The sequence below is a fragment of the Enoplosus armatus genome, chromosome 11 (assembly GCF_043641665.1).
Source record: "Enoplosus armatus isolate fEnoArm2 chromosome 11, fEnoArm2.hap1, whole genome shotgun sequence".
NCBI lineage: Eukaryota > Metazoa > Chordata > Actinopteri > Centrarchiformes > Enoplosidae > Enoplosus > Enoplosus armatus.
Window position 1 is genome coordinate 4528302 of NC_092190.1, and position 106685 is coordinate 4634986.

The 106685-nt window shown below is 42.2% G+C and overlaps 2 protein-coding genes across 2 annotated transcripts; both read right to left on the reverse strand.

Moving 5' to 3' along the window:
* Positions 1-8623: 8623 nt before the first annotated feature.
* On the reverse strand, positions 8624-42817 carry tbx15 (T-box transcription factor 15). The gene is made up of 8 exons (XM_070914829.1): positions 42631-42817; positions 35624-35831; positions 32000-32101; positions 24290-24461; positions 17786-17953; positions 17199-17263; positions 12438-12535; positions 8624-9456 (listed from the first exon to the last, which is right to left on the reverse strand). Exons 1-8 carry the CDS (start codon positions 42815-42817, stop codon positions 8624-8626), a joined length of 1833 nt encoding a protein of 610 aa, XP_070770930.1.
* Positions 42818-48755: 5938 nt separating this feature from the next.
* wars2 (tryptophanyl tRNA synthetase 2, mitochondrial) lies at positions 48756-71649 on the reverse strand. Its single transcript, XM_070915126.1, has 7 exons — positions 71555-71649; positions 59134-59394; positions 56148-56228; positions 55598-55608; positions 54400-54474; positions 53173-53291; positions 48756-49978 (listed from the first exon to the last, which is right to left on the reverse strand). Exons 2-7 carry the CDS (start codon positions 59197-59199, stop codon positions 49530-49532), a joined length of 801 nt encoding a protein of 266 aa, XP_070771227.1. The 5' UTR covers positions 59200-59394; positions 71555-71649; the 3' UTR covers positions 48756-49529.
* Positions 71650-106685: the final 35036 nt, after the last annotated feature.

Genomic DNA, 106685 nt, shown 5'->3' on the forward strand with positions numbered 1-106685 from the left:
GATGAAATAGAGAATTATTTGGACAGTTTCATGCTGTGCTCCATTTTCTTCTGCCCTCCAAAAACAACTGTTTAATTGCTTGATTTATAAGGGCAAAAGATCTATTTACTTTATTCAGGAATTTCAGGATAGGGTTACCTATCCGATCTCTGCAACGTGGATGTAGCCATTTTTGCCTGCCAACTTGTATCAGGAAGCTTGCACATATGCATTTGGATTACATTAAGGCTAAATGAGTTCAAGAAAATAAATGTGTTGACCCCAGAACATGAACCCCATGAAAACGCTCACAAGCATTCTGATCAAGTAAGTGAAGAGGCCGTTCTTGATTTATACAATCACACACACCCACACACACACACGCACACACACACACACACTCCTTTGAATGATCTACTCTTACTTCACGTTCTGTTTTTGCTTTTGTGTCCAACGCTGTAGCCTCTCTCTCACACACACACACACACACACACACATCTACAGCCTTTGTCTTCCAGCTGTACATTTCAGGGACTTAAAAGAGAGTTTGGCAGAGTTCAAGCAGTTGGTCAGTGTGTGTTTTTGACACACAGGTTTCAGGAGCTGAACATGTGCAGCCACTCCAAATTCCACCAGGGGAAAGAGAGAGGACCCCGGCTTCCTGTTTTCCCCTCTCAGCGCACGTCGCAATGCAATCCCAGCCAAGCTGCTGGGCAGCACAATGAGCGCGGGTGTGATTCAGCTTTCAACAGGCCTGTTACCGGGGATTACGCCAGCGTTGTTTAATAGTATTATCCGGACCACAATAGAATGTTGTTTTATCAGAGTAATAAGTCAGACACTGCGCTCACTGACGGCTTCAGTAATGTCACCGTGAAATTTCTGCGAATCTGTCCCTGGCTTCTGCCCAGCCAGTGCAGGTGAGGTCCCTGAGAGAGCACAGCTGCCACTCTCAAACTTGCATTCAGACACGCACCAGCAGGCATGTATGGCCCCCATAGATAGATTGATGGTGGCGGGGGGGGGGGGGACTGAGGGCTGTGTGGCTGAAATCAGGCCAGCTTTAACACAGCGGACACGCTCTCAAGCCCACAGTCGTAGTAACATTTTATGTGACAAGCATTATAAAGGTGATTTATAGAACGCATGTGTGTTGAGCTGAATATTTTCCAGAATATTTAGCCAGGGGTATTAGGTCTGCATTTTCAAATCTGCCTGGTTGTTCGCATCGTCCCGACGTTGACCGTTAAACAAACTTCCTGTGAAAATAATGAGCGTAGCGAATGGAAAACTCTGAATGCCCTCTCAGAAGGCCTGACAAGGACAAGGGAGGCGCGCTGTTGCAAGCGCACACTTATAAGCGTTGTTGTTTTTATGGGATGGCCTTTTATGTATGGCACTGACCTCTGGCTTGTTCTCCTTTGTACTCTTTCATTCACAGCAGACCTGGGCCACGGTGCCAACAGGGCTTGCAAACGGTTCATAGCTTTGATGCAAAAGGCCTGCAGAACCAGCGAGTGGAGCTCAGCGGGGACAGTTCAGACCGCTTCAGTTGGTCACACAGTGGTTTACTCACTCGACTTTCAGATACTGTTGTGCTTGTCTAAACTGTCTGACGTCTTGTGTCAGCCTGTGAATAAACTACACCTTCCTGGTAGTTACTGCTCCGAGTCCATTAGATCAACACCTGATGGATTATCTGAACCCCCGATTCACCGGATCTGAGCCAAAAACTGTTTAAAACAATAAAAATCCGCGGCTTAAGGCGAGAACCTGTTTTATTATTAGCATACATTTTTCCACAAATGTTTATACCCTTGTCCTGTTGGAACTTGGTACCAAAATTGTTGCTTCTACCGAATTTAGTTGCATACTAGATGCAGTATAATCGGTATCGTCCATTACAATGTTAAAAAAAAACAACCTTAATTTACTCTTCGTACTTCCCAAAGATTCAAAGTCCAGTATTCCTCCATCAAGTGTCACGATTCAAGGAGGAGAAAATAGTCGTGAAACTTCATAGGACCATCGCTAAATCTGTAACTCCAGATGGTTTTGTAGTGTCACGTTGTCAAGTACAGGCTCATGCTAACTAGCCAGTTCGTCTTAGGTGAACTGCAGACACAGGACTTTTTTCTCCAAAGGAAGTTCTTCCTTGCCACTGTCTCCAAGTGCTTGCTCATGGTGGGAACTGCTGGGTGTCTGTCGTCATATTATAAGAAGTACGGTCTAGACCTGCTTTATACTTTAAGTGTCACGAGATGACTTTTGTTGTGATTTGGCGCTATAGAAATAAAATGGAATTAAAACTAAAAATGTAAAAGCTTTGCTGAAGCGGATGTAGGATGAAATGCTGGAAATAAAATGAGGAAAACAAGATATGAATTAAAATTAAAATGCCTTTGACGATTATCTACATCCCTCATTCAACAAAGTGACAAAGTATATGCTAAAAATAGAAGATGTCGTATTGAAAAAGACTGAAATCCAGAGCTCTCATATTTTATTGCCAGCAGCGGACAGGGTTAGATAATGTCAGAGGGGAGAAAACGAGCCGCCGTTCCTAATTTTCATTTCTCCTGCTGGCGACCTGGACACACCTGTTTCACTGTATCTGGACCCAGAACTCAACCGGTCCCTCTACACCCTCCCTCCCTCATCGTGCCACCACAGGCGCTCACCCCACCAGCATCGTCTAGACGTCTAGGTTTAAACTAAGCTACATTTATTTAAAGGCTGAACGTTTTTTTTAGGCATCAAGGTTACATATAACAGCAAAGCGGTGACTATATTTATTCATACATTTAAAAGCTGTTCAAACAACAATAGATATCTAAAAAGCTTTCACTTTTAAACTAAACTGAGTCTACTTTTTATCCACTCTTTGTTTTGACTTTTTTCCTGCCAGTCAATAGATTAATCAGCTAATCAGCAACTCCACTAAGCTTACCTTGACTGCTCACCCCTCTCACACCCCAGTTCCCACACTCAAAAATCAACCCTCCACGGGGGGTTCAATATCCGGGTCACCTGCCCGGTCAGTCACACTATCCGCTGGATCTCTAAGGACCTGACTGCAAACCGCCACGCAGCACCGGACCTCTCTCATTTAGACACAGGGGCCGTCCAGCGGGGCGTCTTTGTACTCAGCAGGCACGGCACCATGGGACGGCCTGGGCCAGGGGTTTTATCAGAACCACCTGCCTGTGCGGGTCGACCGTATCTCAAACATCTCTTTTTCCCTCCTGAGGAAGAAGAAAAATAATTTAGACTGTTTCCTGTTGACCTGCATGCCATCGCCGAAGCCTTTTTCTGAGTGTGAGAATATGTGTGTTTTATTTCTCCTCCCCGTGTGTGTCTGTGTGTGTGCGTGACACATATAGTATACATGTCTTTAAAACAGATGAAGACTGGAGGCATTTTATCCAGTCGTCTGTTCCTGAATCTGTTTTGGTTTGGTGTCGGTCAAACTAAGGATTAAGGTTAGTTTAAAGTTTGAGTTTAGGATTAAGATTAGACTTTAATGGAGGATACAGATTGAGGTTTGGCATGTTTCCGGGTAGAATCATGGTTCAGGCAGAAATGTGACAAAACAAGGTCTTTAGTGAACTAGTGATAGATTCAGTTATAGCTTGAAGATACCTCTTTTTACTAGCTTCTGCCAAACACGCTGGTGGCTCCATCAATACAAGCACATGTTATGAGGACAAGCACTGTGTAAACACACAGAACTATAAATTAACTATAAATCAAGGACCAGAGTTTCTAATTCAACAAATCAACTTTCTTTTGTATTTTCTGTCTCAACTGTGGAAAAAAGTGCAAAAGATGAGGCGCAAGAAATCCAGAATATTTACATTGAGGGATAATGTTGCTTCCATGAGAAATATCAGCAGTTTATAACTTCATCAAAGTTTGAAAAGTCCTTTATAGGATATACAGTATGTGGGATATTTTCATAATTTTATTTGTCTTTATGTTGTTGTATTTTAAAGATATACATGTAAGGGAAAAATCATGGTTTTAAATGTTACACTGTTATGATACATTGTGCTTTACGTCTCAATACAGGTCAACAACATGATATAATGACTGTAATCATTCAATATATATATAATATAATAAAGCCATCAGTATTCTTGCACACATCATTAACTATTTCCATAAAGAAAATTTACTTCTTGTTTGTTTTTGTTTTTTTGTTCAAATGTATGTTCTGTTTCTACATATGCAACTTGGAGACTGAAGGGTTCATGAGATTTCCTGCTTAAAGGAAGCTGTTTTTCCAAATCTCCTTTTCCTGATCTTACACTCGTCCAGCTAAATGTACATTTCCTCAACTGTCCATCTTTCTTCCATCCAGAGAGAAAAAAAGAAAGATGTGAAGATGGAGAGAAGAACAAAAGTTTTACAGTCGGCCATGGTTAATCTTCTCTTTTGGTTTTGTGTGCAATGAGAATATCTGAGTTGGACGAGAAACATGTTTATTTTCTTGTTCCCATGGGAATGAAGTCTGTTTGAGGGAGGATTTTGGGTGACAGCATCAACAGCAGCTGAATGTTTCAGTCCAAAATGAAAGTCAACATCACCTGTGACAAGATGATGGCAGACATCACAGCAAAGTTCAATATGGAACAAAATGCATTGCATTCTGGTATATTGAGTCCACTTCTGGTGTGAATTTTGGTATGTACCAAATCTCTGCCCCTTTTGCCACGATTATTAGATTTCAGTCCAAAACAGGCTAAAGATAATCAGCAAATAGACTAATACTGTTTCTGCTTCTCTACAACTCAAAGTTCACTGAAGTAAAGACGATGCTAAAGACAACTTTATTAGAACTATTACTTTGAGTGAGACAATACATGATGTTAGACTGGTTGTTATTATCTGCAGAGTGACTAAATTGCCCGCTGCCGCCATTCTCTTCTTCTTTTCAGTGCCGAGTTACGACGGCCATCATGGCTGTTAGAAAACAGAATCTTGTCCAGAGCAAGTGTTTTTTATTGTAATTATTTTGTGATCTCAACATCACCTGTCTTCTCGTGATCATTTAATAAAAACAGGATTCTGACGTTATAATTTTGCCTACAATCAGCAGACAGAAGACAGTCACTGCCACAGACTCCCTCTGGAAATTTAAACAGTTTTATCTAAAGATCACAAGCTGATGACATGTGATACGTTGAGGTTTCCTCTTCTCTAACCAGCTTTAAGTAATAATATTTAAGTCGTAATTGGGATTATGACATGCACAGATGTGTGGCACATGATAAGACTTATCAGACGGAGTCATTAACTCTGTTATAGTACATGTACGTTTCTACTTTCTGAGTCACCGTGCTACAGAGAGTACACAACTTGCCTTCAGAGATCTGTTCTTCTGTGACTGTAAAAACATTGGCCACATCACCAGAGTCTGTATGTTTCTTTTTTTTTTTTGTTTTAAGCTTGACATCTGTATCATGACTTTATCAATCCTAAAATAGTTTCAAGATGTTGCTTAAAGAAGAAAAAAACACTGGCGTAAGGCAGCTGAAGGTATGTGAAAGCCCTTTGTGAAAGAGCAGTGATTTAGTGCTTCAATACACATGTCAGGCGCACTGTAACACCTCAGAAAAGTGGGTCTACGTCTCCTGTCAGCAATAATTTACTGTGAAGATGAGTCCAGCCAAGGACTCTGGAGCATAAGAGAGGAATAAACACAAGAGGGCAATAGTTTACCAGGAATTTCTGATTGGATTGTCTGATATAAACTCACACTGTGTCGTATCAAAACCAGACCCTCAGATCCAAGAAATGAAACCAAGTTTGTCCTCTCTTTTGCATATGGTCACTGACCCCCCCCCCTCCACCATCGGCCGGACTTGCATCCAGTAGAGTTCCCCAGTGAGAGATTCCGAGTCTGTCAAAATGTCTGAAATGTGTTAGGAGGGAAAGATCAATGGCGGAGACAGGAGGATTATGGGATACCCTCCAGTCAGCGTGCTGTCACTCAAAATGGGCTCAAAGCGGCAGATTAGGCACCAGAAACCCTCGCGTCTCTGTCAGAGGATCTCGTTAAAATACCCGATCCTGTATCTCCAATTGTTCCAGTTTCATGTTTTAAAGCGAGCCGGCCGCTCTCTGCCATTGATCAATCAATGGGATCGTTTGCATATTTTGTTTCTAATGGAGAACGCCACGATGAAAGGCAGAGAGTGGCTGTTACTCAAGCTCGGCCATTCTTTTCCACTTAAGGACCTGATGGATAGTTTGCGGTATAAAAACAGACCTGCTGTGCATTATGTCATGCTGCTGCTCTGAAGACCCATGTGCACTGCTCCTCTTTACAAATACATCTCCTAATTTAACAGGCCCTGAGGTAAATTTGCGGTGAAGTTGGTTGGGGGGGGGGGGGGGGGCAGGGTGGATTTGAATGCTGCTGGAACAAGAGATGGGGGTGTATATCAGACAAATAACATGAATAATTATTGGAAATAATGTCCAGATAGATGGAGTGGAGCCAAATTATGAAATCATGCGCTTCTCTCCGGTACATCACCAGGCTCATTATTTGAAGTCATGCTTGGAAAAACAGGTGTTTCCAATACTGGGTCGCCGTCTCCACGGTCCTGCAACCCCCTTTGGTTTTCTGATGATGGTTCAGATATGATATTTCATGGCTGGAGCTGGACGCATGATAGGAAGTGATTGGGGAGAGCCATTCAGAAGACATCCGTGTAATGGACGCTGATTGGCCCCAGCTAAATCCCTGGAGTCTGAGCCTCCGTAACAAGAGGGGAACCACAAAGCCGGGGCAGTAATGATCCCGAATGCTACATGTTTCCCCTCTTTCGGAGGTTCAAATGATTACAAGGTGATTGCTCTGTCTCTTTAAACAGGTGCCATATTTATGTGCATCAAGCACAACAGCAGTGCAGCTGAGTGCAGTTGGCACAAAGGCTTATTCTTCATATTCCTGGTAATAAACAGAACCAGCAGGGAGAAAACTTGTCTTTTTTGGGTCTTTTTCTTCCAGTTTGGTTTATGATCGATGCATTACGTCAGCATTTGAAGCTCATGTCTGTGATGTGGCGCAGAGCAGATGTGTGCTTTATAAGCAAGGAACGCGCTCTTGTGTGATTAATAATCATGTCATTCATTTGTTATTGTAGCCTAGAGGCTCTGACTGACAGATAAGTCAAATCCCACAACGGCATGTTTTTGAAATGATCATTTATCCAGCAGTTAATCAGTAAATAGCTGTGAAATATAGAGCATCCCCTGTGTAAAAGTATCATCATTTTGTTGATTACCTCCAGTAAACACTATAATTTGCTTCGCTTATGTGCTCCAGATTATTTTTTATGAGCAACTCTTGAGTTTCCCCTTCACAGCATATCACCAATAAAAACATCTTTTCCCATTCTGCTGGGCTGGAAAACACAGTATGTTCTTAATTTTTTGCAGAATTATTGTCTTAAATATCAAGTTGATTTTGAAAACCACTGCTAATAAGAGAAAAAATCAAAAACATGTACATGAATTAAAACGTTTATTGAGCTTTTTACGTGCTTGGCACCTGTATTTACATTTTTTTAAAATGCCTCAAAAAAGAATTACTTTGCTATTTCCCTTTTTTTCACACATGTTTTATAACAGATTGGCCTGTAAAATTGTTATATTGCTCAGCACTTAAATACACATCTCTACAACACACCAAAACATACTTTAATTACTCTGTTTTGCTATTGCTTCTTTTATAACTTTTCACACAACAACTTTTAAGCTTATGTTATTGATTGCATTCGCCATCTTTATATATATGCTTAAAAACATAATCCACTCAAAAATAGTGAAGCCATTCCAGTCTATGAGGGTAACAGGTTGATGAAGTTGTGTGGTGGAGTCCTGCCTGCTGGGAGTTTTCAGGATGAAGAGTTCCTCAGTTACCCCGACCAACAGTTCTTTGACTTATTACGTCCATGTGTTGTATTCACCCTGTTTGGCACATCGACTGGCCACCGAAGCGTCCAGATACTTCATCTCCTGCATGTATGTGGAGCAGTGAGTCATTCATCGATCTTTTCCAGTTGTCCCTTTCATTCCAGCCAACACTTCAGAACATGATACGGCACAAGTGCTGCGTGAAGTAAAAAGTCCTGGATCACAGTGAAGATTCTTTGGTTACTTGATGTCATGACCGGGTGGCCTTTGAGTCCCAAAAAATCAAGAATGAGTCACTTGAAAAGAGTGTTGCTACTATTGCACCATAACAGCTTCACAACTGATAATCCCTTCTGAACCAGAGCATGTGGGCTCCTACCTCTCCTTCTTATTACAATCTGAGTGTGTTGTTTCTTTCCTGTCACAAACAGTAAGAGAGTCAGGTTGCTGTCCCAATTTTTCCCTTTATTAATACAAAGATAATTAAATAATAGTTTTGACTCCCTCTATAATGCTTTGTAAGTGGTGGAGTGTCTTTAAAAACAAAAACATGAGATGATATCCTTTTCTGAAAGGTTTGTACCTCAGTACATTAACACTTCATGTAAAAACACCGGTTCAACATCAACAACAAACCGGTTTCATAGATTAGAAATTTGCTTTTCAGCTGAAAGACTTCAGAAACATGGAGGACTGTGAGGTTCGATCCCAGTTTCTACACCATGTGCATGGACATTTGAGAGGAGGAGCCATATTGACGTCCATCACAGGAGCTGCTGCCCTGCTGGCCGCTGGTGGTGTTGCCGATCATGTGCATAGTGTCCATGCTTCCATTGGACAGGTACTGGCGCTCAGCGAAGGCCCCGGCAGGAGACGAGGAGCAGAGCAAACCTCCCTGGGGCTTCTCGGGGCTGGCGGCCAAGCGAGGAGAGGTGGGGAAGTTGTATCCGTACAGGTTGTAAGGGTTGTGCAGGGAGAAAGCATTGTAGGAGCCCTGCTGCACGTGGTGGTGGCTCCCGCTGAACATGTGGGCGGAGGAAGGGGAGGATCCGGATGAAGAGGATGAGGCAGAGCTGGAGCTACCTCCGGCCTGCATCACGTACTGAAGCTGCGAGGCTGGGAAGGAGCCGAGCTGACCGCTGTAGGCATCCATCTTGCCTCCAGTGCCGCCGCCGCTGCCGCCGCCGGTCAGGGAGGCATGAGCGCTGCCCTGCATGCCAGCAGCAATCAAGGAGGAAGTCCTCTGTGGCAGGAAGGACTCAGAGGGCTGAGCAGAGGCCACAGCACCCCCTGCAGCCTGGAGGCGTCCGTAGGAACTGTCGGCCAGGCCGCCATATCCCTGCAGGGCCGCCATGTTGCTGCGAGCGCAGGCCGGGTACTCGGACAGGCCCAGGTTGCAGAGCTGACTTTCCCTGCAGCCCACATTAAAGGTGTTCGGGGCTAGGTGGAAGGTCGGAGGGGAGCAGGAGGGAGACAGGAGGTGTGCCGCGCCAGAAGGGGAGGGGGTTCCCGTGCTGGAGGTGGTGGGAGAAGTGCCTGTGCTTCCACCTGGAAAACACACAAATACACAGATAGTGAAATACAGAGCCATTTGACAGGTGCTTTTAGCTTAGCCAAGAGTATTTAGATATAAAAATGTAAAACTGTTCCAAGACCAGATCCAGTTGAGTACACATAATACTCAAAGACTTTCATAAGGATGAAGAGAGAAGCAGACGTCTGAACTAAAAGCTTTAACGTCCAACTATGTATTGTTCAACTGTGGATGTAATCCACTGAGCTGTTTGCATTGTTGGGGAGAATCATCCAATTATGGATGAGACACAAACAAGTCCAGAAAAGCCCTCATGAACTCACACCTGTCACCATGATGCTGGGTAGGCCTACTGTTCATCGTTAGATGATAAAAAATTCATTACATTATTAATTGTGAGAGTTAATTACACATAAACATCTAATATCTTGAGTAATGAACAGTGTCCCATGTTGGCAAGACTCCAAATCAAGTGCTGATAAGATCTCCCTTTTTATTTATTTATTTATGTTTTCTACTTTAAAATAAAGTGGTTTGGCTGCCATGTTTTAACATCATTTTAACAGGTCGACAAACCTTTGAACATTCGATACGATGGGAAAGTGTCATGAATCCCTGCCTGCCTGCCTCCGACCTCCCTGTGGGGAGTAACTAGAAACAAACAGGATTTCCCTGTGGGGAGCTATTAGTATTAGTCTCTCATTGCAAGACCACCACATCCTTTCTACCTTGTGGCAGTGCAAGAAATGTCTTCCACAACTGGTTAGAACGTATAAATGTTCCTTTAAGACAGATTTTTTTTCTAAATAGATCCATGTTTTTGCCCAGACTCTTCATCATCAGGATATATCTTCCTCGTCTCTTTCCTCATAAAGAGCAGGCGGGAGCAGAATGCAGTCATAATCGCCAATGGGAGTATTTTTCCCTGTGGTCCACATGCACTGAGTCAGACTAATAAAGCAGTGAGCGACATTATTAATTCACCTGTCGCCAATTCAGTATGTAACCTTGTTGATCCATATGAACTTTTTCAAACTCAGGCTAATTGCAGCGTTATACTCTTTGAAACAGCTGGATACAAGATCACAAACCGTATCGTAAAATATATCGCTGGTATGTGGAGATAAATATGGATTCAGTTTTTACCATGTCTGGTCAGCAGAGCCTCAATAAAAAGCCACTGACTGTGAGTTTAGACATGTACTGTACTGATTCAGCTGAAGGGGAAAGGGGGAAATATATATATATATATATATATATATATATATATATATATAAAGAAAAAAAACATTGTTGGCTCAAACTGTGTCCACTAAGTCAAGCCTTTCAGAGTGAAATGATAGCTGTGGGATATCAATTGCATATTTCTCTATTAATGAGAATTTGGCCAGGGTTCATCTTGCTGTTGGAGAAATTCAGTTTGAACCCAGAATGAGAAGGAGGCATAACTAAATAATCCAGGACTCTCTTGGCTGGGGTTCTGATTTTGCACCATATGCCTTCGATAATATCACTGCAGCGCTCTGCTCTGCTCGAGGAGATTTGAGGGGGGGGGGGGATAAAGAACAGGGGGAGAGAGAGAGAGAGAGAGAGAGAGAGAGAAAGCAAGGTAGACACATATGAAAAAGAGAGACAAAGGGAGGGAGATAGTTTGATGATGTCATGTTTTCCTCTGGTTAGAAGGGCTCGAGGTGCTTCAGAGCCGAGGGGGAATCGCTGATTACTTGAAGGGAAAAGGGTGTCTGGTGCCATAAGGGCAAAGGCACACACATACAGTCAATACACACTGCTGCACACATAGACCAGGGTCCCTTCAGGGTGACACGGGGTTCACCGGCGGCGCAAGGACTTCGATTAAATCCTAATCACTTTGGAGGAGTTTAATGATAACAAACACATGTCCGCCTACTCAGACGAAACACGGAGCGTCACGTCATGCTGACCTCCAGAAGTCACCAAGATAGGGTCGGTGAGTTGCTTTAAAGCGGCGTGGCCCCTGATATGAGCCATGACTAAGACCTTGTGCCGGTGCTGGAGCCGGGACAAAGGGAGGTGGCCCCGGCTGACGCTGACTCGCGTCGCGGAGCCGTCCAAAAGCCACAGGATTTGTTGTTTAACGATTTTATTTTCAAGGGGCTGCGCGTGATGTGAAAAGTTCAGCAGACGCCGGCCGACCTGCCAGAGGAGCAGCGTATGGCCAAGCTCAAATGAAGGACAACCATAGCTGATGCAGTGTGTGGTGATATATGCAGGGAAAGTATGCAGGGGGAGAGTTCAGGTCGGGACAGCACATGCACCAAGGTCATGCTGATTACCACTGCACAATACTCCCAGCTTTGGAGACTGATCATACCACGTTGCTAACTCTTAAAAACACTTGATGTTGCAGAAGTAGCAGCAAATTATATCATATTTATATTCATTTGTAATAATAGTTAATGTATAAAAATGAAATATATATGTATAATAAAAATGTTACAAAACTGCACTAACGCCAATGGTGAGTATTACGTGATACCACCGGACATGGCTTTCAGTTTGCTTTCACGTCTTCATGTCAAGAGCGGACGGTGTTACAATGCAGGAGTGAAGATTTCTCCTGTTGGAGTTATTTTGGGTGAACAAAGCTGATCTAATGTGTCCGTTTTAGAAGAAAAGGGTCATAAAAGTCATGTTCTGTCAGGTGTCTGACAGTAAGCAAGGCCATAAAAAGCATTTGAACACTCCAACAAATGCTGTCAGCAATGCTCCTTGCATATCTGGGATCATTTGTTTTGTTTGCTGCCATAAATGGGTGCCGTCAGGAGGTCAAAGAATCAGCTTTGGATGTCCGTCCTTCAGAGTAAAACAAGGGCTTCTTTCTGACTTTTTGCATTAAGTATCTATATTTATATCTACTGTGATAGAAAAATCCTTTAGGAAAACCAAGGAAATTGAATTAGAAGTCAGAATTAGAACTGGAAGTAGACAAGAGAGAGGACGTGCATTCACACACCTTGCTGTTTCTGCATATGGGTGAAGTCTTCAAACGTGAGGGTCCTCACAGGAGGTCTCCAGAAAGCATAGGTCTCCATGATCGCCTCCAGGCCAGTCCTGATAAACAGACACACAAAGAGTGACAGAGATTCAGCACACAAAGAACAGCAGAATAGAAAAAGAACATGGGTTAATAATGGCCTCTGCATGTGTGTGTTGAGAGAGAGATGGAGAGGGGAGAGTTTAATATTATGGGTCTTAGATTGGATTTTATTTCTTGTACTTAGTCTTACATGGTCTGGCTCCCGCTTACGTGGATGATCTGTTAATTCCCTGAGAGCCTGGTCACTGCTGATGAGCTGTCCTGGCAGACGGGGCACTACTAGTTCCTGCCTCAAAATCCTGCCTCGTCACCACAGTTGACCGGACCCTTTACTGTCCGGGCCCCCTCAGCTGTGGGGCCAAAGGATCTTGGCAGGAGCAGGCAGATTGATCATCGTCTTATTTTTATCTCACACAATCTGAATTTAATTTTTTTATAAACCTTCTGTTATCCTTGTTTTATGTTTGTGTGTGTGTGTGTGTGTGTGTTGAGATGGTTGAGAGACAGAATATTAGTGATTCAGATAAGTTGAACAGAGAAAGGTCAATGCAGGTCAATATTTGTGTTTGTGAATGAGCGAGGGAGGTTGGTGGCAAATAAGCCAGACTGAATGAGAGAGTATCAGAAGGAGAGAGAGAGAGAGAGAGAGAGAGAGAGAGAGAGAGAGAGAGAGAGGGAGGGAGAAACTGGAGTCCTGCTCGGAGGAAACTGGAGCCATTAAAAAGGAGCAGGTTTTTACTGGGCACATAAATCTGGGTGACGTTTCATCTTGAATCTGTACACGGTTCTCCTTCCTGCTTGATTTACTCCCCCCCCCCACCCCCTCGTCTCAGGGAAACCAGCGCCCGTCACTGCTCGCCATGTTATTTTAGGGCCACTAACTCCCTGGCCGTGGCAGCTCGTTAGTGCGCCACGCTAATCGGCCGGGCCCTCGCCATCACTGCGCTCATTCATACGGTCGCACTGCTGCGGGACCAAAACCCAACAAATGAGCTGTATCCCTCCGCTAGGCCATAAAGCCCGGTCACCAGACACAACTGACGACACCACCATAACTTCGAGCTTGGTTCTATATTAAGACGCTATTAAGAAAGTCAGCAAAAAGGAAAACAAGTTGGTGCTTAATTTGAGAATTAGCAGCGCAGGTTTGCCCTTTCTATTAATTTTGAATTTCCCTTCAATGTGGAATTAGTTGGTAATGTTCCACAACAAAGAGGCTGCGTTCACACTGCAGTCAATTGACTGATGACTGCGAATGTCACTCATATCCAATAGTAACATAAACTGAGTAATGTTTAAAAGACCCGCGTGGCAGAGCAACAAAAACAAAAGATGTCACAGCTGCTTTAATGTCTGCAGCTTCTTGTTTCCAACACTTTTAGTTGCAGCTGTCGCCTTCCACTTTTGCATTTTGGCTAAAAAAGGACAATTCAAGACAGTTGTTTCAGGGTAATTCAAGGTAAGTCTCCACTGCAGCAACTACTTCACTACTACATTTAGATTTAAAACGAGTGGCATTAAAGCAATTCAAGCAAACCCACCAAACTGCACTTTAACTTCGAGTCAAGATGAAGATTTCCAAACACGTCATAGGTTGGTGTGTTAACAGGGAAATGTGTATAAAATGATGCACACAACCATACTCCATCTGATCGAACTGTGCAGACAAAAAGTCTTAAATACAATGAATGTGTAACTACAAAACAAAGAGGCTGGAGCATTGAAATTACTTGAAAGACGATTTTGAAGCACATTCGATGTAAATCAGAAATGGAGCTCAGTGAGAGTTCAGTAAGGGAGATTCTCTCTCCTACTCTTCTCCTCTCGGCTCCTGTCTGCTCACACACAAATATCCCATCAGTTTATTTTTGTAATATTTCGTGATGTACACTAAATGGATTGTCATAAAAATGACTGCATGATCTTACGTGACCTGGCAGCCGCAACCGGCAACGACAGAAAACACAAAAACAAAGCAGGAGAGCGACAGAGTGATCGACTGGGCAAAGACACACCATTCACTCCCATTAAAACACATTGGTCAGGATTTATGTTTACAAAATGGGATTAAGCTTTTCTTTCTATATGTCTTGCTCATTTACAAAACATACATTCCTAATTGACAGGTAAATCCAACCCTCTCTTTTAAATCACTGGAGAGTTTTCACAGATACTGAAGTATTGTGTGTGAGTTGAGGAGGCAGCATCAGTGTGATACAGGAAGTGAATGCAACTCGCCCCCTCCCTAAATAAAATTAAAAAGCAAATGTTGGCATGACTGCACACACCAACAGCTCACAGGAGCCAATCACAAATCAGATTACCATCAATTTAAGTCAGCCAGCTGCACCTGACGCTGGTGCCAACATCCAACCACCACTGAGACTCCCTTCAAATCAATGATGTCGTCAGTCAGAGGTTGCTTTTATTTCTTTTTAAAGTTCCTACTTTTTGTACGATTTTTTTTCTTGGTGTAGGTTTCACCTGATGTGAAGCACATTCTCTTTTTGTATGAATAAATATAAATAGATATATAAATAAAACATTATGATTATCATTCATTCATTTTCAACAGAAAATATGCAGGTTATTCTGTTCTGAGCCACATGGAAGGAAAGAAAATTTAAACTTCCAGCGGTTGTGTGAAATCCAATACAACAATTCATTGAATTTAAAAATACGGTATCTACAGTTACATGTTATGTTCAGCAGACACCCCAGGGACGAACAGAATGTGACCAATTAAACTCCTAAATCACCATAATTATGCAAAAGCAGCAGTAAGAAGGTCAAGGGTCAGAGCCTCAGCTCTCTATCAATATTCATGAATGATCAAAGATAAAAAAAAAAAGCAGCTCCCGACACAAAGCGTGAACGGCTGAGAAAGGCTGTTTAAGGTGACAGAAGCCCCGTTCTCACTCTGAAGTCTCTGAGGCTGCTCCAATCTGAAGAAAACAATTCCCAACAGAGCTGAAGGGAAGGAATCACCAGCTGTACGTGAGGATACCGGACAAATCTCTCATTCCCCGTTATCTTTTCATCTGTAGCTTTTCTGCAATGAAATTCTAATGCCAGTTCATAAATCAAACACTCTATTGTTTGAAAAACGAAAAAAGATGTCTCAAATATCTGTGTGCCAATAATGCAGACCAGATGAGTGGGCTGCTTTCATGTGCGGAGGGCTCTGGTGGTTCAGTACACCCCGTCTCCTTCCTCCTCCTCCACAAATGTTATACTGTATATGATAATTCAGAGACCGAGAGACAAATCAAGAGAAGAGGAGAGACAGATGAAGGAAAGAAGGCAGAAGGAAAGGACGAGAGGGCTTGTCTTTACTGACAAAGTCAAACATATTTCATAATATCAATAGCTTGCTCAAAAGGTGTGATGATCAGCAACATGATTCATGATTCAACAAGTGTCAACGGCCAATAGCAGGGCTCTCTCTGGCTGACATCAGCACACCGGTATTGACAACACAGCTGATGCAACAGCTGACAGAGCGACGAAAGGTTCTGGCCAGTCAGGTTGTGTGTGTGTGTGTGTGTGTGTGCTGTTTGCTGTCAGTGCAACACCCCGTCTGTCTCTGCCTGCATGGTGTGTGTGTGTGTGTGTGTGTGTGTGTGTGTGTGTGTGTGTGGTATGCTGTGTATGTTGCTTCTTTGTGATGTTGATGAAAAGGGCTAAGATTCAACATGTCTTAAAGAATCCCGTTGGAGTCTCATAGTGATTGACGCTGCGTGACTCCCTGGCTTCGCTGAGTGGTCTGGTGTCTGAGAATGTGGAGTGAAAGACCACGACTTCAGACAGTGTTAATAACCCTGCAGGCACGGGTTTTGGTGATTTGCAGGTCAAAAGATGTCTAGACGTCTAGGTTACATGTAAGCATTGTTTCCACAGGATTTTAATGGCTATATTTCAGTCTGTAGCAGGTCCTAAATATGTGTTGAAATGAATTTTATAGTTTTATGTAACTAGGCGTCTAAAAAAAGGCACAATTCACCACTTTTAACCAACCAGAATATGTGTCTGCAGAAATGTGAAAAAAAAACGATTACACTTATTCCGATGGTGGATGTATACTTGTGTGTTAGGGGGTTACAGCTTAGCAATGGTACGTGGAGATACGAACTGCCAGCGTATTCTTTCTCTGATGCTGGTAAAGATGGCTGATAATGAAACAACATAAAGTTAACTACAAACCCTCTGCTGCCTACGATCATTATACCACACTAACTGAAAAAATGTAAATGGTACTTTGAGGCACACAAATAGAGCATGACATGTCCAACACATCTGTCTGGTGATGTGGTGGTAACACAGGTGAAATCTGACAATGATCTGCATTAATTCCTATTGTTTTTATTTGCATTTTGAGCACTTCACGCTCATCTCACGACATGAGCGAGACAGTGATAGAGCTAAAGAGAGGCAAGTGACCTCCTCTACCAGCGACTCTCTGTCTGAATGTGCTGCAGATCTGAAGGGTTCCTCTTGGCAACAGACAAAGCAGCTGTTTTTATGTGGAGCAGCATATGGTACGACTACCTTCAGAGGATTATTTCCATATTAAAAGGTCGCACAGAGTCACACTGTGGGGCAACATGAAAAAACACAGGAACCGGCTGTATTGTGCGGCTGCTCAGTCCGTAAGCAGACGCTGTGACAACAACGTACCTGTTTCTGCCAGAGTCCCGGAAGCCTTTGGCGAACGGGTTGCGGTCGATCTTTAGTCTGGTGATCTGTGGACAGGAAGGAGATCTTTGTGATAATTGCAGCTTAAAATGAATTTGCGACACCTTTTCCAAAACACTTAAGCATTCCTATATTCCTCGTTTGTTTCTGTTTGTTTTTTTTATCTAAATCACCTAGAAGGAAATGTTATTGGTTCTTACCACGTCGTGTAGTATTGCCCATTAGCTCCATAATCCAAACGGGTAATAGTAAAAACTAGAATTAGAAATTATCTGTTTTGGTAAGTTTAATAATGGTTGATTTGAGAAGCACCACCTGAGAGGACAAGTTCTAGTGAGACAGTGTCCCCCACCGTAGTTAGAAGGAAACTTTGTTGAGACTGAGGCTCTATATTTATTTGACTTTGGCTTATAAAAGTGCTTCTGAATATGAACTGAATATTTACACAGAAATCTGTGGTAAAATTGGTCATTCTCCTAATTCAACCAGTTTTTTTGTCTGGAAAAGTTGCAGGGATTTAGAAAAATTGCAAGATGACGCAGATTTTGCAGGGATTGTTTGAAACATACCTGTTGGTTCTGATAGGCGGTGACGGTGGTGAAGACGGTCTCAGGGAAGCTGAAGGTCTTGACTCCCTCCCCGCTCGGCACTGGCTTGTTGGGAGACAGCTCGCTGCTGAAGTCCTTCCTGATGACATGAACACGAGGCTGATACTTGTGCATGGAGTGGAGGATGACCTGAAAATATGAAAGGAACGAAGGTGAAGTGCAGCTAATATTGTTAACATTGTTAACATTGTTTGCAGTGATGGTGTAGTCTGTCTAGTCACACAGGTGGTACGAAATTTAAAAAATGTTCCCAGTCCTCCCTATCTTTGATCCCTTTAAAGTTGCAGTTAGGCAAAATAAAACATCCTATTCTCAATTCATATTAAGGTGTTTTTGCTTGTTATACATAAAAATGACCAGAGAAAATATGGAAAGTGAAGATTATAATATGTCTTTAATGGCACAGTGACAAGTTGGATCAGCTTTCGGCATGTATTTGTGAAGGATTAGGGGTCAGCAAGTGAACTTGGTGAATGAAGGCCCTCATAAGTTTAGTAATATATGTGATGTGTGCCTCTAAACTTTCTAGTTCAAGACAAAATACAAAACTTGAAAATTCCCCTCTGCGAACACACAATACATGCGAGTCCTTTGTAGCATCGCTTAGCTCGACTGACTCTGTGTCAGGGCTACGTGACATGAAGCGGAAACCGATGCAGGAGGGCCGAGGATTATTTCACAGCAGAGAGGAGGCGTCAGGCGGTGTCAGCCCCAGCCTCGCCTCGGGGCCTCGGTCTGCTCTTGATTAATCTGAGAGTGAGAAAACCTAACCAGAGCCAAACACCCCCCGACGCCCCCCAACAGGAGGGGTCATTTCAAACCAGGGCTGTGGGGGGAACAGCTCTGAGTATCAGAAACACTGCATCTAACGTTCCAGACCTCAAATCTGCTGCACAGATACACACAGATGCATGCATGTAATCTGCAATCCTCATTTTCAAAAAACACAGTGTCTCCGTGTGCGCCGCTCAGCGTTTTCAGACACACTCTGCTCAGACAGCACCTGTCGATCACACAGCGGGGGCGGCGCTGTGGTGTCTTTTTCCTCGGCTGCTCAGTAGATGTTGCGCAAAATTGTGTTTTCCCAAAGAAACAAACGTCTCCTGGCTGCATGTCTCGGCATCGGTTTTACACCGGGGAAAAAATACTTTCAGATCTTGTGGGATGCTTTCCTGCCGCTGTTCTTTCACTTGGTAAAACAGCCTTTTAAAAAATGGAAATTACAGAAAGGAGCAGTTTCAATATGACTGCAGATCGGGACTGTTTATTTTCAGTGTCTATTTATTGTAGGTGGAAGTGCTCAAGCAAAATCCAGTTCTTTAATCAATTAAATTAAATTCAATCTTTTTCTCACACCTCACTTCCTGTGTATCAGATGATTTCTGCCAGAAAAAAAGCTGCATGACAAACAGTGAATAGAAAAGCTTTCAGGAAGTGGATACAGGATTTTAAAATAGACACACACACACACACACACACACACACACACACACACAGCTGCTTTAGGGCCCAGAGGAGTCATGCTTCTAGTCCCCAGTCGGCCCTGAGGTGATGTAAAGACAAAGCTGATCACACATCGACACGCTGAACTCAGAACAAACGGCCGAGAGGGCAGCCAGAGGACATCAGCTGACAGTTGTTCACACTCAAATACAATTAGAGTAAATAAGAGATGTTTTCATTTTCAATAATGACGTTCTTTTAATCCCCTTTGAAAATCATCTGGACACTCACACCCGAGAGACACCAACACATCCTGCGTGTAACGGCTATCGTGTGTATCTCCATAAAGTCAAATCAAATCAAATGTTGTTTATAAAGCACATTTTACACCACAGTGTGGCCTAAATTGATTGTCAAACACGGTTAAAAACACTTTAATGATCATAGAAATTGTGCGATCAAAGCCATAAATCACACAGACTGTGGTTTAATTCGTGGTGTTATCTTTTAACCTGTGAAATGACATCCTGTTACAGCTCTAGGTCACCAGTCGTGACCGTACTGACTGCACACGAGCAGGCCACACACATCACACATCACACAACGTTAAGTGAAAAACTGAACATCTCTGAGAGGTCAGATTCACCGGATGAAAGAAAAACAGGCAAATGCTTAAAGCAGACGATGTAGAAAGTTCTTGAGTGGAGTTTTGAACGATTTCGCACAGCAGCACTGATACGTCACAAAGCAATGGATCATTAACAACAAAGCAGCTTTGAAACAAAAGAGAAGCAACAAAGAAATATCTTGGCCGGTCCGGCCTGCCTCAGCGTTTTATTAGGTTTTCCCATAGACCAGCGAGGACAGACAGGAAATAGACGAGAGCGACAGCGTGAGGCGGATCTGAACCCGCGAGGACCAAGCCTGAGGCCAACGAGTCCAGCCAGGCGGCGAGGCGTCCCAAAGACTAACAGCAAAAAGTGCTGTTAGCTTACGGCATGACATCCTCTGTGTACAAATGACATCAAGCTGCCTCAGTGCTTTTCAGTTGGTGTATGAAAGAGAACAAAGGCATGATGTTGCCTAGAAACAATGGTTCATATTTTATGAACTGATCATTTGATTTGTGTGTAAGATTTGAATCTGCATAAGAACAAGTATGTTTTCTTCTGGACTGAGGTTGAGTAGAAGTATAAAGTAGATAGTAAATGGAAATACTTAGAGGCCCAAAAATACTTGTTTTACAATCAGACTTTAACCATAAACGGCGTGGCCCGACATGAATACAATTATCCGCCAAAGTTAAAGCAGATTTGGTTCAAGCACTTGAGAGATTTCTGTTTTTGTGTTTTTGTCTGTGAGGTCCACACTGGTTTGAGGGGGGCGGGGCTAAGACGTAAAAACGTGATGTCACACGCTTTCATGTGCCGATCAAGATTTTATAACTTTAAATTGTTGTTTTTTAGACACAAATATACAATGTTATAGAAAAGCACTACCTCTGCCCCTGATTGTTTTAGGACTTAGAGCAGTGGTTCTCAACCTGGGGGGTCGAGACCCACAAGGGGGTCGAAAGATAGTTTCTGGGGGTCGCCAGATGCTTGTGGGAAAAAAATAAATAAATTACATATTTTGAATAAAATAGCATTTTAGGCAGGGGAATGTTTTTGCATTGCATCACCTGTATCAGTGATTTGATTTGCCTAGAACTCCAGAATCAAGAGTCAAAGTGTGCGTGCATATTAGTTCTTTGACACAAAAAGGGAGGGGGGGTCACGATCACCGACCTGATTATTCTGGAGGGTCGCGACTAAAAAGGTTAAGAACAACTGACGTGGAGTACAAGTGCTCAAGTTTCTCTGTTTTGTTTTGTTTTTTTACACCGAAGGAGAAGGCAAAGACTTGTGTGTCTTTCTGTCAAATGCTTTAATTAGATCACTTTTAATGGCAATAGTTTTATGTTGTACATGTGCAGTCAACAGTTAAACCTGCAAATCTCATCACAAAATGACAAACTAGTGGAGGCCCTGTTTATCAGTCTGGATGTGCCGTCTAAGACATAATAAATATTGTTTTTTCTCACAGACTCTGCTTCTGTTGTGCGCTGTGACGTCTGATGATTCATGACATGTATTGCTGTCTGTTTCTGATGAGGCAGACATTTCACAACACCACAAGCCAGGAGGATGAGCGAGAAGTGGTGAGGTTTCCCACACAGGAAGCTCCAAAATTAATTTCCTTTGGCCTCTAAACCCCCCTCCAGGGAAACAAAGCCCTTAAACTGAGCAGCGGGAGAGGAAAGACAACCTCCCTTCACTCTGAGAGGGAGCACTGCATGTGAATCCTCGCCCACTAACACCCATATGTTATTACATTTGTCACCACCGAGCTGATTTGATCATCTGCAGAGCTGTGACAGAGCAGGAACCTGCCAGCCCCACGCAGCTCGTTACACTAAACTGGACGCCGCCATTTTGTCAAAGTGCTGGAGACATCACGGCACAGCTTTTCTAATCATCGCATCACCTGGCATCTCCGCGTTATGGCGAGCTCTGAGAGGAAATTGATTTGTAGCAGCTCCTCCTGCTCGTTCCAGCAGTATTTCAGACCGCAGCAATCAAAGCAGTCTCCTCTAAAACAGCTCGACAGTCATGACAGGAGGCATTTTGCTATCTTCCACTGTTTTTAGACAATCAGATTGTGTGATTAAAAAAAGAAGAGAGCAGATCATCTCTCCATCAGCTATTGGAAGCAAATGGAGTTCACGCAGACCTGAGACGCTCCTGCATTTGCTATTAATTCAATCTGCTTTAATTTCCACAAAAACACTGAATGAAACTCGAATTGATGCTCTGAGTAGCTTCACACATTTTGCGGAAAAGATTATATAAAGGGAGCTTTGAGTTATGAGATTCAGTTTCACTCAAAGTTTCCATTTTTCTGATTTTTATGATCTTTAAACGCTCAAGTTTAAGTTTTAGGCCCATTTGAGATGAAATATTTAGTGACGCTTAAGTACAGCACAGCGTGTTCTCATTATCGACACACCATTACCTCATAGTTTAAATCCAGTCTAGAAAAATATATAGATAGAAAATGTTGGGACTGTGAGCTGAAATGTGTTTTTCTATTGTCTTTAAAGCTGCATCAATCAATTTCTGGCCACTAGGGGGCTTTTTATGGCTAACGTCTTTTTAAACAATCACCTATTTACACATCCATCAGACATTAAGCAAGCCACATTAGTGTACATTAAGAGTTGTGTTTCTTCCCCCAATGACATTAAGTCCAATGTGCCCTTTCCTTTTTCACTCCATAATACTTTGCTCTTCAGCTTGCTAACACTAGATTTCCGACCTTGTCAGCCGCTCAGTGACGTTACAGAGGGTTTATCTGAGCTTTTATACTGGAAACAGTTAACTACAGGGGTTACAGTGCTGCTGCACAAATGACTGTTATTGTACGGTTTTGTCATTCGTTTTAATATTTAGCTGAGTGTTTTCTTAACTTTCCTAGCAGGTTTAAAATAAGGGGCCAATTAAAGCTAATAATCAAAAGCTAACACAGGTTTCTTCCACCTAATATTGCTCCTTTCCCATGAAACCCATTTCTAGCTATAAAGAAGTATAAAGTGCAATTAAGGGACTCACTTTAGCTTGCTGCCCACTTGCTGATTATACATAAGGAAGGCAGTAAATCTAACAAATTGTGGTCTAACTTGTTGCATTACAGTTAAATATTTCACCTATGAAACCCACATTACACATTTAGAGCAGCCAAGAACCAATAAGAGACTTACTTTAGCTCACCACCTCTGTTACTGACTGGCTATGAGCAGGGCAGTAAATCAGGCAGATTGTGGTCAGACTCATATTTTAGCTCAGTGGTGTTTCTGCTGGAGCGCACTACAAATCAAATTCAATCATTAAGTGCCTTTAACGAAACCGTTTCATTACAAAATGCCTCACAGAGCCATGAAGGAAATGAATATTATATATTAAAACAAGGGCACGGGTTCAACTCCCAGACCTCTAATTTCTCTCCACGCTAATCCTCAAACCTAATAATATTCAGTCAGGGTGGACCATCTTCAAACAGAAACGGTCTGACTGTGGGAGGCCAGTATGTGGCAGAGAAGACCGTCATGTATTGCAGAAAATCAATTCTGAACAAGTCTCACAGCTCCGTGAGTCATGAAAGCATGAAGTCCATGAAGTACCGTGTCAACTTTCCATTCAAGCAAACGCATCAAAAACATTTCTATCCAAAAAGCTGCCTCACAGCCCCGAGAGTGCTTTCATTTCTGCAGCACCATGGAGTGACATGAATCATAAAGCACCAAAATGAGACTAATGAATCACAGCTTGAACATTTAAAGCCAAAGCGTTTCAGCTGAAATAGCTATCGTCTTTGTTTAAGGATTCCAAGCATAGTGCACGTGCACAAAATACTGACATCTGATTGGCCTGTCGGTCCAGGGGTTTTAACATGATGCATAAAACATCACAGTCACAATTAAAACATATGAAATATTGAACCACATATCTGATGAGGTCATAATTCAACCTTTTTGTTGTTGTAAAGATTCCCCTTTCTCTTATGTTGCATTCAGGTCTTGTGGGAAATATCAGAATTCAGAGTGCATGAACAAGCAATACAGGAAGAGGAAATATAAGCACTAAATATGATATTATTTTTATCTAATTTGCTGTTTATGTGTTAATATTTTGGTCTGCATTGTTTAAGGAAGTAAGCCTTGAACACAAAAAAGTAACATGACGTATAACTAAATACTAGTTATTTCATTTATGAAGCAATGTGCAATTTATCACTTTTGTTCCCTTATCATGTGGAATATTAGCATATTTCTGCAGGTCTGGAGGTCTTTTATGATGCTCTAAATATTTGAATATAGTCTAGAGACATATACCCAAAGATGCCGTAGCAAAATGTTCATGTTTGCAGTATGTTCAATTATTCAGCAGCAAAGTTGTGAAGATAAAGAGAAAAAGGGTCCCTTACGTGTCCCTGGTCGTCCAGCTCGTTGTTGGTGAGCTTGAGCTTGTCGAAACTGACCACCTGCCTCATCCAGGTGTCTCCTGAGGCCAGAGAGTCCGGGTGGATGTAGGCCCGCGGAGGCACCGGGGAGTCTGCGTTTCCTGCCACCATCCACTTGGAGCTGTGGTACACATACCTGGAAGACAAGACGGGGAAACTAGATGGCTGAAAAGGAACATTCTACTTTTTGTTGGATAGTCTAATGATGGTCCTCAACAGAAAAAGTAGATGTGGAGTATCTGCAGAGTCCACGCAGACTATGAACCCAAAGTTGTAATTTATGCTTTATATTGTGGCAAAAATCTGTGTTTTTCTACTTACCAGATACAGGAAGTTAAGATCAGTGGGTTTCTTTTCTTTTCATTTTGTTTTACAGTTAAAGTACTGTCATGCACCATAAATTAATAGTGGACCACTTCCTGCTTCAAGTATTTATAAAATTGTGAAATAACAAAACTTTTCATAACACATATTGGCCCCCAGTTTTTTAGTAAGTTTGTGTAAATAGTTTTTTTTTTAACCTGCAATAGTGGTCGTGACTTTGCTTAATTTCATGTTAAAAAAGAGTGTGTTTGAGTTGCATATATGACATTAATACTGGATGTTCCTTCTTGACCAGTTTGCAGGACGATCAGGCTCAACTGTCTTCTTTACATTTGGAGAAGAACTGTGCACACACTTTTAGTTATTTGAAATGTTAATGCAAACTGGAAAAGCACAATGCCATCCTACAACAACGTTTTCATTTGTCTCCTCTGCATATATCACTCGGATTTCTTATGCTAACCATGTTTTTATTCCTCAGAAGGTTAGGGCAATCTCCAACGCTAATATTCCCTCATCACGTCGCTGTTTTGAAAACTCATTTGACTCTCTGAGGTTACTTCAGGGTTGAGTGGGTTATTATAAAGGCCGTTTGGATTTCAAAAAGGCTGGATCGCCTCTGCTTTTTTCACTCAGCTGGAAAACAAACTCCAAACACTCGGCCACGTTGCCACAACACCGGCTTTTAAAACTCATCTGTTGTTTCTTCATTATGCTTGAAATTTCTAACAAGGGCAACATAAAATATTCCATATGCAGTCACACGCTCGACTGCATCGTTTCAATTAAGCCCAGCCATAATATTTGATGATGTTGTGTGTGTGAGTTCGGGTACGTCGGGGCGTCCCACCCATTAAACAGCAGGGAGAGAGAAGAAAGAGAGAGAGAGAGCGGGAGAGAAGGAAATAAAGACATTTACTTTCACTCTGCTTTTTTAAAAAGGCCACAAAACACCAGTCAACACTGTATGCACTGTTTAAAAAACAAAATAAAAGAAAGGAAAGGACAGGAAAGGATGGAAGGAAAAACTGCAAGAAAGGAAGAAACAAAGAAGAAAAAAGAAATTCATGGACAGAGAACGTGAGGCAAGATAAAGAAAGCCAGCCAGAGTCATCAAGGGAGATGAAGGCAGAGAAAGCAAGTGAGATAAAGCCGATGGACAGAAAGATAAAAGAAAGGTAGAATGGGAGAGGAAGAGGAGAGGGGGAAACACAGAATGGGAGAGCGAGGTTGAGAATAAGTGGAAGAGAGCGAGTGTGAAGCACAGCTGTTTGCCTTTAGTTCTGGCCCCGCGCTCAGTTGAAAGTGTTTTATCTGCAGCGTCTCTGCCAAAGTCATCACTCACTCCAGAAACATGGACAAAACTCTCATTTGGTCCTTTTGTTATTGCCTCGAAGGGCTGCACCACCCCGTCTCACACACACACACACACACACACACACACAAAATGATTAATTACATTCAAATGCAAGAAAAAAATACACACTCAGCGTTTCTCTACCACTAAAAACACGGCTCACACAAATACATACATTTAAAAAGCGTCAGGGGCGTTTTTCGAGAGATGTTGGCTAACACGCCCTCTGGCAGCCATATTGGAGGTAAAGGCAGCTCTACAGTATGTGTCTGGTCTTGGTATGTTTCTAAAATTATATTTATAAACAAATCCACTCGATTAGAGGCCTTCAAGCCAACCTGACCCTCAAAAACCGAAGGATTAGACACATAATTAATCAGGTCTCGGGGCCCACACTTTCTACTCATTTTCCCCGTCTGACTTGGGTCAGTTTAAACTTCAGATTCAGCCTGACAGAACACAGAAGGACCTGATACTCTACTAACATGAGATACACATGCTCCCTTAATCAGCCAGAGGAAATGAAACAAGTCACCAAACCTAATTCGGCTCTGTTGTGTTGAAGGTGGTGCCTGTTTATCCAAGACTGTGTCCAAACTCCCTCAGTCACTACTCCCTGTACAGTAGACACTCAGCGGTTTATAATGAACAGCACGTTGAAACTCATAAATCATTTTGCATCGTCACTGACAGGTGTAGTGTCACACGACTGTCATTTTTACACGTTGCATTGCATTGTGGGACTTGCAATGAGTCATCCGCCTTCAGCGAATGTCACTATTCGCAACGGGAGAAATATTGCCCTCCTGAAGAGGTTTTGAACGTCAGACTAGTTAAAACCCAATTCATTCACTTAATACGAGGTTTTCTGAAGTGGTTCGGACAAATCAGAAACAAATTGTCGGCTGCGTCTGCAAATGGTCTGTGTTAACAAGCTAACGTCTAATGCCACCACACAACACACAGCTTTTACTAAACAACATAGTCCCCCTCGAGGGGATTTACCATCTGTACAGCACCCTCTGTCCTTAGACCCCCGATTCAGATAAGGAAAAACCCTTAATGGGGAAACTAAAGTGGTACATAACTTCAAGCACAGAGAATAACATAGGTATTTATCAACATGAGGATGTCTTTGCTTACTGTTAAATGGTTAAATATAATAAACACTTAACTACCTGTTCCAAGTTTTTACTATATCTAAAACTGAGCAGACACCTCCACACACAGCGCTGACTTTTGACCTTAACTCACACATGCGTATGCACCCACAAAGGGTGCCAGGCGTTTCTGTAATTTCCTGTTTGGAGCGCTGTTTAGGGTTACGCTCGGCGTAGCAGGGAAAGTGTTAAGGAACGAGGAAACTTTAGCCCCAAACAGGACTGGAAATCTGATTAGTCCCCCCGCTTTCATCTTCCATAAATCTGCCATCTGGCACCGGCACGATCAATAAAGACTGGACTTTATGTGACACTCTTACTGGACAGATGGGGGGGGGGGGGGGGGGGTCCTTTCCCTTCTCAGCCAACACCAAACCACACAGCTGATAAAACCAAACTGCAATGCAGACTCTGATTCTGTCTTTCTTCTTTCTTTCTCTCACAAACACACAATAACACCCACTGAGACAAACACACGTGCATGTGAAGACTCAAGAAAAACACACACACACAGAAAGACACACGCCAACAGGTTGTCAGTGTATGTGTGAGTGTGTGTGTGTGTGTGCAGCTCATCACACATATAGTCTAACACAAGCAGGCATGCACATAAAAACACACACACACACGCATTTACACACTTGCCAAACTCAGGCTGTATATTGGGTTACTGTACTGACAGAGTAAATATTGCTATTGAATTACCGTTCAGGGTTGACTGGTGTGTGTGTGTGTGTGTGTGTGTGTGTGTGTGTGTGTGTGTGTGTGCGTGTGTGCGTGTGTGTGTGTGTGTTCTTTAATTCCTCACACAAAGACAGGTGAATGATGAGATTCTGCCAGTTCCAGACTACGATTAGTGTTTATAGGATGCAGGTTAGAATAACGTTACGATAAAATTGGTTTAGGTTTACGGTTAAGATAGCGATTGTATTCTTGATACGATTGTCCTCAAAAGTATAGAAACATGAACAACTGCTGGTGTGTTTCTTTGTTTTTTATCCCTTTAAGAATGTGTTTTCTTATTGTGGCTATAAGTGGAAACCTATGTGTGTGTGTGTGTGTGTGTGTGTGTGTTCTTCTATTTCTATACGTACAAAGACCAAATGTCCTCATAAAGATGTATATGTATATATACGAGTTTATTGTATGAAGGTTGGAATTAGGGTTAGAAGGGTTGGGGTATGACTGTCCTCGCAAATATAACAAGGCCTGATTATATAATATTAATTGTGTGTGAACACCCTGGTGTGTGTGTTCTTTTTTCTTTCTTTTCATATACTTATGATGACCAAAAGCCAAAAAAAAACAAAAAAAAAAACAAGGGAATATGATTTCCCAGTTCTCATATCTGCTTTTAGTCTGTTTAGAATTATGAGTTTGTGGGATTAACATTAGGTTTACATCAAGACATTGGCAATCCTCATATCCACACAGTTTCAAATTAGATTAATGTTAGATTTAGGATTAAGTTTAGGATAGGGCAAAGTTGATTTAGGGTTAACAAAATGGGTTTAAGATTAAGGTTAGGTTAGAAACAGGGGGTTTGGGGACTAACTGTGTTGCATTCAGTGACTGTCCTCACATGTAAAGCAACATTATTGACTGTGTATGCATTTGTGTGTGTTTTATCTCTCTAGAAAGTGCTTTCTACTGTGTGTGCGTGCTATTTCTGGACTTATGAGGACCAAATGTCCTCACACACATAAATGAAAAGATCCAGTTTAGAACTTGAGTACATTGGGTTGAGGTTAGAAGCAAATAATGTCGTATAACTTGCTATCATAAATACTTTTAGATGTGTTTGTGTGTGTTTTATCCCTTTTGGGTGTGTGTGGGTACCTGGAAGTGTGTGTGTGTGTGTGTGTGTGTGTGTGTGTGTGTGTGTGTGTGTGTAACTGCAGCATGCCCTGACACACACTTGGAGGAATGAGGTATGTTTGAGGAGCCAGGCAGCTCCATGTTCAGCAGCTCGAGCTCGGAGCAAACTGAACGACTGTCCACATAAAAGAACTGTAATATATGGACATTTAATGAGCGCGGTACCAACGAGACGTTCCTAAAGAGGGGCAGGGAGCCCAAGTAAAGTAAGTCGATTCCAATAAAGACTGTGTTTCCAGACCCCAAACTCCCCGGGACTGTGAGACACACCAGTGACAGCTCCCAGCTCAGTTTGCAAAGGCCTGTGGTAAATTCCCCGGCCAGGAAGAAAATCCTATTTAATTTTACAAGATCTTCTGGCCTCTAAAAATCCTCCACGGTGTCTTGGTTCGCTGGTGGGAGAGCGGGGAGAGGCGGCAGGGCAGAACGCCTGCTGCGCTCCGGTGGAAAACTTTACATTAATAAACAACGACATGAAATGGAGGAAGCTCAACTCAAACACACACAAGTCACTTTACTTATACTCATCGTGTGTTTTCATGCAGACTTTCAGCCTTTTCCCTGCTTCCCTCTGAGGTGACGGGGTTTTGTTTTAGCGAGGGAGAGGGGACGTATCTGTGGCAGGCTCACCCTCTAATCAAATATTCTCTCTCTCAGAGCGATGCATGCAAACAAAACTAACTCCCTGTAAACATGTTTTACTTCATTGAACTTTCTGCTGTAAAATATGCTCACAAGCTGCAAAGAAAGACCATGTAGGCCTTTAAAACACTGCTGAGAACACACACACACACACACACACACACACACACACACACACACACAAAACTCAACTGAACCTGTCTCTGAATTATAGTCAGGATTTTTAGGATACATAGAATTGAAATAAACAATAAAAATAAATATTGTGTGTATTTCAATGAAGTCATGATATAAAATGTAGGCTGGCGTTTATCAAGGATGTAAACAAATATCAGGAAAAAAGTGTACTGAACCAGTTGTCCGCCAAATTTAGGGGTGATAGCAGGTTTCAATTCTGTATTTGTAATTTTGATTTGATTTTGAGTTGAAACTTGTTTGCATTTGCATTAAGTAAAGTATGAGTATCTTACATAGTAAGTCTGGTGACATTTTATAAAATCCCATGTCTTCTTCCTCTGTGCCGTAGAGCTCCGTTGTTGTTTAAAAAAACGAAAAGTCAGCGTGGTGACAAATTTAGTACACACAGGCGTCTGCACAGGGCATGATGAGGGCGCAGGGGTCGCCCGGACCCTTGCCCTCGTCATGTGGGCCCACGCAGGGGGTGAATTTTGGCCTGAACTCATTGTTACTTCTGGTCTTTTCATGAGATTTATTGACAATAACAGAAGCACAGTATGTTGCCAGCCTTATCCTTTCAGGTTGCTACTTCCCACCTTTGCTAAATGAGGTTAATGTGTCTGCTTCACCGTCCCGTGATCGTCTAAATGCTGTTTCGGAGGCTATTTGAGCTAAATTTGAAAAATGTAAATTTCAACCATCAATTCTAAATATCAGCACAAATAAAGTGGTCTCCTGGCAGCGTTGATAGATGAACAGCCACGTCAGCTTCGAGAAGCCCTCACAGGTCAAACTCTATCTTAGATGTAATGAGGCAGGCTCTGGGTTGTTTGCCACATTATCACTTCATCACACGGAGTAACAGCCTGTATCTGCATCAGCATCTATAAAACCAGAGGCAACCACTGAATGTGCAGGTAAACTTCACACCTTTTTCTCATCATCTTCATCTCACTTCCTCGTTTCTGTCATAATACCTGAGAAGGTTATATTGAGCCATAAAAGCAACCCTATAAAACGTCCACAGTCGACCAGCAGCAGGTATATGTGCAGCATCGCAGATTTCCTTTCCTTCTCGACCTCGTTTCCCCCCCCCGTTTCCGTCATTAGACCTGAATGTTGAGAGTTATCCTATTTGCAGGCCGCCTCTGGCTCTGCTGCTCGGCCAGTGGGATGATGAATACATTTCAATCTCCCCTCTCTGGCTCTGACTTCAGGGACTAGTGCTGCGGGCCAGGATATCAATCTTATTGCATATCCAGAGAGATCCATCACATACGAGCCTTCCTCCAGCGCATGCACACTTTAATCACTTTCGCTTCACTTCACTGATGCAAATGATGAGAGTAAATACTTTTTTTCTGGGTTGCCAAGAAGAAGACAGGAACGCCTCTCGCAGCAGTTGTATGAAAAATCAGAAAAATGAAAAAGCCTGCTGGGATGTCTTTGTTCAGTCCAGATCCTGTCACTTGCGACTCTCACATGAGAGATGGCATGAAGATGAGAGCAATCCAACTAGGTCAAAATGTTTACGCTCGGTCCGACATTTGAGGATCATCCAGGAAAATACAGTTTTGTGTCCAGCAGCCTCAGAAGACGGGGCTCTCTCATGCATATGCACATGCAGATATGACTGTGCATATGCATATTATGTTCAGCTGTACATCTATTTAAGTTGGTCCTGAAGACTGCTGTCTACAGACTGAAGCGGTCTTTTGTGCTGGTGTGCAGCATCTGTGCGTTTGACATTCTTTCATTAAAAAAAAAAAAAAAACACAATTACTCAGCGTTTTCTCCGCAGTTTCATTCTTGTCATGGCTGAAAAAGCATCTGAAACAGCATTTAGATCATCATGGGACATTAAGCTCCCCACTGAAACCCAAAAGAATGAAATCGTTTTGGTTTAGCAGCAGTTTGGTAGAGAAACTCTGGGACCCATTTCTGCATTTGGAAGGGGAGTAAAATGGCAAGGAGCATAAACAAAATGTGCAAAGACAATTAAATGTAGTGTCAGTTTTACTCTGTTTCCTGTAACCGTGTTCAGAGAGGAGCCTGTGTCCTGGACGACACTGACGAGCTGATGTCCCACATGTCGGCATTCACTCCCATTCGTGCGTTTATGTGTGAGGAAGGTACCTGTATCTCTTGTTGTCCACAGGCACGATGTCCATGGCGATGTAATACTGCTGATGAGGGTCCAGACCTGCTATCTTTACTCGCATGGCTGGAAACATCCTCCTGAAGGGGGAAAAGCAACACATACTGATGAATCCGATGGAGTGACACTCGACTCTCTTTCCTTCTGTTATTTAGACCAAGAAAAGAGATGAATTACATTTCAAAACTACCTGTTTTACTAACCAGCGTGTTAAAATATTGAGGTGAAACAATAATGCCAACAGAACAGCAACTTAGACCATCAGAGGATGAAACCAGACAGAGAACCTGTTAAATGGCATTTTTGATTTTCATTTAGGAGAATTAAAGGAGGATTTTATGTCAGTTTTCTGCAGCTGTGGACCCGAGGAACACATCTCCTGAAATTCGTACTACTACTTTTATTTAAAGGCAGAATGAGTAAATAAAAAATTTTAAAAAACAATGTTTAGACTCAAACAAAAATAAACCCTCTCAGCCGTCACTTATGACCCAGTAGAAGTGTGTGGTGGTGTCTGTATCTGCAGAGGCCCTCTGCCTGTATTGACTTATTTCGCTGTGTTTGGGATGCTTCTGGGTGTCAACCTTTGCCAGCCAATGTCAGCGCAGGGTTTGAGTCTATCTGACTCTATCAAAACGTAGCAACCAGGTGTCACATCTGAAGCAGCATCCAAGAGGAAGCTACGAGGAGGGGCCAACTTTGAATGTTGTGTTTGCAAACCGCAACCAACAAATCCAACTCATTCTGCCTTTTCCCCTCTAGTCACAATAAAGATTTTGATAATAACAAACACAGAAATGCTGAGAAATATCCTGGTAAAGGAAAGCACAATGAAAACAGTTCGTAGGGGCTAAAATAATAATAATAATTATTATTATTATTATTATTAATTCATTGTACTTCTTTTTAGATAAAAACAAATAGGCCTTCATATAATGTATGTATGTAAAGTAGACAAATATAAACTAATTCAATATTGCAAAGGATCAATACCAACTGAAAATACTTTATAAAAGGCCCAAAGGCATATAAATCTCAAAACAATTTATAAAAAGCAGGAGCACCGTCAAGATCAATAAATGGTACATATATGCTGCAGGTCTGGATTTTTTATTAAGATTTAATGCCGTTGATTATCGTTAATGTTTAGATCTGAAGGTGGAAGCTACACAATAAACATGTCACATCATCATATCTACAAAACTGTAGCTGTGTCTTCATCACTGAGTTCACTGGACAAACATCACTAAGTATTTGAAAAGCAAACTGGTGATTGTTTTAATCGGTTTTACAAACATTTTTTTAAAAAATGAGTTGCATTCATACTTGAGCAGAAATCTGTCTTTGCTCTGTCCGTCTTTAATGGCTGAAATGAGGACGTGTCCCAACTGATGTTTGTGCAGCGCTGAGTGAACCAACAGCAAGCAGGCACATTTTTAGACGGCTCATTAAAGGGGTCCTGCTAAGGGAAGTAAAAAATATATATATATAGTGGAGAAATATTTGTGGAAATCTGATTCTGTGTCAGTAATTATTTTTAGGTGCATTTTTAAAGGTGCCTACATTTGTTTTTCAGGCGGTTTCATGCGAACTGAACGTGATTGGCTCCTTTAACTGACGACTCACTGAAATCCATCCAATCATGCAGCAGCTTGTAAAGTGGAAAGTCTCCTCTCAGCATGTTTACCACATCGGAGGAGATGCAGCTTTCGGCCAATCAGAGTTCAGTATCTTAAAGGACATATAATCTTCAGATTTATTTAATAAAATCAAATAAATCACACAAGCTTTTGGAACATCATTTATCAGATCTCTGTCATTAGTACTTAATTACTGTCAAAAGTATAATAATGTGTTCATTTGCTTTCCATAATTTCTATCATTTTAGTGGAGGGAAATACTTCCTTCCGTGCCTCTGTGACCTCTGACCTTTGCCCTCCAGGCATGAAGGGATTCTTTTCTTTATTTTGCCATAAAACTTTCAAACTCAAACTCAAACTGTATAAATGAAACAGATTTATTCTTTTTTTATCCTTGAAGTATTTTTAGCAGCCAGCTCCTCCCATGCTGAAGCCGCTGCTTAAAGCTCGAGACTCAAACTGATGCAAACATGATGAAAATTACAGTCGAAGTAAAGACTCCATCTTAACGGTCTGTGTGCGAGGAGGGAGACGTTGCAACTTAATTCCTCATTTTGCACTTCAAACGCGGCATTTTCCCCCATTTCATTTAAATGTCGTAAATCCGGGGCTGCCGTAATGAGAACAGAGGGCTGTGCTCTTGCTTCCCTTCTCTCCGGGATTTATGGGCTTATTATGAGCAGGCCGTGAAGTGCACACGGCGACGGTCGTGTCCGCCTTCACTCTGCTTCAGCGCGAAATGGTTGTTGCTCTATTTATGAGCCGATTACCAATTTAAACCCAATTCATAAAAATGAGAAATAAAAACAGCCAAGTGGAGTCTGGAGCGAGAAGAGGACAGAGGTCAGAGCCGGGAAGCTACTGCGCAGGAGCAAAGTGACCAACGCAAGTCTCCTGAAAAACATGCCGAGTTTGTCCTCTAGTCTTCAGCATGACGAGACTGGCTACCAGGTCACATTTCACTCTTCTTTTTTTTTTTCCTGCCATTTTGTTAGAAACAAAATATTCCACACATGAAACGTGTTCTTAGTCTGTACAAAGTAGAAGTGAACAATGTTCAGGTTAAAAAAATAAATAAATAAAAAATCTGTTCTACTCTGGAATAAGCTGAATGTTCCTCGTCCTGGACTACAAAGAGAATTCAGTTAGTGCTACTTCACTTTTCTCAGGGAAATATCAAGTTCCAACACTGTTATATAATCAAGAAACGTTTATTCATTTAAACACCAAACGCCTTAGCATGATAGTAAAGATCCAGTTAGGGAGACGTTTGCAGTACAGTTGAAGGGATATTAAGCTTAATGGACGTCCCGCAGATTGACGTGAACTGGGGGGGGGGGGGGGGTGTTCAGGGCGCGGGCAGCGGAGCGGACTGCGGGAAAAAAAAAAGGTCCTTCCCGCAGGATCCGCAGGTCAACGTCTGCGCTCGCTCTGCGTTTGGACTGTTGAAAAAGCCGGAACATGTCGGAGGGAGAGTAATTAGAAGCAGGTCTCCTTCCTCTCCGGCACCGGGACGACCTGCCGCGTCATGAAGGCCTGAACACAACACAGCGGCCTGCATGTGCAACGCATTAACACCCTCCAAACAGAGCTCAGAGGTGTGTGTGTGCGTGTGTGTGCGTGCGTGCGTGTGTGTGTTCAGCTCTAACTGAACTGTGCGTTACTTTAAAAATGACGCATTTGTGCGTGTTTGCGGGTCAGTGCGTCTGTGGTCTGCGCATTTGTTAAATCTGTGCGTCTGCTTGTGACGACTTGACTCTGATTTACAATCTGACCTCGTAAGGATTTCTTTTCAGAAAACAGTTGGAAATGATGAGGAGCGCACTTGGCTGTTCGTCACCGCCAAATGATGAAACAATACCTTTTTGCGCCTAAAAGTTCGCATCTTGCCTTTTACGCACATTTGGCGCACAGAGCCGGTGTGTGTGTGTGTGTGTGTGTGTGTGTGTGTGTCCGGCCTACCTGCCCGCCTTGGTGATGATCATCTCCGTGCCGATGTCATGGAAGCGCTTCCACAGGTCTGCGCACTGCAGCTCCACCTGGATCTCCTCCATAGAGGCCGGGGGCGACGGTTCACAGGGGCCGGGGGCCAGGTCGTCAGGTGAGCCGAAGGAGCACGACGTCCTTTCGGCCAGACCCTCTCCGTCCGAGCCGGGACTCGCCTCCGAGTCTGAGGGGGAAATGAGGAAGATGATGAGAAGGCAGCCCTGAAACAGTGGAATTAATATGCTTCGGCTTCTCGCAGGAAACTTGGCCCGGCGAGAAAGTGCAGCGGTTCTCTCCGCTGACTCCAAATCACCTGCCGTCTGCAGCTTGGAGAGAAGCGGCCGAGTTTGGCTCGCTGGCTCGACTCGTCATGGAGTTCTGGGTTGATGTCAAAAGCAGAATAAATGCTGCGTAAAGCCTTTGAAATGCGATGTAGAAAATATTAAATTTTTAAATTGGGCCACACAATGAAGAATCCCGATGGGAAGCGTTCAGCAAATGAAGTTTCCCCTCAAGTGCTCCTTCTGGACCCAGTTTCACAGACTGACCATTCAGAGTCATCAACGCCGTCACAATGTTAGAGCAGATAAAAACGTTCCCTCCGTCCTGAAAGCCATCCAGACCTACAGGAGAGCTTTCCATCCGTCTGAGCCTCCAGCTCCCAGACACCAACCGGGGTGACCTCAGCCTGCTTTACATTTGCCTTTCCTTTTTTTCACTTCATTTTAAACCAGCAGCCCAACTGCAGGGTGGACAAAATAACAGGAACACCTGACAATCTCATGACACCCAAAACCCTGCCTGACCTCTAACTGTAATTCAAACGGAATATTTCTTTAGTGAAATTACGAATTACAGCAGAAATCCAAGCCGCCAAATAATAACGCCTTTAAACATTACAATCCACGTCTGCTTAAAGAGAGATGCAGAATCTCTCAACAAAGAATTATCCTACTTGACTCCGACCTCTAAATGTTACTTAACTCATGTGCGATGTTATTCAAAAATAAAATGGAAACCTTTTGGGGTTAAATATCAAAGCGCATCATAGTTTTTCCAGCTGGGACGTCAAATCTTAAACACCTCAAAACTGCACTTTGCCCAGATAAAACTCTCCTAAGATCACCACATGCTATCTCTTATTTCACTCTTCTCAGAAATACTTTATAGCTGAAAATACCCCCCCCCCAACACCACCAACACCACCAACACCAACCAAAAAATAAAAAAAGAATCCAATAATGTATTATTTATTGGGGGCCCTGACACGAGGAGGTTGACTTGGCAGACTAAGGGCACACAAATATGGTTATGCAAATGCAGAGCTGCTGAGAGACTGGACAGCATCCCAGGCGAAACCACAACAGCGCAGGCAGAGCCAACCCCGCTGGAAACAAGAGCAGGAGAGGAGAGACGGAGATAGGCAGAGCGGAGGGGGGAGAGGAGGGGGTGGGGGCTGTAATGACCACAGAGAGACAGCGACAGACTTTCCATCATCTTCTTGGGAGATCCTTCCAGTGACACTGCAGCCAGTGAGGACTGTCACACACGATCACTCTCCCCCTCTTCTCCTTTTAACTGTTCACACACATGCAGGTCCACACCGGGCCAGCCAATCAGTCAGTCAGCTGCCCCCCTCCCTCTCTAGAAAAACACTTACAACACACACTGCTCGTGCTAAAGGACGAGGACCGGACAGACGCCTCGAATCCCATCAAAAAAAACAGCAACTGTGTCTTCAGATGAGGCCGATAAGATTAGATCTTGCAAACAGAAGACATTTAATTTGCGTATCTGTTAGAGGGAGATGTCTGATTCTTCTGTTCATTTACAAACTGTATGCAGACAGTAAATATTTCACAGTGTTGGACTCACACTGCAACCCCGTTTAACACCTCTGTTTTGGTCATTTGAGTTTTACAGAACATTTGATATTTTTATAAATCGTCCTGTTGTCAGTCTGAATAATACTGTCTGCTGCACTGACACGGCAACAAGGCTCAGATTGTCTCGACTACAAGCTGCTTTGCACAAACCGACCCCCAGCAAAGTTACAGAGTGCTGCAAACTGGACTTAGACTGCCGTATAGTGTCAGGCTTTCATCAAGTACCAACACGTCACCAGATATAATGGAGGAAAATTGTTTTTATCTGCAGTGGCATTTTTTTTTTTATTTAACTTTCAGTAATAGTGAATAACTTATCATTTAAAGGCCTTAAATGAGTCTCCTCCTAAAGACTGTCATTAGTCTGGAGATTTTGGGTCTTATAACTACGGTCCTGCTGTCCGCTACAGAAAAAATGTGAAATTTCTGGCTTCGAATCCGAAATCTGCTTAAATATTTGCAACAAACACAGCTTGAAAAGCCACATTGAGCAGCCCCATATCTACTATAGGCATCTGAAGCTGGACGTTAGTGTGTGAACGGAGGCGTTCAGAGGAAACAGACACATTCCAGAGAGCGAAAACAGCCTGATTAAATAAGATCAACGGGCTCGAACGCCTCCGAGATGCAGAGGAGGCAAACGCCGGTAAAGCAGGAGCCTGTCGACTCTGCCCGTACGCCCTGTCAGCAGGATGAGGGAGCTGTCCTCCGCCACTCACACACACTCACACACACTCACACACACTCACACGGGTTTAAAGCCGGATGTAGGCAGACAGACAAACACGCCAGCAGGTAGCTGCTATATGTTTTTGTATATGCTCATGTGTAGATTCAAACATCAGGCCTGAGGTCAGTTCATTTCCAAAGTTCAAACACTGAGAATAAAATTGTCAACGAAAAAAAAAGAGCAAAACAGGAAACGCAGGACAATAATTTGAGTCCAGCATCGAGTTTATGTGAGTTCAGTTTAGTTTTTTTGGGGGGGTTTTTTAAGCTGAATGAATAAAAACTGACATTTATTGATGAACAAAAATTTGCCCACTCAGCTGAACGCTGCCCTGACATCTGCTGTGGTTAGTTTCACACACACACACACACACACACACACACACACACACACACACACAAACACACACAGACTGAAGGCCTGCATCTTGCGGTTAAGGGCTCCCAATCAGCTCATGCCAGGCCTCATTAAAACGAGGCAAACATAGTAGGCCACTAATTCGTCTGAATTGAATAAAGTCAGTGCTGCACACCAAGTTGTCCTCTGTGTCACAGTTCACATGTGGTCACACACACACACACACACACACACACACATCAGCTTCAGACAGCTGGAGAAGGGCTGAGGTTTGCTTGAAGAATGAACTCATAATATAGAGTATACATGAAATGAAAATATTGCAGGAAGAGGACGTGCTTTTTAATGAAGTTATTAGTTATAGATAGAAAGGTTTGCTGAGGCGGCGCACCTCTGATGTGGAAGCAGAGTTTGAAACTGGGAGCTGCAGAAAGACGTGGGAAACGGGAAGCATTACGGGAATCTTCTTTATTATTAGACTGACGTGCAGATCAAATTGTTTTTGTTGAGGTAGCAGGTAGAAATCCTACACCTGATTTAGAATATTTCATTTCCTTCTAGGGTGTCTCTAACAAAGAGGTTTAACCTCGTAAACCTGGTTGTGTTTCCATCTTTCCAAACATTTTGTACAGCCAGGAATTATTGTTCCACGGAAAACCTACAGAACTTTATTTTAAATGCACTAAGTTTCCAAAAAAATAGCATCAGGCTGAAATTTGGGGGAATTATCTCATGTCATCTGCAGTGTTTTTATTTCATGCTGCAGTGCAGAAATAAAAATTTAAAAAAAGTATCCCGTCTTGGATTTAAATATTTGAATAAGTGTAAACAATACATATATTTAATTTAGGGCATACAAGCAGACACACAATGTGCAGCATATTGTGCGTGATGCTGTTACACAGTGTGCTTTTTGCGACCTTTGGAGACACTTAAGGGGAAATTCAGATGTTTAAGATGTAGTTGTACTCTAATACTTTAGCTACTGCTAAATCATTTATAGTGGAATTGTCCTTTATGAAGCTGATGTATTTAATGAAGCTGCAGCAGGTTTCTGAAGTGGACAGTAGCAAACGGTCGACCGTGAAATCACCGAAGTAACCGGATCGACACACAGTGAGAGCACCTGTTTCCACACTGATGGAGACTCAGGCACGAAGACAGCAGTCAAACCTCCAACCCGGCTCAAACACACGTCTCTGTTATCAGCCTGCATGCTGAGACTGAGAGATGGCTCTTTAGAGAAACACTGAGGGGAGGGAGTATTAGAATATTATTATTATTATTATTATACAGTCATCTTGATAGAATATAATTAAAACAGATGTCTGGTAAGTCGTCAGGTGAATTCTGTGCGTAATCTGTGCGTAAAAGCGAAAGGGCCGCCTTGTAAATCTCATGGTTTGGGTCAGGCCTTTGATAAATGGCAGCAAATATTAAGTTATACTAGATGTAGTTCAACGTGTAATTATTGTCTTAAGGGGTAAACGTTACGGAGATGTGGTTGCAGTCGTTTTGTGAGGTCTAACAAAACGACTTTTTCTGTATAACGGAACTGTTCAGCTCCTCGGGAGAGACTGTTAAACGCGAGCCTGGTTCAGAGCCTGTGCGTCTCTCAGTCCTGCCCTTGTCTTTGAGGCTAATAAACGTGTTATACGACCAACCGGCTCCCAGCCTCGCCTGGAGCTGAGTAAAAATAAAATCACTCCGTTAAGGATTCCTCCAGACCACATCATCTGACCACAGAGACTCGCTGTTCTCGGTCACCCCCGCCGCCCGACGCGCCAAAAGCTTTAGGCTTTAGGACCCGAGCAGGACCCGCTGAACCTGCCAGGAACCCGCCTGCTAATGAGTGGGACCGGGGGGGGGGGTGAGACACCGGGAACTGGGTAATTCATTCAGCCACAAATCCTAAAACTCCCGGGGACAAAACCTGGGAGAAGGTGAACAGAAAGGAACCAAAGAAGGTTAGGAAAAGGACTGGGGGGGGGGGGGGGGGTTGTTTAACGAGGTCTGATGATCTTTGTCCTTTTAAAAACACTCCCAAACAAGCCGCGTGCCGATGGTGACGCTGAGATCAACGTCTACACTGCAGACAGTTGTACATTTTAAAATCAACAACAATCTTCCCATCAGAGGACAAATCCCCTCCTGTTGATTTACGCCTCTTTTCCCATTTGATTTTTTTCCCTTTTCAATCACTAAAAGAAGGAGCCGTGCGCGACGGCGCTGCGCCCCGGAGGTCAGCCTGCAGGCAGCGGGACTCAGCTCCGGCCTGGAGGCCGTCTGAGCGTCAGCTTCGCTCCTGCCTGCCTCTACATCCCCGCGCACACTTAATGCGCTGTGATCATATGATTTGTATATTTGTATATTTCAAGCTAAATTAAGAGATCCAATCATCAAAGAACGGGCCTCCTCTGGATCCATAATCCAAACGAAAATAATGATAACAATAATAATAATAATAATAGTTATAATAATAAAAGTCTAAAATTTTGAAAGACTAAAGTTAAACCTTGTTTAAGAACTGCCTTGAATTTAACAAATAGGGTACGTGCTCAGTTTTGGCTCAAACAGCACTAAATAAAATGACGCTTCTAAAACGTCTCAGCTCAAAGCGAAGCGTCGAGACTGAAGGTCTTCAGGCCCGACCCTGCACCCTCTCCTCAGAGGCTTCGTCAGGTTCCCTCAGCCCGTCACAGCGCACCTGCGCTTAGCTCACTCGCCAAAAATGGAGTCACGCTGCGGCTGATGTGATGACATTAAATTAATGTTGAAGTTGATGCTAATAAGCTGTAAATATTTTTATTTTTATTTTTTTTAAAAAGGAAAAAATATAAATGTATTGCTTTACATAAAAATTGTAGTTGTTGCAAAAAAAAATGTCAGTTTTCTAAATTGTCTCATCGCATATTTGTTCTAAAAAAAAAAAAGAAACAAAAACAAAACATGACCACTGTTTTCATCTTGATTTCCACACTCCACATTTCTTTTACTGCACGTCAATAAAACTGTTGTTGCTGTTTCTCTTGTACATTTTACTTTGTTGTGTATTCTATATTTATATATATATATATATATTAATATTGCACAGTGTCATTTCTTCACATTTTTGGTTGGATGGTTGTTTTGGGGTTTTGTTGTTGTTGTTGTTTTTTTTAAACTAATTACACATTTTACACGAATGATCAAATCTTTCACTTTAATTTAAAAGTTCTGAGGCTCTCACACCTGGAACATTATGAGATGTTCTGCGCAGAACCCGGGGATTAGTTCTCAGCGGCGGATAATATAATTCAAATTGTCTGAAGTGTTTTTTTCCCTGTGAGAATGAAACGCTTTAGCTCAGGTCGGTCGCTTCACGCCAGTTCACCTTCGTGCAACAGGCCGAGGCCTCCCTGCAGCCTGCAGCCTGCAGCCTGCAGCCTGCAGCCTGCAGCCAAACGCCCACTGACAGCCAACAGCGTCCAAGCAGCAACACACGACTTTACGCTTTCATTCGTGTTTGATTGTGTGTTGATGTCACACGTCTTACGGCGGAATCCACCGGTCCGGAGTCAAAACCTGGACGAGCCAACCCGCCATGACTAAAGACACATAATCACTTCAACTCACGTCGAGACCTTAAAAATCTTTCGTTTGATTTGTTACTGATGCAAACGAGCTCCTTTGCGGATTTTTCGTGCTTCATACTCTGCCGTGTGCTCCTGAGAGCAGACCAGCAGGACTCGCCGCCTCTGCAGGCCTGCACGCATCAGGTCTACAAGCTGCATCTATAACAACCAAACGGCCTCCTCTCCGTGTTACCGCGCCCCGCAGCAGAGCGGGATCACCGAGCGGAATCCCTCACGCAGAGGCCGCGGAGCTTCTAGCTACATGCCCTGTCGTGGGTTGGGTCACTGACAGTGGAGCCATGTTTTGACTCGGGACTCGTCGGTTTGCTTCGCGCTGCGGTGATATAACGGAGATCCGGACATGTGAGCGGTGTGGGTGCATGTCTGCGCACTGACCCGGGTCCATATCCAGACAGTGCGCCGGGTCCTCTCCGTCCGTGGCGAGGCTCTCCATGGACAACTCCAGCTCCTTCTCCTCCCAGCCCCGGAGCTTCCTCTTCTTGTTGGAGCCGATCAGGGCTTCCACGGAAAAAGCGTGGGCTCTAGAGCTCAGAGCTGCGGCAGATCGCCTCCTCTCACTCATTTCTCTCAAATCCACCCGACGAGGGGGGGGGGGGGGGGAGAAGTGGGGGACGCGGCGAAAAACCCACTCCGTCCGTCCAACGCAGTGAAGCAAAACAGTGGGGGGAAACAAAAAAAAAATGCACACGTCAGTGTTTACAGCGGGACGCAAACTCACCAAATGTCCAAAATAATCCCAACTGTGACTAGAAGCGCCGCGTGAAACTAGTGAAGGCAGACGGTGCCATCCTGGCTGCGCGTGAGATCGAGTCCGGGAGGATTGACAGTCTGGATGCGGTCTGCCGCTTTGCGCGTCTCTCCGTCCTTCCACTCCGCGTCTGTCTTTTTCTCTTTCTGTCCCCCGAACTTCTCGCTGATTGATACTCACTTCTGGAGGAGTGTTTTTTTTTTTTTTGTTTTGTTTTTTTTTTTCCAGGAGCAGAGAGGCGGCCCTCCCGCTCCCTGTCAAACCCGCGCATCCAATGAGAAGTCAGGAGAGACGCCGAGACGAAGAGTTTCGTCCAATGGCAGCGGAGGAAGACGCGCGTCCTGGAAGAGGAACCGTCATCCGGACTGCAGCAGCCAAATGAACTGACTCCATAATGTAGCATATGGAAAAATACACAAGCTTATCTTTTGTTCTCTTTATGCTTATAACTGCTTTCCACGCAGATTCTCCTGCAGAATATTAAATATATATGAAAATATTAAAATATTAAAATAATAAACTAGCGTCAGTTTGAGTTAAATGATGCATTCAGTGCCCCACCAGTGCTGATGACACCCAGATCCTGCAGCTTCGCCTCACTCCTCCTCTGAAGGTGTGGGTCTGTCAGCCGAGGCCCTCGCGAGGCCCCTCACCTCGTGGCGAACATCCCAAAGTCATTTAAATGTCCGTCTCGTCACCGCGTGAGTGTGTGAGCCGCCGCGTCCATCATTACCGGGGACTGCGGGGAAAGTCGCCCACCGACAGCTGAGGAGCCAGAGCAGGGCCGCGGCGGGACAGGTGGGCTGATCTCAGGGCTGCACGGTCGGACACAAAAAAGGAACGACAAGATTAGTGAGTGAGGTGGATTTCAGCGGATCTGCAGGTCGGTAACTGAAAAAATAAATATATATATATATATATATATATATATATATATATATATAGACAATAACATTTAGAGGGAGATAAAGATTTAAAATGTTGGCTTCCACCGGCGGCCTGCCACCTCTTTATTCTATTAGTCTATTATTTAATCAACGGTGTATTATTTAGTCATTTTACTAAAACACATTGAAGGCACTGATGATGATGATGATGATGATGATGATTAAAATTACACCTCACTTTGAATTATTCGATGAATTAATGACCAACTGGACGGTTCAAAAATCAGAAAATACATTCCTGCCTTTAATATTGTTGGGAAAGTAAAAACGAAATATTTTCATTCTCGTCTAATGCAAAGAAGATTTATTTCTAATAGCATTTACAGTAAATATATAACATCATATAGAAAACGGTTAAATACTGAAATAAAATAATGATATTTTATTTAACACGAGGCTAATAATAATAATACAGGCAGGTCATATTGTTGCTTCAGCTGTAGGTCAAACTCTTACATTATAATATATATATTTTTATATATATATATTATCACACATTTCCAGGGATCAGACATCACTTTTTAAAAACAGGCGCTTTGCTGAGACTCTGCTCTGATCTGTGATCAGTCTGCAGGCCTGATGTTCAGGAGGAAAAGAGGCTGGTCACATTTCAAACACATCCAGTCAGCGGCTAAAACGAAAAGTTCAGGAGAAAAAAAAAAAGAAGCAGCGCTGAGGATGTTCGCCGCCGGTTCCACCCGTCGGAGGAACAGCGACTGTTCGCGGCTGCCGAAGACGAGGCTTTCCATGAAGGTCACCGCGGTGCGTCCGTCCCCCTTAGAATAAACACCCAAGTGGACTCAGACCCAGCAAATCTGTAGAAACTGTGAAATGAAGTTAAGAGCATCGCAACAGTTTAAGACACAGATAACTAAATTAGATTTAAGTGTCAAAAAGAAAAACATGTAATGTGGAAACATTTCTGACAAACAGCTTATTAAAAAAATAATAATAATAATCTAAAGCGCCTGAATCACATACTGACACACTTCACCTCCCTGAAATATTACAGAAGTGTTGAAGATGTTTTTCATCAGTAAAAGCTGCAAGTTTCACCACATCATCCTGCAGAGCTGCACATATCTGACGCTCCTTTGGTCGTTTTGAACTAATTTTCCCGGTCATCGGTGAATCGGGGAGCTCTAATGAGTGTGGAAGTATATTAATATCATTTTGATTGTATAACTGATGCAACTATGAGCCGCGGACACGTCTCTTTTTTTTTTTACAGACGCGTGGGTGATTTTCTGGGAGTAAATTGTTGTGCGTAAAGTTCTGGCAAAGTAAACGTTCCGCGTGAGTGTGTGTGTGTGTGTGTGTGTGTGTGTGTGCGTGTGCATGTAGGAGGGTGGGTTTAGACCCAAGTGAAAAGAAGCTCGTTAAACACCAGCAGTAAAAACTAAAACTGTTTGCTGTTTAGATCCCAAGTTTTAGCCGCGATGGCGTCTCATTAACGGATCTGCAGCATCTGAAGGCTTCGACTCTTTGTCAGCTAAACTGGATCGAATGTCTCAGGAGGTTTACATGGAGCATATAGAGTGTATACGTTGCAATGCATTTAAATATTTCCTCTCAAACACTTGCTGAATTCATCCAGCAGTCATTTTTTTACATTATGACTCCTAAAATGCGCCATTCCTGCCAGGTTTGTTTGGTTTTCCGTTTTGTTTTTTTTTGTGAACCAAACTGTGGCTCTTTACGCAAAACACAGAGTCGTAAACCCAAAAGCTCTGTGAGGAACCTTTGTTTTCTGACCTCGTCCTACCAGACACACACGCACACACACACACACACACACACACACACACACACACACACACACACACGTGGAAGGTGGGCGGAAACGGTCAAACGTCAACAATTAGTAAAAGAAAGCTTCTGACCCCGCCTGACCCCGAGGATGAAGCATGCAGCAAGCAGTAAAGCATCCAAACTGACAGCAGCTCTCCGGTTGTTTCAGCACCTTCCACCCGGGGCCAAGGACTGCGACCCCCCCACCACCACGCAGGACTAAATATAGTGAGCTGTAGATGTGAAGAGCGGTCAGGATCACGCTCACCTGACGCTCATTTCCAGGCGTCAAACAGAAAAACGAGCGTCTGTGACGATCACAGCGAGCTCGGAGCCTCGCAGGTGGCTGTTGACACGACAGGATGCATGACGGGTAAAGAAGCTGCCCCCCCTCAGCTGGGCGAGTAAAACCATCAAACATCAGAGCAGGAAATAGTCTCGATGATGTGCGCAGTGATCCGTGTGTGTGTGTGTGTGTGTGTGTGTGTGTGTGTGTGACGACAAGACGACAAGAACGCGACTCATATACAATTCAATAAACACGTATTATTTCTGAACACACGTTTAGGCACTGCAGATCAGCCACATGTTAAAAAATGAAAACATAGCCCACAATAACACAGTGGATTCTGCGCATGTCATTTACTTTGTGAAGTCGAATAGATGCGATAATAAAAGGAAAAATACATTCATTCTTTTTTTTTTTTTTTATTATTTGACAGACAACTAACTTCCTGAATAAATCAATACAATGACGATGACGACCCTGCATGTGCGTGTTTTTGCTCTTCTTCCTCTTCTGTTAAATGGAGTTTGGTTTGGTTGCGTGCTTATAAAAGGTGATTTGGACACGACGGGCTCCAGAGGCCAAACGAGGAACATCACAGCATTGACAAACTTTATGAGATGACAGCCACAAATAGCAGAAAGTGAGACAACCCTCATGCTGTATGTGCACGGACCACACGTCTCATTAAGTCACTGATAAAATAAATAAATAAATAAACGCCATTTGATTGATTAGAAATAATAGTAATTACTGTCGTCTGTCTGAAGCTTAAGAGGCTTTTAAGTTTACTGGTTTCCTGCACAGCTCACCGCGAGGACACCGTCTAAGTTTTACATCACTTAAAAAAAAGTTTTTTATATATATATTTTTTTTTTCTTCCTGTAGCCGTTTCCATGTGACACCATTTCCATTTACTGCGATTTAACATTTATTACGACTCTATTAAAGTTTTTACTTCTGCGCATAAAACGGTTCAGTGACGGAGTCGCTCCTTGCAGCCTTTCACACTGCAACGTGGGTTTGTCATAATGCTGCAGGTCGCTGTGATTTACAGCCCGCTGCTGTGCGTGTATATGTAGTCTATATATTTTTATTTATACTCTGTCGGCTGCTTCTGCCAACAGGGGATGGGGGGGGGGGGGGCACCAAAGGGAAATAAACCGAGCGGGGATACGCTCTGTTCCCAGGTAAACACCGGGATGGAAAAACCACAGCGCGGGCCAGCTACATACTGTGTGTGTGTGTGTGTGTGTGTGTGTGTGTGTGTGTGTGTGTGTGTGTGTGTGTGTGCGTGGTGTGAGTCCCTGCAGGAATATATCGGGACCAGAGAAGTGCATTTTCAATTAGAGAAAGTGTGATAGTTAAAACTGTACAAGTAGAAACAGCAGGAGGAAATAAAGAAAGAAAGAAAGAAAGAAAGAAAGAAAGAAAGAAAGAAATAGGAGGAGAAGTGGTGAAAAAAAAAATAGTAACATAAGAAGAGAGAGAAAAGAGAGAAAAGAATGAAATGAGGGGTGAGAGAGAGTCAAGAGTCAAAGAAAGAAAAGAAGAAGAGGTCAAATCAAAGAAAAATTACAGAGAAAGTGGAGAAATGAACACACGACATCTTTGTTGAGGAACAATGAAAGAAAGACTGGAAGAAAGAGGGGACTAAAGGGAGAGAGGAGGGAAGGATATAAGGAAGATTAAATATGTTCAAGTCACTGGACATCATTATGGGACTATTGCAGGTGCATTGTGGGAGTTACTGTCTCTCTATGGGGAAGCTGCCGGAACAGTAAAATCTGTAGTTTGACACCATGTGTGCATCTTACGTACTTTGTTTATGTTGAAGTGTTTATGTGAATAAACAGACAAACAACAGCAACAGTGTTCAAATCAAATAAGAATAAACAAGTGCGCATGTGTGTGTGGTTGCTGTGGGATTATGTTCACACACGAGGATGTTTTTAAGTGTGTGTGTGTGTGTGTGTGTGGCTATTAACCAATAGAAGTGTTACAGTGTAGAAGTGTAAGATTAGTGTGCACACGTCAGCGTGTGTGTACTCAGAATACGCAGACGTCAACAAAAACCAATGTTGAAATATCAATGAAAAAAAAAAACCACTAGCTGCAAATACACAAAAATAATCATGTGTCCTCTTTTTTTAAATACTCAAGAAGAGAAAACAGTGAAATAAACGACACCAATAAGCCCTCGACTAAAAAACAAACACACACCATCACCTTAACGTCAGTGCTCAGTTCCAGTGTTTACCTCAGAATTCAAGTCTTTTACATTTGGACGCCTCCTGAAGCCGGCGGAGCTGCAGCCTGCAGGCTGAACATCAGCACATGGGACAATGACTCAGTTGCGTAATGTATACGTTGTTTTGTTTTTTTCCACCATTGTGTGTGTTGTTGTTGTTGTTGTTGTTGTTGTGCATGATGTACACTGATGCTGCACTGAACTGTATAAAACCAAGCAAGCATGAGGCTATATTAGTCTTTAAAGTTTTGGAGGAGACGACGCTCCACAGTAACTTACCTTTCTGTCTGCAGAGTTAAAACACCCGGTAATCATTTTCAATGATCAGAACCTCTTCGCTCATCTCTCTCTGTTTCAGTGCTCATATGCTGGGGAGTACACAGCATCATAAAGTGTAGGCCGATACTCGTGATGCATTTTCACTCTCGAGCTTTTCTCGTTGGCGCATTCATCTGAGACCACACGTTGTTCTCTGTGTATCTGCAGGACTTTTATTTGTAGTTTCACAGTTGTCTCCTTTCATCCATTTCTGCCAGCTTTGTAAAGCACTTTTGATGAACTATGTTGTTTACAGAAGTCTGGTTTGAGTGTTCACACACATTTAAGTTTGAATTATCAGACGACAAACCACCGATGAATCTGGTTTGAATCTTATTTATATCGGTTTACATTGTTTTTGTTGCTGTGTTTCGGTCTTTGTCAGTCCAGATTTCATGAATCCCATCTGGATTTACAAACATCTGATTGAGCTGCCAGTGTGAACGGAACCACGAACATGTGCTACAACATCACATCTCAACACCTGTGACCTAAAGTCAACTTGCATATAAAATCAAAAGGTTTCATTATCGCTATTGCTGTTAGCACTGAGGACCAGAAGACAAAACATTGGAAAGAATATCAAAAAGACAGCTTGTGTGGCATTTGGGGGAAACTCAAAGGCAGATAAATAAGCTGTGTGACATCTTTTCTTCATGTCTCTCTGCCTCGTGTTCAGACCACTACATGAAAAGACACCGCCTCCTCATTCATTTCAATGAGACAAGCGCAGCGGGCAAAAGAAGAAAAGGTCGTCCGCCAATCAATCTGTAGCCTGAACACGACGAGTCTTTTCCACTTTGCTTTAACACATTCTGTTATGAAACGAGTTACATCCTTGAATATCCTACAGATGTAAACAGTCATTGGAGTAAAATGTGTTATCAGCAGCGGGTAAGTACCGAGCACGGCCCGCAGTGTAAATGTGGCCTCTCAGCAGAGCCCCACTCGTTGTCGGACCTCTCTGAGGACCGGCGCTGCCAGTTCCCGAGCCCTGCGGGTCCCCTGGGCCAGCACTCCCTCCAGGTGAGTCCGGTCTGACCTCAGCCTCTCGATCTCCTCCCTGATGGGTGTCAACCTCTGGATCACAGCCTCACTTACGAGTTTCTTATAGGCACCCGTGTCCAACCCTCTGGCCTGGTTCACCGCCTCCTCCACACTGATCGTCGCCATGGCAGCGTGGATCGTCACCAGGTTGGACACGCCTGGCCGCGTCTCCGGGTCAAAGGTGACCTCGGAGGTGAAGTCGGTGACGGCACGGCGAACCTTGAGGGCGATGTCATCGGGAGAGTCCGTGATGGTGATCGTCGCCATCGTTTGGGGGTCAGATTTGGACATTTTGGCAGAAGGGTCACGCAGGGATTTGACCTTTCGTGTGGAGCCTGTGGGATGAAAACAGATCGAGTGTTTCCAAACTAAGATATGAAGAGAAGACATTCTGACAGTTGAAGAATTTGACACACTGCAAAATTACTCAAAGTTGAGCACTTGACCAGATTGGAAAACATTTATCCGATACATTTATAAAGAAAAAATAAGGAAAAATTATGGTAATCAAAAAAAACAAAACAACCTGAGACTTAATGTCTTTGTCTTTTATTGATGTTTAATTCTAGCATCTTTGTTTAGGAATAGTAACTGTATATGAAAATAAAATGTAGATGCAGAGTGCTGAGTAGTGTCAGCAAAATCTTCCTCTCAAGCTGTCTGTCAATCCAGCAACCACCAATCAGAATGTAGGGCAGCTTGTATTCAGCCTGACAGGCAAAAACCAGGGCAAACCTCAACGCTGGCAGTGTAGAGTAATAACTGAAGGAAACCTGAATGAGCGCATTTGAGTGTTTTGATCAACTCTGAGCTTCTTTCTTCTTGAGTTGGTCGACTGAACATCAAGAGAAAACTTCAGACAGACTTTAGTGAGAAAATCAAACTGAAAATCAATTTGTCCATTAATCTCCTGTAAAGCAACTTATTGTTTCATGAAAAATCATTTCAGTGCCAGTTTGAATCTGTAAAGACATTTCTGTGGAAAATATGTTTATTAGGGTTTTTTTAATATTTGGTGATGGATTTCAGTTGGTAAATTATTTTCGTTTTTATTAAAAGTGATTTTTTCAAATTCTTCAGGACATAGACAATGTACATACAGCACTCAGGGTTTGAATCCACTGCACAGTCTTTGTGCAGGAATGAAATGAAGAATTACAGTTTCACATGTGTGTGTGTGTGTGTGTGTGTGTGTGTGTGTGTGTGTGTGCGAAAGCCTCCCAGTGTGAAACAGACGTATCTTGGTGTGAAGTGATGAGCAGACCCTGGGATTTCCTTTCCTTTCTTATTTATCAACCCCATCCTTCCGCCATCTTGCAAGCGCCGACTCTTTTTCTATCCCATACGTAATCCACATCCGTCCCACATGCCACGTCCTGTTTATCGCCACGGAGACGACCTTATTTCTGGCAAATTAAAAAGTCTTTGGTTTGGTTTCAAAGGGAAGGTGGTGACTGGCAAGACTGCTTTGCCAAAGACAAGAAATGAGGACGGGATCCACCAGTCTGAGCCAAATACTGCTGAGTGCCTGTCTGCTTACACACACACACACACACACACACACACAAACCCCCTCCCTGAAGTCATCTCGAGGACACCCCCCCCCCCCAATCTATTATCACTCTATTATTCTGATACAAGAGGAGGAAAATATTTCTTTAATCAAAGCCGCGCTGCACACATGACTGACTCCATCTTGTGCTTTTATGATACTGATAATCAACGAGGATGAAACTCTCCGAACATGTTAACCATGTGTGTGTGTAAAAACTCGGAGTCCATACTGGAGAAAAGGGAGCGATTGTTTCAAAACAAAACAGCAATAATGTCATATTGTGGGTGGCCGAATGGTCTAATATCCCCCTGAATTTCCTGTAAGTGTAATTTGTGAATGGTCACTGTCGTCAGTATTTTTTTTTAAATATACCTTTATGTAACGAAGTCCCACTGAGGTTGGAGTCCTCCTTAGCAAAGGAGACCTGGCCGCAATGGCAGTGTACAAAGTCAAAACAATAAATGAATGTGACACAAAACAACATGCCATAAAAAGAGACGATCACAAATGCAATAATTTACCATCGAATTTAAAATAGTCTTGAATTTGGCCATATGAGTTCCTTCGACTTGATTTCCTTCCACAGACTATTACCGGTGGCTAAAGCAGAAAACCTGAAGGCTATTCATCACTATCCACGAATATATCCATCCTGTCATCTGACGTAATGATCGTGAAATGAACTCTGTGAAATGCGGCTTAAAATGCCAACCGTGAACTGCCACGTCCCCGGTTCAAATCCAGCCTGGAGCTCAAAACTCCAACAACACATTGTCAGACCAACGCAATTTGGCTTGTGCCACAACTCCTCAAGACTTTTTTCCCCTCGTCATGCACCTTGGAAGTAGGCGAAGATGTGCCGAAGATCCCTACATTGCTTCTCCCTTGTTTCCTCTCCTCTCTCTCCTATCGTTGTCTAATTCAGGCATAAAATGTGAAAAAACATTTGTTGCTTTGCTCGTCGCTGTATTGTTCTTGTTCCAGTTGTGTGCCGGGAAACTGTTAATGATGTTACACCATCATCAACATATTCCCACCAACTGAAATTAGTGGCATAAGACGTCACTGGTGTCAGTCCCTCCAAATCAAAACACAGGGGCTTCTTCCCAAAGCTGCCGTTTTGTTTAACAATCATTCAGGAAATATAATCCACGGAGCAAAAGTCAAGGGGAACAATGTATTAACGCACAGACGCAGAAAATAAAACAGAACGCGACTCGGCTACAAGATATGTTGTAATCTGCAAAAACTCTCATCAAGTTAGTTTAGTCTTGTTTTACAGAGACTTATTTCTAGGAAATGATTGAAACGAGCTGATTTCTGTTAAAACTGCTTGAAATATTCTGACTGCATTGGCAGATTGTTTCACTTGTTTTAAGAAAATAAAGTTTTAAGGACTAATTTAAGGAACAACATGATAAAAAGATGGAGATTTAATTCAGAAACCACCCTGGCACTCGCTCCATTAAAATGTACAACTCACGGCTAACATGTTGAAATACTCAAACAATCAAGATCTGATAATATCCTCAACGTCACTATTTATCAAGTGTGGAGTTACTTAAAAAGGTATGTTTCTGCCTCGGCTCCACAGTTAGTCCCAATGAAACATGAAATGACTCGATAATTATTAAGTATAAATCATATGTACAGTTTAAGAGCATCTAAGGGGTGATATCTCATTCAAACAGCTGCTAATACTGCTCAAAGGGGTTTACTGTGCCTTGATGATTTGCTGTAAAGCTGTTTAAGAGGTTTTTCCACTCTTACAAAAGGAAACTGATGAAACTGCCGAATACATTCTGCACATGAAAATAAAAATGGAAAGCTACTGAATTCTGGCACCAATCATCAGCTACCAGAGATCTATTTCATTATCGGTAGCTGACCTCCAAAAGTCCAAATATGATGAAACCTAGCGTGTGTGTGTGTGTGCCATCGTGCCTGTAAGTGTGTGTAGGAGCATGGTCTTACTGAGCAGGGCGGCGGGTTCAGGGAACAGTTCTCCGTAGCGGTTGTTGAAGATGCGAGCGAGATCCTGAGCCAGCTCTAAATGCTGGACCTGGTCCTCTCCGACGGGGACGTACGTGGACCTGAGAGATGAACCCAAAAGAACATGAGCTTCCTAAATAAGCGGACACACTGACAGCGCAGGAGATAAAATACACAGCAAGATGTGAGACGCAAATTGGAGACACTTGGGAGTCGCTGCTGGAGCTTCAGCCTCGGTTCAGCAACTTCGCAACTGTCACTCGGGAGGAAGCGATCCATTCATTTGGTCTTTAATAAAACCCAGAGAGCATGAGAGATGAGGGCTTTCTCTGCTACGCCGACCTTTTTTCACAGGAAATGAAGTTTTGGCCGTTTGAGGGTTCAAATAGAAACCGGGGAAGAGATCAATTCTAAATTTGTTCAGAAATACGCAGAATTCATTTTTCACTGCTAAAAACCAACCACCAACTGATGTGATCACCGACTCGGCTCGCATCAAAACACTTCAATTTCTCCGCACTAGGATCTGATGCTAAGACTTAAATGCAACATGTCAGAAACTCAAATAAACAGCTTGTTTACCGCATCTTAAATACATTAAGAGTGTTATAAGGAGGGTTGACGCACACAAATTATATAAAAACAGATTTTCTTACTTAGCAGTATCCACCAATGGAGATTTTGGTTTTATTTGTTCACATTTTGGGATTTCCGCCTCCTGCCTGTATGTTCTAACAATAAAAATGGCTGAAAAACGCGATTTCTACGAGGATGTATTGACTCTATTTTTCTCAGCTTCATCTGAACCAGAAGGAAAAACAACACACAGAAAGCAGTTCAGCACGCGACCCATTCCTACGAATGAACATCTATTCATGATGGGAAACAACATTTTAATATGTTTGGGTTGAAAAACAATGAACCCATCCTTTGACAGACTTCAGCGCTCAGATTTACTGGTGTGTGGAGTACAATAATAAAATTATATAGAGCAACAACAACCAATAAATGTTCTTTCTACAGAGAAAAGATTTAGCAGCTTATGAAGCTCAAGAAACACAATGAGTACTGGAAACAATGGTGCTCAATCTTGCATGAAGAGATGCAATGACTGAATTTATCTGACAACACACACACACACACACACACGCACACACGCACACACACACACACACACACACACACATCCTACTTATGAGGAGATCTCACTTGTAGAGGAGAATATCGGCCGCCTGGAGGACAGGATACGTGTAGAGACCAACGCTGCCTTCATTCTTTTGTTTGCTCTTCATCTGAGTAAAAGATAAGAAGAAGGTAAAATAAGCAAGTTGAGATAGAAGGAAAAATTAAGGATGAAAAGGGAAAAAAACTAAAACTAAATACGAGCTAAAATGAAAGCGGGCAGGAGGAAAGACTGACTCAAGTGCACTTTTTCTTTCCCCATGAAAGAGCCATTTTCACTTTTACGACCCATCGATTCCCAGACAAACGGGATACGGTTGAGGTCACGTGACACTTTCCACCACGTTTGAGATCAACTCATCTGTTGGGCAAACAAAAGGTGTTTGCTATGTAGCAACAGAAACCGGGAACAGGGAACCGCCGGCCCTCCCACTCCGTCTCAACGTGTATTAAAGCTGCATGTGGCCCGGAGAAAATAACTGTAATTATAGAGGCTTTTGAAAACAAAACGATAAAACAAACAATAAGGACGTTGGATATATGCCGGACATTCAGAGGGAGCGGGAAAAGGAATGATCTTAATTTGCAACTATTAAACTGAAGTTAAGCGCAGACGTGGCGATAATTAAATCAGCATGATTCTGGATCAGCGAGGGAGTGAGAGGAGGTCAAAGCTTTGAGAGACATATAATGATAATAATAATAATGATCACAATATATGTAATTTACTATTAACAGAGCCACCTTCACCTTCAGATGGCAGTTAATACTTCAGGCTGGATTTTCAGGCTAGTCTCCTTTAACTGTGTTCAGCTATGAAAGTAATACTTTTTATCTCCAGTTGATGACGTTTGTTAAAAACAGGATATCAGGGTTAGATTTCACATCAGTCAATCAAAAGTATTTGGCATTGTGTCTCATCATAAAGACAGTCTGTAGATAGAAGAATCCATTGTGATCCAAGTGATCTATAACTATTGCTGGCGATCAATAAGCGGCCAGCAGAAACTACGACTCCATTAAAGAGCCGCGAGCTTCGTGCTGTCGTTAGCAAAGACGGGACAAAATGAAACTGCTTCCATATTTGTACCTCCAATCTTCCATCCAACTGAGAAGGAAATCAAACAGAAACTTCATACAAAAGTCCCTTAACAAAAGATACATTTTAATGTTCAAACATTGTATTTGTTGATTTATTTAATTGTTTACTGTTGAATAGGTAAACGTTGTTTTTGTCTTTTAACATCTTAATTGAAGAATATTGAATGGATGTATTCATTCAAACATTAACTGAAGTGACTTTCTACTTTTTCTCTGTATCGATTATTTATTCATTATCAATTTACAAAGTTATTTTCAATATTTGGTGATTATTGCGGTTACAATAAAAAACGCTATGCCAAGTTTTAACAGATGTTTGTAGTCTGGCTTGTAAAGAATCAATGCTGTGTTATTAGCCAACGTTTAAATAGCTACCTATAACAGAGTTGTGTCTAATCAACTTGTAATGCTGCAGAAAGGAGTCCAGATTATACACACAGATGATTACAGTTTACCATAAAATAAAGTCTTCAGTGTCACACATGATTAGAAACAGTAAATATTACTCGATCAAGATCTCATAAATCCCTTAACTTCACTATTTTCTGAATGCGGAGTTGCTTAAAAAGGTACTTTGCTGCCTCTGCAGCTGCTCCACCAGGCTTAATGATCATTGTCTGATCATTGTCTGTGCACGTGTGAGTGGCTGCTGCAGGAAATCCTCAAAGTCTCACCTTCCACTGGGGCAGGTGTCGGAGGCGGGGCATGCTGGTCAGACAGCCGAGGATCCAGGAGAGCTCAGCATGCTCGGACACCTGCAGGGCCGAGAGAGGGGAGGGGAGGGTTTAAAAACACACAGAGACACAGACACACAGTACGTGTGGTCATACATTAGCCTCCCACAACAGGTTAGCCAAAACATACCTTGAGTTAAATCTTTTGTCCTAGATCCAATAACTTGATGTCATTGGGTCATTTGTTTTAGTTCATTTCGGATCTTTTATATTTTACTCTGTAACTTGTGGTTGTTGCTGCTGTGGCTTTTAATTTGCTAGTTGTAGTTTTTTTCCCTCTTTCTTTTTATATTCTTTATTTCTGGTGTGCTGTGCATTCCTGTGACTGTTGGTCTGGGCGGGGCTGGGTTAGGGGAAGTATGTATGTGTTCGAAAATAAAGAAAGAAAGTAATTATATACTTTTACACAATGGACAAATAATTAATGCATATCTACATACGTACAAACACTCATAACCACAGAGAAGAGATAAATAGGAGAAATCAATCAGTCAGACAGATTAAACAAACACAGATGAATGGGGGGGGGTGGGGGGTCTGGTACGGGACAGCTGTGGCGGAGGAAGAGGGTGACTCCCTAGCACCTCCAAGTGGCAGAGAAGAGTACTGCCAGTCTATGCTGCTCCCCTTCTGTCCTCCACTCCTCACACAGACAGGTGCAGCCCGTCACACCTGTGTTTACTGTTCGAATAGAAACTGAAAGTGATTAATAAGCACCTCCTGATATTAACAGATTCAGAATGTGGGTTTACAATAAGCATCGTCTGTGTGTCTGTACATGTGGCTTCTTTGCCATTTGTTTTCAATTTCTCTTTAATTTTGTGCATCATATTTAAAGAAGCAATAAGCAATATGACAGAGTCTTTGTAAATCACAATGACTATTGTGCTATGATCACTTTTACAACTAAAAAAATAAGATCATCATCTATCAACAAAAAAAAAAAAATCACACATTTGTATGAATTTTGGGGGCATGAATGACCTCAACATGAAATCCTGAATTTGGAATCAGCTGTAGTCACTTTGGGGAACGTCAGATATCAGATAATAAATATTGGTATACCTAAAGCTCAGACGTCATCATCTGCTTCGATTGATGTTGCATTTGTAAAGTTTCCCCTCGAAATTTAGTTGTGTATATTTTTTGTTTGGGTGGTGGTGATAGATGTGTTTATTGAATTAATTTAATTTAAAAAAAGAGAATTGTTGCAAAGTAATGAATATGTGGATGTTAACGCAGTGCATCTTGTGCATCTGGCAGTGGTAAATTAACTCCAACATATCCGCTTTCGTGGAGGCTGTCCTGAATGTGAAAAAAGTAAATAAATGCTTGTGTGTGAGAGAGAGAGAGAGAGAGAGAGAGAGTGTGTGTGTGTGTGTGTGTGTGTGGGGATGCAGGAAATAGCCTTCTGCTTCAGCAAATTAAAGTTTATGGACGCTGGCTATATTGCCATCCCCTCTTTCTCTTGTAGCTTGAAAAGCATTCTGGGGAGCGTGACGTCAACACCAGACAGCAGGGACATAAACCAGGATTTCAGGCGAACATGTAGGGGGCCGGTATTCATTACACAGACAGACAAGAGATGGGACAGATGTCGCTGACAGCGCAGAGAGAGATGGATATGGTTTGAAGTGCAATAAAACTCTGATATTTAAAAGCTTGGGAAGAACAAGGCCTCCATTCATGCTGCATGGCAAGAATGCACCGCAACAAGAGATATGCTAATGTTACGGATCATATGGACGTTACACTGATAGTGAGTTATCATACAGCTCAGGCAAAAACTCCTTAAGCCAGTAAAGATGGGATTTGGAAGAACAGCCGACAGTTGGCCCGGCAGTAAATCCACTTTTCTCCTCCATACTTCTATAAAACCCAGAGGATTTGAGGATCTGCTGATTCATTCACTTCATTTTTGATACCACTGACTTCAGCTCGTCACCAGATCCGCTCTCTTCTTGGGTTTTTTTTTTCTTCAATGAAGTCGAGTATTTTCTTTGGGCAGTCGCCGTATTTTTACATGTGGAGCAGGCGTGTTCAACAGGAGGGTCGCCTCGCTGCCAAGTTATGTGGCATGAAGCTAAACGGGAATAAAAATAGGACTGCGAGTGTGTGTGCAGGGGAGGGGAGGTGGCAGAGACACACAGATGGACTGAACTTAACTATCTGACTCTTTCTCACACACACACACACACACACACACACACACACACTTCAACTTCTAAACTTGTGAGCTGTTCTGTTTTCTCTCTCCATCCTCACTGTGAATTTAAACCTGAAGACTGTCATTATCCCTGTCAGGTACTTCATGTGGCCAAACTTAATGGTGGTTATAGGTGTGTGTGTGTGTGTGTGTGTGTGTGTGTGTGTGTGTGTGTGTGTGTGTGTGTGTGTGTGTGTGTGTGTGTGTGTGTGTTGTTATAGCCCCTGTGAATTTGGAGAGGGTACAGTGGAGATAAGAATCAGGAGCGATCAAATAAGCGTTTTGGGGCCGGCCAGCCTGTCAGCAGGTAAACATTACAGAGTCGACAGCAGTAAAATAAACAGTCAAAGACGGCTGACGGTGTCGATGGCAAACGTGAAAAGAGACCAGAAGCTGCCTTTTAAAAAGAGACACTGACACACTAATATGTTAGGATCTGAACTCTTTGCAGTAAACGTGTGAAGTAAATGTGCAGACTTGAGCTAAATATGTGTGCACAAGCATATGTCAGGCAGGAGTGCTTCATATGTGATCCCGTATGAATAGTACCTTTCTGTGTCATTCCTTTGTCATGCCATTTATTACAAAGGAGGACAAAAGGAGCTTACATCGCAACGATGCACTAAAAGGGCATTGCAAAGTAAGAAAATGGAGGCTTGTAAGCTTGTAGTGGAAAACAGCAGACATCCACCATCCATCCTCTCTCCCTCTCCTGCCCACCTGAGACTGCTGGAAGAGTACTGCCCTCTCTGGGTCGATGCCGCAGGCCAGCAGGCTGGCTGCCATGTCCAGTATGTTGCTCCTGAGCTGGGCTGGGTCCTGAGGCTGTGTGATGGAGTGCAGGTCCACAATGCTGTAGAGCACTGAAGGATACTGGTTCTGCAGGGCCACCCAATTCTCCAGGGCACCCAGGTAGTTGCCCAGGTGGGGCACCCCGGTTGGCTGGATCCCCGAGAACACACGGCCACCTCCTGGAGGCTCCTGGGGAAGAAGGGGGAACATGCACAGGGTAGCTTCATTTGTACTTCGTAAGTTGCTCTGTGAGGACATTTTTATATAATCACCTTAAACAAACCAGATGATTCAAGATGTTTCATAGCCTGTGTCTCACACCTTTATTGGGGCTAGTGTCTCTTAGAATAAAGACTGTACACACATACATCAAGTCTTATGTGCTTAAAGTTATAGGGCCAGCAGTAATGATTTGTTGATTTTACTCTAACAACAAGAGAAACGAGACGATAATCGACAGAAGTAAAACTCCTAAAATGGAGAAGAAAAGGGAGGAGAAGAGAAACTAGTGTTTGGAGAGAGAGGGTGAAGGTGAAAAGGTGAGAAAGTCACAACGAGAGAGAAGCCTGCAGAGACTGAAGTGTCAGTGTTAAACTATGGCAGGTTGGAGGCCAGCAGCAGTCATGCTTGTATTACCGAGATGCTAACTCCATGGCTAGCACCTCTGTTCACTCCCAAACACATCCAGTACAAAGAATGCATCACCTCACTGGCCAACAATAACAATTAACATCCGTCCAGCCAACTTCAAGGCCTCTGTTACCACAACGGGGAAGGACACCGAAAGAGAAGGGGGAGGCAGAACCACAGAAATAGATCAAATATACCATAGAACATGCAGCCCACCATATCACCAGCATTATAACAGGGACCTTATTCTACAGAGCTGGAGCTAGGAGAGCAGCAGGCTCTCCACCCCCCCCTGAAAGAAAGAGAGAGATCACTCGTTGTGTTTGTATCGTTGGGCAAACCTCGTGTTTCTCTTTCTGCAGAGCCTGGCCGGGCCAGACCGCCTCATTTCTACTGGCATGGGCCCACTCCGCCGAGCCTTGGCTTTCAATTGGCCCTGCTGGAAGAGAATCTTAACCACCGCTTGTGGCACCGAGCACCACATGATACAATTAGAGGGCAAGCCGAGCGGCACCTGTCATGAGACATGAAACCGCAATGGCACCCAAAATCTAGGGCTTCTTCACCAAAGCCGTTACACAGTAGATTAGGACTTTGACAGAGCGGAAAAACACAAAGACGCAGGCTGGAACTTTCTTGTTTTTGTTGGGCAGTTATAAAGACAAAATGTTTGGCGCCTGGTTGACACACATTTGTCTGTCCACCATGGAGGCCAGGGTTTAGTTCCCGGCAGAGGTGCGGTGCTGTGTGCTTGGCCGGGTGCTCTAACTCACAGGTGAGAAGGTGGTGAGGGATCATGTCCTTGTGGGGGTGGGGAGGTGGAATATGTGGTAGAGATGACATGAACCTCCACGTGCACTATAGGTGACAGTGAGAAGATGAAATACTAACCAGGAAGTCTAGTTTTGTACAATATGTCCGTACGTTTTAAGGTAAGGTAAGTAATCTACCAGGAATCAGTCTATAGAGTGTCCGTGCAGACAAAAAGAGCAAACAGCCAACATGTAATTACATAAAATCCAGTCAAAGGAGTTTATTTAAATGTTGTGTTTTAGAGTGGTATATATGGAGAAACCCAATAAAGAGGACATACATGTATACTGAAGGCCAAAGGCTTCACGTTGGTATTGTAAATAGTATTTTGGCCTCTAAAACTGTATCCGTGGGCCTCCAGCACAGCAATTTGATGAAAAGGGGAAAAAGACATTTTTATCCAACTACCAACAAAAAGTAAACTTTTGTTAAATTTTCTGATCTAACAAACTAACCAACTGTTCTGAAATATACAGTTCATCTAGAGGTATGAATAGCAAAGAAAATGACCTACATTTCTGATGAGGTTAAGTTTGTTTTAGCTGGACGCGAGATGTGTGGATGGGGTTGTAAACAGCAACAGCTGGACAGAGGAGCCCGTTTTAAAACGTTTCCCCACAAAACCCATGGGGTCTCTGTGTTATCACCTCAGATCTGACTGGCGATCATATGTTCCCCGGCTGCAGTCTTCAAGGTTATCATAACTAATCATTAAAACCTGAAGCTTTCAGAGGATATCCTCCTCAGTCACTGCTGAGAAATCGGTTATCTTGACAGCTAGCCGAGCTACATCACATTCAATCTGACTGAGGGACAGGCTCAGCGCAGCCTCTGGGATCAGATAACAGCTGCTCTCTCGCCAGTGTGGCCCAGAGCTTCTCCATCTCTCAGCCCTGAGGGGTCGAATAACAACTGTTCTGAGGCCAGCGAGGTCCACAAAGTCTCCATCTACCGGCCTCAGGGAGCTGGTCGCTGCCCGGCGAGAGAGAGGCAGGAAGGAACTGGGTGCTTATGTCATTACCGACGGGGTAATTGCACCGGAGTGCCATTGATGCTGTGAGCCTCTTAAGAGGTGTCAGGATTGATTTGGGTGCGGACGGGGCCCCGAGTCTGGCTCATGTGTGTTCTCACCTCGAGCTGACACGCCAAACGCATGTTTCCCCTCTGCCCCGTCCCCCAGGGGAAGCCATTAGCCATGCAGACATGGTAATGGTGTCATTTGAGCCAATCGAGTGTCAAATGAGAGTCAACGCCATGGCTAACCAGCCACTGGGCAATCGCGCTATCACGTATAATGCTACTTCGCCAGACACCTCTGTGTTACTTTTGGTCAGAGGAAAGTGTCTTTAAACATGTGCCTCTATAGTTGTTGGAAGTGAAAGTAGGTTACACAAGGAGGTAAATCAACAGCTGCATGATGACAGAGGAGACAGCAAATGTTGTAAAGCAAATAATGTTTGTAATGAATACTGCACTGCCAAGCCAAGAGTAATAAAATACTATCATCTAGCACACTTTGGCCACGGACTATATTAAACCTGTGCAAATTAATTCATTTCAGCATTCAAATACTTGCAGAGTGCTTGACTTTATGTGTTGGATATGAAATGACACCTTGTGGCTTGTTAATAATTCCAGTAAGATAAATCAAACGCACTTCAAGTTGTTCAAATTACTGAAAAATGTGTAACCAAATTTAAACACCTTCATAAAGACCTAAAACCATCACAATATAAGGGACTAAAGTTTGGCTAAACTTTTATTTGACTTACTTATTACTATATTTTCATTGTTCTTTTGGCCACACCCCTCTCAGTGACGTCACACCATGCTAACGGTTCTGCGAGATTGCACAGAGGTTCTTTGAGCTACATGCTAACGTGCTGACGTTTAGCAAGTACGTTTTCTATGTTTAAGGTCTTAGTTTAGCATGTTAGCATGCAAACATGATTAGCACTGCAATGACAGTACAGCTGAGACTGATGGGAATGCCAGTTTGGCAGGTATTTTGTCATAAACTAAAGTGAACTAAACTGTGATAAAAGTTATCACAGTTCATCCTGAGGGGCACATTAAAATGTCTGTACAAAAGTAGGGCTGGGCCTGAAAAAGTCGATATCAATAATTATTGATCATTTTTAATAAAGACCAGGAGAGCTGACCTGTCCTTTCCTAATAACAATTTCAATAACAACGACTGCACACATTTTCTCACTCCACACTGTTTCTGTTGTTGTGTCACATGTTGATAGGGCAACCGAAAAACACACCTGTTGATTGGCTGTTTGCGTGCCACTCACAGCACAGTCCATTATCAAGGGATGTGATAGGCTGTTTATGAGCCAGGGCGTATTCGTTATGATGCATGGCGGTTTGCATTTAATGCATTTAAGTGAAACTATCAAACGCTTTTCGTATTGCTACTGATGAAGCGTCTATCGCTGGGACATATCGCTGCCGTTTTATCACCCAGGCCTTTCATGGCAATCCATCCGAGTGATCGAGACATTTCACTCAAATCCACAAATGTTATCTTCCTGGTGGCACCGGAGGAAACGGCCGGGGGCCAATTCATTCAGTAGATGTCGAGATATTTTACTCGATAAGTTAACATTTTTTCCCCATGAATGTTTGTACAAAAATAGTACCAAAGTGGTGGACCGGCCGACCAACCAGCTGACAGGGCGACATCCCCAGAGTCTGGCCAATAGCATGGCTAAAAAAAAAGTCAGGAACATTTTTTTGAGACAAACATTTAAGCAACAGCAGCCTCAATACAAACAAAACACTGTCTCATCTTGTCCAGTTACAGTTGAATAAAAGACTAAAGGGTCATCTGCCTTCGCCTGTTGTCTCTTCACTTCCCTCTCTTTCCACCTCTGTTGCAGGCGTTGGATGCCTGCTGATGACACGCAGCAGACGCGGGAAACGCTGGTTGTTCTATCCTCATATTTTACACTGACAGGCGCGGGGCTGTCGTACTACACCGTCGCTAAGGTGACGAAAGCTTTCTTCATCCGCGTCTGCCATATGCTGAATGCATTACGCACCATGTGTGTGTGACATTAACGCCAACAGCTAGAAGGTTACATACACGAAAAAGGCAATGTTTTCACACTTGCAGTACCTTTCCGGGAATATGTGTTCATTTGTCTGCGAGTGTATGTGTGTGGTAATCTCCGTGGGGACAGAGGTCATGTGCAAACACAGACATATGTCCGCACGTGTCGTAGTCTTTGCCTACATCAACATCAGTTAAACTGTGAAGGTGTCTGTCCGTACGAATTTGACAGCTCACATCAAGCAACAACACTGGTGGAAAGATCAGACAGAACATTAGAAAGACAGTAACGTGACCAGATCCTGTGCACAAGCTGCAGGATTAAATGGAAAACAATAGCCAACTGGAGCTGATTCACTTCATTTGAGAACAAATAGACTAGTCTTCTTCTTGTGGAGTCAACGCTGGGTTTCCCACGATTCCAGAGAAAATCTAGTCCCAGGACTCAATGGAAACATTTCCCCTTTCTCTCCAAAGTCTTCCAGAGTCCTGGAACCACTTCACTGTGGCAACTGAATGACAAGTGTTGGATTCATCATTTATGTGAGCGCAAAAATACAATGAAATTAGATCCTTACAGAAGAATGTGTCGATGACAAATAAGTACTGGGACCAGATGCGTAAAACTTCGTACACAGGGTTTGTTCTTGAATCTACACAAGACAGAAATATGCTTACAAAATGATTCTTTTACCAGACTTATAAAGCTGTGCATTCGGATGGTTTCAACCCCCAAAGTTAAACTGGGCAGAGATTTTGTGAGTTGAATCTAAGAAGCATCTACGAGGTGCACACATTCTGACTGCAGGCAGGGTTTTTAGTAAATAAATAAATAAAGAAGACGCAGAATATCGTGCTCATAGGTTTTTCTGTCTTTCTTTCATTCACTAGTTGTTTTTGTTAATCTTCCAGTTGGTGTCACTATAAGAAATGGTTGCATTCGAGGTTGCTGAAGCATGCTATGTGAGGGGACGGTGTTAAACACAGACCTGAGAGTCGCCATTATTATTAATGAGCAGTTGCAGCAGGTCCAGGCCTGCAGCCTCCGCTCCGCTCAGTGTTATTAATCACAGCCATGGTTTGGTTGAGCTCGGACTTGCAGAACAGTGGATTTCTCTTCTCAGAGCTGTTCTGGGGCTGCTTTTCATGGCTCATACATCATATCAGAGCCTGGGAGTCCTGGAGTGGCCCACTGACATCTCTCTCACCAGGGCTGATGAGCGGGGCCGACGGTCACCGCCATTTTACCGCGCCAATTTCAACACATCTCAAAACCACCTCTGGGAGCATCGCCGCTTCTCCCGCTGTGAATTACCATCAGCTCTTTGTGGGCCGGGGGGGGGGGGGAGCTCCAGATTTGGCCTCGGCTGCAACGAGATGGGCGCTACAGATGGAAGATTTTCGCGGCTCACCCGCTGGCCATCAAGACACACAGGATCCAGTGTCTTCTGTCCTGGGCACCCCACGCACCCCATTAACACCAGCATCATGCTGAAATGCACCTTGACACACTTCCCCCCCGTCCTCTGTATCTTTCTTCATCTCTGTCTTTCTCTCACTTAGGGACCTGTTAACGCTGGCGACCAACAGAGCTGCACTTCAGTGAGGTATCAAATAGGAAATGGGGTTTACTGTATTACCCCCCTTTATCCCTAAAAGCGTGTGTGTGTGTTTAGCCAATGTGGGAACACACCACAGCTTGAAACAAAGTGCAAATGACCACAGAGAAAAACATACACACACACACACGAACGCATATAAACACACAGGCAGCAAAACTAAGAAATGGAGTAAGAAAGATAAAGCAGGAGAAAGAAAAAGGAAGTGATGGAGGAGGCGATGTGGTAAAAATAAGAAAATAAGAATAAAAGTGTGACTATAGCCCAGTCAAGACTTTTTTCTTTTTTTCCTCCCAGTGAGTGTGTTGCAGGGGGGGGGGGGCAGAGGGGAAGGCCCAAAAGGAGCGTTTGATTAAATCTGCGGTTGACGTGTGGGACAGGTGAGATTGATGAGGTTCCTCTGAGTTTCACACTGTGCGGAGAGCGGGGGTACAGGAACAGAACACTGCAGTGTGGCGGGCCAGGGCTCGGGGCCCGCTCGCGCCGTGGGGTCCCTCGGCTGATTAATGGGACTGGAGGCCCTTCAAAAACAGCACTCCCCGCAGACAGGGCCCGACGGTGCTCCAAAAATAACCAGGCAGGGGAGGCAGCCTCAGCCCCCAGCACTAACAGGCTGCAGCTTCTGAAGGAACCAGACTTCAATACGGCCAGTTGGGGGGGGGGGGGGCAACCAAGAGGAGCAGTGCCTACTCTGGACAGGAAGCTGTAATCTGGCTCATTAGAAACTAAACGTTTAATGACTTTTCTAGTTTTTGTGAAGTGACAACTGATATTGTATCAACTACAGTATCAAATTACCGGCTGACGTGATTATACGCGATAAAATGGATCACAAAACCGATTTAGAAACTAGTTCGCTGAGCACTTCAAGGACTTACTGTCCATGTTGGCTCAAAAGTTGAGAATGGAAATTTGAACATTTACGGTTACATGACCAATGGGTAAAATCTTCTGAGGAAGATCATGTGTTATGATCGAAAGCTCCAGAACAGCTATTGAATAAACCTTGTGGTTTTGTCAACTACTGAGTCAAAGGTCAAGAATGAACTTTAAATCTGTTGTATTAAAATCTCTTTAAGTAGGCATTCAGACCAAACATTGCACTGCGGCCCTGTTGCTTCAAGTACCGGAAATACAATCCAGGAAGTCCAGTTTGACTAAAGGATCCATGAGTTTGTAGACTTATCAGACACCGAAACACTGCACAGCAGCGACAGGCTTTTACCACCCTGGAAAATGATCACAGCAGAACTCATTTTGACAATCACAAGGCGAACCCGTTAAAGAAGTAAACTACAAGAAATGAGAGCTTGTATGTATTTGACAGGCCAACATAGTGCGTTTCTGGATGACCCTGTGTTTTTGATATTGTCTGAAACTTCAGTGGTCTCACTGAAATACATGACAAAGCTGTGTATTCTCTTGCAGCGGTAATATCTGTCTGAGCACACCCAAATATCTTCTGTAGTTGAAAATCAATTCCAACCCTCATCACACGATAGCGACTGAAACTGTGCCGTAAGTTCAGGCCTGTTATGACCAAAGCAGTTTGCAGTTACAATATGTCCGTGATCACATGTAAAGCAGCTGTGTGCAGCTGGAAAAGCAAAGACTCAACTCATATGCAACTTTTTTTCACCGTTAGATAAACACATTCATGCCAGAGCTACTTGTTTACATTCAGTGGGTCCTTCCAAATAGTTTCATTATACCACTTCCTCCTTCTGTGTTGACAGTGGACATGTTTAATTTTATTTCACTTGCAGGAAACAAATGACTGACAGGAGAGCTAATAATACCCGAGGAAAACACATAAAAGTCACAAGACAGCAAAAAATAACCGGCACACACTTACATTTATCTCACACACTCACATACATTTATCAATATGTAATTATGGTAACACTCACGGCAAACCTCCACCAGCAGCCTCTCTGTAATTTCCCCCTGCAAAGGCAGCGTCTGCTGACTTGAGTGCAGCTCAAAAGGCAAGATACCAGATACTCGCTACGTTTTAATTAAAAATATCAGACGCCGAGCAAAATGTGCACGGACCGAAACATGTGAAAGCTAGGAAGATTCCCCAGACACCACTGTGGGCGCACAGCTACAGACTGATTCTGTAATTCGACTTAGCGAGATATGAATTGCCATATGAAATAAAATATGAAAAAAAAAAGGAATATGTTGACATATGGGATAGTTTTAAGAAATGTGCAAAGCGTCTGAGTGAGGGTCCTGGCTGGAGAATGACTATGACAGACCTAATTACACAGAGGGGACTGCTGAGAATTAGCGGGCTTTTCTGACAGTTGAAAATAAATAGGGCAGTTAATGAACATCCTCAAAGGGGAGGCCATGTTTCCTCGCTCTCGCCGGCCTCTCCCACGTGGAGCGGGAGCTGCTCTAATGGTTTTAGCTGACACCCGAGTAAGTGAATTTGGAGCTGAGGAGAACAGAGAGGCAAATTAGAAGTCACTTCCTCTTTCCTGGAGCCCGGGGCTGACATGACTGATATCAGTCAATAACAGGACCACAGGCGAGGGACGGCTGAACGCGGGAGCCCTGCATTTACAACTGGCATGAGGCTGGAGGTTACTGTAAGGAAGCGGGGTTGTAGAGAGTACACACCTACATTCACCACTCAGGTTACAATTCACGCAGCGCCTCAAACATTAAGAAATTATTAGTTCATTAAATCAAACATTTGGTAAAATATTTGCTTGTTTGACAAAGTTTGCATTTTGTTTGCCTTGTCTTAATCAATTTAGACTTTTTGACACCACTGTAAGTTCACCTGTGATGTCCCTCTCTATGAAAAATAGCTGAAAAGAAATACATATCTTTTAATCTGCAGAGAAAACAAGGCTGTGTCACCCAGTCAGGACTGCAAAAACCAGCTGACCGTACTGCAATTTCCAACTGTCGTCAAACTAATACAGGTTATCTCACTGATATCTGCAAGTAAGATTTTAAAAAGCAAACCACAGCCGTCGACAGACCACAAACATTTCTCTCAAAATCCAAAGCATCTGACAAAGGTCACACTTCATCTTTGTGTCCATCCATTTAGGTTCAGTGACTTTTTTAACACATTTTCCAGTGCAGGAAAAAAAAAAAAACCTCTAAAAAGCGTCTTGTTTGACGCACATCACACCTCAGGGCATTGTGAGCGTGCTGGTGTTTGCACTCAGCCATCCACATTTGGAGAAAATTAAAACAAATGAAAACCAACACTTCATTTCTGATGTTATTGCTGGTAATGCAGCACTGCTGTGATGCTTTTTGAGTCCCCCCACTTCCACCCCTTCCTCCCCTCTCGTCGCACACCTCTCCGGCCTCTCCAGAGACCTTGCCTTAACAAAATACAGACGGGACGGCGGTGAACGCGCATACTGTATTACAGCTCGTACATCAGCCGGCAGCAGGGTTTTGGGCAGATGGTTGAGGTTTTTAACTGCACCGTAATGCAAGAACAGCTCAATTATTAGCATCGTTGTTGTGCTGAAACGCACCAGTTATTCTTACGCGTGCCAGGGGACTCGTTGTTTGCCTTAACACCCCATTTGCTTCTCCAAGGCAGCCGTGCAGTGATAGGAAACCCTAAGCTGAGTTATAGAAGGCACGTTTCTTGAATCCACTGAAGTAAAAAAGGTACACTCAAGGAGTGCTACTGAGGATATGATGTCACATGCCAGACTAGGAAAGGAAACCGCATGAACTTAAGATAGACAAGGAGAAAATGTTTTAGTCACAAATGAAAGCTGTTACAGTCAAGAATGAACAATTAAGAATGTCTCACGGCTGAGAAGGAAAAGCCCAAAACAGAATAATCCAAAAAGGTGGGATTTAAACTTATGCTGGAATCATAAGCAATAAAAATGAAGAATAACATATTATTTCACAATTTTGTAAAACCTAAGCCAGCTACAGTCAAATATAATTCAAATAGCACATTTAATTCACGTGGTGACACGCTGTAATTGCTTCAATGAAGAACCACATTTTGCTTCAACTTCAGTTTATTCTTTCCTCCATTTCCCAGAATGCCTTTCCCCCAGGGATTGGGCATAACCATGTTTGCTTTCATCTGTACTCAACCTTCACTCTTTGATTCAGAGCAACTGATACCAAAGCTGACAGTTACTGCTGAGGTTTCAAGTCTCTGAAAACACTTTCTGCTGTCAAACTAAATGCAGCTGCTCTGAATGCCAAAACTTCCTGCAACAATTCTCTCAAAGTATTCTCTACGTATGTAACACTTTGAATTCTTGAAGCCTTGCACTGCTGCTGCTTCTGTTGATCGACTCCACAGAATAAAAAGCAAAACAGGCAAAGAGTGTGCACATCCAACGCCAGTTAGGTACAGGTGCAGGACAAAATACTGCAACAAAGGAAAAGGAGAGGCTGTCCAACAATACTTTTTTCAGTATTTTACTTTGAGGAATTCTACAAAACCATATAACAAAAATATGCCAGATTTCTCAGTGCATCAGTGTTTTATTTTGTCTGAACACGAGCAGCCATTCAAAAACTTTGCCTAAATGTAATACAGTCTAAAATTGGCAAAGAATCCTGATTTATATCAGCAAATCAGATCATCTGATCAAAGAAAGAATAAAGAATAAGAATCTGACCAAGCATTCAATGACTTGACAGTTCTCAGTAGTCAATGCTGTGGACAACAGGGCACTGTAGTTTAATGAAGACACGCATTTTAACAGTAGAAGCAAAAAAGTAAATCATTGAATCAACTTAACAGAGAGAAAGAAGAATGTACTAGAATCAAACTGATACTAGACTTTTGAGGCCAACACCAAATACTTGACAATTTAATATAAAATTGATTATATATTGGCTAATATTTGTTTTTGTACTTTAATACACCCCAAAACAACATTTTTTGATAGGAATCCCCTCTGATACGGTGGAGGGCCTTGTAGCTGCCTGGAAGGTATGAATGTTTGGTGAGTAAGGCACAAAGTGCTGGAGAAGAGCTGCGTGACGTGTTCAAGCTCATACTGGTCTGCAGCAAGAAACTATTATAGACCTGTACCCGAGATACGCACTGTTGAAAATAAACTTGTCAGTGTGGTGGACAAACTATGTAATGGTGACGCTGTTTCTAAATGACCCTGAACACATCACAGCTTTAAATGCTGCAATTTAGTCTTTTTGCTACTCATCGCCAACCTATACTATATACTGTTATACATATATACTGTATAGTGCCAGCTAATATCGGCTGATATATTGGCACAGGCAATGTATCTAAGCTACTACTATACTATAGGGTGAAATAAAGAGTAACACACACTGGCTGAGGATATGACCTTACTCAAAGACTGGTGTGTGATGGCCATTAAACATTTAAATATGATAAACATTATATATAATATAAAGTGATCTATTAAATTACCCATTCAATATTTATGCCTTTGCACTATTTGTGTTTGTTTACAATTTACAGAAATAGGTTGACTTGCATATAGACAGTGTATGTTGTTGTTGTTGTTGTTGTTGTTGTTGTTGGTCACTGCTTATATATATATATATATATATATATATATATATATATATACACACACACACACCTACCTACTTGTATATGATAGTTCTATGTTTATGTTTACCGATGTTTGATCAGCTTTGTTGATCTTGTTTTTTAGCTGTATGTCTATTTCTGTCTTCCTGTAAATTGTGTGTAAGTACATTGAGAGAAACTTAAACACTGGAGTCAAATTGCTTGTATGTGAACACATACTTGGCCAATCAAGCTGATTCTGATTCTGGACACGGAGCTGGCCACTGGTGAGGCATCGCAGACGACATGTTGACTTACATACTGAGATAATCCACAGCTGACATGTTCCTTTACAAACAGCTGTTCTCACATCAGCTCCAAAGGTCACTACCAATTCAGAGAGTTTGTTAATTAAAAGACTAATAAACTAGATGACCTCCACTCGGTTTACATGAAAAGACAAACACCAACAACTCGAGTTTGAATAAAACTCAAACACAGCTGTTTAAAGACACATGAGTTCTTTGTATATGAAGATGAAAACTGAACTGAGCTCAGTTCCAGTGGGTAAACAGGATGTCAGAGAGAGGAAGAAACACCCAAATCCAGTAACGTTTCGGTCTGTGTGCAGCCACTCTGAAACCTCTCATTCGAGACACGAAAGGTGACAGTTGACTAAATATTTTTCACCACAGCTCGTACCTTGTTGTCCGTACTGGCCCCAGCGCAGAGGAACCTTTTCGGAGAATTAAACTTCTGAATGAATCTGAAGAGATGTTTCAGGCTAGTTCGCACGGGGAGCGCCATCTTGGACTGTGACATCACACTACGGTGGCCTTGAAAGAACAAAAGGGATTGCTGCTTTTCAGCAAAGTCAAAGTGAGGTTACAGAAATATTGTGTCGTTTTTTTAACTCATTTAAATTACATGTCATTAGCTACGAACAACAAATGCTAAAGTCATGCTAAGGAGACCCAAAATGTGAATTATTATACAAACAAATAAGACTCATAATATTCATAAATACAGGAAACATATGAAGTATATACATGAACTTGTGAAATATTCCAATACGTTTTTTAAAACTGAACTCATTCTTATGAAATGTTATTTTATGCTGCTTCTTTTCATAAATCTAGGTATATATTTTTATTTAATTCCAGCTGTTTTTATTTCGTTTTGGTCTGAATGAGCGTACAGCCAATCACATAAGATTTATTCATTTCATGATCTCTTATTTATCAACTTAATGGTGAACATATTGAGTCTCCATGCCAGGACGGGTACATTACGGGTATTACTTCTTTGGAAAAACATTTTGCTTTCTCATTGTTTGGTTCAATCGGCAGCCACTTTCCAAAGTGACAGTTTCTCGTTCCTTCATCATCTAAGAGACACCAACCATGCGAGAGTTACAGATTTTGGTTTTGAGTATCGATGTGCGAGAGTTTAATTGGATAAATATCAGATATATTCTTGATCACTGATTGATATAACAGTAATAATAAGTCTTGGAGCCCATTGGTGTGCTTTTTTTGTCTGGTGGCTTTTTTTCTATATAATTCAAGTCTTCTCTATGAAGTGCAGTGCAGAAACAACACGGCCATTAGCTCTTAGCACCAATAAAATTGAGTAGATAAATAAGGATCTGGCAGACAGTTGCTGAAATCCATGTATAATATCTTTTCAGAAAACTACACAGGACCTTCTATTCTCTTTGCTGTCAGCTGCCTGCACTCTCCTGTATGAGTGTCTGCGCCCTGTGCAGCCTATGGAAGAGGAAGATGTGCAAATACACACTCTCCCACCACCACGTGTACAGTAGGCTATAGAAATGTGTCAGACATGTGCGGCTTCCCTCATTGTCTGAGGTCTCTATGTTAATTGGGTGGTGTTGTGTCTAGTCTGGCTGCTTCCATAACAACTGAACTTTCCCAGGGAGCAGCTGCAGAATGCCTCTACTCCATACCTCCCCTCATTACAAAGTGGCGATACACACACTATAAGTGATTATGCTACATACAGGATAGGGTTACAATATGTTTGCAGGGCACACTGGATGCTCACAGTCCTCCAGAACTCTTGTTTCTCAGACATCTGCTCCTGATTTTTTCCCCCCTCCACCTTTTGCATCTGGTTGCATTTGCAGCACAAAATACAGACTATCATTCCATATTCATTATTATTTCCCGAGGCGCTGAAGCTGAGCTCTTTGGTGCGTCAGATTCAGAGACCTGAGCCGGTATGTTCTCTCACGCCTGGTGTGCCGGGAGATCTGGTCGGTGGAGCAGAGACTTGGCTGGTGGGAGATGGGTTTGTATGCCTGCTGGTGTGTGTGTGTGTGTGTGTGTGTGTGTGTAAGCCTTCAGCTCCTGTTTCCTGGCCACCCAGTAGAGGTTGGTCCTCCTGCTCTTCGTCTCCTCTCTTCTTTTTTCTTCTGCCTCCTCCTCTTTTCTTCTTAGTCTAGGATAAATTCCTTTCCATAAATCAAGAGGAGTGGGATTTTCCTGCTTTTTATTTAGTTATTTATTGTGTGTGTGTGTGTGGGGGGGGGGGGTCTCATGGTTAAATATGTGGGAAACATGTAGCTGAGTGAGGTCAGCATGGTAAAGACTCCTACTGTCAAAGGTCCAATTCCCACAGATGTCGCCAATAATAAAACATTTAAGCGTGCAGCTCATGGTGGTGTAAGACAGTTTGGATTAAAGCTGGATGTTTGCAATGCAGTTTAAAGTCATTGTTCATCAAAATGTAATATTTTAAATTTACAGTACATTGAGGAATTAAAATGGATGTCATATCAATAGAAAACAATGCGCTGGTGTACCAACATTAACACAATTTAGGAGCCAAAAATCTAGGTTCAGCGAAAGTGTGCATTAAAACAAATAAAAATATACCAATAAAGGTGCCCTGTGGAGTTTTAGCAAATAAAAGGTATGTTTACACCCAGTGTTACTCACCATATTGTGTGTATCCTTGAGCTCTAAGAAACATGTTGAATGAATTTCCTGTTTTATATAAAAAGAAGCCATTTTTTTTGCATTGTTTACATGCATGTTTACTTGCTCTAACTCTTCTTCTTCCCTGCCTTTGTTGGCACATTACTGTGCCTCCTGGCACATTGCCATCACCTGTTGGGTCGGTGAAACAGTGTGAAACTGTTGGCAGGACTGAGCATGCACGAGTCAAACACATCGTGCTACTGGAGCTAAAAGAAAAAACTCCACTGTTTGAAAAGGTTTTAAAAAAGATTTCTTGAGTCTTTACAAATACATGTAATAATCGTAATTGTGCGGCAGAACACAGAGAGCTCGAAAAGATTTAAGAACTACAGTGAATCAATGTTGTGTTCTAGCAGTCAGAGAGTAGAAACATGGACATTTATCTCTATGAAAATGTCACTTTATCACTTTATGTGTAGAAGAACCAGACCTGAAATCAGACCAATAAGGTTGAAGCTGCAGCCTCTAAGTTAGTGAGGACGGGACGCCCTGCTGCTGCTGCTGCTGCTGCACTTCATGATTCAGTCATTATAATGTTTTTAATGCCAGCTCCTGCAGCATGATGTAACTGTAACACTGATGATGGTTTTGGTTTCACTGGGAATTAAAGTGTTAAAAACCGTCCATCACTCAGTCTGAAGCAGAGAAGAAGAAACAGACACTCAGCAGTCTGATCTCCAGAGAGGAGTGAGAGGCCGTCCAGGTGATGAGTGAAGACTTTGTGCTGTCATCACAAATCCGCTCTACTTTCACCATCAGGGTGATTCATTTTTCATCCTCATCAGGCTCTCTGCACCTCCTGCTGCTGCTGCTGCTCCTCTCCCACCCCAACTCCACATCTTAAACCCTTTTCTCACCTCCTTCTCGATAATTGTCTCTTTTGTCGTCTACCTCTTCCTCTTGTCTTGTTTTCCTTCTCCTCATCCTCCCCTCAGCCTCCTCAGCTCCTTTCTTCTCATGCTTCTCCATCTCCCTCAATAAGACCAGCCATAACACACCTAATACACACAATACTTGAATATATACATTATCTGAACATGGAAATACAAACACGCATACATTAGTCTAACTTCTAAACACGCAATCTAACACTTTCTCACATACAATCTAACCCTCTGCTGCAGCCCTCCTGAGCTGAGGAGAGATGCTGGTAGAAAGGTCCGGATGGTGGCGACCAACACTCCACCTGTCATAATACAGCCAGGCAAGGCATGATGGGAGGGTGGGGGGGGCTGCTGAGTGAGGGGGCAAAGGTGTGTGTGTGTGTGTGTGTTTTCTGGACTCTGGATCCTGATGCTGAAAGACAGGCTCTCCCCTCTGACTCTGCAGGCATTCGGAGGCCACAGGACGTCCACCACCCAAGTGGATGGATGGATGGATGGACAGCTAGCAGAGTGACGGACACCTTGACAAACAGAAGACGTGTTGGCTGAATAGACAAATGAATGATGGGTAAACCAGATGGCCTGAAGTACAGACGGACAAACAGAACGACAAAAGCCCGTATGGATGGACAGTCAACCAGTCGATCGCTGGAAGGATCGAATTTGGCCAGAAGAAATAATAAAGTGAGATACCGTGCAGCGCAGAGAGCGTGTCAGTGATTGAACTGTCGGGCTGACCGCACACAGCCTGCAGCGTCACTCCCTCACCGGCCCGCTGTTCTCAGAGTGGGAAGCCTCGGCAAGCATAATAAACATTCAGGACAAAGTATTTTGTGTAAAGCAATGTTTGCTTCCCCAAGGAGAATCTGGATTTCATTACTAACCTGTGCATGTGAGGAACACTTTGTCATGTCAATGCATTTGTGTCCCATGTGTGTATACTGTATACGTACAGTATATATGCCTGGGATGTCTATGTGGGATGGTAGAAAACTGTATAGATTTTGCTTTAGTGTTTCTGCTTTTCGGCAGCTTTCATTTTGATTGATTGATTGATTGATTTTATTTATGGCTTTTCAGACGCAGGGGGGGGGAAATAAAACAACAAATCCAAAGGATAACATGTTAAAGTGAAAACACTTTTCTCCAACATGGTCCCATTGATATCTGGATATCTGTAGTTGTTTTATGCATTACAAGCAATGCTGCAAATTATCCTGCATGACTTCAGTGGTCAAGTATTTAATCCACTGGATTTAAATAATCAGATTATTTGATCTAAAAATGGCTTCACAATTGACTTTCTAGACAATTGATCCCGATATATTTTGCTATCGAGGTTTAAAATGACATATACCAGCACTGAGGATTTATTCAATGTTGGGCTGACACGATAAATTGAAGAATCAATGAATCAACAGACAATTCATCACCAATTATTATTCAGTGAATCATTTAAGTAATTTATAAAGCAGGAATAGCAGACATTCTCTGCTTTCTGCTTCTCAGATTTCTATTATGTTATTGCAGACAGAATGATCAATCAAAAAATAATAGAGGGATTAAATAATCAGAAGTCATCCCTAATTCAATATCTATACATGTTAATAGTTGATATGCATCACCCATCTCTGTCAGTACGATGGGTTGCATTTTTGCTGTCTGGATCAAAAGACTGATGAGACGAATTTGAGAGATTAAATAAGAAATTCACTGTTTTTCTTCATGTTTTCATAAATTATACAAAAGGATGTCCGGACTTGGAGTGTCAACAAGGACTTTGTTTTTCCACCAGGTGGCCCCTGATGGTCCCTCTAGGTTCAACAGGCAGGAGACTTTGTACACTGTCATTATAAATGATCACCAGAAATCTCTTTGTCTCTATTTCTCACCGTCAAGCGTTTCATGAGGCGTCTGATTAGAGCTGCTGTTTCCGGACATGTTTCCCAGCAGAGACTCGGGCCTGAGTGACTTATGTGTGTCAGAGCTGCTGTTGTGATGTCACTGACATGTCGGGGGTCACCTGGCGGCAGCATGCAGCGTCAGCAGACACAGAGGCTCAGCTCTGTTTTCTCTTCTTCCTCTCCTTTGTGATCATCCCGTATTATAAAAGCCTGAGGAAAGTTCTATTTGTTCTATTTTTCATTTCATTAAAATCGAGGCAAAAAGCCCCCAAAAAACACAACAATTATGTTTTATTCTTTCATTTGTCTTGATCTCTTATTGGAGACGTCTCTGTATCCTGTCAATCACATTAAGCTGTGTGTGTGTGTGTGTGTGTGTGTAATGTAGGGGTTGCAGTGGGGGCTGTGGGGTCCCTCAGGGAGGCGGTCTGTTTCAGCACCTTGTCTCTTTGCCTGTTGTAGTGTTGACAGGACGGAGGGGGGGGGCAGACAGGGTGAAGCACACGTCCTCAGCTTCAGTATGAACTACTGTCAATATTATTAATATAATTGTTATTTTATTTCGTTGACTTTTGAATGAAGTTGAGTACTGTACATGCAGTTTGATAATTCTATAAAAAAACAGCAACAACAACAGAAAAGAAAACACACAATATTACATGTACACGCACACATACACAGGTAATAAAAAGGTTGGGGTTAGTAATTTCAAAACAAAGATCATATAACCGTAGCAGGGTTGGGGTAGCTAATTCGCTTCTTGACTACAGCACAGGTGTAAGGATGAGGTGGTACACCTAAATAGAATGGAGACATTATTAATTGTATTATTAGTTACACCTGTCTATAACCCGAACGTGTGTTTTTAAATGAGTAGCTGAGACTCTGCTGAACCTTCACGGTCATTTAGGTGTCTGATTTCTTTTTGTTCCAAAGCTCAACGTAAACCTTTGCTGACAGTTTTAATTTCATGATTTAATAAACTGCAGTGTGTTGGACATTTGCAGTATTCAAAGCAATAAAAACAGCAGTGTCTCATTTCATAAACAATGTTGCTCTGAATAATTTACAGAACACACTGTCAAATGTTTTCATTGCAACTACTCTGAACTTAAAAAGAAAGAAATAGTCCATATGAAAACTATCAAGTATGCAGATTATTTGGAGTAACGGGGACACTGAAAAGACGTTGCACATTCAAATCAAAATGTTCAATGTCAAAATTCTATTCTACTCATTCAAAAATCTCCTGGCAGCAGATATCTCTTCACATTGCAGTGTAACTGATGTAAACAACTGAGTCCACTCCACAGTTTTTATCTCATGCCAGTGCTGTCATAAAATGTTTCTCAAAATTACAGCCACATTTCCAACATGCCTGTTGCATCCTGTCATGAGGAAGATGTCCCTCCTCCTGGAGTGATCATAGCAAAACAACACAAAGTAAAAGTCACGACGAAAAGCGTCTGCTCAGTCCTAATGTTGCAGTGTGAGTGTTTCTGGAGGAAGAGCTAACATACAGACATACTTTATGTCATTAGAGTGTATTTCAAAGCCATTATCAGCCATTTAGCACGAGCACGGAGAGCTTTGTGTGTAGTTTTCTGGTAACCAGACGCGCTGTGTGTTCGGGGGGTTTCCACCACGCAGTCTCAGACTGAGCTGAGGTCTGAGGAAAGTGTCAAAACTGATGAAGACTGCAGAGCGGGAGCGAGTGCATGTACTGTATCTGCATGAGTGTGTGTGTGTGTGTGAATGCACGTATGTCTGCTGTGTGTGTGTGTGTGTGTGTGTGTTTATCACCCGTTTCCAAAATAACAAAGGGATCGGGGGATGAGTGGATGCCAGCGTAGCGTGTAATCAGAGCCAGATCCTACAATCCATCAGCGCCCGGGTCCATCACAAAGCGACTGACATCGGTAGACGGAGGCTTTCTACTGATTCCACCGCAGCAGAGACCCAGTCATTAGTCAGCCTGACAGTGCTCATTTATTCCCAGTGATGTGAAAAATAATGATGACCAAATGGAGAGGCATCTGACTTTGGGAATAGCGCAGTCTCAAGGAATTACACGACAGGGAAAACGAGTGAAAGTCATCCAAATTGAGTTTGTCTGCGTGACTTCTAGTTGGGGGGGTGGGGGAGAGAGGAGGGTTCATTCTCAGCGTGTTTGCCCTTCCTAAACCAAAAAACACAAGAGCACAAGTGTAAGGCCTGGATCAAAGGACTGGATTCAACTGTGTGTTTGTCTGTGCTAGTATAACACGGCTGGCTAGTCTAACTACCTACATTAGTAAACCCCAAGGTCAAGGGGGTAACATCACATACAATTAGCCATTTACACTGACACCTGTGATCCCATGCAGTCGGAAGAAAAGCCCTGTTCAAGGCACATCCACCAAATTTGAGCCAATCCTACAAGAAGTTTACCTGAGATACATTCACATAACTCATCAGTTTGTCCTCACCCAAAAAGCCCTTTATCTTGCACATTTGAAACACGTTTGAAAATACTAATTATAAATCATAAACTCATAAAAAAATCATATCTAACTCGTATGTTCAAGTATTCAAGTACTAACCCTAACAGTCTCATCTTAGATGTATTCCTTATAAGGTACTATAATACTGAGACTAACTAGATCTACCCTGCAACATAAGAGCAATACTGCTCCTTTATTTGCATGTCTTCTGCATGTTTTATCAAAATCGACTTTTTATCTGAGGTCTGTCACTCTTTCTTTCCATCTTTTTTTACTCTAAGTTAGCGTGATATCACGTATGTGACCACTGAATGTATATTTAAGACCCTTTTACAGGCAGCTAGAAACATGAAAAAGTCATAAACTTAGTTTCTAACCAACTGACGGCAAGTGGCTTGAAAGCTACAGCTGATAAAATCTGCCGGCATCAGTTCAGCCGGCAAAATCAGATTAGGCATTAGTCGAAGCTGGCGTCACTCCTTCACCCACAGATATGTACTAACATGGAATAAAGAAAACCTGAACCAATAAATGATTTAATCATTAAAGACCGGCAACGGGGCCACGGGCCAAAGTAAATCCTGATCTCCAAATATGACCCTGTTATCCAGTTAGCGTGTGTGTGTTTGCATATATCGCCTGCTTCCCCTTGAACTTGATGACTGATTAAGAGCTAGAACACTGAATAAACTGTCTGCCCAAATATCAGCAATCTGACGTGTACAAATACGTGTGTTAGTCTGTGTGTGTGTGTGTGTGTGTGTGTGTGTGTGTGTGTGTTCTCAGCCACTAAAAACAGCCGCAACATTATAACACCTAATTTACTCTCATTTAAAACCAGGAACGAGTGACGGCGATGTGGATGGTGTTTGCTCTACATACAGATGTGAAACACTCTGTATTCTGTTTCAGGAAGCTGTTTCACATGAACACATCAGAGAAAATTACACCTGGGCTGCTGCCGTTTGCAAAAACTGGCTCAAATATTATGACTTTTCTTTTTTTGGAGGAGACATTTCATATGTTTGACATTTGATGTTTTAATCCAGAGCAGTTTACAGGGAGGTAACAGCTGAAGGACACTCTGGCAGGATGGATGGATAGTGATGGTCATGAGACAGGATTTCTGCTCTATTTTCCCACAGCAATCATAAGAGTTTCATCTGGTTTTATAACCACAATGCCAACAGCCAACACCCACATCCACAGCATGGAGAGCTGCAAGGGTGTCCCTTTTTAAGTGGAGAAAAAAGGCATGACTTCACTGGGAGTCAAACCCCAAACCTCCCAGTACCAGAGGGGACATTTACCAGCCAGTTATTAGTTATTACTATGTTATTGGTTTCATTTTACTGTAGTGGACTCACTCAAGTAATCCACACCAGGCTTACATATGCTTCTGCAAAGATAGACATACATGCTTTTGTGAAGAAGAAGAAGAAGAAGAAGAAGAAGTAGTAGTAGTAAGTATGATGAAGACTTAAAGGATAAGACTTATATAATTTGAGAGCATATCAACAGCACAGAGAAAATAGCTTATAAAATGTGAGTCAACATTGACTGTTTTGAAATAAAATAGCCTAAATTGAAACTATGGAGGTAATGGAAGAAATAAGAGTGTGTAGGAACATGTAGATGGGTGCATGTGCACATGTATGTATGTTCATAAATGTATATGTGCGTGTGCAGGAGTGTGCATGTAATAAGAATATATTTCTTTCTGTTTTAATGTTCTCTGTGTTAAAATCACACTTTTTAAGTTCTTTTTTAAAAAATTTAAATATTTCATTTTGTTACAGCTGTGTTCTGTGTCTGTTTATGAGATTGCACTAAGGCTTTGAAACCAACAATTATATGTATAATGTAGTAAGCCAATTAAGTGTAGAAAAAAACAAGCCTGGCATCATTTTATCCCCTGAAGACACTAAAACTAACGGATTTATTTATAAGTCTTGTCTGATTAGACACAGCCTGATACAGCTTATATGGCTCCCTGTCAAAGAACGCTATTGTTGACCCCATTTACATCAATGGGGAGATTGAATAGCTATCTGATCTCAAAAAAGCTAAATATAAATGCATCCAAGATGCACTCAAGATGGATTGAAGAGAAGCATTCTAGCCAGATGTTGAAAAGGTGTAAATACATCCATCTCTCGTCGCATACATGATCTTTATTCCTCCCATAGAGTAACTATGTCAGTCTGTGGAAATGTCCACTCACTGTCTGATGTTCTTAATCTATGGTCTGTCTCCTCTGTTGTTGTGATAACGGCAGCTAAAGTTACACTAAAATTACACTGAACGTAATCGTTCTCTGTCTCATTAAAGCAACAAGTCAAAATGGCTCCAGCGATTTCTACAGGTGCATTACCACCTCCTTCTGGACTGGAGGAGGGCTGACCCTGATTTACATGTATCCTGGGAATACAAAGACGGGTTGTCATCAGATTTGCGATCTGACCAACAGAGACACGTGTACAGTATGTGGCCGAGTGTAAATCAAAGTGTCTTAAATCTTATCTGGATTTTATCTGGATACAAGAGACTTGAAATGACAAGGGCCTAAAGAGGATTAAAAACACACTCATGAATGATAAGGTTGGAAGAGATTTTAAGTTCCCCTTCAGTCAAAAATACATTTTGCTTATTGTTACTTCACCTGGATGTTTGAGCTTCACTGTGCGGTTTGACAGTAGAAGTCTGTTTTCACATTTATCTGCTGAAGGTGCTCACCTTAAATCAACACGTGTTCAACATGAACATGATTTTGTAACATCACCGAGAACGGACCTTTCAGTGAGGCAGGAGACATCTTGTGTCCAGCAGTTAAACTTTTTCAATGAAAATTTTTGCATATTCATAGATTACAGATTCCTTATTGAGGGAAAAAGAGTAGACGTCATTTTTTAATTGTTAATTGAATGTTTTTGTGGAAATTGTGAGATGATTATTTTCTATTCTACGTCTTAAAACACATCTGATCTTGAAACTACACTGAAGTAATATGTCATGCAGCACAATGGTATGACTCTTATATGTTTCATGGGGACCAAATGAACATGGCTGTTGTTTGTTTGTTTGTTAATTTTTCAATTGTCAAGGAAACATACTTTCTGCAGATGTCTACACTAAAACGCTGCCTGTTGAGCCACTGGAGGACTTTTAATGTGAAACACCTGTGCAGGAAGTGTGTGTTTCATTGACACTGGCTTAACACTGAACATAAAAACTGCAAAGTAGAATCGACTGCAATGAATTAGTGAGAGAGAACAGTATTTCTGTAAAGAACAGAAACTCAGAGCAGCAGAGTGACTGTTGTACTGGTGGAATTAATGCTTTGGAAACGTCTCTGAATTCAGTTCAGTCCAATAACAACAGGTTAACATGGAGGAAGTGTTTGCAGCATCAACAGCAAATTAAAACTGTAATTTCCGACTTTAAAACTAATTTAACCTAATTAAAAACAGGGGAAATGCCTAATAAAGATGCCCTCTGCAGTTGACATAAATAAATAATAAATCTGTTCTGTTTCTGTTTGCTTGATGGGTAACTTCAAAGTTCTCTAATCAGATACACTTACGCTGGCTATAAATGTATCTGGTAAACCATTTTCCATTTAAACGAAAAATCCTGCCATCTCTGTATATTTCTACTCTTCCTCTCTTTTCCCATGTGTGTGTGCATATGTGAGGAAGAGACAGGCACATATGTAAGTGTGTGTTTTAGTGCATGTGTATGGGTCTGCTCACATGTGTAATAGATGTGTAATATCTGTTTCAAGGGCTCATCGCTGCTGTCAGCACGTCAGATCTTCAGCGTGTGTGACGGAGGATTGTTTCACTGAAGTCGCACAGCTGGAGCCGCCCGCCGTCTCCCCACCGAACCCGCTCGTTTTCATTTACATTTCAGCCTAACCGCCCTCGCGTTCACTGCGGAAAACAGAAAAGGTTTGTGTGCATCTATGAGTGTGAGTGAAGCATCTGAATGTGCGTCTAATTGGAGGTCCCAGGGGTCCTGTGGGATTCCTGTGGGACAGGAGGACAATTACAATAGTCTTTTTCAGAACTGAGGTCGGGAAAACCAGACCTGCAGATACAATAGCATATAAAACATCATTACGTGTCACTATTTTCTCAATAGAAAAATACAAAATACAAATGCATAATTTCACAAAATAGAGCTCACATCAGTAGTCTACAGGCTAAGTAGGTCCAGTGCAGAGGTCCTCAAAAGTGTGGGGCACTCCACAGATTTTACATGTTTTCTCACAGCCTGTTGTCAAAATAAAAATAGTTGTCTTCTGTGCATTATGGGATCCATGTTTTGTTTTGTTTTTTGGTTGTTTCGGGAGTGAAAGCAGGATAGGCCACATGGTGGTTTATGTGGTCTATTTCTGTTACTAAGACTGAACTGTATTTTTGATTATAAAGTTTTGTTTGTTTTTTTAATCATATGTGGAAATTATTAGAAGTGATATCAGAAAAAAGATACATAATCATAATTAGAGAAACTGTTAATGATGAAAAAAGAAGTAATGCATGTGACTTATGATGTACTTATATAAGTAGTCACAATAATCCATAAATAAATAAAGAAATAAACACGGATTCTAGTATTTTGAGTATTTTGCGCGTGTATGGTGGATTTAGGTATGTGCGTAAGTAAACGTGTGTGTGTGCCTATGAACAGTATGTGTGTGTGTGTTCCCCAGCTGCAGCCCAGGCCGAGGGGACCTGGCCCAGATGGATGTTGGGTCAAGTCCTGCTGGAGCGGCAAACACACAGTCAGGATGAGGTTCACCAAATACACCGAGCGGCACACAGATGAACAATGTTCATGTGTTTGATGTAATCAAATTTGTAAATAATTGTCTTTTCTTTTGAAATACACAGCATTGGAAGGGAAATTATCCATTTAATGCACTGGCACAGTTGTCATATCCGTCGAAGTAAGAAGCACAAAGACAGTTTTTCAGTGTGTAGATCAGAAGGGCCAACCAGCTACGAAAGATGTAAAAATACAAACGTTATTTTTGAGTCCAACAGTGTGGGATCGTCCTCGTGGCTCCATCTGGAAACAACATCCGACGACATGAAAAGACCTGAGTAATGCTTCGCTGCCATGAGAGGAGACACCAATGCTTCCCAGCAGACATGTTTATGAGCAGAGGAGGTAATGTGACACAAACATGTTCCTCATCTGGGAAATTATAGGTCATCCACCAGGAACTTCCTCTCATTTGTGCTTCTCTTCTCTCCCACTGTAGACCTTCACGCTGAACTCTGAGCTGGTGTCGTACGCTTTTTGATTTTCTCTGATTGACTGTTGTATGGCAACTATTCTAGGATGCAACCAAAAGCCAATGATTAAATGACAAATGCCTGCAGATAGACAATAACTGCATGTGTAACTGCACACATGAGAACACCAAGTTCTTAAAAAAGCAAATGAAGTCCAGAGTATGTAGCATGATGTCTGCTGCAAAGTCACCAGTGGTGGAAAAAGTATTCAGATCTTTTACTAAATTACCAATACAACAGGATAAAAATACTCTATTACAAGTGGAAGTATTGCATTAAAATCCCTACTTAAGTAAAAGTACATAATTAGTATCCATATTCCTGAAAAAAAACACAGCATAATTAGTACAAAAACGTACTATTTGTACACAGAAGAATGTATTTGCTTTTATTTCATTTAATATTTCACTTCATTTTAATCTTATTTGCATTTTATTGTTTATTGGTGGCATATCATATTATTTTTAAATGGCTGCACATTTGTTATCAAACGTGTTAAGTCACTAGAGAAATTGAATACAATTATTTTTTAATTTAATAGCTATAAAATAATCTTGTTAAATTGGTTACTTATTATATATCAGTCATGGCAGCTGCGAAACTAAAAAGTTTAAGAAATCTAAAAATGAATAAATATATATGTATGTATCTAGTATATATGATAAGTAGGCAGGTGGTCAATCCCTTGTATCTGTCTCACATAATCCCACATCCTCAAACTTTTCTTACAAAAAACTTTCTTACATTTAGTTTATTGACCTTTCAGCATTATCACAGGTTCATAAAAATAATTGTCATTTGAAACACTGCATTATTTTACCGTTACAATAAGACGTCACAAAATTTAAAATAAGTTTAAAATTGCAATTATCTAAACTAAAAAAACTCTCATCACAAATCTGAAATCTAAAATCCACTATCATTTAGGAGTCTGCAAATATAGGGGATCGGTGATTTCCTATCTCTCTCAGTTCGGCATCTTGGGGTGGTCAGTTTGTTTGAGTTCCTTGTCTGACTGTGCCAGACAGGGACTGCATACTCCAGCACCGGACCCACGTAGCCTGTGACGATGGAAGCCAGTTCAGGGTCTCAAACACCAAATTTCTTCAGACGACGTAGAGCAAAAAGCTTCCTGTTGGCTGATTTCAACATGTGGTCCACCTGACTGTCCCATTGCGAATTACCCTGGATGGTGACCCCCAGGACTTTGACTGTGTCACACACTTCCAGTATGTTGTGGTCAATTGAGAGAGTCAGCTAAGCTGGTGTGTGTGTTTCATGTTAGTGACATGTAAATCTTTACACTTCCTTGGGTTGAGTTTCATTTTGTGCTCTCCACCCAGATGTCTAGACCGCTCAGGGTCTGTTGGAGCTTCTTCTAATGGCTTTCTCTGCTTCCTGTCTCCAGCCTCTATATTCCTCTGCTGGGTTTATTCAGCTGCCTTCATCGGCCCCAGCAACAAGGGATTCGCACCCGCAACCATCCGGGGGCAGTCTGACGAGCCTCTGCTTACTGTCCGAACTCACCGGCCTCCCTCTCACCCACATTAATTGTAATTACATTTCCAGCTTCCTCCTCCACCTCTTCTTCTTCAGCTTACATCTGTTCAAAACAGCTCACTGCCACTTCATATATTTGCCTGAATCAGGCACCAGTCTGTCATTAAACACAATGATTTATCCCTGTCACGGAGCTACACTGTGAATAATGAGCAGTAACTGCTCATTGTTTTGTTTTAATTGAGTTTTTTGGAAGGGGGACGGTGGGCAGCCACTTCTCGGCAATGTTTTATTAGTTTTTATCGCCGCATAGACAGGAACGTGTGGAGTGAGAGAAATATGACAGCAGAGGTCGAGCCAGGAATCGAACACACGCAGTCTGAGTACATTTTTCCAGGCGGAAGCGGGGGGGTGGCGGGGGGGGGGTGAGGTGGCGGGCGACACTTGTGCGGTCGATTTTGGACTGAGTGACCAGGGAGTTTAACACTGGCTCATCAGTGTGTTCTTTGTCAAAGGTTGCACAATTCCAGCTGCAAGGTCGCCAGCGATGCACATTTGCTTTTTGCACTGGACTGTAAATTTGTGTATCTGAAAACTGCTAACACATGTTCTTCTGTAAATCTGTCAAAAGTCAACGTAGCGAGACAGTTCTGAGCCCACAGAAGCTCTACATTTGCATGACGAAGACAAATTACCCTTAATTTTCGCTCTAATTATTTCCTCTTCAGGGATCAATAACGTTCATCTCAAATCATGCTGATGTGCTCATGTCCCACTATTGGCCATTTATTATATACTGAATCTTGTCTTGGTTTTGCCTTATGATACATACATACAACAGAAAAATAAACTCTTCATTATAGCCCCTGCACATATCCATAGAGTTTTATTATTGTATATACCCCAATGTTTTAACTGACTCAAACCTGACATTTATATATCACATATTCATTTAATTAAATCTGCAAAAACTGATGTTTTCGCCTCATGGGGGCAGCGGAAACAAGCTATAAACCCACTGACAAACGCTGATGTATCACCTTTTAAGATTAAATGGTGAACTTGCTCATTTACACATTTGGCAGATAGGGAGCAACACGGAGTCGTGTTTCTGACCACCTGGAAAATCTAAGTCCAGTATTCTCTCTCCTTTTAGCTCTGTATTTGTTCTCCACCAACGCCTGAGAGAAATATCCGGCTCTTTAGCTGCTGAACGCTCCACTATGTTCTTCAGCTAGTCCAACTTTGTCTGTCTGCTGTTTGGTGCAGAGCAGGTAGAGAGTACAGGGAGTTAGAGGTTTTTCACTGAGAACAAGAAGAGCAGTGAGAGTGAAAAAAAACACAGTGAGGTTGTGGGCCGGAAAACCAAAGCAATGAGCTGAAAGACACTATAAATAAAAGTCAGGTGATAATTCTCTGTAGGTGCAACTCCTTTTAAAAACGCATAGTAATGTAATCCATTATTAATATAACAATATTGATACAGTAACAGCCACTTTAAGAATTAAGTGATTATTTCAAGGCAGTAATGTATGCATCTATTAATCTTTTATTAATATTTACTTTTTGTGCATGATGTTCGTTGTTGATCATTTGTAAATATTTGTTGTATGTTCCTTTGTAAACTCATTTACAGTGTGTCTGTTGATTAATGGGCATCATCCCTGACAAATAAACTAATAAATCAAATTGCATTATTAGGTCATGGTAATGTCAAACTATTAATTCCACAGGATTGTACAGGACACTTTTAGAAGAACATTTTTAGTTTTTTTTTTGTTTTTTTTTAGAATCAACAGATTTCAACATGTTAATTGGCTATTGGCACCAATGTCCAAAAGCATTGGAGTTTTGGCCTTCACACACCCCTATCAGTCAAATCCTGCTTCATATATAAACTGTTTATGGCCACACACACACACACACACACACACAGTGTACCCAGCAGCAACAAACCGAACTCAGAAAACACAGGCTTTCTGGAGAACTACTAGGTCTCAACATCCTCTGACCTCTCTGTTTTGTTTTGTTTTGTTTTGTTTTTTTCTGCTCTGCTCTGTTATGTCAGAAGTCGACGCCAGCCTCCCCCGTCTCCCTCGCTGCTAGAAATGGAAAGACGCATGAAGGATTGACTCTTGGCCAGGAAGAAGAAGCAGAGGAAAGAAGACAGTGAGATTTGGCAGAAGCAGAGAGATCTCTACAACCGTGGCAGCGAATACTACAGTACTGTACCTTTCCAGTTCAGCTTTGAACCATTCTCAGGAGGCCGATCGACCTTCATGCTGTTTTTTAAGGTTTCAGAGATGCTGCGTCCAGACTCCACAGCTGACCGACCTTCGATAAACAAGCAAGAGATGCTTCTGGCAGCTGAAATCCTCACAGGAATCTCTGCTACTGGCATTGAAAACGTTTACCTCCCATACTCAATGAGAGTACTCACTGAGCTCCTTCTGTCTGTGCTGCATGTGTCGCTGTCTTTCTAAGTCACCATTGTTTGGCAGTATGTCCGTGATCTCTTGAAACAGATTAAACAGACTTACAAACACCAACTGGGGTTCAACCGGCAGATGTTTTTTCTCATGTAGAGATCTCCGCCTGCCGGAGTGATTTTGCAGCGTACTCCCTCATCCTCATCCACCCGGCTGCTCATCTCTGAGCAGAAAAGACAAGGAGAAACAATTAAGGTTCATGAACGAAGCTAACTATCCGTAACCACACTGAGAGCGGAGGGGTAATGAGTCCCAAAGATCGTACCGCAGTTCACGGGTGAACGAAGGGGAGCGAGCTACGCTAATGGAAACGATGCACGCTGATCAGTGCATAATGCACGCCCAGCTTGAGGATTGAATATCATATGGAAACCCACATGGGGGGAGCCGGGAGGGTTATCCTCTCGAGAAGGTGCGCTGGAGTGACACCACATCTGCGCATCAGTAGCGTACTCTTCCACGAAGGAGATCCGTCTTCTTCGGATTCTGCGCTAATCAAGGCCCGGGTAAGAAAAAAAAACCCAAAAGATTCGGGTCATTGAACCAACGATTGTAAAACAGAGCAGCGTTGCCTTGGGAACCCGAACACAGCCGATGTAAATAATGTGATCTATTGGTGCCATCTGGAAAAGATTGGGCCGAAGGGTGCCTCATTCTTTGCCTCTTCTCTTTGCTATATGTGCGGGGATCCATTACCGTGTTTATTTGCGCAGCTAAGCCTTGGTCGGCGAATAGGATTATATAGTGGGGGATTGAGAGTAGATCCTACACAAACAGTGCTATTAAAGCTGGATTTCTGATATATCCTGAACAATAATGGATTTACAAGGCAGGAGCTTTTCCCTCTCTCCTTCTCACAAACTCTTCATTTTCCAGAAATTGAAACCAGACCCACCGAGGGGAGCGCGGCTCTTTGCTATGTGTGCAGTCAGAGAGAGCGAGAGAGAGAGGAAGCAGGCCAGAGAAGTATTTATCATAGTTTTAAAACACTTATATACTGGACTGAGAGAGGAAGAGGGAGAAGGAGAGAGAGAGAACCTGCACTCTTCACTGCTTAATAGCTCTTAAATATCCTACATGTAGCAGCGAGAGATGGAGTGAGAAAGCTTTAACGGGTGCAATGTTATTAGGTGTTTTTCTTATTGTCAACAAATCCCGTGTTGGTTGCTGTCTCTCTACACTTTCCAGCTTCCCGACCCTGTCTGTGGTTCTCAGTACCAAGCCCACTGGATCCCACAGAAGAATTCAATCTTCAAAAACTGGTCTCAAACGTTTAGTTTCATTTTTAGTGTTGTTGCAAACGTCACTCTAACTGAATCCCTGGTGGGACTCCAGTTGGGGACCTTTGTTGAACACATGGCAGGATTAACCTGTTGGTGGCCACAGGGCAGCCCTCTGTAGACGGCAGCTTCATTATATTTTGCACAGACAGCCAGAAACCAATCAGCACTCCTGTGATGGGATGTCACCAAGCACCAGGTCTGTTAGTTATGTGGTAATTTGATAAAAAATTGAATAAAAGATTTTAGAACTACATTTTGATTATATAATAATGCAGGATCAGTTGATACTGTACTTTAGTAGCAATTTTAAATTCCCAAACACATTTGCAAGTAATCAAATTACCAAAAAGCAACTGACACACAGTGAATCTGGAGGCTTTGGGGGTGTAATGAATAAGTGAAATCAGAATGTCACTGAGCCCCTTTAAGGCACAGGAATATTACGTAAGGTGTTGGCTATTCCAAAATCAAGATGAATTATATATAGAGATAAAGATATACATTTAAATTAAAATGGTAAAAGAAAGTAAGTAGAAAGGCACAGTGCTCAAACTGAAACTTTATTTTAGCTTGGACACAGTTTTTCTTCAATTTTCAACTTCATTTTATTTTTGAAATGATTTTAAAATTCAATTTCTGTTTCTCTGGCTGATTTTATTCAATTTCCTACTTCACAAATCTATTTCAGTTTAACTTAAACTCAATCTGGGCATTTTGGGCAAAGAGGTTATTTGTTAAACTGGCCGACATTCCTTGTTGAACAAAGGCTGTCAGCGGTCGAGCCTCTGTCTCTGCTTGTCCTGTGCTGACTGACCACAGCAGCTTTATTGAAGCAAAACACTTTGCATTCTGTTGGCTCACCACGTTTTTCCAATCATTGCTAGCTGTGGTATTGTTAGCTAAGGCATCTCCCTCTCTTCCATCTCTGAACAAATGTTTTAGATGGAAATTAAGAAGCCATTTTCTTCGGTTTTCTAAGCACTTAATATTTCGTTGTATATTTATCTGTTTTCAAAATGGCGCCAAACCACAAATCTAGTGGCTGGGGCTCGTCGTTGATCTGAAACATGCACTTCTCCGTTCGTCCTGGCAAACTGTTGCATATGTTAAACGTTGGTGGAGTAGCCCCGCAATACATTACTATCTATTACTTCCCCATTGTTGGATACTGATGTTGACGAGCCTTAAAAACAAAGAAACAAAAATGTTTTAGTTTCAGTACATCATGTCATATTTCAGAATTTGATTGCCTGATTTTAATTTTGGGTAAAAGTAGACCAATTTCCATTTGGCCCATAAAGAGAGTGTTACTTAATCTGTCTTTCACATGATTCATTTTTAATAATTACTTTTCTGCACCTTGCTTCCATTTTGTTTGTTGTTGTTTTAACCTGATTTGTTTCCTGTTTTATAAAATGTTGTTACTGCTTGTAAATAATAGATATCATGTCTGTCGTCAACATGATACCACTATGGCAAAAATGGTGAAATTAACACCGAAGACAGTTTCTGTAATCAGCTCCACGTTTAGCAACATATTTAACACCATCAGTTAGAAAAGCGGCCGGAGTCTCAACAGGTCGTCTCGGCTGAAACGGCCTAAAGTATAATGCAACTTGATGGCTTGTGTTGATTTCTGATGAAGACTGCAGACCTCAAAGCCGTCATCCAGATGTGTGTGTGTCAACACCAGGAAGGACTGGTCATCAAGAAATGGAGAAGAGAGCGGCCAACTGTCAGCATCACACACACACACACACACACTGCAGAGACTGAAGACAGGAGATAAGAGATGTGAGAGAAATACAGTACTGTGTGAAGTTGCTGTAAATGTAAAAGAAAGACTGAGAGAAAGAAGGAAACACAGACTGTTGACAGAGAAAGAAAAACTTCACATTATAATGAGGGGAAGTGGAACGTCGAGATCTCACACACTTTCTCTTGATGATTACTTTAATACAACTGTGGTTTCAACTTTATCCAGTTCCTGAAAACGTTTCCACTCTAGAAATGATGAGTCTAAGGTTTCTGGTTTATTTGGAATAAGTTAAATTCTGAGACTAAACTACTGAGAAATACTGAAGGGAATATCTGTGTGTTTGTTGTAATCTAATATTGTGACTGTGTGTAACTAATAACATGCAGTCTTTTTGGGTGTACCGTATCCATATTGTGCACGCTGGCTCACTAGCATGGCTTACTGGAACACCTAAAAGGAACAGAGCCATAATGAATGTTATTAGCAACACCTGTGCTTTCCCTGCTGTGACAAATCAAAGTATGAGAAAGGTCTGTTGCTTTGAATTTGCATGTAAGCAAATAGTAAAAGAAGGCCGAAGTGAGATGGTACAACCAGTTATTACACAACTAGCAAGGTCAGTGTGACAGATGTCCTACATAAGACTACAACCCTCAACCGTACCATCGCAGTCTGGTTTAGTAGCAATAATAATGCAGTATATGGATGGATGTGTTGTATGAAACATATACCATTTGCCAAAGATATGCAAACTTGATGAAAGGAAAAAATATACAAAAACAAGGGAAAAATTATATAAGAAATTAAAACTATATAATATTTTAAGAAATTTAACTGAGCTTAAGTAGCAAAATCAATAGAAATGGTCCAAGAGAGCTGGGAGACAAGACGGAGGAAACGTTTCAAGAGAGTGCGATTACACCAAACCAGTAAAAGAAGAAAACTGATAGAAAGAAACAAAAACAGAGAAAGTGAGGAAGAAAACAAAATACTCGAAACTGTCCACAACTCCACAACTCAGTGCCGAGGTCCACACTGTCAGCAGCACCATCAGCCCGCGAACCAAAGAGAGCTGCGCAAGTCAGAGCTCCTCCGTGGAGATCAACCTAAAGTGGCCGACGTAATCAAGACACACACTGATTATCAGGCCTGGTGATTTCTGGTTGTGCTCTCAAATGATGTGTGGTTAGCCATCATCTGGGTTATATTTCTGCACTGTAATCTGGTAGAGAGCGGGAGGAAGGAGGAGTAGGGCTGGGGGGGGGGGGAGGGGGGTAGTTGAAGAGATAGAGAGATAAAGGAGACAAAAAGAGTGAGAGATGAGAGGAGTATGACAGATGAACAGATGAAGCAAGGCTCCGCTCTCTTTCCCTCTCTCTAATTTGGCTTCCACGGTCGAGCCAAGAGGAAGTGGAGCTGCCATGTCTCCTTTCCCCCACAATCCCTCACCTCGGCTGGCAGCAGACCGCCCGGGGCTGGATTCCCCTCCCTTTGGAGCTCCCTCTGAGAGTGAGGTGCCAGCTTCAATCTCAACGATTTCTCCTCACTTCACTGGGGACCATGGACAAGGAGGAGATTTTTTTTTTTCCCTACATGGAGAACCAGGACTCTCAGGGTGGTTACCCCCCCCCCCCCCCCCCCCGACGCCTTTGTGCTGACAGAGAGAGAGAGATGATTTCTTACCAGTATGTGCAGAGACCAGTTTCTCTAACGATATACAAACGGCAAATACTAATGTTTTACCCCAATCAGGAATTTATCTGACTGTATAAAATATGACTATATTGACTCATCCCATCATAATGAAAAATAAAGGCATGTTTTACTCATTTGTTCACAACTTGTGCTGATGTAAAAACACATACAAACTTTACAAAAAAACATTAAAACATTAGTAACTTGGATGAAGTTGTTGTCTGTTGTCAACCTGTCTTATACAATCAGAACACTTGGTTGTTAATGACAAAGCAATGGAAATGTGTCTTTGATGCGGCTTAAAAGTAGAAAATATATAGAGAGAGTAAAACAAGAAATGTTCCAGAAGTAGCCAAGTGAAAACAAAACATGTAGGTGCTAGTGTTGCACTTCATTCACTGTCCTGCGCGAGGAGGACGATCTTCAGTCACACTGAGTTAAAGTAGAGATCTGGTAGTCGGGACTGGATGATGTGTATTTTACTGCTTGATGATGTGAGGAAGTTTTGATTTGTTTTTAACAAAGAGAAAGTTGCACCATCACGTAATGTTGAAGTGAGAATGGAATGCATGAGTGACTCCTAGACAGCTGTTAATGTGCCTCTCCTGACTTTAAATCTCCTGACTCTCTTCAGCAAAAAGAGGCACTTTGTACACAGAGTCATTATGTCGAGAAAAGGAATCTGTCTCCTCTGATGTCCACGTATCTAAAAGAGCTCTTTTTCAAATTCATTTTAAAAGAACTCGAAATATATACAGTCGTAATTAAATAATATGATCTTTATTGATTTAAGAGGAAATTGGGTCATTGCTATGAAAAACCGTGAGTAAGGAAGGTGATAAAAGTCATGATTGTACATGAAAAAGTGAAATTACACATATTTAGGAATGGAAATGGCCTTCATGGCACTGAATAAGAGAATAATATGTCGAGTTTGAATATCCTTGTGGTTGCTAGTTATGTACTATATATTTACTATTAAAACTGATATTAATTTAGATGAGATATCAGTATTTTCTATATATTTTATAATATTTATAATATTTTCTATATATATTAGGTAGAATATGGCAAAAACACTGACAGGCAGAAAATCATCCAGTCATAACGTATAAAGTTTTTTTTCATTTACCAAATCCCTGTTCTCTATTCCTCTCACACACCAACACTCACCTACACTATTCACGTATGCATACACACACAACAACACATACACACATATTAACAGCACCCGATACATCTCTCACACATGTGGAGCAGACTTCTGAGGCAGATTGATGTTCCACATGTAGCAGAGCGCCCTGATACCCAACCTGCTGTACAGATGTATGGATGCTGGTGTGTTTGCGCAGCTAAAATACTGGCCGAGTGAGGAAAACAGGGAGAGAGCAGCAGGAGCAGTGCTTCAGAACAACAGACGACAGCACAGAAAAGTCAAGATGTGAGATTTCTTTTGGCTGCGCTGCAGCATCTGACACTTTTGTAAGCTTTGCTATAAAAACCTCAAACTGAGAAACAAAAAACGGATAAAGAGAAGATGTGAGAAAACATCAGAGGGCTCGTGAAGTCAGCTATAAGCCTCAATAGCAGCATTATGCCATACAAATTACATTTATTTATGCAACTATTTAGCATTATTTTGAAGTATCACCTGGTTTTATTTTGTTTTTCTTCAACATATCGGACAGAACATTCTGTCATGTGTTCAAAGGTTTTAAACTGGGCGAGCAGATCAATATAAATATGTTATATCTGTGCATTGAGTGCAGAGCTGGAGTCAGGATGTGTGTGCTAGCCTATCATACAGGACTGAGACAGGGAAAATAGCTAGCCTGGCTACTGACGATGCCTGCTGACCCCTCTAAAGCTCACTAATCAACATGTCACATCTTCTTTGTTGAATCTGTAGAAAAACAGAAATGTGGCTAGCTGTTTTTCCCTGTTCCACTCTTTATGCCAAGTTAAGATAAGCTAACCACGAGTCCATATCTGTACTTAAAGCACATACATGACATCGAAATAAATCCTCTCATCTCACTCTCAGAAAGAAAAAGCTAATTAGTATAATTTCCCAAATCAGCTATTTCTTAAATCTACTATAGTTTGTTAAAATGATCTTAACTCAAGGCCCACTTACTAGTTTTCAAATGCATCCATGTCAATAGAGTTTGCCCAGTTGCTCAGCTCACTTGTACTTTTTCAGTGTCATGATCAGTTACCAGAAAACACACACTGAAACCATAGACACCTTTTTCACAGCGTACATTTTGGCATGTCATTGCAGTAAAAGCGCAGGTGTAATCAATAACATTAAGATTAGGTGATTTCCAGGGCCCTGGTATTATGCATGCTGCCTCGCTGGCACACTTAATGGAACTGAGCCACCTTCAAGGAAATTCGTTTCCCCTGTGCTTTTCCTGCCGTGACAAGTCAAAATGTCTGCCGTGAAGACAGTCTCTTGAATTCTGATGAGAAGTTAAAATGTTGGCTGCCACTCATTGCGCCACAATTAGTCTGTTAATCTGTTGTCCATATTGGTTCTTGGGAAGACAGCAGAATTTCCAAACACTTCCACTTGGGGGCAGTGCCACAGTTTGATGGTGATTTTTTTTTTTGTTGCTCCTTGCTGCTGGAGTAGTAAAATGTGGAACTTGTATGACGGCTACATCTGTAGTTAAAACAGCATGAAAGCCTCAGTACTTCCCCCTGAAGCCTCCAAGGCTGGACCGGCTCCCAGCGAGGAGGAACCCCGTAGAGTCAGCTCGGCAACTCACACAACAACTGGCACACAGGCAGCGCCGGCCCTTTATCTGGCTTCTATGTGGCATACACATGTTAGATGGATTTCAGAGGCTACAACAATAACAACAACAACAGCCACACATGGCTGAATCCTTTTCAAAGCTTTGACTCCACTTCAAAATCCTGTCCGACGGAACGTGACAGTAATGTGAAGTACAGGGAGCACGCATGTGATCAAACTTAAATGACATCGGGGTGGTGTGTGCTTTCTGTACTCTTAGTTGATCAGAGATTCCCTTTAAGTAAATATCCACTTTAAACTTCCTGGATGTGTAATAATGTGATGAGTTCCTGACTGTCCAATAAGACTTTTACAAGGCAGTTCGATTTTTGGCCTCATAACATTTTATTAGAGCAGAGCTTTTTAGATCTTTCTCTCTGTTCTCACACACACATATGTGAATACATCGAGGCTTCAGAGGTTTCCCATATTGTTTGATGGGAAATAAAGATAGAGATGAAGAGGGGAAGAGGCAAGAGGTCGAGGACATGAGTACATCTCATCTTGGAGGCCGCTCAAGAGACGCTCTATCAAAGCCGCTTTCCTTCCGCCCATAAATACCAGCTCAGTGAATAATATCCCCCCGCCACATCGCGGGCATCAAGTCAAAATCACAGATCTGCTCAACACATGAGAGGCATGATCATCACTTAAAGGAAAACTCAATGGCCCATACAATATGTACACAGAACCTTGTGTTTTACTGCAACAAGGTGGCCTGATAAGATACAACATGTCCATCAAAATCTGCTGTTTATGTCTGTCCTGATAAAAGTTCTGAGGATGTTTCCTTCGCTGATAAGTGTACAGGATAAATCATCCACTCACATGCAACTATTTCTTAAACCTGCAAGCTGATTTTTTTTTGACCGCTTGGGGGTAGCAGAACATACATACAGACACAGACATATTATCCCTTTATAAAGTAGTGATGGAAAACATGTTAGCAAACAGAGCGATGAGATTGAACAAAAAGTTGTGGGCTGTGAAACCAAAACACTGAAACACTGAAACCCTCCGTTGAGGGGAACTGCAGAGTTGATCAGACCCCTTCCACATCATACAGTCATTTGATCCGTATCCCGCAAATATCACAGGACCCCCGGACTCTTGTGTTTAGGTGGCTGTTTACGGACAGAGAGAGCTATGCTTTAGTTTAAGGTGATCACTTCATAAGTGGACAGGTCTATCACATCACCTGTTTCATGTGAATAAAAACTTAAAACAAAACATTTTCACAGTCATTCTCACATTGTCAGTGGCTATTTCCGGGTTGCTGTCAGGTCAGGACTGCTGGATCAGGTTAGGGGTTAAGTGCTGTGTTCAGAGGCACACTGAAGCCATATTAGAGACATTCTGCTGTGGTTTCTGTTTGCGGTGAAATGAAAAGTTTAACAAAAATCGTGGGTCAAGCTCGGATGATTGGCTTGCTGACAAGTGCATTGATTAGACCTTTTACTGCGGTAAAGTAGTGATGATTTGTGATTTCTTTTTTTAAAGGGAGTATAAGGGGCTTTTGTGGGTAAGGAGTGGCAGCCGGCCAACTCTCAGCAAACTGCTGATTTGGGGGGAAAGAATTTTAAAGATAGACTGTGTAGTGTGGCAGAAAGAGTGCATAAACATTTCTTCTCTATGATTATACTTTCTAGTATTTTGACTGGAGCAAGTTTAAGTGTGAAATGATCTACATAAACCTTGTACCTTAGGGCTGTGGACAGAGTTCTACTTCCACTGTCATACCTTTTTATTATTTAAACCTTTATTCAGCAGGACGGTCTCTTGAGATCAGAATATCTGTTTCACTTGTGTCCTGGCCTGGTCTTGTTTCCTTTCACATTTATACATTTCTTTAAAAGTTCAAGCACCCCGGTGCAACCACAGTCTTCTCATCAGCAGATCCACTACATCCACCTTGCTCCTGGGCATCTCTAGTAATTGCTGGCAGGGGACGGAGGATGAGAAGTTCTGCGACTGCGGGAAGGGAGGAGGGGATTCCTAAAGACATCTTTACCAGGAAGCCACAGGCCTTAAATTGCCTGTTGGAGGATTACTGCAGGATCTCCTCAGAGCCGGGCTGACAGAGAAATATGGCTTCCAACACATCCATGCTTCTTTTATCAGCCATGGCAAGAGAGACGGCCATGTGGCCTTTTTTATTTTTTTTTCTCTCTCTTATTGGAAGAAGGGAAGGGAGGTGAGGAGAGGCGGAGGGCAGTGTTTCTTCTTTCCATCAGAGATGCGGAGCTGAGGACTTCTGCCAGCGAGCAGAGCTTTGAAAGTGAAACGTAAGAATGGCAGATCACAGAGGCCAAAGAAAAATGATATTCTCCTCGTTACGACTCTCCCGGCCAGGGCCTTTGTTGTGGGGGCTTCTGCTTTTAACTGGAAACAGGTCCAGGCGCCTCCTGTGTTTCTGCAGTGTCCCACACACTCACACACATGTATGCACACACGTGTACATATGCTTGGATGTACAGTATGTTCGGCTACGCTCACACTCGTACGCGCACATTCAAACTCTCCATCATTTCTCCATCCCCTAAGGCCTGGTGACAGCTTGTTAAACCCGATGCCATGTGCAAAGCCTCGCTCTCTGTGGGATCTTTATCCTCACCTGTCAGTGAAGACCAGGTGGGGGCGTCCTACTGTAGGCGGCAGGTGGAAACCAAAGGCCACGTTGCAGGTACGATAACGGAATGCAGTGCAGAAGGAGAAGAGCCTACAACATCCCACCAGTGCATATAAATCTGTCAACACCACCCTGTTCTCGCTTTCTATCTCATCCTGAAAAGTATTTCACAACCTGAGATCTGGGTCCACCTGAACAGCCACTGAAGTGTTTCTTTTTGAGATTTGTTATCACACATTTCTTGTTTATGAGAAGCGTGACGGAAAATGCCAAAGAGAGAGAAGCTTATTTATATTGCTAACGTGCCATCACCCATCATTACATATCTATTTTGTTCCTTCGTTTTAAACTCAGTCTAGAATGATCATGAAGATTAAGATCAAAAGATAACTGGAGTAAACTTAGAGTGAAATACTGTGCATGTAATGCGTTGTGTGTCTCACCGGACTCAATGTCTTCATCTGGCCCCTCCATCCTCTTGGTCTCATTTTCATGGTCGGCGCTGCGAGCACACTGCGAAAGACGAAACTGAAAACTTAAAATTGGATCTCATAATGCCAGCGAGGTGAGACAATGGCACAGCACAATCAGCACAGTTTCACCTGGATATTCATTAAAATAAAATAAAACAAGATTTTATTACTCCACAAGACAACCCTTGTAGAAAGCCGTTTTGCATTAGAAATAGATTTTCTTGGAAATTACTTCTTAAAATGGATAGTACATGATTTTTTTCTTTGCAGTTTAGACACAGCAAATGAAACACCCCAGAGCCACACACACACACACACACACACACACACACACACACACACACACACACACACACACGAACATCTTGCTTTCCATTTGCTATCTGATATGGCTTATTTTTGTGGATTTAATGCTTTGTTGAATCAAACAGAAAATGTGTAAAACTAATGTGGCGCCACTTTTCATTTGGTAAATATGCTTTGTGTGCCCGGCACCCTGGTTCCATATTTTGGGCAAGGGGCAGACCAACAGGCTTCAGAGGCAGTGCCAAAGCCTGTGGCGGGCGGGGAGGGGTGGGTAGCTTTGGCATGTGAGCACTCATCTTTTTGGAATTAAAAGAGGAGGTGATTGACAACTTTTAGTGATGGCTGGAGGGGAGACTCAGAGACCTTGTTTTGAGTGATCACACACACACACATGCATGCACATGCATACGCCTCTCAAGCCAACTGGTCCTGAGAAAAGCCCACAATTTGTCCAGATTTCATCAGAGTAGGAAAAATGAGAGTTTAGCATACTGTCTGTAATGCATAACAAATCCTTAGTCCCCTCTGCCAAACCATACAATCAAAGACCCAGATTTGACAAAAACAACTGCAGTCTTATTGTTGTGAAACTCAGTTATTTGGGGATGAAGGGTTTTGGGTTCGTACATACAAGAGCCCCAGTAAAACATATTTAACCTTTAACCTCTTTAATGCTAACTTGAAAGTCTGATGTCTGCTATTGTCTCCCACTGGTTTCATATTGGCGGTGACACAGTCAGTCAGTGAAGTGATTCCCATGCCTCTTGCCTCTTGCCTCTTGCCTCTGCCTCGTTCCACATCTGCTGCATATCATTAAATGGAAAAATCCGGTAAAAATATTTACTTCCTGCTCTGCTCTTTGAGCTAAATATACTTCTCTTCAGTTGTCTTCAGATTGATTGGGCTCTGAGAAATGGTGATGGTCGTTCTTTATGTGCAGCTGTCACAAATCGGGTGTCTGATTTTCATCAGTTGTGTCCATCCTGTGACAGATTAGTGTCAGCCTGCTGAAGGTTTGGACCGGAGTGGAGATTGATGCTTTCTGCCGTTTCTGCATAATACAATCTCACTTTCTGCATTATGTTGTGGCCTTCACTATTTTTGACTCATTCCTCCAAATGAGTCTCCTAAATGAGGCATGCTGGTCCTCCATCACTTTGCTAATGGAGAGGATATGTTTGGCCCCAGCTTTTTCTTCGTTCCCCTCAATTAACTCAGCGTAATGTGTTTCCAAAGTAGCCTGATGTTGTGTGCAATTCCACAAGGAACGGATTACGTTAAGTATATTCACAGCTGCAATATTTATTTTGTTTTTAGATCAACAGATAATTAATTACAGTGTTAAAGGACTCAAGTGTGGGTTTTTAACAGACGTGCAGAGCATTCTGCTGGAATTAATACAAAGCGAGTATTACTAATAACATAAACACAGTTCAAATTTAAATACAAATAATCTACTGCAACTGAAACCACATACTTGGGTTGAAACAACATGTCAACTTGGGAAAAGATTCAGCTAATACTGGCTGCAATTTTGGAAAGTAATGGAGATTCTTCACTGAGTGCCCAATTTACTATTTTCTAAATGTGTTTCAGTGTTTCAAAGACTTTTAGTGTCCCACTAGGGACAGGGTTTATAAAAATGTGTTTGCACCCTCACAAGGACAACAACCAGGGTGAAACACTGGCTTGAAAAAAAAGGACATTGAACATTAGCAAAATATTGGATATGCAGCTTGGTATTGGTACCGGCATCAGTGTTGACCTTCAGAAACCAATTTCTGTTGAGACCAACAGTTGAATGTGCTACAAAACATTTTTAGAGCTGCTCGGTAAGGGTCAAACTTACTTCAACAAGCTATTGTAGATGTCATTTTGTTATTTTTCACCAACATGTATTTGTGATGTAATACATTGTTTTTCAAAGCATCATAGATAACATTATTCCTGTCACATCCAGCACATTTGAGCCTTAGCTTTAAAGCACAAAATCAAACCCAGTGCTGTCATACATCTGAAACAAACCAGACCTTGAAAGATAGACAGTTCCCTGACCTTTGCTTTAGATTACGAAATGAAAATGAAATGAAGTTTTTGCCCGTAAAAATCCCAGACGACTTTGTTCTCTGAGGTATACAGTAAAAATCGGAGACTTTTGTATCAGAGCTGAAGCTCTGGCAGCTGCAAAACAACCCACTTATCCAGCCTGCGCAAGTGTGTAGATATTATTTATATGTGTAGGCATGTTGCCATGGGTGTATGCACATATGTGTCCACCCACAAATGAGCATACCTGCCTGTCTCTATTCAATAACATCCAGTTTTCAGCCAAGAGAAGAAGTGAAGGTCAGAGACTCCACGCAACTAGCAGATGTAGAGAAGAACAACACACAGCGTCTTGCTACGTCCCTGAGTCACGTACTATATACTGGCTGTGTCCTCTTCCTCCCCTCCAGAGGCAAACAAAAAAAGCAGCAGGAATGATTAAGGAGTTTGGTTTGATTCAAATTGGTCAGGTTATTACACTGTGATTTGCATAATTTCTACGAAGAGAATGGGGTGGGGGCTCGGAGAGAGCTGATTAGAGAAAATGTCACAGTGGATTCACATTTCAGCAGCAACTGATTGGACATGAAGCTTTCCAAATGAGCCTCGAGGACACATGAAAAGTCTTCAGATGATGAGGAAAAAAAATAGTGGAAGAAAGAAAAGGCGGCGAAGAGGGCAAGCTGGAGAGCATTGTTATCCCATTCTTATTTCATAGAGGCATTAAATCAAAGCTCGCTGGATTTTCTATGATCACAAAGAATCATTCCAGAGTATTTATTACATATTATGAAGTAGAAGAGCTGCACACCATGAGTTTTATGTGTCTTTTTTATTTTCATAAAGTCTTTGTGTCCCCAAGGCAAGTTCAAGTATTCACCCCAGTAAAAGGGTTCACACAGCCAGGCATGAGGACACAAAGATTCAAGTCGAGCTTTCACCCCCCCCACCCCCCACCCCCCGAACTTCAAAGGATTTCTTTTTTTTATTATGGAACATTATTTCCTCCAGGAGAAAATAAGTGATTATTCGGCAGAGTGTTTTTCTGAAAGACAGAGAGAAACAGAATGACAACAGCACGTACGCTAACGGTCTCTGAAGCCGAGACACTCACTTTTCTCATCTGTGCCCACTGCAAACACCCCGAAACCAAGTTATCAGTTACTTTCAACTGTGATTTAAAGCATCTGTCACTCCACACTGTTAACACAAAGCAGGAAATCAGAGGATTTCCTAAGTGTTATATATAAGCAACATAAACAGCATGGTGGAGGGAAAAGGAAAAAAAAAACAAAACAGTATATCTCAGATCATCTATGCTCACATAAAATACATCCTTCTTTAAGTATAGTTTAGTTCAGCTACATCCCTGCTTACAAATAAAATGCACAGTCTTGCGGGCAGGACCAGCAGCAGTTTCTTACTTAAATAATCTAAATAACTTAAATCTGACCTGGAGAAAGCCTTTTACCATATTTGGGGTTTATATTTTGAGTATCAGGTAGTACATTCAAGTTCACACATTTTTTAAAAAAAGGCAGTGTGTATTAGAGTGGGGGGTTAAAATAAAGAACTTAAAATCCTTCTACTGGTGCGCTACAAAACAGAGTGGTGGAGACACCAGAAGTGGTTGAAGCAGAAAAGGGCTGAGAAAATGTGTTTCCAGGAGGTGAGAAGAAACTCTTCTTCTTCCATAATTGCTGTCAGTCAAGCACGGCACTGAAGAACTGGAGCTGCTCAACACAACCAGCTGTGGAGGACAGCTAAGAAGTATCACGGTCACACACACTTTCCCTCAGGCCATCTCTGCATGTTCCGATGCAGCACTCAGATTAGTAATAGATGACAAATTAGATATCACTCGGTGTTAATAAGAGATGACAGTAAACTGTATCAACACAGGGGTCGGCTGCAGCAACACAAAGAACGGCCTTCTGTCTTGACTTCTGTCGCCACAGATTTCCAAAGTAGATGTCGAGCTGTCAAAAGTCTGCCCTTCTTTAAACTAGAGCTGCAGAACTAAACGTTCCGATGATGTGCAGGATACGGGAAAAGGTCCTGAATGTCATTTTGCGATTTCAGAAAATAAGTAACTGATAATTGGCCTGATGCTGCATAATGAGCTACCACAAAGGATGACAACAATGGCAATTTGTGCGCACCAACGTACGAACAAGTCAAACAGTAGTCAGGAGGGACATTTAGGTAAGGCAGGCATCTTTACATGAAACTACCGTATTATTAAACATGCTACCCTTCAGCCAAATTCAGAGTCAAATTCAGGATATTGTATAAATATCAAATATCCTCATGAAAATGAGCAAAATGAGCATTATGTCAAAATACACATCATGCGTTTTGGACATTTTCGTAAGTTTGTTACATTAAAAGATCAGCAACAATTGACAATTTAGCAACTAAGATAACTTTAGTCTTGAGTTTCCAATCATGGATAAAGAGGAGCAACTTGTCGTCAAGAGATTAAAAATAAAATAAAAATTGATTGAAATTAGTTAAATGTCTCCTCTCATCTCACTGACTCCCTCACACTTACTTTTCAATAAGCTTTACTTCCTGTTTCACGTCATGTCCAACTAACCCTTTCCTGGAAAACACTGACTTGCATTTCCATTTGAAGACATCAGGTTCCTTTTACATAACTTCACAGGACGGGGCTCAAAAACAATCTCTGGACACATGAATAAAGAGAACAATCTGACATTCGCCACAAAAAAAGCACAACTTAAAGACTACAAAAAGAACACATAAAGAGGAAACAGCGTTTATGTGCAGCATGGAAAGCCAAGTGAAAGTCAGCGTCTTAATGCACTCACAGAAGAGTTCACAGTCGAGTTTTCAAAGCTTCAAGCACGCTTCAGGGAGGAATGAATCGTTATGACATGCACCTCCCTCATCTAAGGGGGGGGGGGGGACTGAGCACAAATAATACTTTCACACCAACACCACCACCCCTTGGTAGATGCAAGCAAATTGCGCGCTGCCAGTGTGTATGGATTGAATCATGAGTCTGAAATGGCGTGACTGCGGACGGCCAGTTATGCTCAGATCTCTCCCAGACATCAAATGCTCTGGACATCCATCACTCAGCCGCGACATGACGTTTACAGCCACTGATGTGTTCGCTCCTTTGTCTTTGCTTTGGCACTCGGAACAATGCTTTCCACTGGGACACAGAGATGCTGCAGCTAACATGCTACTTTTCTAAGCCAGCTCCTCCATAACAAAATAATTAAAACAACTACAATAAACTTAAAATTCCAGTTTTAAAAAGTCTACTTGGAGCATTATTTAAAAAAAAAGTGTTTCTCATCTAAAGAGCCAAAACCTCTAGATATTAAGTCTTACTCATAACTTTAAAAATATGTACATGTACATTTTCAGGATAGTTTTTCCAGTAAAATACTGAATCCAACATCAAAACTATCAAATGAGGTAAGTGAAAGTCTAGTATCCATCCGTCTTGTGTTCAGGTGAAAAAAACTATTTCCCAAAAATGTAAATAAAAAGAAAAAGTACAATTACACAACAATAAACAATTACAATTACCTCAAATAAGATTTATTCCGACTTTCAGCTAACTAAAAGAATCAGACAGTGGTTTGATAATATTTCACACTGATTCCAATACAAATGTTCTAATTTCACAAGCAATCGACTTTATAATTAAAATTCACAAAGCAAGGAAAACTGCATTGATAACTTATAACGTTTCCTTTTCAAGTAACAACACCACAGAGACATAACATAATGGATTTATGTGACTAACTCAGTTACAACAAAAACCATCAGGCTCAACTCATAGAACTCAAACAAGAGAAAATAAGTCAGAATACATTGCACCGTCTAACAGGCACCAACAATTCATCATTCAATTTCAAAGGGTTTAAACGTTTATATGCGCATTTTCTACTGCAGCATCAAAACTGTAATCATTAACAGGTCTTTTTAACATCAATGATCTTCATCTCAGCCCGTGAAACCCTGTGAACAGTGTTTCTCATTTTGATTGTTTTGTTGTATTTTTTTTTTTTTTTAGCTCTTTTATCAAGTGAAGTCATTTTTATTTATTTAGCCGACACAACACATTTGTGTTAGAGGGATCAATTCAGATAACTGAGGGTCTAAGAACTGAGGGTTAACATCACTTTGCTCTTTTTCCAGCTAAAAATTGAATACATGAATAAAAATGTCAACGTCTTTCTCTGGCCTGTGTGTGGAGAGTTAAAACCATGATGGACAGCCATCAGGTGAGGCCTTGCCACATGAATTTGCGGCCCGTGGACTCTGCTGTATTTAGTCTGATAATAAACCTGGGTGAGACAGAGGTGGAGGAGCTCTGAGCCTCGCCAGGGCATGATAACACCTTGACAATTCAACACACATGTGCCGCGGCGAGCTGGGCCGCAGCCTCGGGGCAGAGCCTCAACCAGCATGTGGAAGAGGTTTTCCACTCAGCTGAACATCCAGTACCTCCAATACGGCGGCCCCGGAGCCAGATCTAACTCCGTGGTATTAGGCATCGAGGCCAGCTGTGGATTAACACAATTTGCACCTCCTCTCGGTGCAGGTAACACCCACACCTCCCCGTGGAGGTCCAACTCGTCTGATTTAGCCTTTGGCTCCACCTTCACAGCCTTTCGGGTTAAAGCCATAATAAAACACATAAATTCAGAGACACGTACAGAAAGACAGACGTCTCTCAAGAAGCCAGGTTTTGTTACAGAAGATATTACATTTACAAAGAGTAAATTCAATTCAAAAGCCGTAATGGAATAAGAGTAAGAGAATCTAATTTAACATCACTGCACCTCAGTGCTGTTTTAAAATGCTCAAACAACTTCTCGAGGCGCTCTTTGTTTCGTCCGCTAGGAGCTGAGACACTGTGGCTTTCATACCATTTTCTCTCACATCCTGCCATCGATCCATCATTTACAGGTGGGGACCCTAACATAACAAGCTCATGATATCAAAAGGTTGGGACATCTGTGTTTTATATGTAAAGACCCTCAAAACACCTGTCAAAGTCCACACTCCTAAGTTTGACATTTCCAGAAAGGGCCCTGGCACCTCACAATTTTTTTTTTTTTTTTTTTTTTTAGCCTTTGTCTCTTATATTTGATTAGAACACACATGCAAAGACAAATATTTGCATGTGTTAAGGTAGGAAAGCAACCAAAGGATGGGGAGAAGAAAGACAAAAAGGAAGTTGAGGGTGACAAGTGAGGGAGAAAAGAGGGTAAGATGGGAAAG

Bases quoted from the DNA above. Each gene is read 5' to 3' on its own strand.
- wars2 (XM_070915126.1), bottom strand. From the start codon at position 59,199: ATGGCAGCCAGCCTGCTGGCCTGCGGCATCGACCCAGAGAGGGCAGTA. The intron at 53,292-54,399 runs GTGAGATCTCCT...TTCATCTCTCAG, and splicing joins GCCGATATTCTCCTCTACAA to GTCCACGTACGTCCCCGTCG. The intron at 49,979-53,172 runs GTAAGACCATGC...TTCATCCCACAG, and splicing joins TGAACCCGCCGCCCTGCTCA to GCTCCACACGAAAGGTCAAA.
- tbx15 (XM_070914829.1), bottom strand. From the start codon at position 42,817: ATGAGTGAGAGGAGGCGATCTGCCGCAGCTCTGAGCTCTAGAGCCCAC. The intron at 35,832-42,630 runs GTCAGTGCGCAG...TTTCCCCCTCAG, and splicing joins CTGTCTGGATATGGACCCGG to ACTCGGAGGCGAGTCCCGGC. The intron at 12,536-17,198 runs GTACGTTGTTGT...TCTGTTTATCAG, and splicing joins CGGGACTCTGGCAGAAACAG to GACTGGCCTGGAGGCGATCA.